General features: G+C 37.3%; 7 protein-coding genes and 3 long non-coding RNA genes across 21 annotated transcripts; 4 read left to right on the forward strand and 6 right to left on the reverse strand.

Moving 5' to 3' along the window:
* Positions 1-7,929: 7,929 nt before the first annotated feature.
* On the forward strand, positions 7,930-14,825 carry LOC141406753 (coiled-coil domain-containing protein 25). The gene is made up of 3 exons (XM_073992757.1): positions 7,930-8,184; positions 13,799-13,890; positions 13,969-14,825. Exons 1-3 carry the CDS (start codon positions 8,112-8,114, stop codon positions 14,425-14,427), a joined length of 624 nt encoding a protein of 207 aa, XP_073848858.1. The 5' UTR covers positions 7,930-8,111; the 3' UTR covers positions 14,428-14,825.
* A 206-nt stretch (positions 14,826-15,031) lies between these two features.
* Gprk1 (G protein-coupled receptor kinase 1) lies at positions 15,032-24,895 on the reverse strand. 3 transcript variants are annotated; one of them, XM_073992754.1, is made up of 16 exons: positions 24,661-24,895; positions 23,402-23,671; positions 23,257-23,333; positions 23,081-23,154; positions 22,908-23,009; positions 20,115-20,189; positions 19,960-20,021; positions 19,841-19,892; positions 19,579-19,770; positions 19,353-19,508; positions 18,960-19,286; positions 18,668-18,768; positions 18,362-18,580; positions 18,080-18,286; positions 15,317-15,479; positions 15,032-15,248 (listed from the first exon to the last, which is right to left on the reverse strand). In XM_073992754.1, the coding sequence occupies exons 2-16, from the start codon at positions 23,512-23,514 to the stop codon at positions 15,066-15,068; spliced, it is 2,103 nt and encodes a 700-aa protein (XP_073848855.1). In that variant the 5' UTR covers positions 23,515-23,671; positions 24,661-24,895; the 3' UTR covers positions 15,032-15,065. The 3 variants fall into 3 exon arrangements, with proteins under 3 accessions (XP_073848855.1, XP_073848857.1, XP_073848856.1); XM_073992756.1 differs by lacking the exon at positions 24,661-24,895 and adding an exon at positions 23,777-23,876; XM_073992755.1 differs by lacking the exon at positions 24,661-24,895 and adding an exon at positions 23,763-23,876.
* A 5,676-nt stretch (positions 24,896-30,571) lies between these two features.
* On the reverse strand, positions 30,572-69,084 carry gek (serine/threonine-protein kinase gek). 5 transcript variants are annotated; one of them, XM_073992025.1, is made up of 18 exons: positions 68,921-69,084; positions 68,019-68,267; positions 67,671-67,942; positions 66,337-67,602; positions 65,204-65,829; positions 64,698-64,840; positions 64,442-64,619; positions 57,035-57,141; positions 41,495-41,607; positions 41,239-41,401; positions 40,664-41,181; positions 39,892-40,597; positions 35,240-35,443; positions 34,869-35,054; positions 34,707-34,800; positions 32,100-32,314; positions 31,816-31,928; positions 30,572-31,633 (listed from the first exon to the last, which is right to left on the reverse strand). In XM_073992025.1, exons 1-18 carry the CDS (start codon positions 68,934-68,936, stop codon positions 31,583-31,585), a joined length of 5,220 nt encoding a protein of 1,739 aa, XP_073848126.1. In that variant the 5' UTR covers positions 68,937-69,084; the 3' UTR covers positions 30,572-31,582. The 5 variants fall into 5 exon arrangements, with proteins under 5 accessions (XP_073848126.1, XP_073848129.1, XP_073848124.1 ...); XM_073992028.1 differs by lacking the exon at positions 31,816-31,928 and having other exon boundaries at positions 68,921-69,071; XM_073992023.1 differs by having other exon boundaries at positions 40,664-41,401; positions 68,921-69,071.
* Positions 69,085-91,960: 22,876 nt separating this feature from the next.
* On the forward strand, positions 91,961-94,353 carry tsr (Cofilin/actin-depolymerizing factor homolog tsr). Its single transcript, XM_073992029.1, has 4 exons — positions 91,961-92,101; positions 93,364-93,554; positions 93,748-93,853; positions 93,952-94,353. Exons 1-4 carry the CDS (start codon positions 92,099-92,101, stop codon positions 94,096-94,098), a joined length of 447 nt encoding a protein of 148 aa, XP_073848130.1. The 5' UTR covers positions 91,961-92,098; the 3' UTR covers positions 94,099-94,353.
* A 5,076-nt stretch (positions 94,354-99,429) lies between these two features.
* thoc5 (THO complex subunit 5) lies at positions 99,430-102,360 on the reverse strand. 2 transcript variants are annotated; one of them, XM_073957664.1, is made up of 7 exons: positions 102,115-102,360; positions 101,692-102,057; positions 101,513-101,622; positions 100,725-101,453; positions 100,461-100,667; positions 99,864-100,400; positions 99,430-99,786 (listed from the first exon to the last, which is right to left on the reverse strand). In XM_073957664.1, the coding sequence occupies exons 3-7, from the start codon at positions 101,594-101,596 to the stop codon at positions 99,553-99,555; spliced, it is 1,791 nt and encodes a 596-aa protein (XP_073813765.1). In that variant the 5' UTR covers positions 101,597-101,622; positions 101,692-102,057; positions 102,115-102,360; the 3' UTR covers positions 99,430-99,552. The 2 variants fall into 2 exon arrangements, with proteins under 2 accessions (XP_073813765.1, XP_073813764.1); XM_073957663.1 differs by lacking the exon at positions 102,115-102,360 and having other exon boundaries at positions 101,513-101,784.
* Positions 102,361-106,945: 4,585 nt separating this feature from the next.
* On the reverse strand, positions 106,946-108,081 carry LOC141387676 (uncharacterized). Its single transcript, XR_012408597.1, has 2 exons — positions 107,909-108,081; positions 106,946-107,828 (listed from the first exon to the last, which is right to left on the reverse strand). It is a non-coding gene; the product is annotated as an uncharacterized lncRNA (long non-coding RNA).
* A 162-nt stretch (positions 108,082-108,243) lies between these two features.
* Positions 108,244-118,633, forward strand: LOC141387674 (uncharacterized). Its single transcript, XR_012408595.1, has 5 exons — positions 108,244-108,628; positions 108,698-109,103; positions 109,177-109,378; positions 110,322-110,500; positions 118,079-118,633. It is a non-coding gene; the product is annotated as an uncharacterized lncRNA (long non-coding RNA).
* LOC141387675 (uncharacterized) lies at positions 117,590-118,851 on the reverse strand. The gene is made up of 2 exons (XR_012408596.1): positions 118,554-118,851; positions 117,590-118,473 (listed from the first exon to the last, which is right to left on the reverse strand). It is a non-coding gene; the product is annotated as an uncharacterized lncRNA (long non-coding RNA).
* Positions 118,852-123,485: 4,634 nt separating this feature from the next.
* Positions 123,486-127,318, forward strand: Efr (ER GDP-fucose transporter). Of its 4 annotated transcripts, none has more exons than XM_073992033.1 (6): positions 123,486-123,664; positions 124,187-124,292; positions 124,361-124,577; positions 124,639-124,770; positions 126,318-126,509; positions 126,573-127,318. In XM_073992033.1, exons 2-6 carry the CDS (start codon positions 124,210-124,212, stop codon positions 126,993-126,995), a joined length of 1,047 nt encoding a protein of 348 aa, XP_073848134.1. In that variant the 5' UTR covers positions 123,486-123,664; positions 124,187-124,209; the 3' UTR covers positions 126,996-127,318. The 4 variants fall into 4 exon arrangements, with proteins under 4 accessions (XP_073848134.1, XP_073848135.1, XP_073848133.1 ...); XM_073992034.1 differs by having other exon boundaries at positions 123,491-123,645; XM_073992032.1 differs by having other exon boundaries at positions 123,508-123,659.
* Positions 127,290-138,881, reverse strand: snama (something that sticks like glue). Of its 2 annotated transcripts, none has more exons than XM_073992031.1 (13): positions 138,297-138,881; positions 137,980-138,214; positions 137,738-137,914; positions 137,526-137,671; positions 137,285-137,446; positions 136,415-136,908; positions 134,895-135,340; positions 133,590-133,727; positions 133,133-133,528; positions 132,987-133,064; positions 132,842-132,907; positions 130,373-130,462; positions 127,290-130,307 (listed from the first exon to the last, which is right to left on the reverse strand). In XM_073992031.1, exons 1-13 carry the CDS (start codon positions 138,460-138,462, stop codon positions 127,934-127,936), a joined length of 4,968 nt encoding a protein of 1,655 aa, XP_073848132.1. In that variant the 5' UTR covers positions 138,463-138,881; the 3' UTR covers positions 127,290-127,933. The 2 variants fall into 2 exon arrangements, with proteins under 2 accessions (XP_073848132.1, XP_073848131.1); XM_073992030.1 differs by having other exon boundaries at positions 134,895-135,352.
* Positions 138,882-143,464: the final 4,583 nt, after the last annotated feature.

Here is a 143,464-nt window from a genome sequence, read left to right on the forward strand (position 1 = left end):
GCTGTTTTCAAAAATGTATTATTTCAATTAATATACATAATTTTAGTAAGCGTGACACAAAAATGATATAAACACTAGCTTGAACAAGTGGGATAGCGCGGTCGTGAGCTATTTTAATACGACTAAGTGTAGTGACCGGAGGTTCTCCTTCAATTTTTTTTTAAATCTGAAGTCCATGATATTTTTGAACGTATTGTTTACAGATTGTTTGCAATACTACTGTAATTACTGTCTTGACCCTGAATGGTCGCGGAAGTGAAATATCGCGAAAAGTGAAATATCGCGGTCATCACAAAATTTGCAAACATTTATTATTTCAGATAATACACATAATTTTGTAAGCGTTCCTAAAAAACGCTATAAACGCTGAACACTAAACAATAAGTGGGACAGCGCGATCAACTCCACATTTTGGAATACAGTAAAATCCGGATAACTTGAGATGTCACAAGATTGAAATTCCAGAAAGATACATTGGAAATCAGACAAAGTTATTGATATACAATACAATATCATCATTGGAATCAGAATACCGCGATCGTGTTCGATTTTTGAAAATATTATAATTACGGATAAAATCTCAAAATGTGGGAAGTGAAACTTCATGAGCATTGATTTCAGTCCTTGGAATAGCTAGGTAAAGATACATTTTTTAAATACAGCAAAATCTCGATAATAACAACTACAATTTATAGACAATCCCACGGCAGCGGCTTCTTACGTACCGGATTGACCCGAAACCAAAAGTGTTTCGGCTAGCGGCTGCCAACCCAGCATTATATGCTGCTACAACAACAACAACAATTTATAGAAGTAATTTTTTTATGAATTATATAAATGTTTCCATACATATCCCGAAGGAACATACATTTCGCTGAGGCATATTTTACCACTATTTCATATAGAGCGCGAAGAAAAAAGGCGTTACGTTCGATCGGGCTGTATGAGGTTAAATCCACCAAAAATAGCGAAAATCAGGCGCCACCGTTCTATGGGAGCCATATCAAAACGAGGACGTACACTGAAAATTCTCTGCAAGACTGTTTACGACCCCCAACAGTGGCTATATCTCTGAACTATCGAAAATCGGGAGGTACTGTTTTAAGGGAGCTATATCAAAACGCGAACCTATAAAAAGGCGTGTCTTTCGGTCGATCCGAATATCTATGCTCTCCTCTTTAAAATATATTAAAACCAGATTTCAGCCATTTCGGTGTGATAATGATGTTAAATCCTCAAAAATAGCGAAAATCAGCCGGTACCGTTCTATGGGAGCTATATCAAAACGTGGACCTATACTGACAATTCTCTGCAGTAATAATTACGACCCCAACCGAGACCAACAATTCAATATATAGCAATGTTAATAGACGTGCACCGACCATTATATGTGGGTCACAAAGTGCATTAAACTGTCGATTTATGGTGAAGGGTATAATAAAAGAGATTTTATATCTTAAATTTGGGGGATAACATTACATGGAATTTATGTCAAAACATTGATTTATATTATGAAGTTTCTAGAGGGATGCCTAATTATGGCTGTATCAATACTGGATAGATAACTAAAGTTTACACGGAGAACCCAAACAACGGGCCAGCAACGCGGACCGGGTCAGCTAGTTATTAATAAAACTGAACCTGCGTTAATGCAATCAATGTGATATCCCATTATGTATTTCGATCTTAAAATAACGGGCAAAATTTAGGTGTGGACATGGTGGAATAATTAGGTGTTACAATAGTTGTGTCTTTTTACTTTTTTAGTAATAATTATTCAGTAATTTCTTTTCAGAGAGTAAGAGAGATTTTACTCTTTGATACGAAAATAGAGAAAAAAGTAAAAAGACAGCATGTAGTAAACTTTAGCAAGATAACAGTTGATAACCAAAACAAAAACATTGGCGCCAATGCATGAACGAAAAAATAACTCCAAAGCAATGAAAAAGTTCTTCAATTTTAAGCAAAATAAATAGAAAATAATCAATATATAAATAAAATAATCAATAAATAAACCTGAGTCGTAATATTTATAGTATTTTCCACAAAAAATAAGATAAACATTGTGCAGCTGACCATTTGCAGATGATTAAAAAACAGCTGATCGAACTTGCTAAAGGTTGCTGGGAAAAATTCTTTCAGCAACTTTTAGCAATTTCTCAGCAAGCAACTGTCAAACTTGTTCTCTCACTTCGCTCTCTTTTACTGAACTTTTGTGTAAAAAGACAGCATTTAGTAACATTTCGTAATAATTATTACAAATTATCACGTAAAAAGACACACCTATTAATGAATTTTGACAACTAATGTGATAATCAGCTGATTATCACACAAGTTGTCAAAATGCATTATTGTGAATAAATATCCATACAAAAGGTAAACAAGCAATTCACAGTGATGCGTTATTGTGAACAAATTTTGACGTTTGGTGTGGTAAATCGTCCGTATATTGTTATCGATGAAACACCTTCAGGTTCTAGAACATACCAATTAATATGAATCAAAAACCAATTATGCCATCAATAACAAGAAACAGACCAAATCTGTCACAAATGGTCTGTTCCTTTACTTTTAAAAATGGTAACAGTGGCAAAAAATGGTAAAAGTGGTGAATTGCTCTCATATAAATTGCATGCTTTTTAAAGTAAAGGAACGCTTTGCAGGTTAAAAATGGTATGAAATGGTAACCTCAGGTAAAGGGCTGTTTACACCATCTATCAATGTCATATGAGCTGCCATTTCTTTCACCCATTCGACATTCTCTATGTTTGTCAAAATTGACGTCATCCATACAATTTTCAATTTGTGTGTTCATACCTGCAAGTGTTATTTTCGTATGACATAACCTAAAAATATAAAAACAGCTGTTTTTGTCATTATTTACATTTATTGTTGAGTTGCAATTTTGCGCAAATTTTAATTTTGGTTAAAGGAAACTGAATTGGTAGAATTGGTGTTTGGAGTTATAGAGGCATTCATGTTTTTGCCACCAAACAATCATTTCAAAGACTGCTTCTTTCGATCAAGCGATCTGAAAATAACATTATAAACGCCATTTATTTACTTTACTGAATATTTAAATATACATACCTTTCCATTTTCTTTTTTAAAAGATTTTGTTTTTCATTTCTTGTTTGAGAATGTCAGAAAACAGCTGATAAATTTATGTTTACATACGAGAATGCCGTATCAAATAGAGCGCTCCCTAAATAAAAAAATTACATATGAGTTGCCAAATCATTTTGATAGATGAAAATTTTCATAGTGGTTACACTATGTGTACAACATTCGCAGGTAGAAAATTTGGCATCTCATACGACATTGATAGATGGTGTAAACAACCCTTAAGTAAAGAAACAGAGCAAAAACTGCAAGAATCTACCAATGTTTACTATTATTTCCGATAACATAATGAAAAAATCTTATCGTAGTAAAAAATAATAGCTTCTTGCAGGTTCTGGAACAGAGCATATATAAATAAAATAAAATGTCAAAGAAAATATTGAATAATAGGGTCTTTCTTGAAAGTTTCTTAGGAAAAACATAAATAAATTTTGAAAATCCTTTAAAATACAACAGATTTGAATCAAATTTTAATTTAATGTGAATTTTTAGATATTTTTCCAGTAACCAATATAGGGTTATTGGATATTTTCCACATTCAACAGATGCAAAAGGGAACTTTTAGAGAATAATTTTTGCCCAATAACCAATATAGGGTTATTTGGATGGTTTTAAAATTGTTTTCAACAGCCAACAGATTTGCTCTGTTCCAGAATCTGCAAGAAGCTACTACTTTTTACTACAATGAAATTTTTTCCTTTGTGTTATCGAAAAAATTGTAAGAATTAGTAGATTTTTGTGTTTTTTGCTAATTTTATTCTTAAAGGTATAATACATTTACAAAATGTGAAATAGATCTTGTACATACAAACGATTTCTCAAACATGTTTAAGGCCATGTTTATATTATAACCTGTTGCGTGTGGATGCTAGTGCTTAAATTTTTTTGTACAAAAAAAAAGCCAGCAGAAAATTAAACACAGCCGAAGCACCAGACGATCAACCAAAAAAGTAAACGGAAATGCAGTATGGCATGATAAGGTGATGCCATGTTAGGGTTGATTTTTGAGGGACGGTACTTGAAGAGGGACGTCTGGCAAAAATACAACCCTGTAGTGACTGTAGGGTTTAGTAGAACAGGTTGCAAAAGGTAAATAAATAAAGTTGGAAAAATGTGGGAAAATTAATGAACATCTTCTGATGGCGTCTTTTTTTCCCATATATAAAGGGCAAAACGACCAAAATCGCCATTATAAGAAAAGTGGTGCGCTCTTTAAACTGGCTGTCCTTAGTGTCCCAATTTATTAAAAATACCAATATTCAAGTTAATCAAAATAAAGACATTAAATTAATTTTTATTTAAAAGTCAAAATAGTTGTGGTTCTTGTGTTAACAGTTGTTATGTTTGATTGTATTAAACAAATAAGTAAGTTCACATTTTTGACGGGTTGATGTTTCGGCTTTACTACAATTGTGTCCAATTTTTTTAAAGAAAGTACATCAATCAGCGAGACACAACACTGGCCTTCTCGACATCAAGTGGGGGAGGTCAGATTAAATTTTAAGGATCCGTCCTGCATTATTGGTTCTGAGCCTCAAAAATCCGTATAAAAGTCCTTTTGCCTTAATGGGAGCCGAAGAGATTGATGATATGATGGATGACTTGTAATCCGACCCATTTAGATGTTGTAATTTGATATATTGATGGAAATGCCGAGGTTATCCTGGAAAGACAGAAATGAAACTTATTTAAGTATTTTGGATAGTCCAGGTAACAAAGAGAAATTTGAATGCTTACCATATAAAAATTATCCTTGCCGTGATTGATTTAAATTGATGACCAAAAATTGCCAAAATGGCGCATGAGCGCGGTGATCATTAAATATTTGAGCCCCACTGAAAATAAAAAAGAAGATATTGATTAACGTAAATTAAATTTAATGCAAGTTTTTATGAGATTTTTAAACGTATAAAAACAAAAAAAAATTATTAACTATTCTTTATGCATGTTATTGTGTTATAATATAAGTTGTGTTGTCCTATAGTTTTTAATTTAGTGCATAAGTTTAAATTTTGTGAGGATTAATAATACCAATGTTCTTTTGAACAAAACGTGAGTGCAGGGTTGCCTCTTTTTTTATCGCTAGATTTTTATTGGTGATTATTTTTATGGACCGTAAGTGAGAAGTCCAAACCTATCTAACCGAGCTCGTTTAGGCAGAAGAGTAAAATATATAATTGGCCTCAATTGGCGAAGTAATCTAGTGTGAATTCCTTTGGTAATCCGAGTCATTGACTCACATTAAATTCTCTAGTTGGTATTGGTAATCCCAGGGATGCCAAAAAAATGTCGACAATGTCAATAAATTTTTATGTATGAACTTTGAAATTTGAATATGTCTTGTTGAAACTTTTTGTAAAAGAGGAAGGTAGGGTGTAATTGCGAGGTAAGTGTGTGTGGAAAAAGGGGCCCTTAAAATATGATTATGAAGATTGGAACCTAAGGGTCAAGGTTGGGCGGGCTCGTGTGTGGGTACAATTAACATCAAGTACCTTTGTCACCGGTGCATTTAGTGTTTGTGTTGATGTTTGTTTGTTGATTTATGTTTGTTCCCCTATTCCCCTTTATTGTGCTTCCCCTTGGACTGATGGTGTCAGGGTTGGGACCGACCTGAGATTGGGCTCCCATGAGCTAGCTGGACTCTCCCCACCACAGTGCCGCATAAGGCGGAACATAACAAACCGTTTGCAGGGTTAACCTTCATAATGAGGATTTATTTGACGTATACGCAAAGAAGTTGACATTTGAAACCCAGTGGGTTTGTTAAATCCGGTTATATATAAACGTACTATAATACTATGTTTACATTTACGAAAATCCACTTGATTTCAACTTTCAATTCCATTGTTCAAACGTCAAATGAAATCCAATCGATTTCAAATGAGTTTTCATTTGACGTATACACAATGGAATTGACAGATGAAATCGAGTGGATTTCGTAAATGTAAACATAGTATAAGAATATAAAATAAAGCCATGCATCTGTATTATTGTGCCATGCATGGTACAATAAAGTAGATGTAGGCCAGGTATGAAAATCACTGAGAAATGCCACCCTACAGCCATGGCTTACCGTACCCGCATAGCTATCCCGTATTACAAAAACATATGGAACTTAAAGCTTCACTTTTTATATGTTAAAAGTGCCATATAGTGTAAAAACATTTCTTTAGCTAGGCTCCAGAATATTCTTGTTGGAAAAGTGTTCCAAAAATAGCAAAAGTTCTTCCCAAACTTATGACAGTGAAAAAATGTCATTCACTTATTTTCTACTTGACAAGTTTGGCTAATCTGACATCGTGATTGCTGGTATCCGATTTGCAGATAAATGGCAGCAAAATTTTTACAAAAATTGTAATTTTTACATTCCCATACTTTTGGAACAAATTTAAATATCAATATTTAATAAATTGTTCATTCGTAAGTTTTGCTAAAAAAATCAACAATTTTATTTCCGCGGAATACATATTTTTTGTCCTTGTTTTCAATTTTAAGATATAGTGTTACAGCAGAATTTTTTTGTTGGAACAATTCAGCGACACATCTACCTTTATGATTGCATAATGTCAAAAACAGTACAAAATGTCAACCCTGCTTTTGACAGATTAGGCCATAAAAAGAAAAAAATTGTAATCAGCTGTTAGCTGTGGCCTACCTTTACTTTATTCTACCATGGTGCCATGCATACAAGTAATGGCTATTCTACAGGATATGTTTTTTACATGTTTTTACATATGTGTTGTCACTTTGGGTATACATAATATATACACAAAGTGACAACATATATGTAAAAAACATATCGTGTAGAATAGCCATAACACCACCAACTATAAAACTTTTACTCGGTACAGGTATAATCGATTGTGGATTGAAAAATATCGGCCGCGCTCTTTACTGCCAAGTTTCCGGCGGCGAATTTTAGACGTTTTGAGGCGATGTAATCGGCGGCGGCTGAACTCTACAAAAAATGAGGAGCCGCGGCGTGGCGCCGATTTTAAATCGACTCGCTTCCACCTCATAGTGGAATTCTGTAACTCATTTTTCGAGTTACCAATAAAAATCGGTAAAATTAAAACGCAAAATTATGAATGAAAAGTTCAAATAAAAGTTGACAACACTCTTGCTATTGTTAGAACTTTACGACTGATTTTTACTCGTCGCTAACTTACCGAAAAACATCGGTAATTACCGAAATTATAAGCATATTAATTTTACCGACAATTGTCGTTAACTCAAAAAATGAGTGGTGCGATTCTCTACCACAGCTGTCTTCTTGCAAGTTTTTGCAAATTGGTTTTCGATAACATTCTGCAAATTTTTAGCTTCGGGAGAGTAAAATTAGTGGAGAGAAGTTAAGGTATTAATTAGGCAGCATTTGAATTAGGTAGTACTTGGCCTTTAATCTTTTACATGAAACTGAGCGTGATAAAGCGGCGTATTTCATTGTGTTTCTACCTTTACTGAGAACTTGCTGAGTACTTGCAAGTACTTTTCAATTGTCTGTGTTTAGACACACAAATTTCTCGGGAAAGTAAATTGAGTTTTGAGGAAAAAGCTCCTCACTACTCTTTCCTACCCCCTTTTGCCTAAAAACTGAATTTACTTTCCCGAGAAATTTGTGTGTCTAAACACGGACTTTGAGAAGTTATCGTACAGACCTAATTTTTTCATAACGTCTAAACATTTTGTCGACCTTCCATTTGCGCCATACGCCATTGTTTTTATAGATCCCTCTTCGATTTGTAGATCCCTAAACAAACAGCTGTTGAAACTATCGCAATTTTAGTAATTTTTCCTTTGCATTTCATTCGTAACAAAGGACGGGCTATCGGCATTTTTGAGTGTCATCTTTATTGGCCATTTTGTTTCGTCTTTTTGCAAACAAAAAATAGCCTCAGTCAGCGTGGTTCAGATTAAGCGTGTTGTGTTGTGAACTGGTTGTGTTTTTTTAAAAGTTTTTTACCTAAATTGTTTCCAACTAAAAAAATATGGTTTTCTATTTTAAGAGTAACGTTGTAGATCCGCCAGCTGTTCTGTACATGGGAAGGGATAAGCATGAAAGTAAGTATTTTAATATTTAAAAGTCTAATCTATTTTTGTAATTGAAGTGAAGTCCTAAATTATGTTCAAATGATCAAACACAGCATTGAAGCATTTTCATGCAATGCCAGAAGATGTTTTGTTGACAGACCAACATTCTATATGCTAAATCAAGATCAAATGGGAACAAATTGGCTACTCTACCAGCTGACGGAAAAAATTTGAAAATGTTTTTTAAATTGTAAGTTTTTCGGCCGGGGATTTAAGACTTTCTCCTATGGACAGGAGCCAATTTAGGGCACGAAAACAACATTTTTTTAAATTAAAATTTTTTCTTACTTTAACAAGGGAATTTTCGGATCTTAAGAGGCCCATATCTCGGGAAGTATGGACTTCCCCCGGAAAAGTTTATATATTTGTGATCAGGACAAGATCTACCTGTGGTAATTTTTCCAGATTTTTCCGCCAGGTGGGAGAGTATTCTATTTATGCCAAAATCCTTTTCGGCGAGGATTGATGGCGTACCTGCTGCAGCAACAATTAACCATGGGGTTGATTATTCTTGATTACACTTCGATTCTTTCATTACTTCCCTTTCCCACGTTATCGGTGTTGATACCATTGTCCAGATAGATATGTTCACCAAGGAGAGTCGAACGTAATGTCTTCAGATTTTTTCTTCTTCTGATAGGAAAACAATAGGTCTTCTGAGAGGAAACAGTAAGTCTTCAGAAAGTAGACTAATTGGTTCCTTCAACACATATGTAGATACACTATTTACCTCCCCTATATAGACTTGTATCTGTTCGTGTATAAAGACTCCCTTCAATTAAGAAAGTAACAATGCAACTCCGTCCAAAACCGGTGGGTGGAATTTTACATTTTCTGGTGATTAGTATGAGTTCCGTTTTCTCCGGGTTTCGAAAATTAAAGATAATACCAATTTATTGGATACTCTCTATTCGTTTATAATAGGGCGGGATAGTGAAAGTAAGAAACCTCCCACAAGTGAACAATTATAATTGGTCGAAATAATTTAATGTATCACTAGAAGCCAGAGCAGAAGTGAAAGAACTCCTGACCCTACCATTGTATTTCTGTTAACCGTTACTGATTATCCTAATTGATAATCCTCCAACATCTCATCAATCCATTCAACTAAGATAGACCCAAGTCTTGCGTTATGGATGGATTCATTATTGACATTATTCTTTTATTAGAAGAGCTCCTAAAAGGCCCATTTACAATTAGAAGACCCACTAAAAAGGCCTTATTTTATTAGAAGATCTCCTAAAGGGGTCTTCTTTTGTTAGAAGACCTCCTAAAGTGGTTTGCTATTAGTAGAAGTTTTCCTAAAGGGGGTTTTCTGTAAGAAGAACTTCAAACGGTTTATTTTATTAGAAAGTATTCCTATTTTATAAGAAGACCTTCAAAAGGTTCTTCTTTTATTAGAAGACTTACAAAAGTGTTCTTCTTTTATTAAAAGACCATTAAAAGGGTTCTTCTTTTATTAAAAGACCATTAAAAGGGTTCTTTTATTAAAAGACCATCAAAAGGGGTCTTCTTTTATTTAACGACATCTTTAAGTAGCCTTCTATCGTCAGAACGCTCTTAAAGGGGTACTCTCTTTTCAGAAGTCTTCTTATAGGTTCACAATATTGTCAGAAGAATCCGAAATGTGTCTTTTGTTGTCAGAACACTTCCCAAGAGGGTCTCATATTGTCAGGAGACCTCCTAAAAGGTTTGCTATTGGTAAAAGTTTTCCTAAAGGTATTTCTACTGTTAGAAGATCTTCCAAAAGGTGTCTTGTTTTGGTAGAAGATCTCAGTTGTTGTCTTTTACTGTTAGGAGACCTCCTAAAGGGGTCATCTACGGACAAAAGACCGCTGAAAGGGCCATCTACTCTGAGAAGGCCTCCGAAAGTGACCTAGTAAAGAGGTTTTCTTTGTCGGAAGTCCTCCTAAAGGTGCATTATGTTGTCAGAAGGCCTCAAGGGGTCTTCAATTATCAGAAGGCTCTTAAAGGGGTATTTTATTATCAGAATATCTCCTAAAGGGACACACTATTGTCAGAAGGCCTACATAAGGGGCCTTTTTGCCAGAAAACTTCCTAAGAGGGTCTTCTATTGTCAGAAGGGCTCCGAAAGGGGTCTTTTATTCTCAGAAGACCTCTTAGGGCTACTGACAGAATTTATCCTAAAGGGGTCTTCTACTGTTAGGAGACCTCCTAAAGGGTTCATCTATTGATAAAAGACTTCGTAAAGAGGTTTTATTTTGTCGAAAGGCATTCAAAAGGAGTATTATATTGTCAGAGGGCCTCTTAAGGGTCCTCTATTGTCAGAAGGACTTCGAATGTGGTCTTTCTATTACCAGATGGCTTCCAAAAGGAAGTATTCTATGAGTCTTTTGTTAGAAGACCTCTTCCGTGGGTCTGATAATGAAAAAGACCAATAAAAGGGCCTTCCATCTATGGAAAGTAGGCGCCATTAAAAAGTTAGCTTTCACGGGAAACAAGACGATGGCAGAAGGCATCCGAAATGGGACTTTTATTGTCAGAACACTTCCCAAGAGGGTCTCCCATTGTCAGAAGACCTCCTAAAAGCTTTGCTATTGGTAAAAGTTTTCCTAAAGGTGTTTCTACTGTTAGAAGATCTTTCAAAAGGGGTCTTCTTTTGGTAGAAGATCTCAATTGTTGTCTTCTATTGTTAGGAGACCTCCTAAAGGGGTGATCTACTGACAAAAGACCTCTCAAAGGGTCATCTACTCTGAGAAGGCCTCCGAAAGGGACTTAGTAAAGAGGTTTCCTTTGTCGGAAGGCCTCCTAAAGGTGCTTTATGTTGTCAGAAGGCCTCTTATGATGGGGGTCTTCCATTGTCAGAAGGTCTCCGTATGGGGTCTTCTATTGCCAAAAGGCCTTTGAATGTAGTCTCTTATTGCCAGAAGGCCTCCTAAAGGGAGTCTTTTGTTAAAAGACCTTCTAAAGGGGTCTTCTATTGTAAGAAGGCTCTCAAAGTTGTATTTTATTATCAGAATATCTCCTAATGGGACACACTATTGTCAGAAGCCCTACGTAAGGGGTCTTTTTTGCCAAAAGACTTCCTAAGAGGGTCTTCTATTGTCAGAAGGCCACCGAAAGGGGTCTTTTATTCTCAGAAGACCTCTTAAGGCTGCTGACAGAATTTATCCTAAAGGGGTCTTCTACTGTTAGGAGACCTCCTAAAGGGTTCATCTATTGATAAAAGATCTCGTAAAGAGGTTTTATTTTGTCGAAAGGCATTCAAAAGGAGTATTATATTGTCAGAGGGCCTCTTAAGGGTCCTCTATTGTCAGAAGGACTTCGAATGTGGTCTTTCTATTACCAGATGGCTTCCAAAAGGAAGTATTCTATGAGTCTTTTGTTAGAAGACCTCTTCCGTGGGTCTGATAATGAAAGAGACCAATAAAAGGGCCTTCCATCTATGGAAAGTAGGCGCCATTAAAAAGTTTGCTTTCACGGGAAACAAGACGATGGCAGAAGGCATCCGAAATGGGACTTTTATTGTCAGAACACTTCCCAAGAGGGTCTCCCATTGTCAGAAGACCTCCTAAAAGGTTTGCTATTGGTAAAAGTTTTCCTAAAGGTGTTTCTACTGTTAGAAGATCTTTCAAAAGGTGTCTTCTTTTGGTAGAAGATCTCAATTGTTGTCTTCTATTGTTAGGAGACCTCCTAAAGGGGTTATCTACGGACAAAAGACCTCTCAAAGGGTCATCTACTCTGAGAAGGCCTCCGAAAGGGACTTAGTAAAGAGGTTTCCTTTGTCGGAAGGCCTCCTAAAGGTGCTTTATGTTGTCAGAAGGCCTCTTATGATGGGGGTCTTCCATTGTCAGAAGGTCTCCGTATGGGGTCTTCTATTGCCATTAAAAAGTTTGCTTTCACGGGAAACAAGACGATTTTTTTTAAAGCGGTCTACTACTGGTGTAAGCCTTCCTAACAGGTTCTTCTATTGTTAGAAAACCTCCCATTAGGGCCTTTTACTGATCTTTTTTTACTGATTAGATCTCCTAATGATTTGCCCTTGATATACACGAGACGCACTGATATTTTTACCCTACACCACACTGTGGTAAGGGGTATTATGTGTTAGTGCATTTGTATGTAACATGCCTAAGGAAGAGATAGGCCCATAGTTCCTTCTAGGGATATGCATAGAATCACTTTCTGAGTCGATTTATGCATGTCCGTCCGTTCGCAACGTACAGGTCGCATTTGTTGTCTGATTTGGCTGAATGTTGGGCAAGATCATTTTTTAGCCGTCGGAAGAACGCTATTGCTTTTGGTGAAAATCGGTTCAGATTTGGATATAGCTCTCATATATATTTTCGTCCGATTTGAGGTATTTGATGCACCAAACACGCTATATTTGTCCAATTTTGATGAAATTTGGAATTTATGACTGAATTAGGTCTATAAATAAATGTACCAAATTATATCGAAATCGCTACAGATTTGGATATAGCTCCCATATATATTTTCGGCCGATTTGATGTACTTGCTGCACCAAACTCGCTATATACGACCGAATTTGATGAAATTTGGTTTGTGTGACTGAATTCGGTCTAAAAATAAATGTGCCAAATTACAACGAAATCGGATCAGATTTGGATATAGCTCCCATATATATTTTCGGCCGATTTGACGTACTTGCTGCACCAAACTCGCTATATACGACCGAATTTGATGAAATTTGGTTTGTGTGACTGAATTCGGTCTAAAAATAAATGTGCCAAATTACAACGAAATCGGTTCAGATTTGGATATAGCGCCCATATATATTTTCGGACGATTTGACGTATTTGCTGCACCAAACACCCTATATCTGCCAATTTTGATGAACTTTGGAACGTGTGACAGCATTTTGTCTAGTAATAAGTGTGCTATATTATATAGAACTCAGTTCAAATTGACATACATATATCTCCTATATTTTACATATTCACAGTGGTGTAGGGTATCATGTAGTCGGCCCCGCCCGACTATGATCCTTTCCTTACTGGTTTTTGAATCTAATTGTGCTCTAACTTTGGTATATAGTTTTTGGGTAGTGTGTGACTTATCTTTGCCGCTTTGAATATTTAGGTCACCTTTACCTCTTTCCATTAATGTTTTGGGAGACTAGTTATTTTGTCTATTAGCTGTTCATCCACTTCACATCGTGTTTGATTATGGCTTTGCAACTTAGGGGAACACGTTTAGTTTAGTCCGGGGAAACGACTGTAACCTTCACGGGCTCTCAGACACTTATTTCGTGGTGTTACAAACGCAATCCCGCAAACCCCTCATCTTAGGATGGAGAGTGTAAAATGTGCCAATTATGCGTATAATGAACACATCCAGATTGCAAATAAATCATACGTCTATATATACACACCTCTATTGGTTTTCATTGTATAGAGCTTGAGGTTTCACTTTGGGCATTGAAATAAGACCCCTGACTCATGGTGTATATACCGTGGAATGTTAATATAAAACGATTATTCATTAATCTCACGTTTTGGATTTGGAACAGTGTAAGTGTTTGTGAACTTCGTGGGAAAGTAACCATCATTGGGGGATTTACTATATAAAAAATGTGTTTTTTTTTTTTATTATTTTGCAGATGAAGAATTAATAAAATGGGGCTTTCCAGAAGATGTATGGTTTCATGTACACAATTATTCATCGGCCCATGTATATCTAAGATTAGAAAAGGTATAACAACAACATCCTATTACACATTGCATTTCAAATTTCTTTTCATGATTCTTTTATCTTCTATCCTGGCCACAGGGACAAACAATTGATACCATACCACCAGATGTGCTAACGGATGCTGTCCAACTGGTAAAGGCCAACAGTATTCAGGGAAACAAAATCAATAACATAGATGTAGTCTACACAATGTGGGAGAATTTGAAAAAGACTCCCGACATGGAACCCGGCCAGGTGGCGTATCACAATGAAAAGGCTGTTAAAATGATACGTGTGGAGCGTAGAAAAAATGAAATCATCAATCGTTTGAATCGTACCAAAACTGAAGATTATCCAGATTTGAGAGCGCAACGTGAAAAACGTGATGCCCAAGAACGGGCTGAACAGAAGGCGAAATTGCGGGCCGAAAAGGAGCGAGAAAAGGAATTGGAAAAGAAACGCAAAGAGGAGGAGGAATTGCGTAGCTATACCGCATTACTGAAATCGGAAAATATGACAACAAATCAGGATGGCAATGATTCAGATGATTTTTGGTAGGAGACAAACAACCAAGCAACGAACTCTTTTTATAACTATTTGAATAAAAAACCAACCGGAAAACAAAACGAAAACTGTGTCTTGGATTTTGATTACTTTGATATTTTACTTTATTTACTCACACAAATTGGTTTTCTTTTTTTTTTTTTGTTTTGTTTATTTGTTTTAAGAGTTTTTTTCTTCTTCTCATGTTGATGATTTTTTGTTGCTCTTCTTGTTAGTGTTTTAAGGTATTATTCATGTTTCCATGATGTTGTTGTTCATCTTTTTAAACACTCAGTAATTGGCATTTAATTTTTTTGTTTGTTTATATATAAATGTTGTTGTTTCTTTTTTTAAAGAGAAGCTGCTTTTTGTGTACCATGATCATCATCACAGTGTCCAAGTTTCCATTGTTTCGTCCACTATGATATAATCTTGTTGTTGTTTTCGTTTACGCCTTAAAAACTATTGTTAATTCTTTTCACTTTTGTTGTTTTCTCTTTTTCTTGTTGTTGTTGATTTATTTTCAATTTAATTTTTTTTATTTAATGTATTGTGTTGTTGATTGGTGTGTTTGTTGTATGTGGGGGTGTGGGAGGTGGGTGGGTGTTGTTGTTTCGGGTTTTTGTTTAAATTAATACTACTAAAAGTTGATGCTAATTTGCACCATTTGCATTCTTCTGCATTGAATTTCCTCCTAATATATACATGGATTTATTGCCATCACGTTCACTGCCATAAATTTTACCGGCTTTTTTCGCCATTGAACCCAACAGCTCTTGTGACACTTTGTGCGCTGAACGTAAAGAGTAGGCCCATTCTTTTAAACCGATTTCATCCTAGAAAACAATAGAAAACGACAGTTTATTATTGGTCACATATAAACCTATCCTATAGGGGGACTTACGGGATTTGTTAGTAAAATTCGTCCATCTCTTGAACCATCATTGACTCTGATTTGAATACATTGTTCACCTTTGTAAGGTACAAAATCTGAAGAAATATCTTCTATTTGATCCATGAATATCAATTCTGGTTTGTTATTACCACTTTCTGAATGTAATTCTAGGCTGTAATTAGAAAGAAAGAGAAAATTGAAAAATCATATACATTTCACATTGAGGTTATGTTGCAATTAAAACTAAATTTGTTGTATTCCTGGGAAATGAAATACACTATTTATAGGATGAAAATAGTTTGCTTTGTATAACCTTGGAAATAATTTTTTTCAAAAGTGAGGTTATGTTGCAAAATCCTAAAGTTGCAAGAAAATTGTCGGGAAAAAATATATATGCCTGAAAATAATTAATAGATAAGTTTCCGTCCACAAAAAATACATTTTTTGCATATTTATTTATTTTTTAATCAAAAGTGAGGTTATGAGTTAAAAAAAAAAATAATTTCAATTTTATTCAAGTCGCAATTGCAATCAAACGTTATATCGAATGTATAGCATAAAAATAATTCGATTTTTTCCGTTTAAAAACTCATAAAAAACTTTAAATAGATTGGCAGTTTTAAAGTGAGGTTATGTTACAAAATTTTTACTTTAGAATAAAATCTCGTCGGGAAAATGTAGATATTGTTTGAGAATAGTTTTATGGAGAAAATTACATGAAAATAATTCGTTTAATAGAAAATAATTCATAAAAACTAGATTTTTTCAAGAGTGAGGTTATGTTACTCAACAAATTCAATATTCTAAATTTAGAAAAAAAATATGTGGAATATTTTTTGGGTATTGATTGTTGTGTATTTCGTATTTTTTGGGTATTAGTAACAATAAATTCGTAGAACTAACCCATTTCAAGATTTTTTTTTCCAAAAGTAAGGTTATGTTACACAAGGTTTCTAAATTTATCAGGGCAATCACGAATTTGTCCCACCCTTAAGCTTCTTCTATAAAAGTCACCCTTCTACTCGTCCATAAGGAACCCCTGTAGCTGCTCTATATATACATACTTCTTATACTCCTTTTATCTCGTCTAACAAGTCTCCTTTTAGCTCGTCTAAAAAGTTTTCCTTAGGTGGTCTTTAAAGACTCCCTTTCGCTTGTCTACAGTCTCCCTTTAGATTATCCACAAAGACTACATTCGGCTCGTCTACAAACACTTACTTCGTCTCGTCTATAAAGACTCCCTTCGGCTCGCCTATAAAGATTCCATCCGGCTCGTCTATAAAGACTCATTTTGGTTCGTCTATAAAGACTCATTTTGGTTCGTCTATAAAGACTCATTTTGGTTCGTCTATAAAGACTCATTGTGGTTCGTCTATAAAGACTCCCTTCAGCTCGTCTATAAAGACTCCCTTCAGCTCGTCTATAAAGACTCCCTTCAGCTCGTCTATAAAGACTCCCTTCAGCTCGTCTATAAAGACTCCCTTCAGCTCGTCTATAAAAACTTAATTGTCGATCGTCTATAAAATAAAGACTTAATTTTCGATCGTCTATAAAGACTCCCTTCAGCTCGTCTATAAAGACTTCCTTCAGCTCGTCTATAAAGACTCCCTTCAGCTCGTCTATAAAGACTCCCTTCAGCTCGTCTATAAAGACTCCCTTCAGCTCGTCTATAAAGACTCCCTTCAGCTCGTCTATAAAGACTCCCTTCAGCTCGTCTATAAAGACTCCCTTCAGCTCGTCTATAAAGACTCCCTTCAGCTCGTCTATAAAGACTCCCTTCAGCTCGTCTATAAAGACTCCCTTCAGCTCGTCTATAAAGACTCCCTTCAGCTCGTCTATAAAGACTCCCTTCAGCTCGTCTATAAAGACTCCCTTCAGCTCGTCTATAAAGACTCCCTTCAGCTCGTCTATAAAGACTCCCTTCAGCTCGTCTATAAAGACTCCCTTCAGCTCGTCTATAAAGACTCCCTTCAGCTCGTCTATAAAGACTCCCTTCAGCTCGTCTATAAAGACTCCCTTCAGCTCGTCTATAAAGACTCCCTTCAGCTCGTCTATAAAGACTCCCTTCAGCTCGTCTATAAAGACTCCCTTCAGCTCGTCTATAAAGACTCCCTTCAGCTCGTCTATAAAGATTCCCTTCAGCTCGTCTATAAAGACTCCCTTCAGCTCGTCTATAAAGATTCCCTTCAGCTCGTCTATAAAGACTCCCTTCAGCTCGTCTATAAAGACTCCCTTCAGCTCGTCTCCCTTCAGCTCGTCTATAAGGACTCCCTTCAGCTCGTCTATAAGGATTCCCTTCAGCTCGTCTATAAGGACTCCCTTCAGCTCGTCTATAAGGATTCCCTTCAGCTCGTCTATAAGGATTCCCTTCAGCTCGTCTATAAAGACTCCTTTCAGCTCGTCTATAAAGACTCCCTTCAGCTCGTCTATAAGGACTCCCTTCAGCTCGTCTATAAGGATTCCCTTCAGCTCGTCTATAAGGACTCCCTGCAGCTCGTCTATAAAGACTCCTTTCAGCTCGTCTATAAAAACTTAATTGTCGATCGTCTATAAAGACTTAATTTTCGATCGTCTATAAAGACTCCCTTCAGCTCGTCTATAAAGACTCCCTCCCTTCAGCTCGTCTATAAAAACTTAATTTTCAATGGTCTATAAATACCCCTTTGCACGTCCCTAAAGACTCCCTTAGCTCATCTTATCCTCTATCCATCCAAATAATTTCAAAATCATAATCACACAAATCTATGCGAAGAAAAAAGAATCCATACTCACCGATTAGGATATAATTTGGCATATTTGGTTTGCCACAATGAAGCAAAGGATCCACCATATTTCTTGATGTAACCATGTAAAATACAATCTGATTCCTTTTCATCGGCATCGAAATGTTGCTTTTGTTTGGCTTTTTTCTTTTGTTCGATTTTATCTGTTTCCTGGTTAATGGTTTCATAAACTGTTTCTATCACTTCTTGTTGCCATCTGGAAAATCAAGAGGAAGCAGAAGCTATGACACCATTCAATTGGCGGGGGGTTAAAAAGGATATTACTACTTACCTTTCTGATATTGTCAGATTGAAATTTTTATACAGTTCCTGATCGGATTCTGTTAATTTAATGCCCTTGGTATCTTCTTCATCAAATGAACCAATATCAAAGGCATCGGCTGCATTAACTTCGCCTCGCGGTGGTATTAATGGTGGTGTATATTTGTGCATATAGACTTGATGCCAATCAATGCCCGAAAAGAAAGGATGTGATTTGACTTCTTCGGGTCTAAAAAAAGTTAGTTAAAAGAACAAAATAGGTGAATTTAGCACATTCCACTTGTTGGAGTTGGGGGAAATTAAAACGACACTATACCCATTACCCATGCAACCGAGACGTTTATCAACATCTCTTTGTAGCAGTAAATCTAATAAATCTTTCAGTTCGGGACTAAACGTATCAGGAAGTTCTACGTTCTGCACCGGTCACAACAATTTCAATTCAATAAAAAATTGGTGGTGGTTAGTGTTTTTTGGTGGGTTTTGTGTGGTGTGTTTTGTGGTATGTTTACACGGATTTAAATGAACAAATAAATGAATTGGAGGTTTTATTACAAAATGAGAGATTTAATTTGAAATCAACACAAAAAAGTTCATATCCTACTCACCATGGTTAGGGTCATTTTATCAATTTCATGTTTATCTTTGGTTTTGTGCTGTCGAAATGGTGAATGACCCTTGAGTAATTTATAGAGCATGCAACCAAAACTAAACCAATCGGCACAGGAGTCATAGGCAGTACCCTTTGACAAGACTTCTGGTGCCATATACCCGTGTGTACCCACTGAGGCGTGGGGTTTTTTGCGTGAAAAATCACATGCCAAACCCAAGTCGGAAATGCGTATGTGACCATTTTCGTCCAAGAGGATGTTGGCTGGTTTTAAGTCTCGATAAACAATATAACGTTTGTGCATGTGTTCCAGACCCAAAATGACCTGGAAAGTTTGGCAAAATAATATTAAAATATGATACAATGAAATTGTGGATGTTTTCCCACTCACCTCCGCTGCATAAAATTTCATTTCATCCTCATTGAAGACACCATGCTGGGACAAATGATAGTGTAAATCACCACCATTCATCAAATCCAATATGAAACACAATTTGTCTGGTGTGTGAAATGCATAGGTCATACAAACTATAAAGGGGCAGTCATTCTGTAAAAGACCACAACAACATTTTTATAAATATTTTAGAAAATCTTGGTGTCATTTTTTGAAAACATACCCCAGTGCTGACCACTTGTAGCATGGAACGTTCATTTAATGCCAACATTTCTCCCTGTTTCATTTTAATACGTTTCTTGTCCAAACATTTCATGGCATACATTTTTCCAGTATCGGCTTTTCGACAACCATAAACTTCACCAAAGCCACCGCGACCAATAATCCGGTGTACACTAAAATCGTTCATTGTCAACTGAAACGGGAAGGAGTCAGGAGAAGGATTAATTGATACTCACTAATCGGTATTAAAATAAACAACTTACCTGTATATTGAGTTCCAAATTTTTCCATTGGCAAAATCGTGTAAACTTATCACTGAAATTGTATAGAAATTCAAAAAATTAATTGCAAAAGGATTTGAAACCGTGATTTTGTAACTAACCTTTCTAAAAACTTTTTAAAGGGTTTACCCTTCAGATAACTGAAAATTTCTTCAATATATGGCTGTGTGCGTGAAGATGTATGCGTATTGGGAAGAAACAAAAGAAGTTATTCTTGAAATATTGGAATCTTCAATATCAATAAAATTCAATTTACCTCAAATAAATTTGTGGGTACTTCATTTTTTAATAAATACTTTTGTACGCTTATAACTGCATCTTTGGAATAGTCCTGAAAAGAAACCAAAAAATAAAATGCAGTGCGATATTACAAAGTAACGGATTGGATGGAATACAATGCATCAACATATGTTGTCAATACCATAAGATTGACAGGCCTTGTCATAGAATTCCAATAGGACTTATGGAAAACGGCCATATCCAAATCATTCTTTGAGGCAGTCATTTTTGTGTGTAGAGAGAATAGCAAAATCTGTTAGAAACACTATTGATTCATTCACGCTCATCCTAGAAAAAGTCGCATGCGTCGTAGCGGGTATAAACGTTGGGCCATTGTAAGGAATTATCTAGACTATATCCTCTATTTATCTATCCGGATAATTTCAAACCCATAATCACAAATATCCATACGAATACTTGAACCACTTCCAACCAGAGGAAGAAAAAGTCCATAATTACCAATTAGGATAAAATTTGGGATATTTGGTTTACCACAATGAAGCAAAGGGTGCACCATATTTCTTGAGGTAACCATGTAAAATAAAATCCGATTTCTTTTCATCGGCATCGAAATGTTGCTTTCGGAAGGTCTTTTCATTGAAGTGCAATAGGACCTATAGAAGGTCAATATGTCTTCTGATAAGGGGCCTTCCTATGGAGGACTGCCAGGACTTCTTATATGTGGCCAATAGATAGGCGCAGGAGGCATTCTTATAGAAGATTCATTTTCTGAAGAAGAACAGTCTTCTTATAGAATATCGGAAGGTCTTCTTATAGGAGATCGGTTTGTCTTCTTATAGAAGACCGGTTGGTCTTCTCATAGAAGATCTGTTGGTCTTCTTATAGAAGACCGGTTGGTCTTCTCATAGAAGATCTGTTGGTCTTCTTATAGATGATCGGTAGATCTTCTAATAGAAGATCGGTAGATCTTCTAATAGAAGATCGGTAGGTCTTCTTATAGAAGATCGGTAGGTCTTCTTATAGATGATCGGTAGGTCTACTAATAGAAGATCGGTAGGTCTTCTTATAGAAGATCGGTAGGTCTTCTTATAGAAGATCGGTAGGTCTTCTTATAGAAGATCGGTTGGTCTTCTTATAGAAGATCGGTTGGTCTTCTTATAGAAGATCGGTTGGTCTACTTATAGAAGATCGGTAGACCCTATAGAAGATCGGTAGGTCTTCTTAAAAAATTCGTAGATCTTCTTATAGAAGATCATTAGATCTTCTTATAGAAGATCATTAGATCTTCTTATAGAAGATCGTTAGATCTTCTTATAGAAGATCGTTAGATCTTCTTATAGAAGATCGTTAGATCTTCTTATAGAAGATCGTTAGGTCTTCTTATAGAAGTTGTTGTTGTAGCAGCATAGCCTTCTGGTGTGGCAACGGCTGGGCGAACAGTTTTGGTTTCGGGTCAATCTTGTTCTAATGAACCCATTGCCGTTGGATTGTTTTTCAGAATATCGACAGGTATTCTTACAGAAGTTAGATATGTATCTCAATGGGAGACCTTTTAGTCTTCTTATAGATCAGAGGGTCTTCTGATAGACCAGATGGTTTTCTGATGAGAGAACTTTTGGTATTTTAATACATAATATGGGCTTCTTATCTGATAGGAAACCAGTTGGTTTTCTGACAGGAGACCTGTTGGTCTGGGTGACTAGATTGTCTTCTGATAGGAGACTGTCTGGTCTTTTGATAGGAGACCAGTTGGTCCTTAAGTTCATACATTGAGAATACCCCTAGCTCGCCTAAAAATACTTCATTCGACTCGTCCATAAAGGATCCCTTCGTCTCGTCTACAAGGACTCCCTACTACTCTTCTATAAGGACTCCTTCGTCTCGACTATAAGGACTCCCTTCAGCTCGTCTATAAGGACTCTCTTCATCTCGTATATAATGACTCCCTTCAGCTCGTCTATAAGAATTCCCTTTAGCTCGTCTATAACGACTCCCTTCAGCTTGTCTAGAAAGGCTCCCATTGGTTTGTCCATTAAGCTTCCCCTCAGCTCATCTACAAATACTTGCTTCTACTCGTCTATAAAGACTCCCTTTAGCTCGTCTATAAAGACTCCCATTGGCTCATCTATAAAACACACCTTCAGCTCGTCTATCAATACCCCTTTGACACGTCTTTAAATACTCCCTTCTGCTTGTCTACAAATCTCCTTTCTGCTCATCTACAAAACTCCCTTTTGCTCGTCTATAAAGACTCCCTTCATCTCGTCTACATGGACTCCTTCGTCTCGACTATAAGGACTCCCTTCAGCTGGTCTATAAGGACTCCCTTCGTCTCGACTATAAGGACTCTCTTCAGCTCGTCTATAAGGACTCCCTTCAGTTCGTCTATAAGAACTCCCTTTAGCTCGTCTATAAAGACTCCCTTCAGCTCGTCTAGAAAGCCTCCCATTGGTTTGTCCATTAAGCTTCCCATCAGCTCATCTACAAACGCTTGCTTCTGTTCGTCTATAAAGACTCCCTTCAACTCGTCTATAAAGACTCCCTTCAACTCGTCTATAAAGACTCCCTTCAACTCGTCTATAAAGACTCCCTTCAACTCGTCTATAAAGACTCCCTTCAGCTCATCTATAAAAACTCCTTTTAACTCGTCTATAGAAACTCTCTTTAACTCGTCTATAAAGACACCCTTCAGCTCATCTATAAAAACTCCTTTTAACTCGTCTATAAATATCGTCTTCGGCTCTTCTATAAAGACTCCCTTCCTAGTATTAACATTTTTTAATTATTTAATTAAAAACTCTTCACTTACATATGTGTGCGATAACATTTCCTCCATAATAAAATTGTCATATATTTCTCTTGCCATTTTCTTGCGCTCTTCATAGCATTCGGTTTTTTCGAATTGTTTGATCTGCAATAGCAAAACAAAAAGTAACGGAAATTCAATATCATTTTCAAAATATCAAGTTTTTTTTAACGAACCTGTTCATAGAATTTGAACTGCTGTATGGGTTCCTCAGAATCGTTTTCGCAAAAATCTTTAAATAGATTGTAACCTAAATAGAAGAAAAAAAAAACAGCAACAATAACGTCATTACAAATAAAAATATACCTACGTTACATTTAAAACCACAAAAAGAATTGTATTTTTTGCTTACCTATAACCTGATTAAATATCTTATGGAATTCCAATTCATTTTCCTTTTCCAAATATTTATACATAACTGAGCGAACACTGAAAACAAAAAAGGACGAAAAACACGGAGATAAAACATATCCTTCTACATTGCTCTATTTACATACCTTGGATCAGGCAATATCAGTTTTTTACTTGCCCTGGCTGCTGGAGTACATTTACTCTTTTCCATGGCCATCAGGTAACTGACATCTGCCAATACAGCCTCTAGATCAGCCATTTCGTCGTTTTCGTTTTATTGTTATTATTTTTATTATTTTTATTATTATTGTGGTTTATAACGATTTATGTGTTTGGCTGGTGGGGGTGGAGGTGGCGATGTGCTGATTTCTGATGTCGTGCCTCCTTCTTGATAGGAAAATTCATTGACCGTATTTCTTTAAATAAACAAGAAAAAACACGCAACATATTTTACTCATCTTTGGCAAAAATAATCTTTAAACTATTTGCTATTATTAATTTTATTACACTTTTTTCATTACAAAATATGCATGCAAGTTAATTGAAATGTTGATACATCCTCCTTATCCAAAACTTCTTCTACTCGTCTTCCTTCTTCTGTAACACAAGATTACATACACTAGAGTTGTATAGTTCACGAACGAACTAGTTCAATTGAACGATTCATTGAAAAGAGCGTACGAACTAGATCAGTCGATATAGTTCATTATAGTTCAGTAGCTCACTGAGCAGTGACCGAAAGATAAAAGAACGATCAAATCAAACGATTCGATTCAAGAACGAACGATTCAGCACGTCATTCACGTATCATAATGTGACGCCGTCGTCAGAGTTACCTGTTGCCTTTGTAAAGGTAATAGTTTTGTTTACATTTTGAATTTTACACAGCTACCCACACACATCTTTATTCATCGTAATTTTATAATTTGAATATTTTCATTTATTTTTAACTTAATTACAAAAACTCCAAACATATTTTCTTTGCTAGGTTCTTTAAAATATTCTTCTGTTGTTTGTTCTTTATCGGTATACATATGTATGTGTGTTTGTATAATGAACGAACTTGCAAGCGAACGAGTCAGAGCCGGTGAACGATAGAACGAAAAGACAGCTGACTGACAGAACTTTTCGACGAACGATTGAACTACTGAACTAAAAGAACGACCTAGTTCGTTGAAAAGAGCTGAACTAAAAAGAGCGATCAGCTAAAAGAGCTAAAAAGTACAACTATAACATACACACACTCATTCACACTCGTATAATTTTTCCTTTTTCTTCTTCGTCCACACGCACACCATCGCACAATTCATTCAATCAACACCTCAACTCAAATGCCCCCAAATAAAAAAATATTTTCAGGTATCATCCAAAACTCCTCTTCTTAGCTTTGCAAAAAATAACTTACAAACTTTGTTTTTATTTCGCCAAATAATATACACTTTCCTCTTCGTGATTGTAGATTAGCTGTTTTGTTTTATATTTCAGGGTGTTTCTTTTTTATTTTTCGTACTCATAATTAGAACTTTTTCAATATATTTTAATTTAGTTTCTTTTTTCTTAATTTAATATCTCTATACTAACATCAATGAATAATACCCGTCAGTGTCAGTTTGACACAACGTAGGGATAAATAAATCGACATGAAGATGTTGTGTTATCGAAAATAATCGACTTGTTGGAGCTTTTGTGAGACAAGGAAAGTTTCACTTAGATTGAAAAGCATGTTTACATTTAAACGCATTTTACACATAGCATGTTTTAAAAAACATGCATCATTTAAGTTGTCAATTTTATACAATATCTGTCAAATAAATTACCTAAACTCCCAAAACACCTGTTTTAAGTGCAAGTGTAAAATGTGTTTTACGAAATCCTGTGGATTTCAACTGACAATTCTGTTGCGTTTCAACAAATAAAAACTAATCTAAAAGTCAGTGGATTTTATTTGACGTATACTTTATTTTCGATAACATAAAGGAAAAATGTTATCGTAGTAAAAAAAAGTAACTTCTTTCTGCTTCTGGAACAGAGGAGTTTTCTTCTACACATCTTTTGGTTATAACTTTTATGGTACGTTCACATATAACAGGATTTAATAAATCCACTGGATTTCAAATGCCTGTTTTATTGCATATACGCCAAACATACCTCAGCGGCACAGAAGCTCTAATGTAAACACGGCATTAATTTGGGTAGGCAATTGAGAGACTGAATGTTCTTAGGTTCTGTTTACATTAGACATTTTTCCTTTTTTTGTCTGGTTAACTTACTTTTGACGTATGCGCAAGGGGTTTGGCCGTTTAAATTCACTGCAATTACTAAATTTAGTTATATGTAAGCGTACTGTTATTCACAAAACCACGTGTGAACATTGCTTTACTCCATAACAGTTGAAAATCGATTAGTTTGAAAGCTTCCACTATCGATAATGCTTCAGTAATCGTTATTAATTACAATTGTGAACATTTTTTATTTGAATTTGGCGACATTTTACTGATATTTAGGGAAAAATAACAATTTGCTAATATAAAGCGCGAAAGTTTATTTATAAATACCGAACTGTTCTGGATTAGATCAATCAATGTAAGTAGATATAACTAAAAATTAATAGGAAGTGCAGATATCAAAACGCAAGTTTTCAGTAAAAAGGTTAGTTTAGCAACACAAATGAAGAAAAGCACTCGTATAGCTTTTCTTCGTATAGCCCCCATAGAACGGTACTCCCTAATTTCTGGTATTTTGGTGATCTTGACTACATCTTTCAATGAAATTGGCAAAAATCGACGCCTTAGAGACATTTGGAGCATGATGAATGTTTGGACTGGATTCGGATCGACCTGATGTTTTTACCACAGACAGGGCTTACATTGACAAAAACTTCAAAATTTGCCCATAGTGTATGCCCCCTATTAGGAGCTAGGAAATGCATGGGCGCTAGAGTGAAACTAGAGACTTTCAGGTCTCATATAAGACTGACAAGACTTCATATAAAGGGCCTAGCTGCCTTCTTTAAGAAGTCCAATTGGATCCCAAGATCAGAAGGTATTTTTGCAGTAAGTCTTTTGCACAGCAGGTATTTTTTGGAGGTCAAGCAAGTCTTCATACAATAAAGCTAGTACGTCTTTGTAAAGACGACCAGGAGGTATTCTTAAAGAAAGCCAAAAGGTCTTCTTAAAGGTCACCAATAAGGCTTCTTGTCGAAGTCGAGAAAGGTTTTTAATGAAGGACAAGCAGGTCTTCTCAGGTCTTAAAGAAAAGAGGAATTCTTCTAGAATAAAACCAGTACGTCTTCTTTTAGAATAACAGCAGATCTCCTTGTAATGGACAATAAAGTCATCTTATGTCGATACAACACTTTTATGGTGGATTTATAAAGTCATAGAAGACTTTTATTTAAATAGGAAAGTAGTAGGTCTTTAATTAAAAAGACCAATCAATCATCTTAAAGGTCATAACTAGGTCCTCTTACAGAGGATCAAAATACCATCTTATATAGAACCAGCATATCTTCCCAAAGAAGTTCTACAGGTCTTCTAGTAAAAGACCAGTTGGTCTTCTAGTAAAAGACCAGTTGGTCTTCTAATAGAATATCGGTGGGTCTTCTTATTGTAACTCAATTGGTTTTCTGATAGAAGACCAGTTAGTCGTCTGATCGGAGATATGTAGCCGTTCGTATATAATAGGTCTTATTATATAAGACCAGTACGTCTTCGTATAGAAGATCGATAGGGAGCAGCTTCTTGCTCCCATAGAAAGTTGCGTCTATAGAAAGAAAGGCTGTTTGTACAGACCTTTCCTGAAAAAGGAAGAAAAAAGGGTCTATGGACCCTTTCTGAAAGAAACGGAGCTTCTGAAGGAAAGGGTGCTTCTATACACCCTTCCTGACAGAAAGAGTGCATGTATAGACCATACCTGAAAGAAAGGGTGATTCTATAGACACTCCTGAAAGAAAGGTTGGTTCTATAGACCCTTATTGAAAAAAGGGTTCTTCTATAGAATGTTCCTCAAAGAAAGGGTGCTTTCATAGACCCTTCCTGGAAGAAAGGGCTCTTCTATAGACCCTTCCTGAAAGAAAGTTGGTTCTATAGACCCTTCCTGAAAGAAAGGGTGCTTGTGTAGACCCTTCCTGAAAGAAAGGTTGGTTCTAGAGACCCTTCATGAAAGAAAGGTAGGTTCTAGAGACCCTTACCGAAAAAAGTGTGCTTCTATAAATCCTTCCTGAAGGAAATGGTCTTCTAAGACCCTTCCTGAAAGAAAGGGTGCTTCTATACACCCTTCCCGACAGAAAGAGTGCATGTATAGACCATACCTGAAAGAAAGGTGCTTCTATAGACTCTTCCCGAATGAAAGGGTGCTTCTATAGACCCTTCCTGAAAGAAAGGTTGGTTCTATAGACCCTTCTTGAAAAAAGGGTTCTTTTATAGAATGTTCCTGAAAGAATGGGTGTTTCCATAGACCCTTCCTGAAAGAAAGGGTGCTTCTATAGACCCTTCCTGAACGAAAGGGTGCTTCTATAGACCCTTCCTGAAAGAAAGTGGATTTCTATAGGCCCTTCCTGGAAGAAAGGCTGCTTCTATAGAACCTTCCTGAAAGAAAGAGTGCTTCTAGAGGCCCCTCTCTGAAAGAAAGGGTGCTTCTATAGACCCTTCCTAAAAGAAAGGGTGGTTCTATATACCCTTCCTGAAAGAAAGTGTGCTCCTATATACCATTCCTGAAAGAAAGGGTGTTTCTATAGACCCTTCCTGAAAGAAAGTTGGTTCTATAGACCCTTCCTGAAAGAAAGAGTGCTTCTATAGACCCTTCCTTAAAGAATGGGCGCATCTATAGATCTTTCCTGGTGGAAATGTTGCTTAAACGATCCTTCGTGAAGGAAAGGGTGCTTCTAAGATCCTTCGTGACCCTTCTATAGACCCATCCTGAAATAACGGGTGCTTCTATAAATCCTTCCCGAAAGAAAAGGTGCTTCTATAGATCCTTCCCGAAAGAAAGGGTGCTTCTATAGATCCTTCCTGAAAGAAAGGGTGCTTCTATAGATCCTTTTCGAAAGAAAGGGTGCTTCTATAGATCCTTCCCGAAAGAAAGGGTGCTTCTATAGGTACTTCTCGAAAGAAAGGGTGCTTCTATAGATCCTTCCCGAAAGGGTGCTTCTATAGATCCTTCCCGAAAGGGTGCTTCTATAGATCCTTCCCGAAAGGGTGCTTCTATAGATACTTTCAGAAAGAAAGGGTGCTTCTATAGATCCTTCCTGAAAGAAAGGGTGCTTTTATAGATCCTTCCCGAAAGAAAGGGTGCGTCTATAGATCCTTCCCGAAAAAAGGGTGCGTCTATAGATCCTTCCCGAAAGAAACGGTGCTTCTATAGATCCTTTCCGAAAGAAACGGTGCTTCTATAGATCCTTCCTGAAAGAAAGGGTGCTTCTATAGATCCTTCCCGAAAGAAAGGATGCTTCTATAGACCCTCTCTGAAAGAAAGGGTGCTTCTATAGATCCTTCCCGAAAGAAAGGGTGCTTCTATAGATCCTTCCTAAAAGAAAGAGTGCTTCTATAGATCCTTCCCGAAAGCAGGGTGCTTCTATAGATCCTTCCCGAAAGAAAGGGTGCTTTAATTTATCCTTCCCGAAAGAAAAGGTGCTTCTATAGATCCTTCCCGAAAGAAAGGGTGCTTCTATAGATCCTTCCCGAAAGAAAGGGTGCTTCTATAGATCCTTCCCGAAAGAATGGGTGCTTCTATAGATCCTTCCCGAAAGAAAGGGTGCTTCTATAGACCCTTCCTGAAAGAATTGTTGCTTCTATAGACCGTTCCTGAAAGAATTGTTGCTTCTATAGACCCTGGAAGAAAGGGTGCTTCAATTGTGCCTTTCTAAGAGAAATGGAGCTTCAATTGTGCCTTTCTAAGAGAAATGGAGCTTCAATTGTCCCTCTCTAGGAGAAATGGTGCTTATATTGTCCCTTTCTAAGAGAAATGGTGCTTCTATAGACCCTTCCTGAAAGAAAGGTTGGTTCTATAGACCCTTATTGAAAAAAGGGTTCTTCTATAGGATGTTCCTGAAAGAATAGGTGCTTTCATAGACCCTTCCTGGAAGAAATGGTGCTTCAATTGTCCCTTCCTGAAGGGTGCTTGTATAGACCCTTCCTGAGAGAAAGGTTGGTTCTAGAGACCCTTCCTGAAAGAAAGGTGTTTTTGTAGACCCTTCCTGTAAGAAAGGGTGCTTCTATACACCCTTCCTGACAGAAAGAGTGCATTTATAGACCATACCTGAAAGAAGGGGTGCTTCTATAGACTCTTCCCGAAAGAAAGGGTGCTATAGACTCTTCCCGAAAGAAAGGGTGCTATAGACCCTTATTGAAAAAAGGGTTCTTCTATAGAATGTTCCTGAAAGAATGGGTGATTCCTTAGACCCTTCCTGAAAGAAAGGGTGTTCTATAGACCCTTCCTGAAAGAAAGGGTGCTTCTATAGATCCTTCTTGAAAGAAAGGCTGCTTCTATAGACCCTTCCCGAAAGAAAGGGTGCTTCTATAAGATCCTTCGTGAAAGAAAGGTTGCGTCTATAGATCCTTCCGGAAAGAAAGGGTGTTCTATAGATCCTTCCCGAAAGAAAGGGTGCTTCTAAAGATCCTTCCCGAAAGAAAGGTTGGTTCAATTGTCCCTTTCTAAGAGAAATTGTGCTTCAATTGTCCCTTCCTGAAAGAAAGGGTACTTCTATAGATCCTTCCAGAAGGAAATGTGCTTCTATAGACCCTTTCTAAAGGAAAGAGTGCTTCTATAGACCCTTTCTAAAGGAAAGAGTGCTTCTATAGACCCTTTCTAAAGGAAAGAGTGCTTCTATAGACCCTTTCTAAAGGAAAGAATGCTTCTATAGACCCTTTCTAAAGGAAAAAGTGCTTCTATAGACCCTTTCTAAAGGAAAAAGTGCTTCTATAGACCCTTTCTAAAGGAAAGAGTGCTTCTATAGGCCCTTTGTAAAGAAAAGTAAATAAGGGGTGCACCTTTGGAACCCTTCCTGATTGAAAGGGTGGTGCTTTTAGAGACTCTCTCTGAAGGGAAGGGTACTTCTATAGTTCCTTTCCGAAAGAAAGGAAGCTTCTATTGTCCCTTTCTGAAAGAAATAATGCTTTTATAGTCCCTTTTTGGAAGAAAGGGTGCTTCTTTATTCCCTTGTATGTACGTAATCCGCTACAACACTGTTTTTAAAATAAAACACACTTGTCTTTTTTTTTTTTTTTGTAATAAATACTTTCGTTATTATTTTTCATTCTAATTCCAATTTAAGAATACGTCGTCTACATTATTGGTTTCATTTCGTTTCGATTTGTTAATTTTTTCTGGAAATTTTCCATTTTAATTTAAAAACTCTTTGTAACGCAATTATTAAATTATAAACAAAAATTTATTGTTTATTTCTGCTTTTCCTATTTTGATTTTAAATATTTTTGTATTTCGGAAATCTGTCATGGGGAGAGTGAGTGGGGGAAGGGTGAAGTGGTGGAGTTTGATATTTGTATGAATGTTTTGTGGCGTAGTAGTAGTTCGTTCTTCTTCGGATAGTTAAGATTTGTTTTAGTCATCTTCGTCTAATGTTTATTGTATATTTATATGTATGTAGGTATGTATGTATATTTTGTATGTGGATGCATTTTTTAATGTAAAAGATTTTAGGTTATGCGCAAAAAAAAAAAAATAATTAAAAAATAAACATATAAAAAAATTATAACCAACTCAATATTTTACAAAAAACGTATTATATATAAGTAAGTATGTAGATTATGTATAAATATTTTGTTTTTTTGTTTTAATAGATCGTTATAGCATAATAATATGAAAAATATTCGTAATGTATAATAATAATTAAATAACCGTAATATATATAAGATTATTAATGTATAAGTATTCGTTTTATATGCATGTATATAAATATGTATGTTGTAGTTCAATGTTGTTTTGTTTGTTTGTTGGTTTTTTTGGATAGCAAATTCAATTCAAATTTCCTGCTTCTTGCCGTCATCGAGAGTAGTGGTGTGTTCCAAGAGATGAGATCAAATTTTACAATGTCTCCAAGAATGTGAAATGAATGAAATGGTTGGCTGCTGCTGCATGATGATGATGGGTATGGTATGGTTTTCTCCTCAAAGGCTTTTAGCCACTAACACCATCCATGCACGCTCTGCGTTTCTCTTTCACAAAAACACACGCAAGCACACACACACAAACGCACACGCATACTATTGCACAAAATCTCATGTCTGTCTGTTTGTTTCGTTCTTTATTTTGTTCGGTTCTATTTAGGTATGCTGCTCCGAAAATATGGACAATATTGAACGTAATGAATGTCACTGTTGATTTCCCTCGTTCATAAGTTGAGCACTGAATGATAATTCATCCTAAAATTAGATTACATTAGTATTACACGCAGATTACACTTGCAGAGAACAGTAGAAGGAGAGATACACATTAACAATATTTAAATATAGAATTACATATTTACAAAAAATATATAGAATGTTGTTGTTGTTTTTCGATATGATATACAAAATTTGTAAATAATTTTTTATTGAGATCTTACATCGAACATGTCTTTAAATGAAGATGATTCATTGCCAAATGGACTGGGTGATCGAGATTCTGAATAATTTAGCTCGGATTGCTGGTCATGCATTGTGCTTTTCTGCATTACTCCTATGTAATACGAATAGAGTATATCAAGTAATGATAAAGAAGAAGAATAAGAACGGCATTAGATCAAAAACACAAAAGCAAAAAAAAAAAAGAATTAGGCGAACAAAAAAACAAAATGATTAACAAAAAGGTAGCGGATGCTTCCAATCAAGCTTCCAAGAGCACACTTACCATTGTTGTGACCTATTTTTAGTTGGCGGAATTGTTTTAAGGAGGCCATGTCGGGTTGTATCATACTTAACAATTGACTACGAGATTCATTAGGACTCTCAATGGAGGTTGGTAGATCCAATAGGCGCTGATTTTGTATACCATCACCAGGACCCATGTGCGATATATGATTAAAGTTGGTGGGAGCCGAAATCATTTTGGATCTTCTGTCCGTACTGTGGTGGAATAGATATAAAAGGAAATAAAATTAGTAGTATTTAAAAACCAAGGGAGAAAGATAGAGGAGAGATAGATAATCAGAGCAAGCTCCGTACAGAAAAGACATTATAAGCACCGTTCAGAAAGAGCCTATAGAAGAACCCTTTCTTTTAGTAAGGGTCTATAGAAGCACCATTTCCTTCAGAAAGGGTCTATAGAAGCACCCTTTCTTTTAGGAAGGGTCTATAGAAGCACCATTTCCTTCAGAAAGGGTCTATAGAAGCACCCTTTCTTTTAGGAAGGGTCTATAGAAGCACAATTTCCTTCAGAAAGGGTCTATAGAAGCACAATTTCCTTCAGAAAGGGTCTATAGAAGCACCCTTTCTTTTAGGAAGGGTCTATAGAAGCTCCCTTCTTTCAAAAAGGGCCTATAGAAGCACCATTTCTTTTAGGAAGGGTCTATAGAAGCACCATTTCCTTCAGAAAGGGTCTATAGAAGCACCCTTTCTTTTAGGAAGGGTCTATAGAAGTACCCTTTCTTTTAGGAAGGGTCTATAGAAGCACCCTTTCTTTTAGGAAGGGTCTATAGAAGCACCCTTTTTTTTAGGAAGGGTCTATAGGAGCACCCTTTCTTTTAGGAAGGGTCTATAGAAGCACCATTTCCTTCAGAAAGGGTCTATAGAAGCACCCTTTCTTTTAGGAAGGGTCTATAGAAGCACCCTTTCTTTTAGGAAGGGTCTATAGAAGCACCCTTTCTTTTAGGAAGGGTCTATAGAAGCACCCTTTCTTTTAGGAAGGGTCTATAGAAGCACCATTTCCTTCAGAAAGGGTCTATAGAAGCACCCTTTCTTTTAGGAAGGGTCTATAGAAGCACCCTTTCTTTTAGGAAGGGTCTATAGGAGCTCCCTTCTTTCAAAAAGGGCCTATAGAAGCACCCTTTCTTTTAGGAAGGGTCTATAGAAGCACCATTTCCTTCAGAAAGGGTCTATAGAAGCACCCTTTCTTTTAGGAAGGGTCTATAGAAGCACCATTTCCTTCAGAAAAGGTCTATAGAAGCACCCTTTCTTTTAGGAAGGGGTCTATAGAAGCTCCCTTCGTTCAAAAAGAGCCTTTAGAAGCACTATTTTCGTTTAGAAAGGGTCCATAGAAGCACACTTTCTTTCTGAAGGGGTCTATAGACGCATCCTTTCTTTCAGAAAGGGTCTATAGACGCATCCTTTCTTTCAGAAGGGTTTATAGAGGATCCCTTACTTTCAGAAATGGTCTAAAGAAGCAACGAAAGGGTCAGAAAGGGTCTATAGAAGCACCATTTCCTTCAGAAAGGGTCTATAGAAGCACCCTTTCTTTTAGGAAGGGTCTACAGAAGCACCATTTCCTTCAGAAAGGGTCTATAGAAGCACCCTTTCTTTTAGGAAGGGTCTATAGAAGCACCATTTCCTTCAGAAAGGTTCTATAGAAGCACCCTTTTAGGAAGGGTCTATAGAAGCTCCTTTCTTTCAAAAAGGGCCTATAGAAGCACCCTTTCTTTTAGGAAGGGTCTATAGAAGCACCATTTCCTTCAGAAAGGGTCTATAGAAGCACCCTTTCTTTTAGGAAGGGTCTATAGAAGCACCATTTCCTTCAGAAAAGGTCTATAGAAGCACCCTTTCTTTTAGGAAGGGTCTATAGAAGTTCCCTTCTTTCAAAAAGGGCCTATAGAAGCACCCTTTCTTTTAGGAAGGGTCTATAGAAGCTCCCTTCTTTCAAAAAGGGCCTATAGAAGCACCCTTTCTTTTAGGAAGGGTCTATAGAAGCTCCCTTCGTTCAAAAAGAGCCTTTAGAAGCACTATTTTCGTTTAGAAAGGGTCCATAGAAGCACACTTTCTTTCTGAAGGGGTCTATAGACGCATCCTTTCTTTCAGAAAGGGTCTATAGACGCATCCTTTCTTCCAGAAGGGTTTATAGAGGATCCCTTACTTTCATTTAGTCGTTTTTATGGTTTTATGGGCCGATTCCGTACAGCGAGGCGAGTCATGTCGCGTCGTCTATCGTCTCTGTGACAAAATTTAAAAAATGCACTACGTACAGCGATAGAAAATAATCGTCGATAACAAGTTATTTTTATTTTTTTTTTATTCGTTAGTAAAAATGTACGGCGACAGCTAATTTGTTGTCGCCGGAAAATGAACATTTCGGCGACAAAATTTGACGACGTCAGGCGATATTGCCATACGGAATCGAAAAATTGCATTTCGCAACGCGACACGACTCGCCTCGCTGTACGGAATCGGCCCATTAGTCCCATTATTATATTACGTTAAGTATACGTTAGGGATAAAGAAACTTTTTTGCAGAAAATTGTCCATAAGGACCAAGTATTTTGAACAGCTTCCCTTGGAGTATTCATGTTTGCCCTGATTGTCAACTTACTTTTTAATTGTTTTATTGATTTCTCTCATGGAAAATCTACGCTTGGTATTGACACCGCTTATACGCTTGAGATTCTTTGACTGGAACAGACCCTCTGTAAAAATAGACATACAACATTATTAAAAAGATTCTTAAAAAATTCAAACAATTCTCCATCCTTACTTGTATGAATATTAGCCAAATATACCACATAGGGTGTATCATTAATGTGTGTCAACACAATATTTCCCTGCTGACTTAGGGGCCCGGAACGTTTCAAACCTATCGATTGGACCCATTCAGCGGTTTGTGTATTGAAAATATCTAAATGGGTTTCTGAAAACACCAATAGATGGCCATCCGAATAAGCTGAAAAAAATAAAGATTCAATAAATTTTTATTCCAAAAAGATATAACGGCTTGGATCACAATATCTTCTAGAAAATTGTTTCAAAATGTTCAATTTTTTTAAAATCTGAACGAATTGTTTGATTTTCTTTCATTTCATTATCTTTTCAATGCTGTGAAACAAGGCCGTAACAGATTTTACTCACTTATATGCGTTGGCAGGGCAGGATACATAATCTCTCGGTCACGTGATTTACGTCCCTGTAAATCGACATAAATAGCCAGTGTTTGAAACACTAGCAGATATTCACCGTACCCACCGCCAGCACATTGTATTTCAATGACGCGTATTGCATCCACGCCAGAGTAATTGAGAAAGGCACACAACTGATTTTCAGGATGTATTAAAGCTGAAATGGGAGGAGATAAAAATTTTATTATAAAAAAAATGAAAAAAAGAAGACTTATCTGTAATTCAATTCTATTCTACCCCTAGTTACCGTGCCAACCAGTCACTTTAGTTGGTCACCGTACGATTTTTTACACTTTGGTCCTTCTGAAAGAAAGGATTCTTCTATAGACACTTTTAGAAAGCATGGGTGTTTCTAAACACCCTTTCTGAAAGCATGGGTACTTTTATGGACCATTTTTGAAAGCAAGGGTTATTCTATAGACCTTTTCTGAAAGAAAGGGTGCACCTACAAAGCCTTTCTGAAAGAAAGGGTGCACCTATAAAGCCTTTCTGAAAGAAAGGGTGCACCTATAAAGCCTTTCTGAAAGAAAGGGTGCACCTATAAAGCCTTTCTGCACCCTTTCTGAAGGATTCTATGGAAACTTCCTAAAGGAAAGTGTGATTTTTAGAACCTTCCTAAAAGAAAAAGCGATTCTTTAGACTATTCTGAAAACAATTGTTCTGCTAAAGCCTCTTTCTAAAAGAAAAGGTACTTCCATAGACCCTCTCCAAAAAAATGTTTTTCTGTAGCCCCTTCGGTAAGAAAGGGTGTTTCTATATACCCTTTCTAAAAAATTGTAAAGCATTTCTGGAAGAAAGGGTGCTCCTATAAAGCCTTTCAGAAAGAAAGGGTGCTCCTATAGACTTTTTGAAAGAAAGGGTGCTCCTATAAAGCCTTTCTGAAAGAAAGGGTGCTCCTATAAAGCCTTTCTGAAAGAAAGGGTGCTCCTATAAAGCCTATCTAAAAGAAAAGGGTGCTCCTATAAAGCCTTTCTGAAAGAAAGGGTGCTCCTATAAAGCCTTTCTGAAAGAAAGGGTGCTCCTATAAAGCCTTTCCGAAAGAAAGGGTGCTCCTATAAAGCCTTTCTGAAAGAAAGGGTGCTCCTATAAAGCCTTTCTGAAAGAAAGGGTGCTCCTATAAAGCCTTTCTGAAAGAAAGGGTGCTCCTATAAAGCCTTTCTGAAAGAAAGGGTGCTCCTATAAAGCCTTTCTGAAAGAAAGGGTGCTCCTATAAAGCCTTTCTGAAAGAAAGGGTGCTCCTATAAAGCCTTTCTGAAAGAAAGGGTGCTCCTATAAAGCCTTTCTGAAAGAAAGGGTGCTCCTATAAAGCCTTTCCGAAAGAAAGGGTGCTCCTATAAAGCCTTTCTGAAAGAAAGGGTGCTCCTATAAAGCCTTTCTGAAAGAAAGGGTGCTCCTATAAAGCCTTTCCGAAAGAAAGGGTGCTCCTATATAGCCTTTCTGAAAGAAAGGGTGCTCCTATAAAGCCTTTCTGAAAGAAAGGGTGCTCCTATAAAGCCTTTCTGAAAGAAAGGGTGCTCCTATAAAGCCTTTCTGAAAGAAAGGGTGCTCCTATAAAGCCTTTCCGAAAGAAAGGGTGCTCCTATAAAGCCTTTCTGAAAGAAAGGGTGCTCCTATAAAGCCTTTCTGAAAGAAAGGGTGCTCCTATAAAGCCTTTCTAAGAGAAAGGATGCTCCTATAATGCCTTTCTGAAAGAAAGGGTGCTCCTATATTGCCTTTCTGAAAGAAAGGGTGCTCCTATAATGCCTTTCTGAAAGAAAGGGTGCTCCTATAATGCCTTTCTGAAAGAAAGGGTGCTCCTATAATGCCTTTCTGAAAGAAAGGGTGCTCCTATAATGCCTTTCTGAAAGAAAGGGTGCTCCTATAATGCCTTTCTGAAAGAAAGGGTGCTCCTATAATGCCTTTCTGAAAGAAAGGGTGCTCCTATAATGCCTTTCTGAAAGAAATGGTGTTCCTATAGACTTTTTGAAAGAAAGGGTGCTCCTATAAAGCCTTTCTGAAAGAAAGGGTGCTCCTATAAAGCCTTTCTGAAAGAAAGGGTGCTACTATAAAGCCTTTCTGAAAGAAAGGGTGCTCCTGTAAAGACTTTCTGAAAGAAAGGGTGCTCCTATAAAGCCTTTCTGAAAGAAAGGGTGCTCCTATAAAGCCTTTCTGAAAGAAAGGGAGCCCCTATAAAGCCTTTCTGAAAGAAAGGGTGCTCCTATAAAGCCTTTCTGAATGAAAGGGTGCTCCTTTAATGCCTTTCTGAAAGAAAGGGTGCTCCTATAATGCCTTTCTGAAAGAAAGGGTGCTCCTATAATGCCTTTCTGAAAGAAAGGGTGCTCCTATAAAGCCTTTCTGAAAGAAAGGGTGCTCCTATAAAGCCTTTCTGAAAGAAAGGGTGCTCCTTTAAAGCCTTTCTGAAAGAAAGGGTGCTCCTTTAAAGCCTTTCTGAAAGAAAGGGTGCTCCTATAAAGCCTTTCTGAAAGAAAGGGTGCTCCTATAAAGCCTTTCTGAAAGAAAGGGTGCTCCTATAAAGCCTTTCTGAAAGAAAGGGTGTTCCTATAAAGCCTTTCTGAAAGAAAGGGTGTTCTTATAAAGCCTTTCTAAAAGAAAGGGTGCTCCTATAAAGCCTTTCTGAAAGAAAGGGTGCTCCTATAAAGCCTTTCTGAAAGAAAGGGTGCTCCTATAAAGCCTTTCTGAAAGAAAGGGTGCTCCTATAAAGCCTTTCTGAAAGAAAGGGTGCTCCTATAAAGCCTTTCTGAAAGAAAGGGTGCTCCTATAAAGCCTTTCTGAAAGAAAGGGTGCTCCTATAAAGCCTTTCTGAAAGAAAGGGTGCTCCTATAAAGCCTTCCTGAAAGAAAGGGTGCTCCTATAAAGCCTTTCTGAAAGAAAGGGTGCTCCTATAAAGCCTTTCTGAAAGAAAGGGTGCTCCTATAAAGCCTTTCTGAAAGAAAGGGTGCTCCTATAAAGCCTTTCTGAAAGAAAGGGTGCTCCTATAAAGCCTTTCTGAAAGAAAGGGTGCTCCTATAAAGCCTTCCTGAAAGAAAGGGTGCTCCTATAAAGCCTTTCTGAAAGAAAGGGTGCTCCTATAAAGCCTTTCTGAAAGAAAGGGTGCTCCTATAAAGCCTTTCTGAAAGAAAGGGTGCTCCTATAAAGCCTTCCTGAAAGAAAGGGTGCTCCTATAAAGCCTTTCTGAAAGAAAGGGTGCTCCTATAAAGCCTTTCTGAAAGAAAGGGTGCTCCTATAAAGCCTTTCTGAAAGAAAGGGTGCTCCTATAAAGCCTTTCTGAAAGAAAGGGTGCTCCTATAAAGCCTTCCTGAAAGAAAGGGTGCTCCTATAAAGCCTTTCTGAAAGAAAGGGTGCTCCTATAAAGCCTTCCTGAAAGAAAGGGTGCTCCTATAAAGCCTTTCTGAAAGAAAGGGTGCTCCTATAAAGCCTTTCTGAAAGAAAGGGTGCTCCTATAAAGCCTTTCTGAAAGAAAGGGTGCTCCTATAAAGCCTTTCTGAAAGAAAGGGTGCTCCTATAAAGCCTTTCTGAAAGAAATGGTGCTCCTATAAAGCCTTTCTGAAAGAAAGGGTGCTCCTATAAAGCCTTTCTGAAAGAAAGGGTGCTCCTATAAAGCCTTTCTGAAAGAAAGGGTGCTCCTATAAAGCCTTTCTGAAAGAAATGGTGCTCCTATAAAGCCTTTCTGAAAGAAAGGGTGCTCCTATAAAGCCTTTCTGAAAGAAAGGGTGCTCCTATAAAGCCTTTCTGAAAGAAAGGGTGCTCCTATAAAGCCTTTCTGAAAGAAAGGGTGCTCCTATAAAGCCTTTCTGAAAGAAAGGGTGCTCCTATAAAGCCTTTCTGAAAGAAAGGGTGCTCCTATAAAGCCTTTCTGAAAGAAAGGGTGCTCCTATAAAGCCTTTCTGAAAGAAAGGGTGCTCCTATAAAGCCTTTCTGAAAGAAAGGGTGCTCCTATAAAGCCTTTCTGAAAGAAAGGGTGCTCCTATAAAGCCTTTCTGAAAGAAAGGGTGCTCCTATAAAGCCTTTCTGAAAGAAAGGGTGCTCCTATAAAGCCTTTCTGAAAGAAAGGGTGCTCCTATAAAGCCTTTCTGAAAGAAAGGGTGCTCCTATAAAGCCTTTCTGAAAGAAAGGGTGCTCCTATAAAGCCTTTCTGAAAGAAAGGGTGCTCCTTTATAGGCTTTATAGCCTTTCTGAAATAAAGACCCTTTCTAAAAAAATTGTTTTTCTGTAGCCCCTTCGGAAAGAAAGGGTGTTTCTATATACCCTTTCTAAAAATGGTGCTTTTATAGACCCTTTTGTGATATTGTGATGTGCTGGAAATTTTCCTCTTGGATTATTTCCGCGCTTTTCGCATAGGTATTGTACTGGTCTTTCAGATGTTATCCGTAAAATTTGTATTTTTTTAAGGAATTGCTAAAATTTGTTGAATTTCTATTTTTCTCCTTAAAAGAGAAGTTTTCTTCATGCATCAAGCCATTCTGTGACATTTTCGATAACAATTCTGGTGACACTCATTTCATTATTTGGATACAAAGATTAATTGACTCATCTACATATGTATATTAAAAATTGATGTGTAATGATTTTTTTCTTTTTGTTATAAATACCTCATTTCATACTTACACATTGCTGTTGCTTCTCCCTGCAGCAAATACGCCGTAAATCCACTCTGATGCCCGATCACCAAACGCATATCTGACAAGATTTGAACACATTGCACCGTATAGGCCACCGTGAATTCACACATTTTCTGATGACGCAGGCGATTACGATTAATTTCGTAGACTATGATTTGCGTTTGATTGGTGGGCCTCTTCAGGGCAACAACAAAACAATAGACCAATGCAGGTATACGTTTAATGATGCCCGTACAGGCGGCAACACAATTTTTCGAATCAACCACCTTGATCCATTCCACATCGCTGCACTCGAGAGCGCGTATAGGCAGCAGACGTATGTGCCGCTGTTTACCGCACAACAATACCAATATATGTTCCTCTTCAATATACCATATTTGAAGAATTTTTTTACTATCACCAATACGGGCAATTTCATATTGTTCGAAATTAATACAGTAAAGGCCATCATCGGTGCCTAACAACAGCTGATCGGGATACACAATTAGGGCACTCAAGGCATTACGCATCAAGGCCAAAGAACTATCCAAAATCTCATTGACTTTATAGATGGCTGTATTGGGTAGATTGTTGCGCTTCAGGATGCGATGTAGTTCACTTAAAGCCACAACCCATTTGGTTTTCTCCGATTCATTGTCGGCCAACATAAGGGTGTTTAGGCATGGACCACCTTCGATGAGAGAGGTTTTGATCTGCAAGAAAAGAGAGATTTTTTATTGATAACGTTAAAGGTAAAAGTAATGGATGAATGGGCTTACCTTGAAAATACATGGCACATCTTTTTTGGCTGCATGAATGACATCACTTTCCCTAACACTGGTCACCGCAAACTCTGTATCTCTCATATCCAACACCTGGGATACATTGACACAAGGCAAAGCACTGCGATCCGCTGAGATGTCATACAAAAACAGCTTAAAGTCACACACCACCACAAATTGTCGTACCCAGCCACGCTTGACCACCCCCTGTTTGGGTACCTTAACATAACCCTCATAGGCTGTGCCAATGCCACGTGTTGGATCAATACCCAGGGGCCGTTTGGTTTGATCATTTGGTACAGGACATATAGTAGGAACCTTTTGACAACAATTTGTGTGACAAGCAAAACCACAAATCTCACACACCACTCCCTGCCTGGTGAGGCCAACCATAAGGGAAGTACAGTGATTGCATTTGGTAGGACTGCTAAAGGTACGCACCAAAAACTGATGGATCTTTTGTTTATGCATGCTGGGCGTTTGTTGCTGCTGTTGGGATTGATGATGATGGGTGTCTGTTGATTTACAACTCAAATTACTTTTTGAACTGGAATTTCGTATTAGCTTGTTACCCTCATCTCCATAGGATAGATTGTGTTCGGGTGACAAATTCATGGGATAACTGCCGCCATAGGCCATTTGTCCGCCGCCGCCAACACTTTGTCGTTGATCTGCAGCCGAGGATGCTGCCGCAGCTGAATCATCCGAAAAGAAGATATTCGAGGAGGAGTTCATCTAAACGGAGAGGGTTGGGTTAAAGGGATATTTGAAATTATCATTCATAAACTTGGTATTGGTGTACATCAATGGGACCAAGACCAAACTTACCACAGTATCACCCATTGATAGGCCACATATATTGGGATCTGATTCCTTGAACATAGCTGCCGCTTCTTTATTGAAATAATTATAAGATACCTGTGAATTGGATCTTTCCAGAACTGCATTTTGGAGGTTTGCATTTTGTTTTCATTGATTGATTGTTGGGTGGAATTGGTTGGTTGATTGGTATGGATGGATGGATTTAAATGATGATTTTGTTTTTGTTTGCAAATAAATACAAACACAAGTACGTACGCACACACACACATACACGCATTGGTTATGTGCAAGCATGAATGGTTGGTTGTTGGTTGGATGATTGGTGATGTGGATGAATGGGATTGTTGGATGATGATGGTGGTGGTGGTGGTACAAACATTTCAAATAAATAAAAAAAGAACAAAGATACAAATATTTAGTTACACAAAAGTTTGAACAAAGGACATTATCGAATAGGGAAATGATATAAAATTTGCATTTTTGAAGACATAAATTTCCAATTTCATTTTTTTTGTCCCAATGAAGAATGATAGATATGTTGTAACTGCAATGAAATAACTCATTCCGGACAAGGATGTCTCAAGTGGGAAATGCTAGGCATTTGCAGGGGCAAAATTAGTTTATAGCTCTGGATATATGTTGATCAGGGGGAAGGAATTGAGTTTATATGGAAACTCGATTTATAGAACCATATCATAGAGTACCCACTACCTTCTGAAAGTAAAAAAGTTACGAGGACAATAAAAATAAGCAAGGCTACACAGCAGAATACCGTCAAGGAGAGACTCTGAACACTCCTTCCACTACCACGGAACCGATGAAAAGGGTTCATTTTCATAAAGAACAGAAAACTTCGAAGAGATCACTTGTAAATGAGACTATCTTTGGATACTTTGACAAAAAACGACAAAGTTATACCGTCTGCGGAATTAAATTTAAAATTAATACCCTCTTTAGCCTAAAGGCTGAGGGTATAAAAAGAGATATCAATGGACTGATTGGTGACTATCTACATTGATGACCAAGCGCCCCTCAAATCACTCTGGTGCTACTCCATTAAATCTGCTGCAGTTTTGGAAGAACGCCTTTTGGGGACCCTAAAATCAATCATAACTTTTTCCCAAATTGGGCAATCGATAACTCTAGTTATGCCACCCTCGTGTCACTTAATGCGACTGATAGAACAAAGCTATCAAGATAAGGCTAGCTGGATTTGGCATATAACGAATACAGCTGCAAAAGTTTTAAGGTCTTAAACCTAAATGATAGACTGCCTGTATCTGACGTTAGCAATTGCCCAAAGGACGATGTACACACCTCTTTCAGATTTGACTCATTCTCAGTAATTATTACAAGCAGAGACATTTAGGCTGCCCTCAGTGTATTACTGGATCTTCATCCGATGAATCTCGTGGTGCAAGAGTTGGCAGCAAAGAGTGCTCTCCGCGCAACTTCGACTATGGCCACGCTGTTATTTTACGACGATCTGGACCATCAGCATCGCAGGTAATCAGTGACTATATATCACCACAATTACACTTCGACGATATTGAAGTTCGGTTACCTGTCAGAGAAGCCTGGACCCACAACTCTTCACCTCTACCCGGTATAGAGGTTTATACCGGTGGCTAAAAGATGGAAAGGGGAACAGGAGAGGGCGATAACCTCAACTTACGGATCTCATACAAACTAAGCGAAAATTGTAGCGTCTTCCAAGCCGAAATTTTTGCGGTCACGAAAGCAGCAGAGTTGATAAAAAAAACATGGAAGGGGACATAGCTGGACCGGTGACTATCTATGTGGATAGTCAAGCGGCCCTAAAATCACTTAGATCCCACTCAATCAAGTCTGCTGCGGTCTTGCACTGCGGAAAAGCTTTGGAGGCCCTAAGATCGATCGTTACCTTGTGCTGGTTCCCGAGGCACTGCGACATCGAGGGAAATGAAAAAGCGGATGAACTGGCACGTCGCGGATCTGAGTCAAACGACATCGAAATAGATAACTCAATCAAGCCACCCTTGTGTCACTTCATGCGGCTCCTAGAACAAGTATACAGGGAGAAGGCTGGTCAGATTTGGAACAACGAACCTGGCTGTAAGGTATCAAAGGCAATCTGGCCCACTGCAGAATAAGATCAATGACCTGCAAATGGGATAGAGATGACTCCACGGACTACTGCAGATTATGCGAAGATGAAGAAGAAATAGAGACGATTGGGCACTTATTATGCCGTTGTCCAATGCTCATGACCAGGAGAATTCAAACAATGGGTGAACACACAATATACACAAGCTATAGAGAGGCTTTATAGACGAATTAAAGGGAGGCTGACTTTCGTATCTGTGAAGTCTTATGTTTCTTAACGCCGTTGTAGTTTACAACTGCTAAGCTATGTGTTTCAAAACGTCAAAAATACACATTTTTAACACAGGTAAAAAGCAAACATACATGACTTTTATTTCTGATACATTTAGTTGCAATGTATGAGTGTGTAACTGAAATATTTTGAGGAAGTTTAAACAACACAAAGCAATTGACGATACGGAAGTCAGTCGGAGTTTTTATAGACGAGGTAAAGGGAGTCTTTATAAACGAGAGGAATGGAGTCTTAATAGACGTGTAGAAGTGAGTCTTTATAAGACGAATAGCTCGGGACGTAGGGGAGATGAAGGGAACTGAAATACCTTTAAGGACAGTCATTGTCAGTATGGCAGGAATCTAAGAAATTCCTCCAACAATTATCGACTTTTATTGGCCAATATTTACTTCTATAAGGGGAGGCAGTTTTAAAATGGGCAATGACACCGACCATGCCCTGAATCTGTTATGAAAACCACAACCACATGAAAAATGTATAAGTGATGCCAAGTTTGTTCTTGAAGTTTTCATGTGGTGTTGTAACCCGGCGCTCAACGGTGCGGAATTCCTAAAACAGGTATCAACTCTTCTTGACGAATATTACGTTGGATAATCAACTATATGTGTGGTCGCCAGTCGTATGTGAAATTCAGGCACAAGAAATCCAAGCCCCGTAGAGTGAGACAGGGATTTCCCCAAGGAGGGGTGATATCTCCGGAACTGTTTAACGTCTACCTTTCCTATATTCCGCCCCCTCCAGACGGCATTGAGATCATAACGTATGCGGATGATTGTACGATCCTGGCGTCAGGTACCTACCCTAATGGCATCTGTGAGAGACTGAACTCCTATTTAACCGATCTTACCACCTTTTTCCACGCGAGGAAAATGCAGATATCCGCCACTAAATCGATGGACATTTTGTTCACCACATTTTGGACATTTTGTTCACCGTCCATGTGGTAAGCAGAGTTGAATATCAGGGTCGATGGTAGCAGAATTCCCACCACAAACTGCCCCAAAATTCTAGGGGTCACATTCGACACCACTTTCACATCAGGCAGGTTTGAACAGCATTCAAACGGGCACAGTTGCTAAGACCATAACCAATTATTGTATGAATGCAGTCATCGGAGTATATCCCCCATCTATCGCAGCTGAAGAGTGTCAGCTGCCACGACAAACCAGAGTAGTTTTGTCTCAATTACGCTTGGGATATTGCAGTCGCCTAAATTCCTATTGGGCGGGAATCGATCGCACCCCGCCAAGCCTACTCATCTGAATCCAGTGGATCTGTGGTTACATCCCATCGAAGAAGCCACCTTCATGGAACTGGGGATAGACCCAGAGCCAAATTGAACAGGAGAACGAACATACAAACATAATAATAAAACACTGTTACAACAACAATATTACTCCTGGGTAGCAGTTACACCAAACAGACCCTGGGGCACAATTCTGTTTCTATGTGAAATAAAAACTTTTATAAAGGAAAACAAGTAAAAAAGTATCAGTCGATTTTGCCGACAGAGATATACCCATCTTCGAACTTAAACTAAAAAAATTACGAAAGCCAAATTTTTGACCGAATCGGTTGATCCGTTCGAGAGTTATCGTGCGCTCCAGCCAGCCAGACAGACAGACGGACGGACATTGCTCAATCGACTCCAAATTGTCTGAAACACATTTCGTCCAAACATACTTGGGGTCTATAACCATTATTTCGATGAGGCACATTTTGACCGTATGAAAGTGTATATACCCTCGTTAGCATAAATGCTGAGGGTATAAAAACTAATTTTTACTTTTTTGGAGGTACGACTTCGAGCACTTATGGTGACGAGCAGCAACTACACGTGTATTCGTCCTTATTTCTATTAACTTGTTTTTGTTTTCAACTCCTAATTCAAAAATTATAGGATTTGTTCATAAAGAAAATGGGAGTTCGGTAAGTTAATCTGGCTAGGCAGTTGAACAACTGGGCTTTGAAGAAGTCGTCGCTGGCGCTGACTTCTCATCCCGTTTTTCGAGCTTCCCCCTGCCCATCAGCCGACCCACCTCCATCACCTTATTTATGGGCTTAGAAGAAGGGTCAGCAGAGGGGTTTGGGGAGGCAGCGGTTTTTTTGGGCCTGGTTTTTTACCTTGTTGGCTTCTTCACAGTCTGTATGCACTGTGATTTTGCCAGGTCACCAGCGGGTATAGTAGTAGTGGTCTGTCGTCACTTCCATACGGGTTTCGGCAGAATACCCTCCCTCACGCGAAGTGGGAATTTTGTTAATTGGAAAATCCTTAATCGTTAGGTGAGGATATTTTCTTTCGAACCTCCTCACAAGCTTTAGGGTTTTCCCAATTAATTTAAATTCCCTTTCGGTGATGGTCTTGGGGTCCTTATCGACAAATCGCCTGCAATACGAGATTGCAAAACGATAGTCTTTCCTATCCATAGCTTCTTTACTTGCGCGTTTTGAGGTTGAGGGTTTTTGCGACTCATCCATGACCTCCATGGTTGCGTCACACTCTTCGACAACTTAATCTACCGCAGTTTGTCTAAAAAGCTGTGAGGGTTTTTCTCCTGAACAAATTGTCATCTAAGTTTGTTGGAGTGAGAAAGTTCTCATCTATCTTGGATAGGAGGACCCTACTCTGTCTATTTAGACTGTCATTTATAATGTCTAAAGTAGGGCTGTCAACCTTACCACTAGTTGGGGTACCACGCGAAGTGGAGGGGGAGATTAAATGAGAGTTGTCCGTGTCATGTTCCTAATCGTCAACGAGAGAGAGGTAGTTGCGCTTGTGGAAGTGAAGACTGAGGGTACCAAGACATCCACACCAACATCAGTCGGGGTTTTCTGTTTTTTAGAGGGTTTTTGTTTATTATGGGTTTTTTTAAAAGTTCTGTTATCCATGAGTTATATAGTTTGAGGGAAGGATGGGAGGTCAGCCGTGGCATTGCCTCCTTACCACGGTAAGGGCATTGACAGAAGAACAGGTTCGTTACTCGTTGATTCGCCCAGGTGTCAACGAGGCTCCGTTCGAATACAGTTTTAGGTACCCCACTGCAAACCTTAAAACACCGATAGGCACTATTACGCATAACACCCCGGTGTTGGGGGATCTCTGATGGGTAGGAGATCACTACCTGGATAACCTTTGGTCAGCCGCACTTTCTCGCACTCAAAAAAGTCAAGTAAAACGGAGCTCTGCTAGTCCCTTTAAGATACCATGTCGAGTATCGAGAAATTGCGACCTAAGCCCCTGTATCGCGTCAAGATTGTTACCCCTGACGCATAGTCTCTCTTTCTGTGATTTTCTAGTAAACATGTTTCGTAATTTGTTGGCAGTAGTTTCACTAAATCTCATAGGACATTTCGACATAGGACAAAAAGAAACTGACCAATATAGACAGACGGATCGAAGATAGAGGAAGGCGATGGAGCCTGTGTGTTTTGCAAAAGTTTATCATTATTCAAACACTCACACAAGCTGAAAAAGACAGCTGTAGCGCCCTTCAAGCAGAGATTTTTGCTATCAGGAAAACAGCAAAATTGGTCAATGGTCTTGAAACTACAGTCACACGACCCGTGACTATATACAATGTCGATAGTAAAGCGGCTCTTTATGTTGGTTTAAGAAGACTACACTCTGCAAATAAATACTTATGTGGATATTTTGTCATTGCATGCCGCTGCTTCTATTTTAACATTGATATTTCTAGCTTCGGTTTATATTTCATACGACATTTCGCGGATATCTTCCAGTCGACATTTCTCTTTTTTCACAGTGTCTATAAAATATCCCAATTGTCAAATAGGTGGTAGGCAATGTCGCCTGTGACTTTTGCGAAAATTCATTAATCATAGGCTCACTTCCGTATCGTCAATTGCTATGTGGTTTTTTCATAGAAAATATTTACACAAATACCAATTCTGCAGTATGGACCGGAGAAACCCATTCATCGTTCTTCGATACTAAATCAGGTGTTAAGCAAGGATTCTATTCGTCGATTCTATTCGCTCTATATTTGAATGTCCTGCATGATGCATTGGGTGGAGCTTTAAATATCGAAATGAACATTCGTCTATTAATGTATGCGGATGATAATGTTGTCCTAGCAGACAACGTCCAAATTCTACAGGAAATGATTAACAATCTGGCTACATACTGTGCGAGATGAGGAATTCAAGTCAATCAATCAAAGTCAGAAATAATGGTGTTTCGCAAAGGAGGTAGAGGATAGCGGCAAATGAAACATGGGTTTACAACGGAGTACCACTAAGAGTCGTAAATGTGAGTACAAATACCTAGGAATTTTGCTGACGCCGAAATTATCTTTTGCAAAACATGTATTAATGAAAAATGAAGCGGCTAAATGTTGTCTTAATGCCACATGGAGCAACTTCATATATAAACCAAAAATCTCATTAAAAGCCAAAATGGAAAATGTTTCAAGCGGTTTCAAAGTTATGGTTCACAGGTGTGGGGAAATCAACACTTTCCCGAAGTTGAAAAGCTTTTATCAAACGCATCCTTAAGCTGCCAGAAAATACTTAGAAGGGGTGATCGCCCCGGAGAATCTCCGAGTGGCGTTCGTCAATAAGGCTGATCTAGATGGGAGAATCAGCGACACGCACTGGATCGCAGTGGAACGCCTTCTCAGGAAGGCCATCACCTCCGATGAGGTAGACGCCAGTAAGACCGGCTTCGGCAGGGCGGTTATCCAAAGGGGAATCAGAATCCTCTATTGCCAGGATGAGGAGTCGAGAGACTTCCTTATCCAGTTATTAGAGGGTGCTGGTGACCTCTGGGACGGCTGCAGGCTGGCTGCTGGCCCTGTTGATGAGATACCCAGGAGGATTGTAGCCACAACGTGGGTGCCTCCTCCTGACTCTGATGCAGGGGAAGTAGTCAAGATGCCGATGAAGCAGAACCGGGGTCTTTCTGTTGACGGCTGGAGGCTCCTCAAGCATTTTAAGGAGAGAGACGGCATGGTGAAGAGATTCACCATAGATGATGAGAGTGCGGACTACATCAGAGACTGTGGGGGAGTGCTGTTCTTCGGGTCTGGAGGACTTCGGTTCCGGCTCTTGAGGTCGCACTAAGGTGATTCAGCAGCATGGCCTTCGGGTGCTGCAGATCAATCTGCATCACTGTAAGGCTGCGGCTGCTGAACTCCTTCTCTCCCTCACAGACTCTGCAGTAGATATTGCTTTGGTCCAGGAGCCCTATTTATATAAAAATAGGGTTTCTGGACTAAACAATAAGCATTTCTCATTATTCTATTCGAATAATGGAGACAAGGTAAGAACCTGTATTGTAGCTAGAAAATGTCTAAACCTTATTCAACTCCACAATTACAGTGATGGTGATACGACTGTAGTGAGGCTAGACGAAGTTACCGGTAGAGCTTTAATTCTGGCCGTATGAGGCACCCGACCCACCAAGCGGATTGGTGCGCAAACTAGTGGTGGAGACGACGGGCAGACGGAAGAGCAAATGCTCTTCACTTCCACTGGGGAAGCAGAGACACCAATGCGAGAGGTGAGTCCATATTCGATTTTATTTTAGCTAATAATCTACGAGTATGTAATAGGGGTAACACTGCCACCTTCCATAATAGGGTAAGGGAGGAGGTTATTGATCTCACCCTTACAAATATGGAAGATACAGCCATAGTGGACTGTAGAGTATCGGAGGAGTGCTCTTTTTCAGATCACAGAGCGATACACTTTCAAGTCCACCATGGAAGTAAAAGGCAACCGCCTCATAGGAATCCAAGGAGGGCAAACTGGGAAAACTACAACTCCCTCGTTTCCTCGAAGTTGTGTGAGCTCCCTGAACCTAACTCCGCTCTAGAGACTTTATATCTGTTGACAGGAACACATTTCCCTGGAAGTGAGGATGCCAGCTCGAGTACACCTTGTGTGGACAAAAGCAGGACCCGCACTCGAAGGGAGGTGGCTCTTGTCAATAGGTTAATAAGCTACCACAAAATTTCATGGGCGATTAGTACTTTTCAGCCATATATGTCTCCTGGACCTGATGGAATCAATCCAGCGATGCTTCAGAACGCACCGACTGTTTTGACAATCATTCTTCAGAAGATTTTTAGGGCTTGTTTACTACTATCGCACATACCGGCACTGTGGAAAGAGGTAACAGTGACCTATATTCCCAAAGCTGGGAAACCAAGTCACTCACTGCCGAAGGACTATAGGCCGATTAGTCTTTCCTCCTTTCTCTTAAAGACTTTGGAAAGGTTGTTAGACTTAGAAATTAGAACTTTCTTCAGACGAGACCTCATTAGCGAATCACAACACGCTTATATTAAAGGGAAATCAACAGATGGATAACTATAATGAGAACCTTCAGATATCACAGGCAAGTGAACAACGAATTTACAAAGTTCTAAATCCAAGGGTTGAAGGAAGCCAATCACAGTCAAAATCAAATATCAATCATAATCAAGGCCAGAGCTGGGATGCTTCGTTCAAACAACTACGGGCAAGAGCGGCGTAATACTTGCTCAGTGTGTAACCTGAGGGAAGAGGAAACAACACAACACTTCGTTGGAGGCTGCCCAATATTTTCGAGCATTAGAATAAGATGTTTCAAGAAAAGTGTGTTATGTCCAAATTTACATTAGGCGATTTTCCTTGCGGCAATTGTCAGTTTTGTAGGTGAGAGAGGGTGTTGAGAGGCAAAGGGTTACCATATGCCTCACCCCTCTCTCCTTCAAACTGACAATTGCCGCAATGAAAATTGCCTAATGTAAATATGGGTGACGTAGGGGATGGAAGATACCAAGCAACGGTCCTGACCGGTTTTAACATGGCAAAGCCCAGGATTTATCTTGGTCCCTCTTTCATCCCAAGTGGACACTGACCTCCCCGTGGTGTCACCTGGGGAACTGCCTTTAACACCCGTTAAAGGTAGTGAGCTAACATGTTCCGCGCGTTCTCCCATAAGAACGTTAAAAACTTGGGTTTTGGGCGTCGGGTTAGTAACCCTCCCCTAGAAAAAACATCATACTATGAAAAAACGAAAGAAAAGAAAAACAACCCCCTCTAAAGTTGACGAACCCCGCAAACGTTTTAAGCACCATGATCTGCGAATCTGCACCTGGAATGTTCGCACTCTTTATAGAGAAGGTGCAGTCTTCGCATTGGCAGACGTACTTGAAAAGTACAAGGCCGATATTACTGCCATACAGGAAATACGATGGATTGGGAAAGACGTCACAACAACACCTAAAGGTGACACACTGTATTATAGCTGCCATGACGTAAAGCATGAGTTTGGTTGCGGATTTGTAGTTAGTCGGAGACTAAAACATCTGGTATCCAGCTTCACTTCAGTGAATGAAAGACTTGCTGCAATTCGAATAAAATCTAAATTCTTCAACATCAGCTTTATTTGCGCTCATGCTCCCACTGAAGAAAAGGACGAACAGATCAAAGATATATTTTACGAGCGCTTAGAAGAAACATATGACCGTTGCCCTGCCCATGACATTAAAATCATTCTAGGCGATTTTAATGCCAAAATTGGAAAGGAGAATATCTTTGGACAAACAGTCGGGAAATTCAGCCTCTACAGTGAAACACCTGCAATGGTATGAGGCTGATAGACTTTGCAGCTGCAAAAACATGGTAGCTAGCAGTACCAGATTTAATCATCTCGATATTCATAAGGGCACCTGGCTGTCTCCAGATCAGAAAACAAGAAATCAAATTGATCATGTTGTGATAGATGGAAGGCATTCATCGAGCGTGTTGGATGTACGATCGTTCCGAGGCGCAAACATTGATTCGGACCACTACCTTGTTGCAGCAAAGGTACGTACCCGTCTAAACGTTGCAAATAAAGCACGAACAGACACAACGCGGAAGTTGGACATCGATAGGCTGTAAACACAACAGATAGCCACAGCATATTCCACTCAACTAGCCCAATTGCTTAACGCGAGTACTCCTTGTCACGATAACATAACAACACAATGGCAAAATATTGCCCACTCCATGCAAACAGCCGCAAAATGCATACTTGGATACCAGAGGCCTCCACCAAGGAATCCATGGTATGATCAGGAGTGTCGTGCTGCCACCGAAGAGAAAAATGCGGCATATAGGGCTACTATGCAATCCGTAGCAACGCGTAGCGCACGAGAGAGATACAGGGAGAAAAGGAGAGAGGAGAAACGTCTTTTCCGCAGGAAAAAGAGAGAGATGGAAAAGCGGGAGTGTGAAAAAATCGAGATGTACAGGAGCCAGAATGAAGTCCGAAAATTCTACCAAAGAGTCAAGCATCAAACTGATGGTTTTGGTACAGGCACATCCTCCTGTAGAGACCAGCAAGGTAATTTGGTAACTGATACAGATAGTGTACTCAGGATATAGAAAGAACAAAACTGTTGGTATCCAATAGCAGCGAAGACGACGAAGATACCACAGTCCCAATCCCAGAAGATGTTATTGAATGTATACCGCCCAGCCAAGATGAGGTAAAGACAGCAATAAATCGGCTGAAGAATAATAAGGCAGCAGTAGCCGATGGCTTACCAGCCGAGCTGTTCAAAACCGGAGGCGACGCGCTGATAAGGTGTATTCATCAGCTAGTTAGCACCATCTGGCAGGAAGAACGAGTACCCGACGATTGGAACCTGAGTATCCTGTGCCCCGTCCACAAGAAGGGAGATAAGACTGTATGCTCTAACTACTAACTACTCCCTATTGCCTACAAGATCGTGTCAGGGATATTGTGCGAACGACTAAAGCCTAAGGTCAATGAGATAATTGAACCATACCATTGCGGCTTTAGACCTGGCAAGTCCACCATTGATCAGATATTAACCCTGCGGCAACTCCTGGAGAAGACCCAAGAGATGCAGATCGACACCTATCACCTTTTTGTCGATTATAAAGCAGCCTTCGACAGCCCGCTACGTTCAAAGGTATTCCAAGCCATGTCTGAATTTAGTATCCCCGCAAAGTTCATCCGGCTTTGTAAAAAGGCTTTAAACTGACACGAGGTCCTCAGTTAAAATAGGAAAGAACCTCTCCGAAGAGTTTGGTACCAAAAGAGGTTTCAGACAAAGAGACAGCCTTTCGTGTGATCTCTTTAACATCCTGCTGGAAAAGGTTATACGAGAGGCAAACGTCAAAAGAAGTGGCACAATCTACACCAATAGTCACATGTTACTTGCTTATGCTGATGATATAGACATCATAGGCCTATCAGTAAAATAAGTAACTGATACCTTTATGAAGGTCGAAGAAAATCTGCTAAAGTGGGTCTGGCGGTAAACGGTGAGAAGACCAAGTCGATGGTGTCGACGCGCAATGCGTCCATTGAGCTCGGACCGACTGTGGAAGTTGGTTCCTATAATATTGAGGTAGTAAAAGACTTCGTCTACCTCGGCACCTCCGTAAACACAACAAACGACATCAGTTGTGAAATTAAAAGAAGAATTATATTGGTCAACAGATGCTACTTTGGTTTAAGTAAGCAGTTCAAAAACAAAGCCACATCTCGTCAAACAAAAATAACGCTCTACAAAACACTGATACTACCCGTGCTGATGTATGGCTCAGAAAGCCTGGGTACTTGCGCAAGCAGACATGGCAGTGCTTGGTGTGTTTGAGAGAAAAATTCTTCGAAAGATCTACGGACCAATCTGCGTTGACGATGAATATCGACGTAGCATGAACCACGAGCTGTATCTGATATACAACAACATCAATATTGTTAAACGTATCGAGATGCAGCGATTGCGTTGGTTAGGCCATATCATAAGAATGAGCGATGATGAACCCGCTAAAAAGGCGTATAAATAGGGACCACTTGGCGGTGTACGCAGAATTGGCAGGCCAAGGAATTGATGGCGCAAACAAGTGGATGATGAGATGAAAAGGCGAGGTATTCCAGAGTGCGAAGCAACAAATAGAGAGGAATGGAGATCTCTTCTTAGTTCGGCCTATAGAACAAATGTTCTGTAATGGGCCAGCTATGTATGTAAGTAAATATGGACTATCCGGAAGACGAGAGACGTCGAACAGTGCGCACCGAAGAAACAATTGCCGCTGTAGAGCAAAATGTTGAAGAGGACCCGAATGAATCGATTCGCCACCGTGCACAGCAATTGGAGCTTTGTCCAGCAACTTTATGGAAGATTTTGCGCAAAGATCTTGGCTTGCGACCTTACAAGATCCAGCTTGTGCAAGAATTAAAGCCGCGAGACCATGCAATGCGTCGTGATTTTGGTGTATGGGCCGAAAATGAGATTGATTTCGATGTTGATATTCATCGCAAAATTTTGTTCAGTGATGAGGCTCATTTTTGGTTGAATGGCTACGTGAACAAGCAAAATTGCCGCATTTGGAGTGAAGAGAATCCACATAAGACCCTTGAGACACCATTCCATCCACAAAAACTGACTGTTGGTGTGCTCTATGGGCTGATGGAGTCATTGGGCCATACTTCTTCCGAAATAATGCTGGAGAGGCAGTTACCGTTAATGGAGACCGGTATAGAGCCATGATAACCGACTATTTTGTTCCCGAATTGGATGGCATGAATGTGGATGAGTTGTGGTTCCAACAAGACGACGCTACATGCCACACAGCGCACGTCACAATCGATTTATTGAAGGAAACATTCGATGAGCGCATAATTTCGCGAAATGGACCTGTCAATTGGCCACCAAGATCGTGTGATTTGACCCCATTGGATTATTTTCTTTGGGGATATGTGAAGTCGCTCGTCTACGCCAACAAACCAGAAACGTTAGGGGAATTGGAAGCCAACATTCGTGGCGTTTTTGCCGACATACGGCCCCATATGCTCGAGAAAGTGGTTGAAAATTGGACCTCTAGAATTGGCTTTATTCGAGCCAGCCGCGGCGGCCACATGCCCGAAATCATAATGGCATAAAATTATCGTTCCAATAAAGCCAAAATGATGGACATTAAAACGATTTTCTTGTGTTTTATTTCAATTCGAAGTTCTATACCACTAAAAAAAACACCCGATATTTTAGTCGATGAATTTTGGAATAGTTTTGGGCGTTGTTCAAAATTTCATATTTAGTTTAATATTTTTTTATTACCATTACTATTTACGGACTATTCAAGGCCCACATTTTAAATTTTATATTCGCTTTTCAAGAGATTCATATTTTTAATTTTTGTTGGAAGTTGAGTGTTGAATTTTGATGATCCTTCGCATTCCTTAGAATTTGGTATTTCTTTTGTTTTAGGTTATGTTAGGTTAAGTTGAAAATGACATTTCTTTCGATGATTGTTTTGGGTAACAAATGGAGCACTAGAAGCTTGAATTATTAAAAAAACATGACAATTAGTAATGAATTATTTGGGCAGCTGGTCAGAAACGCTGTTTTGGCATTATTCGGTTAAGAAAGAAAGTTCAACAGGAGGAGGAGAAGTAGTATAAAAACGGCAACGAATTAAAACATAAGCAAAAAAAACACAAAAAGAAGGCAAAAACAAACACAATACGGAACTCAACAAAGGAACAAAAAATGAAGTGTTTACAAGCCAGGAATTGAAACCCAATCAAAAAATTTGGAATTTGGAAAATTTTGAAGCCTCAAAGCTCAACAAAGCATTAGGTTGGTTTCTATGTGACTGGATGATGATAATTGGCTTAGCTTTTTATCCAAAAGATTAGAGGAAGAATCAATCGTTTATGGCTTGAAAAGAGAAAGGTTCCAATCCCTAGCTCACACAAATACATTACCGTTAATAATAGGTTTTCTTTTTGTGGTTCGGACTAAAAACCTTAACAAGGAGAAATACTTGTCTTTTAACGTTTCTCTTTAGAGAGTGGGGGGCAAAAAAACACTTAAGACATTTTGTTTTTCCAAATTTTAGCAAAATAATAATTTTGAATGAAATATGGATATAATTTTAAAAAGTTTTAACAAATATAACAACTATATATTTTTTTCTTCTTTTATAGATGTAATAATACAATTCGTCGTTTAGCATTCATTCTAATTCTATTGTACTTAAGTGCTTCTTTCTCTGCTTTGAGACTATTGGACGGGCTATTATTGTATTGTATTATTGCGCAAGAAGAGATACAACATGCCGAGAAAACATGAAGTAAATCCAACCCAGGTGTAGACTTTATTATTCTGTGATTTTATTTCTTTCATTTGGTTTTTCGCAGTCAAATGTGATGATGATGATGGACTAGTAGATGGAGAAGGAGGACAAGTAGAAGAAGAAGAATATGATGAAGTTGAAGGAAGAATATTTGCATTCATGACATCACTTTGACTTGGGCTGACATTTGTTGCAGCAGTTAATGGTGCTGTTGTCAATTGAGTTGTAGAAAGGAGGAGTTCGTTGTTTTCATCGTCGTTGTTGTTGTGGCTAATTTGTCGTTGCCTAATTACATTTGAACCAAATGGCTGAGGCGGTTCTTGGTTTATCGTTATTGTGTCAACATTGGTGGTTGAGGTGGTGGTGGTGTTGCAATCGACACTGGGCTCACTGTCGTTTTTTGTCGTCGTATTACTACTAGTCGTATTTAGAAATTGTTCACTTGTACGCGTATACTGATTACATTTGGCACACACATTAAATTTTGAACGATTTGGTTTTCTATCGTTAAAGTTGTTCGTAGTATTTCTTTCCGAATTTTTTAAATCATCATTAAACTCATCGACATTAGCATCTACAGGGGCTTTATTTGGTTGTAATTGTTGTCGAAGTAGAAGAAGAGAACAAATCAAAATATAAAAAAATCAAATTTTAATTTTGAATGAAAATCGTAGATAGAAGAGCGTTTGAGAGAGAGAAGGCCAACTGAAATTTTCTGTTTTGAGTTTTGGTGTGAGAACGAGAACAAAGGAAATAAGTTTTCAAAAATTCATGCAATTTGTAAACTCATGGCAGCAGTTTTGTTTGGTAAGGAAATTCGCTTTAGTATTTGTTTGAGTATTAGAAGAGCATCGCTTAAATAGAACCAAGCTTTTTGTTTATTGTTTGCTTTGCTTTGCTTTTTTCTCATGTATTGCCAACAACAACATAGGTGATTTTTCTTCATTGGGGGTTAAGACAAGATTTCAAAAAAAAAAACATTTTGAGGCTAACACAATTCAAAAAAAATGTTTTAAAAATAATGCAGTTTTTTTGTTGAGTAGTAAAAAGTTTATACTTACATCCCTTGGAAGACTCCAAACCTTTTTGCAGCTCTCTTAATTGATTCTCTTTGAAATGTAATTCATACATGGCCGATTCACAACGTTTGCGATAATCATTCAAATCTCTGTGGGAAAGAAAGAGAATAAAACAATATTAGTAAAACATTAATTAAAGGTATGGAGTACGGAAAAGGAGTGACTACGGAAAAGGAGTGACTGAGTGAAGATTGTTAACACGATTTATGGGACCTTGAACAATGAAAATCAACTCTGCTGCTTTCCAGATAGCAAAAATCTCTGCTTAAAGGGCACTTCAGCTATCGTTAAGCTTATATAAATGTGTTTGAATAATTAATTTTCCGAAAAGAAAACGGCGCCAGTGCCTTCATCTGTCTGTCTATATTGTCAGAGTCGTTTTGTCCTATATCAAAATGTCTTATGGGTTTTAGTGAAATTACTGCCAACAAATTAAGAGACATAGCCATTAGAAAATCGGAAAAAGGCTGGGCCTCTCAAGTTGTGAACGAAAGTGGCTCATATGCATTTCTTTTGAAAATATAATTTTGATACATATATAAGAGAGATGCGATGCCTATTGAATAGGCAAGGAAATATTGAAGCTTTTTTTACAATACCAGAAGTCGTTCTGATAACACACCAAGCTTTGAAACGTTGGCTGACTTCATAAATGCAGTGTCTTGATCTACAAGATGGTAGAAGAGGTAAGCGAAAGCATATCTAAACTTATAACGGAGAAAAAAGTTCGGTGGACTGGAGCCCACAGACGTAGGTACAGGAGGATCCAGGCACAGCTAAATAAAGAACAGCGGGCCGCCCCAAATGGGATCAGATCTCCAGAGGAAGAAAATACCGCCAAACCAAGTAAGAAGAAAATTAGCTTTCCCAGTATCAAATGCCCTAAGCAATTCCCCTTAAAACACACTCGAAGGAGACTGCCCAAAGAACCCTTCGACGTAGGGCGAAAAGGAGTGCTCGGACACGAAGAAGGTCAGCGCAACCGCGGAATCCTCTGGAAGTTTCAAGGGCTCTGATAAGAAGCCCAGGGCCTTCCAGAAGAGGAAGATGGGCGTGGAGACTGGTTCGGAGCAGCCATCTACTTACGCCAAGGTGGCCAGGAAGAACTACAGAGACGAGAGGTGCTATGCAGTGATCGATATCAGTAGGGGGCCCGGCAGATTACCTAAAGTACACCAGCAGGCCATCGAAAATATGGTCAGCGATAAAATACTGTAACACATTTTAAAGAGTGGGCCAATAAAAATTGTCAGCAACGAGCTCAAAGGGGACCTCTTAGTATACCACTTGGGACCACGCGCGAACCCGGCCGCTCTCGAGGAAGTGATGAACGATGTGACAACTCCTTGGGAAGGTGGCAAATTGAAGCTGGTGAGGAAGGACGAGATACCTCACCTGACTAAAGCGACGGTTTACGTCAAAGGGTATGGCTGCAAGTACGAGACAGAACGCATACTCGAGGTCTTTGGCAAGCAAAATGAGACCTTGGAAGTGAAGAGATGGGAATTCTCCCACAGGGAGTAGAAAGAGGATTTCCGAAATAAATCCAAAACAGCTGTATTCTGGGACAACTACCAAACAAAACTAAAGGAATACAACAAAATGACAAGAAAGTCCAAACGGAACTCCTGGAAGCTTTTTTGTGAACAGGTAGATAACGTAAATGACGTCTCTATAATTAAAAAATTCCTATCTAAAACTCACTCACAACCCGAGCTTATGGTTGATGAGACTGGTAAAAAGATGGAAACAACCGAGGAAACTCTTAGCCTTCTGATGAGAACGCACTTCCCGTCGAGTACTACGGCACACACAGTGTCACCGATGGAGATAGCTTATGCATCAGAAGAAGCACCAAAAGTCGACAACTTGATTAAAGAAACAATAATGAGCTTCTCACCATACAAAGCGGCGGGACCAGACCAGATTTTCCCAGTCTTACTTCAAAGGGAAGTGGACTACATTTCGTCCAATCTGGTCGAGATTTTCAATGTTTGCTTAAACTTTGCGTATACTCCATTGGCCTGGCAAGAGGCATTCATTCCCAAGCCCGGTAAGTCAAGTTATGCAATACCAAAATCTTATCGTCCGATAAGTTTAACATCATTCTTACTCAAACCAATGGAACGGTCGGTCGACACCATGATAAAGATTAACATCTTCAACGATATGCTCAAATACAAACAACATGCATACGTAAAAGGTAGATCAGTGGAAACCGCATTACATGAGGTGGTACACCATATAGAGATAATCTTCGAGATGAAGTTGTATACACTCGTAGTTTGCATCGACATCGAAGGAGCGTTCAACAACGTCAGCACCGAAACGCTAATCCACTCCTTAGAAGAGTTTCAGGTAAACCGGGCCTTGAGGCACTGGATAGACCACATGCTAAGGAATAGATGGATAAGCTGCGCGCTACAAGTCGTAACAAAAAGAGACAAAGTTGGTCAGGGGACGCCACAGGGAGGAATAATATCACCTCTCCTATGGGTTACCACCATAAATAGCCTACTAAGGATCTTAACCGACGAGAGATTTGAACCCATCTGCTATGCAGACGACGTTATAATACTTCTTAGGGGAAATAATCCAAATTTACTCTGTAGAAGGGCCGAAAAGGCTATAAAAGTAGCATAAAACTGGGCTAGACCGAGAGGTCTAAATGTCAACCCGGAAAAAACAGAACTATGTCTATTCACTAGGAAAGATGATAAACATTTCTCCAACAATCAAATACCTGGAAGTAATTCTAGACAGGAAACTGAAATGGAAATACCATATTCAGGAAAGGGCTAATAAAGCCCACAGATGTTGATCAACCTGCAGAAGGGCTATAGGCTCAAAATGGGGTTTCAATCCTAGGATGACACACTGGTTATACAGAAGCGTAATTAGACCGATTCTAACTTACGCTTCTGTGGTATGGTGGACAGCTACGGACAAGAAATGCAACGTAAAAGTACTACAAAAAGTCCAAAGAATGTGCTGCTTAAGTATTAGCGGGGCAATGAGGACTACACCAACTAGGGCTTTAGAGACAATTTTATTTGTCCACCCAATAGAAATTCAGGTAAGGTGTGATGCAGCCATCGCAGCTATAAGACTTAAGTCGATGAGCGAGTGGATCGTAAGAGACCATCAAAGCATATTACAGGTTACAACGGGTGAGTCAATAGATCATATTGTATCAGACCGTATACCACCTGAAACAATTGAAGCCACCTTGTGTGAAATTTTAATACCGGACAGAGACATGTGGATCGATGGAACCCTGGAACCGATGCCAACTGGAAGCTGTGAGTTCACAGATGGGGCCGTTCTAGGGGTGGACGGGTCTGGGTCTATATATCGAAGACCAGGGGCTCAATTCTGTTTCTATGAAATTATGAAATGAAAACTTTTATAAAGGAGAAAACTGTCAAATGAAAAAATTATAAAGGAAATATTTTTCATTTCAAATTTTAATAGAACAAGAATTAATCCCCAGAAAACCAGAATCTCCCTTCGACTGCCGGATCATAATACGATCCTACAGGCCGAAATCCGATCGATCACAGAGCGTCTGAATTGGTTTAAAACTAACACAATGCCAATCCCTGTAAACATCCTAACGGACAGTAAAGCAGCAATTAAAGTAATAACAAGCAAGACGGTGAAATCAAAAACTGTCTTGCAGTGTAAAAAATCAATCAACGACTACTCCCACCATGGTCGGTTAACATTATATGGGTACCAGGACATAAGGGGATTAAGGTTAACGAGATTGCTAAGCCTTTAACAACGGCGCGTCTAGAGTTAAAGCCATGGGCAGAAAACGCCCATACATCCCTCTGGAACACTGAAGAGGAAAGGTGAAACACAAAAATCCTCTGGGTAAACCCAGACGAGGATAAAGCAAAGGAACTCCTTTTAATGAGTAAAAAGGACATTAGTAGACTGACAGGCATCCCTTACAGGACACCTAGGTCTACAAGCACACGTGCATAAAATCGGTTGTGCAGAAAGCAGCGAATGCGGAGCATGCGGAGCATGCGGAGAGGACGACGAAACGTTGGAACACTATCTCTGTCATTGCCCGGACTTCGCGACGCTAAGAAACCAATTTCTAGGAAATAACACTATACTAGAACTCCACCAAATTAGGGCAAGCGAGTTCAAAAACTTAAGAGATTATGCCAATGGCACGCAAGCAATTCAAAAAAATCGGCTTTTTTGTAATTTTCGTCTTTTGAGAAAAAATTTAAATATGCGATAAAAATTTAATCATAAATGTTACATTCATCTAAAGTCAGGGATTTGTTAGGTATGTAGTAAGAGTATTTTCTCGATCAAAAACCAAGGGATTGCCATGTAAGAACATGCCAATATTACCCTTCAAAGTTTTTGGCACTTCTAAAAGAAGGCCCGATTGCAGGGAAAACTATAAGTTTTAGAGAAAAAGGTTATTCTTAAAAAATGATTAGAATGTCTCAAAAATATCATTTTCATATAAAATTTTAAGTTTTCTCGCAAAAAATTCTCGGCGCTAAGTGGGATAAGTGGACACGTAGCAGCCCACCTCTAGACGGTATAGAGATCTATACTGATGGCTCTAAGATGGAAACAGGCACAGGAGCAGGTGTCTATAGCGAATCCCTCGATATACAAATCTCATACAGGCTGAACGAATATTGTAGTTTCTTCCAAGCCGAAGTTTTTGCAATCAGGAAAGCCGCGGAACTGATTAACAACTTGAAAGAGGACTTATCTGGACCGGTGACTATCTTTGTCGATAGCCAAGCGGCCCTTAAATCACTCAAGTTCCATAATATCAAGTCCACAGCGGTCCTAGACTGCAAACTCGCTTTGGGGTCACTAAAATCAATCGTCACCTTGTGTTGGGTCCCAGGACACTGCAACATCAAAGGGAATGAAGCAGCCGATGAACTTGCACGCCGCGGATCCGAGTCACCAAACATCACAGTTGACAACTCCATCAATTTAATCAAACACAAACTACAACCACAAAAATGCAATAATTCGAAAACTCTACCAGCTGACACCATGTACTATCTTTTTCTTTCTCTCTTCAGCTATCTACCAGGATGAACACAATGGAATTCAAGGTCTCCGAGTGGAGCAGTTGTCTACTAAGACAGCTGCGCGTCCTTTAACCTAACATATCCTAAGTGGGTTAATGAAAATTATCAATAAATGTTGACAACATTGTTGCTATCGGTAGGATTTAGCAACAGCTTTATTTTGGTTGTTATATTATCGAATAATTTCGTTAATTACCGAAATTATAAGCATTATAATTTTAGCGATATTTGTCGATAACTCGAAAAATGTGTCGATTACATGCCCCTTTTGTAACTGCTACCCTCCTAGAAATATTCGCCAAGGAGAGTCTATACCTATTCGAGGAATACGCTAGGTTTCCCATTCGGACACCTTAAAGGTCTTGAGAACAATTTGTGGTCTGATAGGAAATCAGTAGGTCTTCTTGTAGGACAAGAATAAGTATTCTGATAGGATCGAGACTCCGCTCAGCTCACCTATAAAGACTTCCTTCTTTTCCAAATATAATCGCTTGTGGTATTACTGTCCCCAAATTCATGTTAACTGTCAGTTAAGCTGAACTCCTTAGCATTCCCAAATTGTAAAACTCGTCACTTTCGGATTCTGAAAGTCGTCCTAACAGACCAAGATATCCAAAGATTAGAGATATCCAGAGAATACACATATGATAACTTTGGCAGTAGTGCCTGAAGTTATAATAGGCAGAACAAGTGTATAACTTTTGGTCTGAGCCCCCAATTTTTGCCAGTGGTGCTGTTTCAGGATATTTATTTTTCATGTTATCTATCGATGGTCCATGTTTTTATCGAGGTATTAAGCTACGAGAGAAAGGTCTATTAGACGCTTGGATGACTTCACGGTTAAAATAACTCGCGCACCTCTTCGGATCACTGTCACGCTGTTGAAAGTAACAACCGTTCTATCATCCCTCTTACCCGGATTCGAGAGTGATTTAACAATTTACTTAATCATGTAACAATGTTACATTGCTTCAGGTGGTCTAGCCACTTTTTCCGCTTAAGGTCGCCCACTAGCCTTTTGACTTTGAGTAAAATCCTAAACTTTTGGGTCTTCATGCTTTGTGCAACGAAGCTCTACCCTCTGGTGTATAAAAAAGGCTTCCTCCGCTTCTTGGATTCCAACTATCATGAGTTTCTCTGATTCAATGTCTAAAATTCGCTGACTTTATTACGTAAACAGTTACAATTAAATTGCAAGAACGATGGATTCCCGGGGCTCTGAACAACAACATGTGGTGTAAAATGCTGCGTTGATTGTTGTTGGGGAGACTCGTATTCCGTCGAAGACGATAAAGCCGATGGCATGTGATTGATACGGATGTGGTAAACGAAAGGCAATATCCAACGCCCGAGTTCTTCCATATCCCGGAACGGACCAAATGAGCTCGGAGCAGGCATGATGAAAAAATTATACGAACAGAAACACATAAGGTCTGTTCCTTTACTTTTGAAAATGGTAAAACCGGCAAATGTAGTAAAAGTTGTAAGCAGCTACCATATGAATTGTGTTGTATCTGAAGTAAAGGAACGCTTTTAGAGTAAAAAGTGGTAAAACTTGAAGATTCTTGAACGTAAAGGAGCAGAGCTATAATTGTTTAGTTGACGTCCTCTGGTCGAAAATTCCTCCAAATCAATCTGGTGCATATAACAGGTCGCCGTATGATTGCCGGGCGTCATTTTAGTTGGTGGCCGCGGAGCTTTTGTCAGATATGACCCTCCAACCTTTAGATAGCATGTAACTAGGTGTAACCCTTAATGTGAAGAACATAATCAACCTAGGGATCGAGGTCCATTCCACAGTTCTCTAGTTAAAGCACTTTAATTTTATAAGGTTTATGACTATCTTATGGTCTTCTTCTTCCTTCAAAGAGAAGTCCGTGGTTTCATTTTTGGAAGGGCTAAGGTAAAGTTTTGTTTGTTCAATCAGATAGCTTTGATCGAGGAGGATAATAGCGATGATGTATGATGGAAGCGAAATCCTGTTAATATTTCGCACCTGTTCCACAAAGGATAGTAACTCCAAATGTTGATTTTTTCACTTTTTATCAAAAAAAAAAAAAACGTTACAAAATGATCAGCTCCACCTACTGTAAAAATTTCCTATTGTTTCGTCTACTCTTTCGTCGAAAAATACCGTTAACAATCTTGCAGCAATCTATCCCAACAACAAATAATATCGCAAAAAAATAATATAGAAAACAAAAAATTTCCAACCCTCAATCTCTTTCCTTAGCATCCCTCGGTCACCTCCATTTCAAAGGAAAATAATAATTGTAAAATTCAATTTTTTTCTTCTACTTACTTTTGTGTTGCCATTAATTCTGCACGAGTTTTACTCAATTCATCCGATATAGCTGCCTTTGCTTGAATCTCAGATTGCAAAGAGGACTGCAAGTTGAGTAATTCCATTTTATCCAATTTTTGGGATCGACGATTACGCCAATTCTTATTGTTGTCGTTATTCTTTTTATAGAATGGACCTATAAGAAAAAAAAAACACAATACACATAAGAAAATATTGAAAATTCCAAACACTCAAGCCTATTTAAGAAACTTACCAGAATGTTTAAGATATTCCAATTCTTCGGTCATTTTTGTGGCCAGCGCTTGTAAATAGCTGCGGGCATCTTTTTCATCTGATACCCATTGTATGATTTCGGACATTTGTTTTTCCCATTGGCAAATGGCTTGACGTTTAGATCTGAAAAAAAAATAAAAAGGTATTAGTATTAAAAAAATAATAAAAATGAGGTTGAGAGGGGAAAACGCATTTTAGGAGGTGTGAAAACACATAGTAGCCACTCCACACCGATACTAATAATGTGATTCTCTAGCCTTTTTTGTCTTTACGACAGAAATCGGCAAAGTTAAAAGTTGTCAAATTAATTCTGACATTAACTAGACACAGAATCGTGCAACGGGGGAACAATTCACGCATTCGATATCGAGTTGTTTCGATTGACATTTTCTATATGATAAAAAACTAGTATCCAGAAAGCGTTCAATATCGAATCAGAAAAAAGGCCTATGTGATTGTTTTTTTTTTTCACTTCCGAAAACTTACTTTAGCTCTTCAAAATTATCCTCATATTCGCTTTGTTTAGCCTGCATTTGTAGGCTCTTTTGATTTTGTATTTCCATTTCCATGAGGAGACGCTGCTTCTCTTCTATCCACATATTGCGATCCTTATCATAATCCTCCTTCAGTTCGCTAATGGTATCTGTGGTATCACTCAGGGTTTCCATTTTACTATTTTCATATTTCTCACGTGATTGTTGCAGCTCATTGAGCAGAGTTTCCTGATACCTCTCGGCCTCTTTAAGTTGTTCCCGTAGGGCGGATATTTCCAAATTATATCTGGCCTGTTGTTGATTCAATTTCTCCGTGCATTGGATTTCGATACGTTCAATTTCGTAACGTGTTGCATCGGAATTGAAATTGTTGGCACCACTACTTGATGAATAGGAAGAAGAAGCATCAGAATTTTTCTTTTTATTTAACTCTTCTTGGAGTTGGCGACAAAATTCTTCTGTGCGTTCGCGTTGTTTCTTTTCGGTGGCGATATCGGTAAGGGCATCTTCCATGCGCATTTCCAACTCACGACGACTTTTATCCGACTTCCGCAAGTCTTGGCGGAGTTGGTCGATCTTTTTCATAACCGTTTCCAGCTCTTCTTCTTTGTCGCGCACCTAAAAAGAGGAAGAAAGTGTATTGTAAAGCTATATTTAAGAGGGGACAGGTCTAGTTTAAGGGCTCCACTTTGTTGAGGTCAATCCTGGACGGGATAGCAAGCCTAAAGTTTAATTGCGAGTTACTAAATCTGAAGACACTTATCGCAGAGAGTGGCCTAAATAAAAATGGACTATATCCAGGGAAGTATGGAACACCCCTTGATTTAGAGCCGCTTTTCAAGCGTTAAAAGAAGGGGAGATTTGCGGAGCTTTTGGATGTCCATATCTTAAGAAGTATGGACTTCCACCTGAAACCGCTTATATTCTTGTGATCATATGACCAAGATCTACTTATAGAAAAAACGATAAAAAAAAAGGTTCAAGCGGAGCTCCTAAACTGAATATAATTTTAACCTATCTAAGACTGCTTGTATAAAACCTTTCTGAAAGAAAGGGTGCTTCTTTAACGATCCTTGTGGAGTCCCCAACCACTAGAAATACTTAGTTTTGCTTGCTTCAACTTACCTGCCGTGACAGCTTCTGTTTCTGACTTCGCAATTCCGATAATTTATCCGTGACCTCTGAGTATTCCATCATGGCCAGATTTCTTTGGCTTATTGCATCCTTTAACTCAGCATCTTGTTGCTTTATTCGATCCAAGGCATCATTGTATTCCTTAATTATTTCCAATTTTTCACGTTTCAATTCGTTGAGCTCCTTATCCAGCTCCTGGAGGCGAGCCTTTGAAATGCTGCTGTTGCTATTGTCAATCTCTTTATCACCTGAGGAGTTATTGGTACTACTGCTATTATCTAATTCTTGTTTCTTTTTGGTAAATATTTTCAATTCGTTGAGAATTTGGCGTGTACATTCGGGAGAGAGATTCTTTTCGTTAAGTAGCTCCTGTTTCAGTGTGTTATAGAATGATCTATCAAATCCATCAATGCCATCATCTTTGGTGGCAGCTGTTGTTATACTGCTGATATCCAGTTTGCCCAAATCCGACATGCAACTATTCTGGGTAAAGGTGAAACCAACAAAGGGCAGGTGAAAGCCAGAAAATGCAGGATTGGCAGCAGGTGGTACTGAATCTGAGTGGCGTATGGTATTGTCATCGACATCAAAATTGGAAGTATCTGTGGGACTGTCCACATCGGGTACATAGGGGGCGGGACCCAAACGTATGTTATCCCAATCGAGGCCCTCAAACCAGGGGTGGGATTTGAAATCCTCAATGCCGTTACGGCCCAAACGAAACTCTGGGGCACATATTAAACGTCTTATCAGATCCTTGGCTGCATCTGAGACCTTTTGAATGCCATCTTCCGGCGGGAAATCAAAACAATTTTGATGATTCATAATTTTGCCATAGGTCTCCACTAAACTTTCGGCATAAAATGGTGTTTCGCCATATAACATTTCATACATACACACACCCAAGGACCACCAATCACATTCGGCCCCGTATCTACCCTGGCCATCTTCCATGGCCCTTAGAATCTCCGGTGATATATAATCGGGTGTACCCACTGCCACATTGGATTGCACCTTACCATCGGCACCCAAACGCAGACACGAACCAAAATCTGCCAACCTTATGTGGCCATTAACATCAATAACTAAATTATCTGGTTTAATATCTCGATGGACATAACGTAGCTGGTGTATGCTGTGGATGGCCAATATTATTTCGGCTATATAAAACTTAGCCATATCTTCTGGTAGACGATCTTCAAATTTGCTTAGCAATGTTAAGAGATCGCCACCACAATAATAGTCCATAACTAAATACTGCAAGGAAACGAAACAAAAACCATTACCAAACCATTCCAAGGGAGCTTTAAAACTAACCAACTTACCAAATTGGTGTCATCTTGAAAGGCATAATGCAAATTTGTGATCCACTGGCGATCACCATAGACCAAGACATCACGTTCTTCTCTAAAACATGCCGTCTCGGCACGTTTCAACATTTCCCATTTATTCAATATTTTCATGGCATATATTTTCTGGGTGCTTATCATTCGGACCACACACACTTCTCCAAAAGCACCGCGGCCAATGATTTTTATTATTTCAAAATCATCACGAGACAAACGTAATTTCTTAACCAAAGAAACCACTGGTTTAGCTGTAACAATAAAATAAAATTCCTACATTTATCCGGGAATCCATTGCAGACACACTGCCCTCTTCCTTTGTCTTACCAATTTTTATAAAATCTGATACAGTCTTCTCTCTTCTAAGCGATGAATTAGAACATTCATCGTAGAGCAACAGTAAGGCATCCAATAGTGTCTCCACCGATATTGCTTTGCCATGGGGGAAGTTTTCCTCATCACCACCACCATCTCTATCCTTATTGTCGGCCACAACTTGTGACATACCATGTTCCAATATAACCGATTCGAGTATTTTCAATCGCCTTGTACATGACGACGATTCTTCAAGAGATTCTAAAGCAAAACAAAACACAGCAGAGAAAATTTTTACAAAAACACCGATAAAAAATAAATAAAACAAAAATACATAAATATGTATTATTAATTTTGTAGACAAAAATGGTGTCGTAGTTGTTGTGTCTTTCATAGTTTGGGATGTCTAAATATACATATATAGCGCTCGCTATTCGCTGTGTACATTATATATGTACGTAAGTTTTTCGTTTTTCATTTCTTTTTTGGGGACACAACACAGTCATATTGTGCTTGTGCTGTGCTTTTTTGGGCCGATACAAGGGAGTTCCATCTTTTTTGATATTAGACATAACAATGTTGCAAGTTTAGATGTGATGAGTGTTGTACATGGGGGGTTTTGTCAAATAGTGGCAATACCTGACCCCAATAATTTTATATGCGAATATCCCAAAATGTTAGAATTATTTTTTTCACTTTTTTCTTTGATTCATTCATTGTTTCTTCGTTCGTTGCCGTCACCGTCACCCATGCAGCAGGCGTCAAGGGGGTGAATTTTTTTTCTTCATGCCAATAATATTTTGCTATTATGTAGGCGTGTGTGAAATCGAAACACTATTCTTGGACATTTTTACAACAATATTCCATCTTCTTTTGTTAATATTTGCGTTTATTTTTGCATTTAGAATATTTACCACAAAATTCTGACATTTTTGTTTTCACATTTGACGTTCTTTATATACATTAATTTCTTTCTTTAGATTAATCTCGATGACTGAATTTAATACTTTTCGAATAGTCAAATCGGAGGAGATGACAAATAAAACAATCGATTATTTTTTGATTATTAATCGATTGTGGGGTATTAACGACAATCGATTCAAGCGTGAAGCAAGGTGTGTGCACACGGTATCATTTGTTAGTCTCATTTATTCAAGATAGATATCAGAGATGAATACGGAGAAAGTATCATTAGCTGTGTCTTTTTTTTTTCTCTATTAAGTTGCCTTTCGTAGAAAGGTGTTACTTGGTCCATCCCTTGTTCAGCCAAGAGATTTAACACCACAACCAATAGCTGTGTCTTTTAACGTGATAATTTGTAATAATTATTACGAAATGTTACTAAATACTATCTTTTTACGCAAAAGTTCAGTAAAAGAGAGCGAAGTGAGAGAACAATTTCCAGCAAAAAGTTTGCATCCGCGGATGCACTTAAATCACTAGAACAATTGCCGCTGGAGTACATCTTTTCCTATCCAGCAAAAAGTTTGCATCCGCGGATGAAGTTAAAGGGTCGATTATGGATAGCAACTCAACTGTAGTTGCGTTGCCAGAGGAGAAAATCGTACAATTAAAATGAGTAAAAAGACGGACATTTTTGTCAAATTCAATCAATACCAGTGTTTTGAACCTTCAGCTATTAATTTAATTGTAAAAAAATATAAATTTTAATGCGGAAATAGAAAATTCTATTACTAAATTTGCTGTGGGCAACGCAACTGGAGTTGGGTTGCTATCCATAATCGAGTAGTAAATCACTAGAACAATTGCAGCCGGAGTACATCTTTTCCTATGAATTCACCTATGAATTTTACAAAAGAGCGCACAGCTAGGATGCACTCCGTTTTGCTTCCACGGCACACAGCTAGGTTAGATAGGTTAAAATGCAAGCCATTGCAAATATCCCAAAATAAATTATTCGTGTAAACAAGAATATTAACTTTATTACACTAATATAAATTATAAAAACTCTCCATTAAATTTGATCATAATGTTTGGTTTACATTCGGCGTCTTTTCGTGATTTCGAAGGCGTTTCGTGATTTCGCGCGGAATCAAGCAAAAATTATCATGATTTCGCATACAAAAATGAAATCATCTCATTTCATGATTTCAGCGAAATCAACATCGAAATCGCAGTACACATGATATACAACCCTGTTATTGCCTGAAAAAGTACCAAAAGTTGCAAGACTTTTCACGTATCACAATAAACAAGGTAGATGGTCAATTGATGCAACAAAAAATTTTAGAATCAAAATTTGTAAACAATGTGAAAAAAATATTAAACTACTTTGTCACAATGCTATTTTTTAGTGTGTTATTGTACTTTTTTCAGGCGCTGTTTTTGTTTAAAGAGAAGTGCAAGTCTTGCTAAACTTCGGAGTACGGGAAAGCATTTTTAGCACTAAACGGGAAAACTGGTGCAAGTTCTGAACACAACTTTTATCTATCAAAATTTATTATTATGATGTCTCAACGATAAAATCATTTTTTATTTTTTCATTTGTTATTACTATACACAATTGATACGATATATAGATAATTTTCGAAATAAAGTTGTAAAGTTCTATATTGTCGTATATTTTTGATGACTAATTCAATTTACAACAACTTGTTTTGAAAATTCATGTTCGATCAGCTGCGCATATGCATCTACCTTGATCATTGTGATATGTTTGAAATCAACAAAAAAATAAGTGTAAACACCGGGATGTATTTCAGGATTTCGTGAAATCCAGTGGATTTTAGAGCGCAAGTGTAAACTTGGCATAACTGAGTTTACTTCCTCTGCTCTGCTTTTAGTGACACTGCAACTGATATTGCTTCATCATCCAAATGGTTTATCATTTTTCCTCCAACTCCAGTTCAGATTTCCAAAAAAACTAACTCCACTTCAAAAAAAATTGCGTCTCGTGAATTACAGCAATGTTCGTATCTTTAGTTTGTATTTCTTTATTTTTTTAAACAAATTTTTATAATTTTAGACACTCTTTCTTGTGTTCAGAAAAAAAGCTGCGACTGTAGGGATAAAAAAATTGGCTTGCTTGGCTAGGGATCTATACGCGAGTGTTCCAAAATGTATCGAGCGGAGTGCATTTTTCATAATTCCGTGTGGACTGCATCGAAAGATGTATTGAAATCATAACTCTGCATTACTTCCAAACTTTTTTGCTGGGTTTTGACAGTTGTTTGCTGAGAAATTGCTAAAAGTTGCTGAAAGAATTTTAGCAAGTTCGATCAGCTTTTTCATCTGCTAATGGTCAGCTGCTCAATGTTTATCTGATGTTTGTGGAAAAATACTATAAATATTACGATTCAGCTATATTTACTGATTATTTTATTAATAAATTAATTATTTTTGATTTATTTTGTTTAAAATTTAAAAAATTTGTCATTGTTTTGGAGTTAGTTTTTCTTAGATTGGCGCCAATGTTTTTTTTTTTTTTTGGTAATCAACTGTGACCTTGCTAAAGTTTACTAAATGCTGTATTTTTACTTTTTCTCTATTTTCGTATCAAAGAGTAAAACTCCTTTACTAGGCGTTTACACCAGACAGTTTGTCTTCAAATACAACTCTGATTTACTAACACATACATACATTTGTCGGCTGTCTACCAGCTGTCCATCATATTTTCACAGACAGTCGGGTTAACAAATGTTTGACATTTTTGTGAAAAAGAAGTGAGATGATAAGTCAAATGTGCTGAAAACAAAAGAATATGTACCGAAACGTAAAACAAAAAGAAATCGATGATTTTCATGCATAATTTTACAACTGTTTTTCCAGTTGTCTGGACGCCTACATCACACAGGCAAGTTTTGGGTTTCTGACAATCAATACATGAACTCAACTGTCCTGTCATGTGTAAACACAGGGTTACTCTCTGAAAAGAAGTTACTGAATAATAATTACTGAAAAAGTAAAAAGACACAACTATTGTATGTTATGTTTGGTTTATATTCGGCATCTTTTCGTGATTTCGAAGGCGTCTCGTGATTTCGCGCGGAATCATGCACAATTTATCATGATTTCGCGTACAAAAATGAAATCATCTCATTTCGTGATTTTAGCGAAATCAACATCGAAATCACAGTACACATGATATACAACCCTGTTTTTTCCTAAAAAAGTACCAAAAGTTGCAACACTTTTCGCGTATCACAATAAACAAGGTAGATGGTCAATTATATACAATTATATCAATTTATAAACAATGTGAAAAAAATATTAAATTACTTTGTTACAATGCTATTTTTCATTATGTTCTCGTACTTTTTTGATGGTAATGTTAGAAAAAAGAGCGAATTGTCAAATTTTGCTTCCCCATACAAATTTCTTAAAAAAACACGGGAACGAAAAAATGACGGAAATTGCAAAAAGTTCAACAGAAATGCCAAAATCATCGTATCAGCTATCGTATTTAGATACAAATGAACATGCTGCTAGTTTGTGCTAGGCCAAAATTGTATGCCAGAAAACAGGAGAAGAGGGTGCTTTTCGGCGCTATTTTTGTTTAAAGAGAAGTGCAAATCTTGCTAAATTTCAGAGTACGGGAACCCATTTTTAGCACTAAATGGGCAAACTGCTTACTTACTTACCTACTTAGTTGGCCCATTACAAAACATTTGTTCCATAGACCGAACTAAGAAAAGATCTCCATTCCTCTCTGTTTTTCGCTTGACTTTTTGGAATACCGCGCCTTTCCATTTCTTTATCCACTTGTTTGCTCCATCGAAGCTTAGGCCTGCCGATTCTGCGTGCACCGCCATGGGGCATGTATTCATACGCCTTTTTAGCGGGTTCATCATCGCTCATTCTCATGATATGGCCTAGCCAACGCAATCGTTGCATCTCGATACGTTTAACTATATTCATTTCTTTGTATAGCTTATATAGCTCGTGGTTCATACGACGTCGATGTTCACCGTCAACGCAAATCGGCCCGTAGATCTTTCGAAGAATTTTCCTCTCAAACACACCAAGCACTGCCTTATCTGCTTGCGCAAGTACCCATTCTTCGGAGCCATACATTAGCACGGGTAGTATCAGCGTTTTGCATAGTGTTATTTTTGTTTGACGAGATGTGGCTTTGTTTTTAAATTGCTTATTTAGACCATAGTAGCATCTGTTGGCCAATACAATTCTTCTTCTTATTTCACAACTGATGTTGTTTGTTGTGTTTATGGCAGTGCCGACGTAGACGAAGTCTTTAACTACCTCAAAATTGTAGGTACCAACTTCCACAGTTGGTCCGAGCTCTATGGACGCTTTGCGCGTCGACACCATCAATTTGGTCTTTTCGCCGTTTACCGCCAGACCCACTTTCGCAGATTCTGCTTCGACCTTCCTAAAGGTATCAGTTACTTCCTTTACTGATCCTCCCATGATGTCTATGTCATCAGCATAGGCAAGTAACATGTGGCTATTGGTGTAGATTGTGCCACTTCTTTTGACGTTTGCCTCTCGTATAACCTTTTCTTGTAGGATGTTGAAGAGGTCACACGAAAGGCTGTCTCCTTGTCTGAAACCTCTTTTGGTACCAAACTCTTCGGAGAGGTTCTTTCCTATTTTAACTGAGGACCTGTCAGTTAAAGTCATTTTGCAAAGACGGATGCGCTTTGCGGGGATACCAAATTCAGACATGGCTTGGAATACCTTTGAACGCAGCGGGCTGTCGAAGGCTGCTTTGTAATCGACAAAAAGGTGGTAGGTGTCGATCTGCATCTCTTGGGTCTTCTCCAGGATTTGCCGCAGGGTAAATATCTGGTCAATGGTGGACTTGCCAGGTCTAAAGCCACATTGGTATGGTCCAATTATTTCGTTGACCATTGGCTTTAGTCGTTCGCACAATATCCCTGAGACTATCTTATAGGCAATAGGGAGAAGACTTATGCCCCTATAGTTAGAGCATACAGTCTTATCTCCTTTCTTGTGGACGGGACATAGGATGCTACGGTTCCAATCGTCGGGTACGCGTTCTTCCTGGCAGATGGTGCTAACTAGCTGATGCATACACCTTATCAGCGCGTCGCCTCCGGTTTTAAACAGCTCGGCTGGTAAGCCATCGGCTCCTGCTGCTTTATTATTCTTCAGCCGGTTGATTGCTGTTTTTACCTCATCTTGGCCGGGCGGTATACATTCTATACCATCTTCTGGGATTGGATCTGTGGTATCATCGTCTTCGCTACTATTGGATACCAGCAGATTGGAGAAATGTTCCTTCCATATCCTGAGCACGCTATCTGTATCTGTTACCAGATTGCCTTGCTGGTCTCTACAGGAGGATGTGCCTGTAACAATGCCATCTGTTTGATGTTTCACTCTTTGGTAGAATTTTCGGACTTCATTCTGGTTCCTGTACATCTCGATTTTTTTCACACTCCCGCTTTTCCATTTCTCTCTTTTTCTTGTGGAAAAGATGTTTCTCTTCTCTCCCTTTCTCCCGATATCTCTCTCGCGCGCTACGCGTTGCTACTGATTGCAAAGTAGCTCTATATGCTGCATTTGTCTCTTCGGTAGCAGCACGACACTCCTGGTCATACCATGAATTCCTTTGTGGAGGTCTCTGGAATCCAAGTATGGATTTTGCGGCTGTTTGCATGGAGTGGGCAATATGTTGCCATTGTGTTGTTATGTTATCGGGACAAGAAGTGCTCGCGTTAAGCAATTGGGCTAGTTGAGTGGAATATGCTGTGGCTATCTGTTGTGTTTGCAGCCTATCGATGTCCAACTTCCGCGTTGTGTCTGTTCGTGCCTTATTTGCAACGTTTAGACGGGTACGTACCTTTGCTGCAACAAGGTAGTGGTCCGAATCAACGTTTGCGCCTCGGAACGATCGTACATCCAACACGCTGGATGAATGTCTTCCATCTATTACAACATGATCAATTTGATTACTTGTTCTTTGATCTGGAGACAGCCAGGTGCCCTTATGAATATCGAGATGATTAAATCTGGTACTGCTAACTACCATGTTTTTTGCAGCTGAAAAGTCTATCAGCCTCATACCATTGTCAGATGTTTCACTGTGGAGACTGAATTTCCCGACTGTTGGGCCAAAGATATTCTCCTTTCCAATTTTGGCATTAAAATCGCCTAGAATGATTTTAATGTCATGGGCAGAGCAACGGTCATATGTTTCTTCTAAGCGCTCGTAAAATATATCTTTGGTCTGTTCGTCCTTTTCTTCAGTGGGAGCATGAGCACAAATAAAGCTGATGTTGAAGAATTTAGCTTTTATTCGAATTGCAGCAAGTCTTTCATTCACTGGGGTGAAGCTGGAGACAGATGTTTTATGGTCTGTTCCTTTACTTTTGAAAGTGGTAAAACCGGCAAAAGTAGCAAAAGTTGTAATCTGCTTCCATATGAATTGTATGGTGTCTGAAGTAAAGGAACGCTTTTCGAGTAAAAAGTTGTAAAACTTGAAGATTCTTGCACGTAAAGGAACAGAGCTTTAGTCTCCGACTAACTACGAATCCGCAACCAACCTTTAGGTGTTGTTGTGACGCCTTTCCCAATCCATCGTATTTCCTTTATGGCAGTAATATCGGCCTTGTACTTTTCAAGTACGTCTGCCAATGCGAAGACTGCACCTTCTCTATAAAGAGTGCGAACATCACAAGTGCAGATTCGCAGATCATGGTCCTTAAAACGTTTGCGGGGTTCGTCAACTTTAGAGGGGTTTGTTTTTCTTTTCTTTCGTTTTTTCATAGTAGGATGTTTTTTCTAGGGGAGGGTTACTAACCCGTCGCCCAAACCCAAGTCTTTAACGTTCTTATGGGTGAACGCGCGGCACATGTTAGCTCACTACCTTTAAGGGGTGTTAAAGGCAGTTCCCCAGGTGACACCACGGGGAGGTCAGTGTCTACTTGAGATGAAAGAGGGACCAAGATAAATCCTGGGCTTTGCCATGTTAAAGCCGGTCAAGACCGTTGCTTGGTATCATTCATCCCCTACGTCACCCTGCTGCAAGTATTAAAATTTTGCAAGTCCTTAACACAAATTTTATCTATCAAAATTTATTATTATGATGTCTCATCTATAAAATCATAAATAATCATAAAATCTATTTTTTCATTTGTTAGTACTATGCACAATTTATACGATATATAGATAATTTTACGATAATTTTCGAAATAAAGTTGCAAAGTTCTATATTGTCGTATATTTTTGATGACTAATTCAATTTACAACAACTTGTTTCATGTTCGATCAGCTGCACATATGCATCTACCTTGATTATTGTGATATGTTTGAAATCAACAAAAATAAGTAGCTGTGTTCCTTTACTTACCTGAGGTTACCATTTTTGCCATTTCTTACCATTTTTAACCTGCAAAGCGTTCCTTAACCCCGAAAAGTGGCAAAACTGGAAGCAATTTTTAAGAGAGTGAGAGTGGCGAGAGAGCGAAAGTGGCTTTCTCTTCTACCACGGGCTACCAGCAACATTTCTGCAGGTAAAAAATGGCAGAACTGATTTTTTGACTTTTGTTTGACGATTAACGACGAAACTGGACGAAAAACAGAAGAAAAAGTCGAACGCTGACAAAACTTAATACCCCGGTTACACTATTGAAGGTTAACCCACTGGGTTTAATAGATCCAGTGGGTTAATCTTTGCGGGTTACACTTAGCTTTTCGAGGATATAAACTGTCAGCTGATGTTTGTTTACGTATACATACAAAATAACTGATAAAGTCGTGTGTTGGTTGGTTGGTTTACGTGGTGGCCATACTTTATAGCCTCAATTAGTATGTTAGAGATACCGTTTTGAAAAACCACACCACTCGTTCAGAGATTGCTATTTCGTTGTTGCATGTTGACAGTTAAATCCAGCCTGATGAGTTGAGGAATCGCAGAAGGTCTCCCAGACCTACTTCTGTTATCTCTGTGATATCACAGTCGTGTGTTACACTTTTACAATTTCTCGTATGAGATATCATCCCCTCTTTGCTCATATTGGTATATTTTACACACAGGGATACATTTTTGTATCGTGGTATCAATCGTACTTTTTGTTAAAAAAGTGTCTAATGTAAAAAAATAAATAATTTTATGATTTTCAAATAACTTTAGATTTATTAACTCCATAAAATCTCATGCGACCAATCGTAAACGTGTAAAACACGACAAACTCTGTTGCAAAAACAGTTGCAACTTTTGGTACTTTTTGAGTAGAGTTGGATTTTTTTGCACAAATACCGAATACAACACTGTATTTTTGGTGGATTTGTGCCGGTTTTAAAATAAACCCAGTCGTGAGAGGATTTAATTTTTGTATGGCAAATCTGGTCAGATTTGACCAGATTAAGCAATAAATCCTCATAAAGTGGGTTAACCCGGCAAAAAACTGTAGTGTAACCGCACTATAAGGCCTGCGTACATAAGCTGCTCTGCCTGATTGCCTTGCTTTCCTGCTTAATAAAAATAGAATAATAAAGAAGGCCGAGGAAATGTCGAACTGGGTTGCCCTTTTCTTTTTTATTCTTTTATCAGAAGTAAGCAAGGTAAGCAGGCAAGGCAGCTTATGTACGCAGGCCTTAAGACCGTGTTTAGACATTCAACTGGAAAGAAAATGTTTCTTCTTAATTTCTTTTAAAATTTCCCTGTTGTTTAGACACGGAAATCATGTTTGTGTCAATTTTATAATTTTTCTTATTCTTCTTCACACTAATTTTCTAATTGCGCTTTTCAAAAACAAAGCTTAGGCAAAGTTGTAAGGAAAAGTAACAATGAACATGAGTGATAAACAATTAATTATTAAAGGAACCCTTGAATTGCATTTTAATTTTGATATTTTAACTTATTTCGAATTGTTTTTGCTTAAAAAAATAGTTTTTCCTCCAAAAGTTTTTTTTCAATGGTCTTCGCTGTTGTTTATTTCTCGACAGAGAAAATAAAATGAAAGAAAATGCAAAAACAAATCTGCAGCCAACTTCAGGAAGAAAAACGAAACAAAACAGAATTTGCCAGTACAGAGGTGTGTGTACCCCCTCTTATTCCTCTCTACTCCCTCGCCCATAAACTCAATTTTCTTTCCCATCAACTTTCCCTGTATAAACACGGACTATATTAAAAACTGTGAAATAAAAGACGAAAATTGATTTTTTTATGTTTCTTTTTGACATTGCTGCCAGATCTACCATTTTTCCGTTCCTTTACTTTTCTGGTAAAAATGTTCATGAGAGAGCAATTTTGAGCAATTTTGGCACTTTTCTCTTTTACCACCCTTACCATTAAAAAAGTAAAGGAACAAAGCTAGTGTAAACACCGTGGTGTATTTCAAGATTTCGTGAAATCAGTGGATTTTGGAGCGCAAGTGTAAACTTGGCATTATACAGTTGAATCTCGATTATCCGTGAATCGATTATTCAGGAACCTCCATTATCCGAGATAGAAAAGACATGTTGGTCTTCTTTCCATTTCCAATATTTTTCGTTATGAACTTTATAATCCGGGAGTAAAAGCACACTTTGCAATAAATTTGATTAAGCAAACAAAAGGTAAACAAAAGAAAACTGGAAATTCTCCCATATTACACAATTTGTATCCCAGCAAAAAGTTTGCATCCGCGGATGCAGTTAAATCACTAGAACAATTGCCGCTGGAGTACATCTTTTCCTATGAATTCACCTATGAATTTTACAAGAGAGCGCGCAGCTGGGATGCACTCCATTTTGCTTCCACGGCACACAGCTAGGATGCACTCCACTTTCGAAGAACTTTATTACATTAATGCTATGTTTACATTTACGAAATCAACTCGATTTCATCTGTCAATTCCTTTGTGTATACGTCAAATGAAAACTCATCTGAAATCGATTGGATTTCATTTGACGTTTGAGCAATGGAAGTGACAGTTGAAATCGAGTGGATTTCGTAAATGTAAACATAGTATAACACAAATTATAAAAACTCTCCATTAAATTTGATCGTAACTAAGGCCATGTTTATATTACAGCCATTTGCAGGGTTAACCTTCTTAGTGAGGATTTACTTGACGTATACGTAAAGGAATTGACATTTGAAACCCAGTGGGTTTGTTAAATCCGGTTATATATAAACGTACTATAATGCTCTGTTCCAGAACCTGCAAGAAGATACCATTTTTACTACGATAACATTTTTTCCTTTATGTTATCGGAAAAATAGTAAAAATTAGTAGATTCTTGCAGTACTGGAACAGACCATAAGTTTACTTCCTTCCTCTACTCTGCATTTTATGACATCGAAATTGATATTGCTTCACCATCCAAATGGTTTTTCATTTTTTATCCTACTTCAGTTCAGATTTCCAAAAAACTCCAAATCCACTTCAAAAATAATTTGCGTCTCGTGAATTACAGCAATGTTCATAACTTTAGTTTGTATTTCTTTATTTTTTATAAAACAAATTCTTAGAATTTTAACACTCTTTCTTGTGTTCAGAAAAAAAGACTGCGACTGTAGGGATCAAAAAATTGGCTTGCTTGGCTAGGGATTTTTAAGCGAGTGCTTCCAAAATGTATCGAGCACAGTGCATTTTCATAACTCCGTGTGGACTGCATCGAAAGATGTATTGAAATCATAACTCTGCATTGCACTACTTCCAAACTTTTTTGCTGGGATATTAATGGTATGACAATAACCATGGGACAAAGTCAATTCAGATGAATCTGATGATGGTATTATGTATCCTTCCATAATTTTGTAGATTACCTTCAGAAATATAACAACAATTATTGACTCTATCATTATTGTACAATACTATGCAATTTTTACTTAAAACTGTGTTCAAAAACTGCATAATAACATTGCCTCCATTTGCCGTGAAAATCGATTATCCGTAATGCCTCCGGTCCCGACCATTACGGATAATCGAGTCCCGACTGTATATAAACTGTATAAACTTTTACATAAAGTACAGTACACATTGTCAGTTTTGAATGACAGCTTTGTTGTTGCTTGCTAGTGTGGCCGTTCATTTATGTCATTCATCATGCAACCACAAAATGTTTTGTGGTTGCTGGACGGTTTGACAGTTATCGATAATTGCGAAATATCGTCATTCAAAACTGACAATGTGTACCCAGCTTAATGCTGTTCGATAACAAACTTGTTCAGAAAAAGAGAAATGAGAAGTACTTGTAAGTAGTTGCAAGAACTTGCAAATACTTTTTACTTGCGAAGTTATCAAACAGGCCTAATAATTGTTCCACAAACTTCCCTACGGGGCAAGGGAGACTACTCTCATATCAATGAGTGCACCCCGATTCATACTAGCTCAATGATATGCGATGTACTCTTTATTGTCGAGTCCGAACGGCGTGTCTTAACCACCACTTGTAGAGAAGTTTTATGTCATGTTCACACGAGCGTTTCAATTACGTTGTTCGCCTGTCGAACGAAGTACACGAATTTACCCGTTCCGACGACACCATTCGTAATTAATAGAAACATAAACAAAATTTCCTTCATTTTAGTTTCCTTGTTTTCACTAAAATTTGAACCGAAAATACGTAAAATATACGCTAAATGGACAGGAAAAGCAATAGACTTTTCTTCAAATGTATCTTCTAAATTTAACTACACACTTTTCATGCATTTTTCCATAAATTCTGAATAATTTTGTATTTTCAATATTTTTTTATATGTTTCTATTTTCAAAATTAAATAGAGAGGCGTTGAATTTGACACCTGTTTTGAGTTCGCAAAAAAATTAAAAAAATTTCTTGTGCAGATATATGTAAATTTTACAACCAAATTGAAGTAAAATCACCAAAAATTTGATGCAGCTATGCCGAAAAAGCAGCTATTAAATGTGCACTAAAACATAATATATTGAACGGAATCTAGAGAATAGTTGCCTATAAACAGATTTTTGGTCAGGTAACGCCAAAATGCAGCTATGAATAATGCAGGTAACCAGAAATTAATGTATATAAAAAGTTTAGTTCATTAATTTTCATTCATTTTCCTTTTTTCTAAAAATTATTGTGTTCTCAACAAATTTTTCAATTTTAAATTTAGACATGTCATAATTAATTTTATGGATAAATGCTCTCATTTGTTAGGGATGGCACATATTTATTCGTCGTTCAGGGAGTATTTCTACTCGAACAACGTAGAAAAAGCTCATAGAATTTTGTGTAGGAAATAAGTAATTTATTCGTAGTTATGGGTCGAACAACGAATAGAGAACGAACGACGTACCGTGGAAACGGCACATTATAGCCCATTTAGATATGACTTCGTTAGCCGGATTTAGCACATTATCAGGTTTTATTTGCCAAAAATAAATCCTGGTATTCATGGTACAAATACACAGGTAGCCGCATCGGCAATTGTTGGTAACATAAGATGTCAAAATTTGACATCAATTCAATGCAATTGACACATTATGTTACCATCAGCTGGCTTGATAATGCTACCTGTATTATTGTACCATGCTGGTATTGAGTGGATATGTTTTAAATCTGGCATAAATCCTCGTATACAACTCTGTTTTTTGCAGCATGTTGCTAGAAAATACAAAAAGTTGTAATGGGTACTTTACACGATATGTTTTTTACATATGAGTTCTCACTTTGCATATACATTTTGTATGGGAGAAGTGACAACTCATATGTAAAAAACATATCGTCTAAAGTACCCATAAGCTGGCACAAGAAACAAGGTAGATGCATCGGTGAATTGCTACACTAAAAATACAAAATTTAAAATGTAAAAATTTGTACACAAGGCTGACAAATTAAAATTGTTTTGATGTACAAAGTTGATTTTAATCAACAAAGACTAATATTTACAATGTCTAAACGATAAAATAATTATTTTATTTATTTTAGATGGGCAAACTGCGATAAAATAATTATTTATTTGCTCTTACTTAGCATTAGTAGCATAATGTGCTAACGTTTCAGTATTAAACAATAAATTTGCAATTTGACGTATGTTTTTAGAGACGAATTCAATTTACAAAAATTTCTTTTGACGTTTCAAATTGGATCAGATGGGCTGAAGCATAGAGCTGGCAAAAAATTGATGGCACTATCGATAATATCGATTGTTATTTAAAAATTCAATATCGATAGATAGTTTTCCCTATCGATATTATCGGAATAAAAACACCTAATCTAATAACCATTGAAATAAAGTCCCGGTCCACACTAGCGTGAATTTCATTAAAAAATTTCATGAAATTAGGTGTTCTTAAATCGAATTCCCCACTACAGCAATTTTATGATTTTACTCTACTATGGACGTCGATCTAGAGACGCATAATTTCATATCAAAATTTCAGTGAAATTACTGTAGTGTGGCCCGGGACAAATAGAAATTTTAGCTGTGTTCCTTTACTTACCTGAGGTTACCATTTTAACCATTTGTTACCATTTTTAACCTGCAAAGCGTTCCTTAACCCCGAAAAGTGGCAAAACTGGAAGCAATTTTTAAGAGAGTGAGAGGGGAGAGAGCAAAAATGGCTTTCTCTTCTACCACAGGCTACCAGCGAAATTTCTGCAGGTAAAAAATGGCAGAACTGATTTTTCGACTTTTGTTTGACGATTATTTCACAATCAAGAAGAAAATGGACGAAAAACCGAAGAAAAAGTCGAACACTGACAACAATAAATTAAAAACTGTGAAATAAAATACGAAAATTGATTTTTTTATGTTTTTTTCTGACATTGCTGCCGGATCTACCATTTTTCCGTTCCTTTACTTTTCTGGTAAAAATGTTCATGAGAGAGCAATTTTGAACAATCTTGACACTTTTGTCTTTTACCACTCTAACCCTGCGTTTACACATGACAGGACAGTTGAGTTCATGTATTGATTGTCAAAAACCCAAAACTTGCCTGTGTGACGTAGGCGTCCAGACAACTGCAAAAAACAGTTGCAAAATTATGAATGAAAATCATCGATTTCTTTTCGTTTTCCGTTCACATGTTTTGTTTTTGTGCATATTCTTTTGTTTTCAGCACATTTGAATTATCATCTCACTTCTTTTTCATAAAAATTTCAAAAATTTGTTAACCAGACTGTCTGTGAAAAAATGATGGACAGCTGGAAGACAGCCGACAAATGTATGTATGTGTTAGTAAATCACAGTTGTATTTGAAGATAAACTGTCTGGTGTAAACGCCTAGTTACCATTAAAAAAGTAAAGGAACAAAGCTTTTGCTGCTTTTTGGTAATGCGGCCCATACACTATGGGCATGCACGACAGCATTTGTAATAGTATTAGTAAATTTTGAAACATTTGTCAATGTACGTGTGAATATTTTATGCAGGATAGAAATCAAAATGATTTTGATTTTGAAAATGAACCCCTTTCAATCGGATGAATTTTGTTTATTTTCCAAGTGACAAACAAATAATTTTTGAAAACAACAACTTCTATTTGTGATAAAATTAAACAATTCGAAAATTTCAACTCAAAATCGAATTTTTGGAGGAAAATATATATTTTTTTGAAACTGGATTGAAGGGATGCCACACGCTAGTCAATCACACACGTACACAAAGGGTTCATTTGGCAGTGCAGTTTGGCAGTATAGTGTATGCCCGGCATTATGTGTGTGTTAGAAAGTAAGTCCGTAGTGTCACACGTACACATTTTTCGGTAAAATAAAATGTATTTTTTACATTTTTTTATAAAATAAAACCATTTGTATATTCTCCTTTACATTTCTGTGAACTACTTTTGCATAATTCCAAGAAAATCATTGACATTTCCGTCATTTTCATCTCCAAATTAATGGCGATGACAACTTAACGATAATATCGATAGCAATCGATATTTTAAAACATTATATCGAAAATATCTAATGTTGGGAGTATCGATGGTTTGCCAGCTCTACTGAAGCAACCATCTGTAGTAGAGCTGGCAAACCATCGATATTCCCAACATTAGATATTTTCGATAATTTGTCACCACCATTAATTTGGAAATGAAAATGGCGGAAATGTCTACGCTTTTGTTGAAATTTTGCACAAATAGTTCACAGAAATCAAAAAGGAGAAAAAACAATTGCTTTTATTTAATAAAAATACATTTTACTTTTTTGAAAAATTTGTACGTGTAACTACCAGCTTACTTTCTTACATCCACAAAACCGAAAAGCCTCGAATTTCTATTAATTTCAGTGAATTTTACGTTAGGGGTTTTTAATCCGATAATATCGATAGACAAAACTATCTATCGACATTGTATTTTTAAAAAATAATCGATATTATCGATAGTGCCATCGATTTTTGCCAGCTCTAATCTGTAGTGGGATTCTGTAACTCATTTTTGCTGTTATCGATAATTGTCGGTAAAATTAATATGCTTATAATTTCGATAATTAACGAAATTTTTCGGTAAGTTAACGATGAATAAAAAGTTGTCGGTAGCCTCTACCGATACAAACAGCGATGCCAATTTTTCTTTATGTTTTTAGTCATAATTTTGCGATTTAATTTTACCGATTTTTGTCGGTAACAGCAAAAATGTGTTACAGAATCCCACTACTGGTAATTGTGCTATAAACAAGAATCAGCCGACTGTCATTTAAATCCTCCAAAATGTATATCTAAATGCAATGAGATTTGTACTGGATTTATTAAATCCAGTCGAGGATTTATGGCTAGTCTAATGCTTGGTTTACATTTACGAAATTCACTCGATTTCAACTGTCAATTCCATTGCTTAAACGTCAAATGAAATCTCATCTGAAATCCATTGGATTTCGTTTGACGTTTAATCAATGGAATTGACAGGTGAAATCGAGTGGATTTCGTAAATTTAGATCATTATAAATGAGCTATTACATGGCTGAAATACTCACTAGGCGTTTACACAAGACAGTCTGTCTGCAAATACAACTCTAATTTACTAACACATACATTTGTCGTCTGTCTCCCAGCTGTCCATCATTTTCACAGACAGACGGGTCAACAAATTTGTGCCATTTTTTGTAAAAATAAGTGAGATAATAATTGAAATGTGTTGAAAACAAAAGAACATGAACTAAAACAAAATATGTGAACGGAAAACAAAAAGAAATCGACGATTTTCATTCATAATTCTACAACTGTTTTTGCAGTTGTCTGGACGCCTACGTTACACAGGCAAGTTTTGGGGTTTTGACAATCAATACATGTACTCAACTGTTCTGTCATGTGTAAACGCAGGGTCAGGAAATGTCGCCAAGTCCCGGTCCAAGATCTATTTAACAGGTCACGTAAGTAGCAGAAATACAGCTCTGTTTTGGCCAAAAATTCTTCAATATGTCAAAATGTTTGTTTACGTTTTCATACAATTTATTCACAATAACAAAAAATTTGACAAATTGAAACCAATCAGCTTGCCGTTTTACGCCACCTTATTATTTCACCATGTACCGGTCCACACTAGCGTAAATTTCATAAAAAAAAAATTTATGAAATTAGGTGTTCTTAAATCGAATTCCCCACTACAGCAATTTTATGATTTTACTCTACTATGGACGTCGATCTAGAGACGCATAATTTCATTTGAAAATTTCAGTGAAATTAGTGAGGGGTATTTTGCCACCGTCGAAATTTTTGATGTTGCGTGGCTGGGGAATCGAATCCACGACTTTCCTTATGCCTAAATAATACTTTACATATTGTATTCAAACATTTTTAGCAAAACAAACGTTTTTATTTGCCAGAAAATTGTCGTAAAAGTACCTTGACTCATGGTATAAGTAAAGAGGTAGATCTAGATGAAAACAAACTATAGAACCCTGGTTTTTCCTGAATTCCTAAAACGTCAAAATTACTAAACACAAAAGCAAAAAGTGGATTTGTTTACAATAATTTTTTTGAGCATTTTATAAAAAACGCGAAAAATGAATGAATAGTCAAAGTTTCTCCACATAATCGAGTTGTGGAAGTGATGAAATCATGGTTTAATAATAAAGGTTAGCCAAAGCTTTATGTCAATTCATGGTATAAGTAAAGAGGTAGATTTAAATGAAAAAAATCTATAGAACCCTTGTTTTTCTTGAATTCCTAAAACTTCAAAATAAAAGCAACAAGTGGGTTTGTTTACAATGCATTTTTTGAGCATTTTATAAAAAACGCGAAAAATGAATGAAGAGTTAAGTTTTCTCCGCATAATCGAGTTGTGAATATGATAAACTGATTGTTTCAATGCAAATCTCACCAATTTCTTCCATACAAATGGTCTAAAAACAAATTTAAAAATAATTGAATTCGATTGTTTTTAAAATTGTTTGGCATATTATTCAAACACCACACACACATACACAGTTTGTTTATATTGTTTTGAAGTTTTAGGCATACTCAAATGAAAAAATTTAAATTGACATAAAGCTTTGGCTAACCTTTCTTATTAAACCATGTGTCAATTTAATTTTTTTCATTCGAGTATGCCTAAAACTTCAAAACAATATAAACAAACTGTGTATGTGTGTGTGGTGTTTGAATAATATGCCAAATAATTTTAAAAACAATCGAATTCAATGATTTTTAAAATTGTTTTTATAGGGCGTTTATACTATTGAAGGTTAACCCAGTGGGTTAAAAAGATCCAGTGGGTTAATCTTTACCGTTTATATATGTTTTTAAGAGGATATAAATGACAGCTGATTTTGTTTGTGTATACATACAAAAAATAAAACTACATAACTTTAAATTTTTAGCTTCTGAAACAACAATGGAGATTGGCGAGTCAGCGAAGTTATTTATAGGTAAACCAATTCGTCTCCAGATACAATATGGCGAACCACATGAGCTGCAGAATATTTTATTGTCCACTCCATACAAACAGCAGCATCTGGTTCAAACATGCTGTAGTAGTAGAGTTGAGCTTTGCGAGCATCGGAATTTAAAACATAAGTATAACAATTTCAACCGCCATCACAACCGCATGCGTTTTGGGACAAAAAGGAACAATACTGTCCAATAATGAACTGGATTGGGTTAGCTGTCCAAGATCAAAATCATGCAAGACAAACGAGCTTTATATACAATAGACTGGTTTAAAAAAAAACAATGTCGGATTTTTATAGGCGACTACCCCATAAAGTGTTTACTTTTGTTAGATTTAAAGATTGCCAAGGTTTGAGCACAAACGGAAAATGCTAACATCCAACCCGTTTTTAAAAAAATTTTGTAGGATCATTTGTATAAAAAAATTTATCATCGATTGGACAATAAATGTGGCCTTTAAAGCAATTTCGTAAAAATGCACCTTTGGCCATTACAAATTACTGTGGAAACTTTGAGACCCCAGTGGCATTTGTTTACATATTCCAATTGTGCTCAAATTTTAGCAATCTTAAAATCTAACAAAACTAAAGACTTTATGGGGGTGCCGCCTAAAAATCCGACATCAATTTTTTACCTATGAATTAAAACCAGTCTAATATACATATGTATCTATAACATTGGAATGCGGAGTTTGGAAATATGAAGCCTAGAATATAGATGTTCTTGGAAGACTATGCTAAGATGGTTTCAACAACAAACGTTCGAATGTTATATTAGCAGCTAAATCGTATATTGGAACATTTATCTCGTTTTCTGTACCATAAATAATAACACAAAAATTTAAGTCTCATTGTATATTGTATTTTATTAATAGAAAACAATCAGTCTGCTTAGCAGACAATTATATACACTCAGCCAATTACAGTAAAAACAACAGTAATAAACTTAAATGTACTCCAAACAGAACCAAAACTGTTTAATAAAATAAAATCTTCTTTATATAATTAAAAAACAGCATTTTATTTGTGAGAATAGAGGTTTTCGGATCCTTTATATCAATAAACAAATTATATTGTTGAAATACCTCCTTGAAAGAGTCGACCCAATTATTCCGCAGATCGATTACAAAATTATAGTAGGGAGCATAAGAACTACTTTAAAAACTATTCAAGAACTGTACAAGTTGCCAATATGTGGAAACAAAGTTCCCAGATCCTTTGGGTGTAGAAGACAGGAACAATGTAAATGATATATGTATATTCCAACCACCGTGCCACCGGTCCCGCTCCTCAATTCCTATTGGGTATGGATTAACAACTACAGGCCCCAACTCAAGAATCGTTTTGACCACCGACTGAGGAAGCAGCCAAATTTCACGATATAGACGACTAGAATGTCCCCTTCCAGAAGACCAACAATTTTTCTTATTGGGGATAAGAAGATCTTAAAGAATAGCATGCGAATTTCATAGAAATGTGCATTCATCCATCAAACTGTGTAAAAGGTTCAAAAGCGTTTATATCCTCTATCGAATGACTTGTGGTGGTGACATGCCTATTTCGACGTCGATAGCCAGTGGAAAACGCAGCTGTGGTAGGTGCCAGTAAGGTTGTACGGTTGGGGATACCACACACCCAACATTTCTAAAAAGCGGACGAGGTAACCAGATCCCACCTATCATGGATTATTGTTTCTGCTGGTTCTTGAATGCGGCAATCGCTATTGATAGAAAGCCATTTTCATTTCTGGAGACATTTCCTGTAAAGGAATAGAAGCGCTATTTTATTTTGTTATTTAAATAAATATTTACTTACCTCTATGCGAATTCAGCTCAATTTTATATTTTTTTGCACAATATTCCTTTTTGCTTTTTCTTTGACAGCCAAACAAAATGTAAACAAATTATTTATGGAAACACTTGCAACTTTTAGTACTTGGGCAAATGGGTTGCATTTTTTTGTACAAAAACACTGTTGCATGACAACAGTAGCAAGATTTCGTGCAGGATCTCAAACAAATCTTGTCATGAGAAGATTTAAGTTTGTGTGGTAAATCTTGGAGAATTTGATCGGATTAAGCAGTTAAATCCCGATAATGAAGGTTAACCCCGAAAAAAACTATAGTATAAACAGCATATTAGACCATTTGTATGGAAGAGATTGGTGAGATTTGCATTGAAACAATCAGTTGATCATATTCACAACTCGATTATGTGGAGAAAACATAACTCTTCATTCATTTTTCTCGTTTTTTATAAAATGCTCAAAAAATGCATTGTAAACAAACTCACTTGTTGCTTTTATTTTGAAGTTTTAGGAATTCAAGAAAAACAAGGGTTCTATAGATTTTTTTCATTTAAATCTACCTCTTTACTTATACCATGGATGAAATGTTTGTGTCAATGCAAAACTGAAGAATTTTATCCATATAAATGTTCCAAAAACAATTTCAAAAGTCATTGAATTCGATTGTTTTTAAAATCGTTTGGCATATTTTTCAAACAGCACACACACATATGCCAAGTTTACACTTGCGCTCCAAAATCCACTGGATTTCACGAAATCCTGTAATATACCCCGGTGTTTACACTTATTTTTTGTTGATTTCAAACATATCACAATGATCAAGGCAAGCTGATCGAACATGAATTTTCAACACAAGTTGTTGTAAATTGAATTAAACATCAAAAATATACGACAATATAGAACTTTACAACTTTATTTCGAAAATTATCGTAAAATTATCAATATATCGTATTAATTGTGTATAGTACCAAACAAAAAAAATAAATAAATAATGATTTTATCGTTGAGACATCATAATAATAAATTTTGATAGATAAATGTTGTGCCCAGAACCTGCAAGATATTAGTACTTGCAGTAGTTTTCCCGTTTAGTGCTAAAAATGCGTTCCCGTGCAGCGAAATCTAGCAAGAATTGCACTTCTCTTTAAACAAAAATAGCGCCGAATAACACCCTCTTCTCCTGTTTTCTGCCATAAAAATTTGGCCTAGTAGAAAATAGCAGCAAGCATGTTCATATGTTCATTGGTATCTAATATTATAACTGATGTGCTGATTTTGACATTTCTGCTGGAGTTTTTGCAATTTCCGTCATTTTTCCGTTCCCGTACTTTTTAGGAAATTTTTATGGGGAAGCAATTTTTGACAATTCGTTCCATTTTCTAAAATTACCATTAAAAAGTACGGGAACACAATGAAAAATAGCATTGTAACCATGGTACAAATACACAGGTAGCCGCATCGGCAATTGTTGGTAACATAAGATGTCAAAATTTGACATCAATTCAATGCAATTGACACATTATGTTACCATCAGCTGGCTTGATAATGCTACCTGTATTATTGTACCATGATTGTAACCATGGTACAATAATACAGGTAGCATTATCATGCCAGCTGATGGTAACATAATGTGTCAACTGCATTGAATTTATGTCAAATTTTGACACCTTATGTTACCAACAATTGCCGATGCGGCTACCTGTGTATTTGTACCATGATTGTAACAAAGTAATTCATGGTATAAGTAAAGAGGTAGATTTAAATGAAAAAAATCTACAGAACCCTTGTTTTTCTTGAATTCCTAAAACTTCAAAATAAAAGCAACGTGTGGGTTTGTTTACAATGCATTTTTGAGCATTTATAAAAAACGCGAAAAATGAATGAAGAGTTAAGTTTTCTGCACATAATCGAGTTGTGAATATGATAAACTGATTGTTTCAATGCAAATATCACCAATTTCTTCCATACAAGTGGTCTAAAAACAATTTTAAAAATCATTGAATTCGATTGTTTATAAAATTGTTTGGCATATTACTCAAACACCACACACACATACACAGTTTGTTTATATTGTTTTGAAGTTTTCGGCATACTCGAATGAAAAAATTTAAATTGACATAAAGCTTTGGCTAACCTTTCTTATTAAACCATGAAGTAATTTAATATTTTTTCACATTGTTTACAAATTTTGATACTAACATTTTTTGTTGCAGCAATTCGCACATCTACCTTGTTTATTGTCATACGTGAAAAGTGTTGCAACTTTTGGTACTTTTTTAGGCAAAAGCAAGGTTGTATATCATGTGTACTGTGATTTCGATGTTGATTTCGCTGAAATCACGAAATGAGATGATTTCATTTTTGTACGCAAAATCATGATAAATTTTGCTTGATTTCGCGCGAAATCACGAAACGAAGCTCAATGTAAACCAAGCAATACACAGATTGTGTATATAATTTTGAAGTTTTAGGGACATTCGAAAGAATAAAATTAAACTGACAGATAGCTTTAGCTAACCTTTCTAACTAGGCGTTTACACCAGACAGTTTGTCTTCAAATACAACTCTGATTTACTAATACATACATTTGTCGTTTGTCTCCCAGCTGTCTATCATTTTTTCACAGACAGTAAAGGCCTGCGTACATAAGCTGCCTCACCTGCTTACTTTGCTTGCTTCTGATAAAAGAATAAAAAAGAAAAGGGCAACCCAGTTCGAAATTTGCTCGGCCTTCTTTATACTTTTATTTTTAATATGTCAGAAATGAAGCAGAAAAGCAAGGCAACCAGGCAAGGCAGCTTATGTACCCAAGCCTTAAGGAAGACAAATTTTTGGCATTTTTGTAAAAATAAGTGAGATAATAATTGAAATGTATTGAAAACAAAAGAACATGAACAAAAACAAAACATGTGAACGGAAAACAAAAATATGTCGATGATTTTCATTCAAAATTTTACAACTGTTTTTGTAGTTGTCGGGACGCCTACGTCACACAGGCAAGTTGTGGGATTTTGACAATCAATCAACTGTCCTGGCATGTGTAAAAGCAGGGTCAGGAAATGTCGCCAACAAAACAAATGTTTTTATTTGCCAGAAAATTGTCGTAAAAGTACCTTGACTGTCAGTTTGGAATGATGGTGTGTAGTTCACATATATTTATTGCACCATGCTTGCCAGTTTGACCAGTCATCAGGTAACCACAAAATGTTTTGCGATTGTTGGAGATTGGCAGCAATGTATTGTATTTCAAACATTTTTTTTTTTTTTTTTGTTAAACAAAAAAGTTTTTTTTACAGAAAATTGTCTAAAAATTTGAAAGTCATTTAAACCCGATAGTGTGTACTCCCCTTAAAAGTCGTCTTTCGAATTTTCGACTTTTCCAGTTAAAAAGTCGTCCAATCTGTTAATCGAAAGTCGACTTGCTTATCCCTAGCACGTCTTCGCATTTTTGCATTTTTCATTTTTATATCGACCGTAACACACGTACGTTGCTGCACGTCGAACGCATTTTTTTAATTTAAATATCCGACGGTCTACACCCTAAATTATCTTAAAGAAAAATGGTAAGAATATGCAAAAAAATTGGTGAAAGAAATTGCAAAAATTATGTTTAATTGTGGCTAAAAAAAGAAGATTGGATAAAATCAACGTTTATGACCGGTGAAAAAAGTGCTGAGAAAAGAAATCCGCATATTACCAATATAAAGAAAAAAAATGGCAAATGTAGACGGCAAAAATCGCACACACACAACTGAACGCGCGGCGCAAGCAATATAGTTATACATACAAGCAAAAAAGCGAATGGGGAGTACAAAAAAACCAAGGAATGAGACATTTTTTTAACGGAAGAAATTGGCCGACCCCCTCTAAGATTTAAGACATTTATTTGTATCATTTTGGAGGTTATAATATCTAAAAATATATATATGTTGTACACCATATGTATAGATATATGAATTTCATAAATTCAACGACCACACGCCGTTTAAAAATAGCCTTATAAGGTCAGAAATATATCGTTGCCGTCGTCGTCGTTGGTCTCGTAGTTGTACCATAGAAGAGAGTGAGAGCACAATGACGACGACGACGCCTCTCACCATTTTGCAAGAATAAAAATGGCGAAATTATCATTATATTCACGGCTTTTTGCAAATAGAAAGAAAAAACAAAAAAGAGCCGTTTTTCTTAGCTCTGTTCCTTTACGTGCAAGAATCTTCAAGTTTTACCGCTTTTTACTCGAAAAGCGTTCCTTTACTTCAGGCACCATACAATTCATATGGTAGCAGTTTACAACTTTTACTACTTTTGCCGTTTTTACCATTTTCAAAAGTAAAGGAACAGACCACTTGATTAGATATTTTGTTTGGTTTTATTTTTTGCGAATTTTTATTGGAAAAAAAGACAAGTTTGATTTATGCGGTTGGACGAAATTTGTGCCGTGTTGTGTGTGTGGTTGGCGTTACAACAAAGAGGAGGAAATTAATAATGGGTGACGATGGTGAAGATGATGTGCTGCAGTTGTGCTGTGTGCTCACATTTTGACAATTGTGATCTGCCAAAACGTCGTCGACGAGGTACAACCAACCGACCCGGTCTTTTTGGGGGTGTTGCAAATACTCGTAGTAAATATGTATATATTGATATGTTGTACATGTAATTATATATGTATGTATTATATATTTCATGTTGAGAGGAGTAGAGTATATAATAGGATGTTTTGGGCGTGGTTAGAATTCATGTTGACTAATTCTTGTTTTGTTTGTGTTTTCTTTTACCCCCCACCGTCATCGTTTTACTCGCCCTCGTACTACGATTACTACAACAGGCTTCAGGAGTCACCGTGTCAGATGTCTGCAAAACGACATACGAAGAAATCAAGAAGGACAAGAAGCATAGATATGTCATCTTCTACATTAGAGATGAAAAACAAATCGATGTAGAAACAGTTGGTGAACGTAATGCCGAATACGATCAATTCTTGGAGGATATCCAAAAATGTGGTCCCGGTGAATGCCGGTAAGTAAAAGTATACACACAACAAAAACAATTAAACAACAAACATACATACTATACTACTATACTGTGTAACATAGAGCTTAGCGTTTTCTCTTCTTCACTACTGTTTGTTTCTAATATTGACGCACACCAACCAACAACCCTCCCTTTTTATGCTTCTTTTTTTCTTTTTTTTATCGTTCATTTGTTGTAGTTATGGTCTTTTTGACTTTGAGTACATGCACCAATGTCAAGGTACCTCAGAAAGTTCCAAAAAACAGAAACTTTTCCTTATGTCCTGGTGCCCCGATACCGCCAAAGTAAGTCTTGTTTTTATTGAAGATACAAAAACAACAAAAATGTGTTGTAAAATAAAATCTAATCAATGTTTTATTTTCCTTTTGTTTTTCACTAATAGGTAAAGAAGAAGATGTTGTACTCCAGCTCCTTTGATGCCTTGAAGAAATCCCTGGTTGGTGTACAAAAATACATACAAGCCACTGATCTTTCTGAAGCTTCCCGTGAGGCCGTTGAAGAGAAATTGCGCGCCACTGACCGTCAGTAAGATAGCTAACGATGAATGAATTCTGTTCAACATCCATCATCAACAAAAAAAAACACCACCACAAAGCAACAACAACAACCAACCACTCTATACCCCAGAATCCAATTACATCAAACAAACAACAACAAAACACAAATCAACAACAACATCAACAACATTTGTATTTTGAAGCAGAAATATGAAAAGAAAAACTATTTAATTTCAGCTTTTTATAAATAATAATAATTTAATAATAATAAAAAAAGAAAAGAAAAATCGCTTTATTTTCCATTTGCAAAAAAACCGAAGAAACTAAAAAGTAAAAGAGAGTACAAATAAGTTGAGTTGGTTTGTGACTCACTTTGATTTCCTTCCTCCACAAACACACGACACGACGATGATGACGATGAGTCACTATTCTTTCTTTTTTACCCCATTATTATCATCAAACCACCAATACAAAAATTAGTCACATTGAGTTCAAAACAGAAAAAACGAAATGAGAGCGGCTGCGAATTATTCGCGAATTTCGTTGTTGTTGTGCTGTGAATTATTCATTTGTTTTTTTTTTTTATTGATTGCAAAGTTATCTTTATAATTTGCTAGAGATATTGAAGTTTTAAGTGCATTGGAAAATAACAGCAAGTAATGCTGATTAAAATGAATTCCAAAGAAAACTTTCCTTTGTTTTGTATAAACAAGGGCTATAAAATATAGAAGATGTCAGATATACAGCACGATCATGAATGTAAATTTCCCGTGAGTTCTGTCCCTCTGCCGTTGCAGCTTAAAGGGGAGAGTGAGAAACCCCACGGGGAGTTGATATTCATGATCGGGCTGATATATTCCAAAGAAAGCTTCAACCCAATAATAGGGTTATTCTGAACGAAAATTTCCAGTGATTTATTCTCACTTTCACCCTTAAGTTGAAACAGCGGAAGAAATATATACATATACATATATATAATAGCGAAGTCTTTTTTTGGTGGTAATTTTGAATGAAAACCTCCCGTGAGTTTTGTAATTCTGTCGCTTCAACCTAAAGGAGAAAGTGAGAAAACTGGTTAGCGAATTTCGGCGCGACCTCCCGATTTCACAGGTCTTCTCATTTGATCCGGCGGAACAAGTACCTTTTAGGTGCCCATTTCGGATTTTTCTTGACACTTTTAACATAGGTACCTTGATGTCGTTGATGTGTTCTTTATACATGACCAGGAGGTCTTCATTGAAAATTAAGAGGTCTTCTTTATAGACGATCTGGGGGTCTTCTCTTTAGAATACCTAGAGATTTCTTCGTAGAAGACTTCGAGGTATTCTTCTCATTAGATGACCTTCGTGTCTTCCTTATAGAAGACCTGTAGGTCTTCTTCACAGAATACCTCTTCATTGAACACCTGAGGACTTCTTCATAGAAGATCTGGAGCACTTCTTCATCAAGACCAGGATGTTTTCATATAAGACCTGGAGAACTGTAAGTCTTCTTCATGAAAAACTAGGATCTTCCGTTGACTTAACTTGGTTGCAACCACACGCCCCGGAATAAATACCGTCGACCACGACATTCAATTCTCTTCCAAACTACGCTGCCCATGTGGTGAACAGAGTGACTGTAGATTTTTTGGCGGAAATCTGCATATTCCTCGCGTGAAAAAAAGGTGGTAAGATCGGTTATGTAGGAGTTCAGTCTCTCACAGAAGGTACCTGACGCCAGGATCGTGCAATCATCTGGCATACGTTACGATCTCTATGCCGCCTGGAAGGGGCGAAATACAGAAGATGTAGAGGTTAAACAGTTCCGGAGATATCACCCCACCTTGCGGTACTCCCTGTTTGACTCTACGGGGTTTGGACTTCTTGTTCCTAAATTCCACGTAAGACTGGCGTCCACACATATAATTGACTATCCAACGTTTCCACATTGGCCGGAGTGTTGTCTGCTCAAAGGCCTCAGGGGTCTTTGCTACAGGCGACAAAAGCGAAATCGGCCTGTACGATTCACTTTCGCTGGCATCCGTAGTGGGGGACCACCCTGCCCATTTTCCAGACTTCGGGAACAATGGGGGTGGCTAGCGACAAGTTGAGAACTTTTGTGAGATGCTCCACTCCCGACTCGTCCAGCTGCATCAGCATTACCATGGAGATTCCATTAGGGTCCAACGCTTTGGATGATTTAGCTTTCCTGATGGCATTCGCAACATCATCCATTCTAAAGTGTGGTGGTTCATCCTTGGCAGGAAAAGATCTGATGCGACGTAATACTCTCCGCTTCGCCCTGTCTCTCTGGGGTTGCTCGACAAACAGTCGATTGAAATAACAGTCAACGTGACTAAGGTTATATCTTCCCTTCTTCCAGGGTTCGAGAGTGACTTAACCGTTGCCCACAATTCACCTATACCGGCTCCAATGTTGCAATTCTTCAGATGATTTAACCAATTGCTCCGCTTATGCTCGCCAACCAGTCTGTTAACTTCCAGTGTCAGCTCCCTGACTCTGGGGTTGGTTCGACGAGGCTCATCACGCTCATTTGCTAATCCTGTCGCCTCTGCTGGGAAGTTTGGTCTTACTTTGGGTATTCGACCAGCAGGGATATGGCGAGCGGCTGCAGCAGTGATGATGTCTCGGAACGTCCTTTCCGCTACCCGAACATCAGAAGGATTGGGCAGTTCTCTGAAGCGGTGATTGGTGCACTCTCTGAACCCGGCCAATCAGCTTTCTTATGATTGATGAATGTGCGGCTTTCAGAGGTAATGAAATCGGGTGCTCTGCTAATGGAGACAATTATGGGGAGATGGTCTTCTTATCCAAGGGAAATGACAGTTTATCTGATATTTCTTCCAGAGGTAGATACTGTTGCGCTGATCACGGAAATGTATAATTTTCTTGGGGGACGGACCCGGTTATTGTACCCGAAAGTTTAGGTACAAAAACCGGGTTAGACCCGGCTCTACTGAACCGATTGCTACAAAATGGGAATCATTGGAAATCTTATGGAAATACCTATCTAACAAGTAGTCATACGATTGGGTTAGTTTCAGGTGGTCAGGTGATATAACCCAAAAACTGATTTTCGGACCCGGATTTTTCCATAAAACACTCAAAAAGTCGAAAATGGACCCATTATGGGTGCCCGCTTAATGCATGTCAGATTATAGCTCGCACTTTAACCTTTCCAAAATGGTGCCACATGTATTATAATACCTTCTCTGGATCCAGAGATATGGCCCTTAGAATATTGAGAACTCGGTTCTGTAGGACTCATTTCTTTACATTATAGGTGTCTATGGACCACTTGTTAGATAGGTATTTCTATAAGCTTTCCCATGATACCCATTTTGAAGCAATCGGTTCAGTAGAGCCGGGTCTAACCCGGGTTTTGTACCCGGACTTTCGGGTCCAATAACCGGGTAACCGGATCCGTCCCGCAAGAAAATTATACATTCCCAAGATCAGCGCAACAATATCTACCTCTGGAAAAAAATGTCGAAAAAATCAGAGAGTTTTTACTAAACTAGAGTTGTTCCGCGCTGTACCTCTCTGGTCGCTTCCGAGGACCGAATGCCACATCTCATGATGCGCATTAAAGTCCCCCCGGGACCAGACGATTATGACCATCCAAAAGTGGGTTATTGTTAGGCACGTAATCTGTGATACAGCTATTTCTCGGCGGGATGTACACGTTCAACAACTCTATCTCGGCAGTTCCACACCTGACTGTTATCCCCATACATTCCATGTTCGGGTCATTAGAGACAGGCTCAAGCGAGATAGGTCTGTATTGGATAGACTGGTGCAATAGGAAAGCTAATCCCCCACCTCCACTTCTGGTGCGATTCTTCCTTAGCACGTTGTAACCATCACAACGTTGTAAGCTACAGTTGTTGTTGAGCTTGGTTTCTTGCACCGCAGCGACCTTGATATACCTACGACTCATAAAATCTACTATTTCCTCGATCTTAACTCGGAGTCCATTGCAATTAAATCGGAAAAAGGTGCATTTTCCGGGATTGGAATAACAACGGCTGGTGTTAACGGCTGCATTGCGGTTGTTGTCGAGGGGACTGCGTGGGAGTCTCATAATCAGACGACAAGGGACTTTCGTAATCCGATGACGACTCACTGGGGACTGTATTCACACACCATGCAGCAACATAGTCCTTCACGTGGACAAGTCCAGAGCGACCCCTAAGATGCAACCACTCCTGACATCTATTGCGTTTCACCGAAGGCTGGATGTGGGTGAATATGCTGGCTGATGTGACAAACCGAGCACAAATATATTGGTCCTAGGTTTCCCTCCGTCCCGGCACGGACCAATAGAATTCGTAGCATGCATTCCGGGATATGCTGCTCCCAACACAAAAAAAAACGAAACGAATACATATATATGTACACTGAGGTGGCAGTCACTGGCTGGAACGGTGATGTTGTGTAGTTCCGTGTTAATCCTGTACGAAAGAATCCTCTGCCGTGGGATTAATCATAATCTGTGGACGTTGCTTGTTTTTAATTGTATTAGTCATGCAATTAATGGGAGTAACGAGATCAACCATGACATAGCCTTCCATGCCTTCATAAAAAAAACAATGATGGGCAACAGTTCGCCTGACTACCCGGCAATTAGGGGATCTCTAATTCGTAGGAGATCACTGCGTAGATATCCCTTGGGTGGTCAAAATTTCACCCATTCAACATTTCCCGGATGTTGAGTGAAGGAAATTGTGGTTTTAAGCCCCCGCATCGCCTCATGATGATTGTTATTATCAAAAATTCTTAAAAATATCCACATCTCTGATGTGGTGCTCTGTGACATTGAAGGAGGATTACAAAATGTATTTAAAATTTATCCACGTTTCAAGGCCTTGATGATGCCTTTTTATAATCTCTGTGGGTTCCATTCTCTTTCGATTTCTGAATGCCAAACATGTGTTGGCCACACGATTACTAAATTCTTGATCGAAATATAAAATGTTTGTTTTTCATTACCTATTAACAAGAATATAGTTAAAAAAAAACAACATTTTTTTGGTCCAGATCGCTCAAAGCAATTCAAGGCATTGTGGGTAATTAAAGAAAATTTTACAGGCTCTCTCTTGGCTAAATGATTTATATAGACCATATGTATGTTTGTGTGTATTTTTACACATGTACTATCCAAATCGAAATCACTGTTGAATGAACAAAACAATTTGTTTAGGGTGAATGAAATGTTTGTTGTTGTTGGTTGATATTTTATAGATTTCTTCTTGTGGGGGAGGCTGGATGTATATAGATATGTATGCATGTACAACATATGTATATCTAGTGATGGGTGATGGGCTAAAAATATTTCATCCATTCAAAACAAAAAACCACTTTGAAATCATTGCTCGTGGCATTAATTTGTATTGGTAACAATAAATGCTAAAGATTAATTTCTAATTAGTTTGATGTGGAATCCTTCTTTAAAGAAAGTCTGCTTTTATTATAAAAACGCCTTTACTGCTTAAAATAATTCACCGAACCCTTTGTGATACGCTTAAAGGGTCGCATACGTATACGTTTGGAAAAGGATTTGATAAATGATTTTTCTTTATTATATTCCAGTGGCTGATAGAGGGGTCCTTCAGTTTCCAAGAATATATCAAAGCTATACATGGTGCGCATCAGTTGGGCAGCCAATAAATTGCCTTGTTTGCCATCCTTTAAGGAGTTTGTATAGTGATCCATAACCTACAAGGAAATATAAACAATGATATAAATTTTTACAAATTTCTTTCCAACCCTCCTCCTCTTCTTCCTTGGCTTACCTTAATGGCCGAGTTGTTCAAAGCATTGTGATGGCCATTCCAGTGTACAGTTATTGACCACAAGGGTATGTTTAGAGGATATTTATTCGACAAACTAATAAGGCATTCCATTTTCGCCGAACCCAAAACAATTACAGCCCTAAAGAAACTACAATATTCATCGACAATTTTTTGGCCCACAAACGGCAGGGTTGTGGGAGAGCTTTCATATTCCTCCCATGATACTGCTGACCATTGGACCAGTGAACAATTTGGTTTTGAGTGGCCAACTTTGTCACCAATATATTCATCAAGGTTTTTATTCACAAAGGCCCGGATTTGAGTTATTAGCTGATGGCGTATTTGGAAATAGTTACGTATCCTTTTAACACACTCCAAAGTGAAATCCTTCAACTTTTGGGTTTGCATATCACTACATCGGGTATTGTTGAACGAAGAATTTCCAATCATTTTTTGCAGCCATTGATAGGGTAAACCCAAATTATGTTTACTCAGATTTTGTTTGAAATCTTCCAAATTGATGTTGTGTTTCTGTAACTAATGGCGATAAGAAGAAGATAAATTAAGAAAATGTAACAGAAAGCCTTTGTAACTTACATTCAAACTTGTTTCGGAATATGGTAAAGCATCACCCAAATCGTCCTCATTTATAAACTTGAGGAAATCTTGCAGCAAATTGGTCTCAATCAGGTTCGTGTTATTTTCATTTAAACGTATCTCACAATGGGCTGTGGCAATCATTAGCAAGGGCAAGTAATAGATGTCCACTACCACAAAATCTTCAGAATTCTCCTCATGATTAAGCTAAAACCAAAAACTATTTATTTTGTTTTTGTTTTTAAGATAATTTTAAAAACTCACCCTGATTTGCAAAGACAGTGGATGGGGTTTCAAAAGAAAAGCTTGTTCCAATTGCTCTGTGGACTTCAGTTTCATTCTTGCCTCGTATTCCTTTACCTCATCTTCCTGGCCATTGACAGTAACCTTTATGCTACCCTCCAGCATTTCAATTGCCCTCAAATTAACATAAGTCATATATAAGTTTTGCTGCAGCATATGAACCTTATTTTCCAATGTCCATTTTTGTTCAATTGGCAATTGTAGGGCCTCCTGTAAGGGTCGTGTGGCCTTCAACAAGGTTTTAAGAGATGGCGCAAATGTTGAAAGATTTTCCATTTTATTAATAATGTCATGGAAAACTTTTGTTTTATCATTCAATAGATTTTTACAATCATTCGATAATTGTTTGCGTAAATTTAATTCCCTTTCCAGACGGCTAATACGTTCCTTGTGAGACAAGTTGGAATCAGCCGTCGACACCACAGCCTTGCTGCCTGAACTAGGTGGTTCGTAGATATCGATATCTTCATCTTGACTTTTGAATTTATAGCATTGTTTAATTTCACGTTTCAAGTAATTCACTTCGTAAAGCAAATTCTGTAAATGTAAGCGATTGGCGTCCACTAAAGTCTTTTGGGCTTGTAACTCTTCGCGTCCCGAACGCACTTTATACTTAACCAAACGATTGACTTTTTTAATCAGCACAAACAGAAGGGAGCCGGTCTTTATTTTATCCTCCAATTCAATTCTCTGTAAAAAAATAAACAAATTATTGATAAATAATTCCGATTGTACTCTGTGCCACATACCTCCTTGGGATTGTTTTTTGCCTGTAGGCACTCTGTAAACAACACCTTGAGTTGATCAAAGTTGTCATTTAGAATGTTAGCCATCCTAAAAGTTTATTTGAGTACAATTTCTACAATATGTGAGTAATTTATAGTTATTTTTTAATGTTTTTGTTTAATAAAATGAAATGTATATTTACAATAAACAGCGGGCGAGAATATCGTACAGTACGGAGTGACACAAAAAGTCGCCGCCGCCGTGTTTATGGGGCTATCATTTTAATTTGTTTGGCACACATTTACAAAGATATCCCAGCAAAAAGTTTGCATCCGCGGATGCAGTTAAATCAGTAGAACAAATTCCGCTGGAGTACATCTTTTCCTATGAATTCACCTATGAATTTTACAAGAGAGCGCGCAGCTAGGATGCACTCCATTTTGCTTCCACGGCACACAGCTAGGATGCACTCCATTTTCGATCCAAATCACAGCCTTTGATGTAGTGTTTTGGATTGAATTTTAATGCAGTCTAAAGATGATCTAAAATGCAAGCCATTGCAAATATCCTAAAATAAATAAAATACATTGCTTATTCGTGTAAACAAGAATAATACCTTTATTACACTAATACAAATTATAAAAACTCTCCATTAAATTTGATCATAGCTGAGTTTATTTCCTCTGCTTTTTGTGACACCGCAATTGATATTGCTTCATTATCCAAATGGTTTTTCATTTTTCCTCCAACTCCAGTTCAGATTTCCAAAAAAACTAACTCCACTTCAAAAATAATTTGCGTCTCGTGAATTACAGCAATGTTCGTATCTTTAGTTTGCATTTCTTTATTTTTTTTAACAAATTCTTAGGCCGCCATCAGACCATCTGCTTTTTCACATGTATGTTGTCACTTTGGGTATACTAATATACAGAACAGCTGATTCATACATGTGAAAAAGCAGATGGTCTGATGGCGACCTTATAATTTAAGACACTAGCTCTGTTCGATAACTTTGCAAGTAAAAAGATTTTGCAAGTACTTGCAACTACATCTCATTTCTCTTTTATTGAACAAGTTTGTTATCGAACAGCATTTTGTAAAAGTTTGTACAAACTTTAGGGTTATCGAACATAGTCCCGGTCCACACTAGTGTGTATTTCATTAAAAAATTTCATGAAATTAGGTGTTCTTAGCTCGAATTCCCCACTACAGCAATTTCATGATTTTACTCTACTATGGAACTCGATCTAGAGACGCATAATTTCATGTCAAAATTTCAGTGAAATTACTCTAGTGTGGCCCGGGACATACCTACTCTTTCTTGTGTTTAGAAAAAATACTGCGACTGTAGGGATCAAAAAATTGGCTTGCTTGGCTAGGGATCTATAAGCGAGTGCTTCTAAAATGTATCGAGCGGAGTGCATTTTTCATAACTCCGTGTGGACTGCATCGAAAGATGTATTGAAATCATAACTGCATTGCACTACTTCCAAACTTTTTTGCTGGGGATAAAACAAATGAGAGAATTTATCGAAATAAATCAATTATGACAGGAAAAATAAAAAAAATTATTAAAAACCCAAACATTTTTAGAGAAACTGCAAAACATGAACGAAAAGTAAACGGTTTAACGACTAGTATACATTCAAGCCATAGCAACCCAGCAAAATGTTCGATGCCAAAGATGACATTCAATCATGGGTGCAAGTGATCTAGCATGTCATCTTTTTAGCATCTTCATCGATGAATTTTATATGAGCGTGGACCCCAAAAGATGACGTTCTTTTCTGGATCCTAAGCATGTCATTTTAACCAATGCGTTGACATGTCATTTCCACCAATGCTTTGGCATGTCATTTCCACCAATGATTTGACATGTCATTTTCACCAATGCTTTGACACGTCATTTTCACCAATGCTTTGACATGTCATTTTAACCAATGCTTTGGCATGTCATTTTCACCAAACCCTTGGCATGAAATTTGCATGTCTTGTTTGGAAAATGGAAATGCTGTATTGAAATATGGTTTTCATGAAAAACAAAACTCTTTATTAATTCAAACGAATTCATGAAATAGCTACAATTAATTTATCAGTTTAGTTTTTCAAAAGTTTACATCCAAAATTGCAATGTAATCACCACCGCTGCAACGCAAAAGATTACTTCCTCCGTACTCCGCAACTGATATTCTTTCATCTTACAAAAGGTTTTTCAATTATCTTCCCATCACCAGTTCAGATTTCAACATGGACTCCAAATACACTCCTTTAAGTATTTTTATTTCGTAAATTACTTTTATTTTATAATTTTGTTATTTTATAACAACATTTTGGTAATTTATACTCTTTTGTTTAGTGACGGAAATATGTAGGGATCTACAACCCGGCTTGCTTTAGGGATCTCTAAGAACAAAATGTAACGAACGGGGAGGAGAGACTTTTTATGGAAAATACCATTTATGCTTAATTAATTTATTTTTAATTGTTTCTTTCCAAAAGTAGTTTCTTCTTTATTTTCAGATTCTTGTTCCTTTTCGTTTTGGACTTTTTTTCAAATTCCAAGAAGCGAGATTTGATTGACTTCATTCTATGTCAGATTTAGAACAGACAAGGGAACTTTTAAAATAGCAATGTGTGCAGTCCGATTCTATTTTTAACTTGATGGTTGGGACTTCATATAATACCAATTGTTTAGAAGTTTTAGTTGTTTGATATGCAGGAAATGTAAGACAACATCACGACGACAGTTCTAACAACTTTGGTCTGTTCCAGAAACTGCAAGAATCTACTCATTTTTACTACGATAACAATTTTACCTTTATGTTATCGGAAAAAATAGTAAAAATTAGTAGATTTTTGCAGTACTGGAACATACCAAAATGAAAATAAACAGGTGTGTAAATAAAAACACAAACATCATCTCTATTGGATCGATGGAATGGGTACAAATGCTGATGAAAAGATCGGATCTTTCACGACTTCCTTTGCATTGGTTCAAATCCTAATGAAAAAATCGGATCTTTGACGTCTTCCTTTGAACCAATGCAAAAGATGACATGAAATCACGTCATCGCAAAGAACCCCTTCCGTCAAATTTTGCTGGGAAATTATGTCTTCTCTTTCATTGCAGTTGCATTTCTTGCCCATCGTTTTAAATTCGCGTACAAATCTAGAAACAAAAATCAAATGCCTGCCAGAAAGTCTGTATACCAGTAGTGGGATTCTGTAACTCATTTTTGCTGTTATCGATAATTGTCGGTAAAATTAATATGCTTATAAATTCGATAATTAACGAAATTTTTCGGTAAGTTAACGAAAAGTAGTCGCTAGCCTCTACCGACACAAACAGTGACGCCAACTTTTCTTTATGTTTTTAGACATAATTTTACGATTTACTTTTACCGAATTTTGTCGGTAACAGCAAAAATGAGTTACAGAATCCAACTACAGAAAGTTGTTTTGCAGTTCTATCTCTCCTTGATTTTGAAAATAAATAAATTAAAAAAATTTTGAAAACACCACAATTGTGAGAAAAAAATAGAAAACATGAATGAAAATAATATAATTTAATATTAAATAGATATCTGAAAGAAGGACAAATATTTTTTCAGGTCATATTAATAAATTTAACTTGTCTTTTGCCTGAAATTTTCTTTAAAATCAGTAAACAAAAACTATGAAAATATGAATCATGTTGCTATGAATGATGTACCATGTCGTATGAACGGGTTAATTCGTATACGTAATTATGAGAGGGAACAACGTGATTGAAATGTTGGTATGAACATGACATTAAGGCCAGAACAGAATCAATCGTCGCTTGCTTCCCAAATGTCAAATTATAAAGGAATGCCAGAGCCTCTTAAAGAGGATCGTAGGCGGATTTGCAAAGAGGCTCTGACATTCCATTATAATTTGACATTTGAGGAAGCAAGCAAAGCAAGCGACGATTGATTCTGTTCTGGCCTTTATATCATGGCACAATCATACAGGTACCCGCATCAGCCCAGCTGATGTATTGCGAGTTGCATGGTACAATAATACAGGTAAAAGCAAGTCCCAGCTGATTAGATTGACACTTAATACTAGTGTCAAAATGTATATGACGTTTTTCATTGTGTATATTTTTTTTGACAACCGTTGTATTGAAAACTCAAAAATAAATCATCCACAAACAAACACATTGGAAACTAAAAATATAAAAAATTTAATTTGATATTCGCATATACATCGGTAAGTACAAAGAAATACATATATTTTCATTAATAATGCGTAATATCTCATAGTGAGAAGAGAAATTGAAATGAGAAAGTGCGTATTGTGCGATAAAATAGAAACGAAGGACAAAGGCCCTTATTTCAAAATTCCGTTAGATCCATATAGAAGGCGTGACTGGGCTAAAATTTGTGGAAAGGATTTCAAGAAGAATGACTGTATATGCGGGATCAATTTTTACCGGAGGATACCAGAAGAGTAGGTAAAAAATGGAAGCTCATGCCACGTGCATTCGCCGAACGTTGCGACTATGGAATGGTAAGTAACTGTATGTAATTTAGAATTGAAAATGTATGTAAAATGTATTTTATTCAGTTCCACAGATGTAAATATTACATTCCATTCCATATCCGTTGGAGAATATTGTGAGGAAAAGGAAACAGATACAGACCAGCAAATGTAAACGGAAATAAAGCTATGGAATGAAAAAAGTTTGCTGAATGTGGTACACAGACTGGGTAAGATTTTTCTACGTTTTTATTTGTTACCAATACAAAAAATCTAAATTCGCTTTTTGATTGAATCTAATGCATAAGACTAAAGCACATAATCTGGCAAAATTTCAAGCGTCTACTTTAAAAAACAATCCTGTTCATGAAAATGCATTTTGAAAAATGGGATAACATTGCAGATTTTTTGTAATGGCGCATCCCAAAACCAAGTGCTTCTGCGGTTTTGTTTTCATTACTTACTCCCATTCGTATCTGATTGATATCCCATTTACTCGCCTTCATAAGATGGATATTTTATAAAACAGCTTTTAATTTTAAAACGTTTTTTGATTCTCTTGTGAAATTATTATTTGTTAGTTATTATTTTGTTAGTTAGTGGCACATTTTAGAAGTTGTTATAATCCGTCTTATGCGGCACTGTGGTGGGGTATCCAGCTAGTTCAGGGGAGCTGTACTCAAGGCGGTCCCAACCCTGGCACCATCAGCCCAAGGGGATAAACAATAAATGAATTTGAACATACAAAGACAAGAACACAAACAACAAATACAACCCTACATATACCAGTGACAAAGGTGCTTGATGGAAAATTACACCCACACATAGCCCGCCCAACCTTGACCCTTTAGTCCACTTCATCAATCATTATTAAAAGGGCCCCGTACTCCACACACACTTACCTAGCAATTTACATCGTATTACCCCATTTAGAACACAAAACTAGCACATAATTTTTCTTGACAATCAAGCATAAAAATATATTGATGGCTTAGTCATTTTTTTTTCTTAACCTACTAACAAAAATTCATAATCACAAAAAAATGAATTATTAATACCGAAATTAGGGACAAAATGGCGAGTCACTGACTCAGATTACCTCTCTTTTCCAATTACAATGCCAATTCGGCCACACACAATAAAATTCTATCAAATTCCCTACCTAAAAGAGCTCTCTTAAGCGGTGAGTAGACTGTTCATTGGTAGTCTTATTAATGCTTTTATGATAATTTTGCTGAGAAGTAATCCTACACTCGATTAATATTAAATGGCGGCATTAATAACCCTCACATAAAAAAAAATTAACATTAAAATATTGAGTATGGACAACACAACTTATTTTAAAACATATCTAGTTTACGATAAAAATCAAATTAATTAGAATCAAGATATTTTTTTATATTAAGAATTAATTCAAAGTTTTCTCATTACTTTCATTTCAGGTATTTTTTTTTTTCCTTTTGATAATTGGCGCTCATGCGCGAAATGGCCGTCAATTAAATAAATTCGTTCTTCGTAAGCAGTGTAAACGGGGGATTTCACTATTTAATTTACCTGGCATCAAAGGCTTACATCAATCTTTCACTCAATTCAGCAAAGGAAGGGTTTTCTTGGCAAGCACCAGAAACGCACGGTTTACATAAATTCTCCAATGATCCAGGCAATCATATGTGTGGTTCACAGCAAAAACCAAAAAATCATAATAAGGTTATTTCTGCTTCCCCGATGTATTTTTATGGATAATTTCCAAATGGATGAATAAAATGTTGCTGCCCTCCTCCCTTTTGGATCGTCGAGGAGGACAGTTGATGTCTTCTTTTAAATTGTTGGTGCAATCTTAAATAAAGAATAAAATAAACACAACACCAAACAATCACTACTTGTTACTAAATACAAGCACCAAAATTAAAACTTACGTAGTTGGTAATCTGCCCACAACATTTAAAAAAAAACACAATTTTAAATAAAATATTTGAATTGTTTTTTTGAAAAATAATTTATAATTATTTGTTTTATTTTTTTGTTTTCTGGGTGAACGTTGAGGTTTAATATCCCAACTTAGGGGTTAGACACGGCACTTGATTCTGACGTGCTTTTTAGGTTCTAGGCCCTTTTATATCCTGGGAAATGACGCTAAAATTTTCCCCTACTTTCCAATAATTTTCTTTTATTTTCCTTCAGTTTATTTATTTTCTTTTACACCCAGGTACTACTAAACCTGTCATAACTTCAGGGTTGTATCTCGTCATCTGTTATCATTCTCCATTACCCTACTCAAACACAGCCCTGTAATTGGCACCACTTTTTATTCACCAGCATCTACTTGCCGTTTCCGCGCCTCATTTTTAAAACGGTGTCTTGTTCGGTCGGTTGTGCGAAGAAATGTTGTCGGGTTTTTCGATTCTTTTTTTATTAAAATAAAAAACTGCAAAGACCACGCAACAAAACTTCACCATTCTAGTGCCTTGCAATAAGAATGGGGATGTGCGTGTAGTCTTTGATTCGCATAATTGGATAAGTATGGAAAAAAGTAAAACGCAAGCAAAAACTATGGAAATTTTTCATGACCACGAGGTTATGGGTACTCAGCGTGCATTTTTTTCTCATGTGTGAATTTTCCTACACAGAACTCCCAGGTAAGATCAGAATAATTCATCATTCATTTCAACTAGAAATAATATATTTTCTTTTCCTTATCTTTCTAGAAAAATGTGTTTTCATTGAAATAATTGTCTTTACGTGTATTAACATACGCTTGCTCTACACACAATTATTCCTATCCATCATTGACAATATGCTTATGTGTATGTGCATGGAGGGTGCCGCTATGCGAAAAAACTTGCATTTCGCGGGCAATTTACTCGTACATGTCACGTACACAAGTCACACATATGTATGGACTTTTTAATGGAACCAACACAGTCACAATTGTTCGACCCACGCCAGTCACACACATGTTTGTATGTACATGCTATCAAGTCTCCACCATCATGACTGTACGACGCAACAGCAGCCCTTTACTATTACGCTGGCGTCGCTGCCTTTTGTAACTGCGTCATGACGATTTCAATGGAGCTCAGCCAACGCTGTGCTGACCGCACATGTCCGCAGGTAATGTATTTCTTTGTTGCAAATGTTCATTTTTATTTTATAGTAATTATGACTTTATTTCCTTTCCTTACAGATAAACCTTAGTGGATTTTAATACTTTGGGTGTACCAGATTTACCTAGCAACATCAACAATTTCCTTTACCTATGTCTCTTGTCACGTTTTGTGAATTGCAGTTTGTGTCGTTTCATGACAACAACTCATGGAAAAGTTTACTGCATGGAAAATTCAACATTGCCTGAGCCACATTTGCTGTTGCCTGCCGGTCATCGTTAGGTGAGTTCCATCTCAAAGCATGGTGTATGGACAATAGTGTTAAAGTGCTCATAAAGAATTTGGTTTCATTAAGAATCACACAAAAAAAAAATCACGTGTAAAAACTACCTCAACAGCTAAATTGTTTTGCTCCAGATTCCTGTTAATTGCTACCTGACCTACAGTGCATACTCATCCCAAAGGTGTTCATCGCGTAATGACAAAAACATGTACGAATGTGAATATGATCATCAACCAGCAATGTTCGCCAGAAAAGGTGTATTTTATAATCGTAAAAACAGTGTGTTAAATATGTGAGAAAAAATGAAATAGGTGGATATAATGAAAATGCTGCTGGATTGATGTGAATGTGTTTTTAATATATTTAGTGAATTCATGGTTAAAATTAGTGATCCCATACAAGACCACAAGTGAATTTGAAGAAATAAAATTATTTGTTATGAAAAGTGATAGTCTTTGAATGACATTCCAAGAGCGATTTAGTTCCTAATAAGAATGTGATTTACTCAATAAAAGGCAAGGCCAAAAGTGTTCTCATACGTTCCCGAATTCCTAAGAAAAATTATTGTTGTGTTATGTTGATATAAGAACAATGGTGGTGGATGATGGTGATGATGTGGTCTTCACAATAAAGTGTTTTCTTTTTTTGTTATGCAGTAGAGAAACAATAAACAGGCTGATTGCCCTCATGACATATGTTTATGTGCGTGTGTGTGTTTTTGTGGCTACAAGTAAATGATTAAACAAATGAAAAACGAAATGTGTGTAAACAAAAAAAAAACAAATAATGTGAAGAAATAAGAAGACAAATTTTAAGAAAGAACAAATAATTTTAATACTTTCAACTCATAGTCATTTGTTCAGTTGAATCACTATAAACAGAGAAATGTTACTTTCGTTGATTAATTCTGGTTTTTTTGTTGTTGTTGTTGTGTATTTTCAGTTCTTGTTCGCGTAAGGAATGTTACCAGAAATTGTGTACCTTTCAACCACCAGTGTGTGTTTTACCCAACATCAATTTTGTTTTGCATCAATGGACAAGTTGGCTCATTTAATCATTATGAATGGCGAGAACTCCCGTGTTTACACAAACGCTAAATGGTTGCTGCTGATTGTTTTTAGGTGAGTTTGGCATTTCTATTTATATTATACTGGGACAGCTGACTGACAGTGAGACAGGGCCTTGGTGGCATTAATATTAGCCAAAGGTGATGAATGTGATTATTAACATGAAAGGTTAATGGTGCAAAATATCTATCGTCTTCGGAATATTTTAATTTATTAAAATTGAATTTGTGATATCAATGTATGCTTTGAATGGCGTTTGCAATTATTTGATAATTGGTTTCTACCTGTGGAAGGAGTGGCTATGATCTCCTCCCTTGAATATGTTTTATTATTGTTGACTACGTGGAACAAAAAAAAAATAAATAAAGAAATGACACATTTTCTGCCGCCATTGAATTGGACTTGACATATTTGTATAATATTTTTATTTTAGTATACCTTCCTTATTATTATTATTTATTGTGATGTATAAACATTTTATGATATATTAGATCGTTTGTTTTCCTATATTTAAAATTCCTTTTCATAGGAAACCCAGAGTACTAAACATTATTAATAAAATTATCATATTTGGTTGTGATTTTCACTTTGAAAAGAAAATATGTCCTATTATTTCAATGGGGTTTGGGGTTAATCAATATGTCTTTGATAACAAATAGCCTTTCCAGGTAGATTTCTTTCCTGTGGGTGTAAAAATTATAGCTTCTTAATTTGAATTAAGGGGTTTGGGTTTGATTTGTGATTTTTAAAGATTTATCAGGCATGCACTAGTTCCTTGATTTGTTTATGGTTTACTCGTTTATAGTTGACATGCTATATTAAGGTGGTTAGACTTTTTGTACTAGTTTATTTGGTTTATTTATTTATCTCCAGACCCAACGTGGGGAACTCCCACACCCTGAGATCTATTGGCCGGGCAATTTATGTTATGTACTATCATGCTAATGACTACTATAGAAAAAGAGGCAAGAATATTATGGTATAATTTAAAAAAAACCAAAATAGGTAGATAAAATTGGACGTTCACGACACAAATTTATAACCTATATTGCACTATTATTATCATATCACAATAATCTATTGATATAGTTAAATAAAAGTCAAATAGATTGATAAAAGTGGACACACACGACACACATTTATTAACCTATATTGCACTATTATTACTATATCACAGCTTTATTGCACTTTTTCTATATTCTAATGTCTTTGGCATGATAATTCCCGAGGGGTTTTCCCTGGAGTGTCTCCAATTCGTACATGTTATTTCCAATTGGTCTTACTACTCTACACTTAAGGAATTTCTTACAGAATTTGGAATTTATATTGTTCTTAAAATCAGACAACACATGATTCCTTCTATACACTTCTTGCCCGGGCAAGAATTTGACAATTCTTGCTCGTTGATTGTAACGCTTTGAGCTGCTTTCGTATGCCTGATGCATGCTATCCCTCATCTTCTCTCTCATCAATTCTAATTTCTCATTTCTGTTAAAATGAACGATTTGGTGATCTGTTAATGATCTGAGGCGCTTAGCTAATTTATAATCTGCTCCGCTTGAAAACCGATTGTACCCGCATAAGGAAAAAAATGGATTGACGCCGGTTGCTGAGTGCACGGAAGTCCTCAGAGCCTGTTCAATTTCGGATAGGTATAGATCCCAGTCACGGTGATCTTTCTCAACATATGACCTTATCGCCGCTAGTACCGACTGATTTACTCGCTCTGATGCATTCGATTGAGGAGAGTAATAGGCCGTTGTTATGTGGTTGATTTTATAGTTGTTTATCATTTCCTCGAAGGATTTCGACACAAACTGCTTCCCGTTGTCGCTGTGTATTGTTTCTGGCACACCGAATACGTGAAATACATGGTGTTCCAAGAACCGTATGACATTTTGGGCAGTAGCCTCTTTCATGGCATGTAGAAAAGTAAATTTCGTGAAATGATCCACTACAATAAAGATGTAAGCATTTCCTTTTTTGGAACGAGGATATTTTCCCAAGAAGTCAATATACAACTTCTGGAATGGCCTTTCGGTTACAACTTCTTCTCCCATAGGCGGTCTCATGTTCTGATTGGAAGGCTTCGTTTCTTTACAGATTTGACAGGCTTTTATGTATTGCCTGACCTGAGATACCATCTTCGGCCAATAATAAAATGTTTTTAGTCTGTTTAATGTTTTGGTTATGCCTTCATGCACTACTTCGGTATATGTATGGGCTTTTTCAATCAATGCGTAGGTGATGTCCTGGGGTATCCACAGTTTCCATTCGAATTCATTAGTGTCTGCATCAAGATGTTTGGCCCTTAGGTACACTTTGCCGTCTTCTACCTTAAGGTCGGGTAGATTTTCTTGATTCGAAATTATTGTGTCTTTGAGTTCACAATACTCTTCACTCTCAAACGCCGTCGTCTCAAATCCCAACATATCCTCATTCTGGATTTCTTCGATTATAACCTCAGAGTCGGTGGGCATCCTAGATAAGGTATCCGCTACTACGTTTTCGGAGCCTTTCCGGTGTTCTATAGAGAAGTCATATGCTTGGAGCTGCAAAGACCAGCGCGCAAGTCTGCCGCTTAAGTCCTTTAAGGACATCAGCCATTTAAGGCTAGCATGGTCTGTAATTATGGTGAATTTCATTAATTCGACATAAGGCCGAAATCTTTTTACCGCTAGTACCGCTGCCAAACATTCCTTTTCAGTTACTGAATAATTCCGTTGGCAAGCATTTAATTTTTGGGAATAGAAGGCGATTGGATTTTCTCCTCCGTTATCGTCCTTCTGAAACAACACAGCCCCAATTCCATAGTCTGATGCGTCACATTGAATGAAGAATTCGCGTGAGAAATCTGGGTGACGAAGGACTGGGGCTGAGGTCAGGGCCTTTTTCAGCGTATTGAATGATTCCATTGCCTTTGGACTAATAGAGAATTTTTGGCCCTTTTTGAGGGTATCGGTAAGGGCAGCAGATATGGAGGCGAAGTTTTTGATGAACCGCCGGTACCAACCTGCGGTTCCCAAAAAACTTCTAACCTCTCTCGGATTTTTCGGTACTGGTATTTCTTTAATAGCGTGTATCTTCTCTGGGTCGGTTTTAAGGCATCCGTTCCCGATTATAAAACCGAGGTATTTCAATTCGGTAAAACAAAATAACGATTTTTTTAGACCAATTGTGAGGTTTGCTTTTAGTAAGCATTCAGCCACTTCGTTAAGCAATTTTATATGGCTATCGAAATCCTCTGAGATAATAAGAAGGTCGTCTAGGTAGATGAAGACGTTGGACTTGAGACGGCCAGGGATAACTTTATCCATTAAGCGACAGAGTCGCTGCGCCGCATTACAAAGTCCAAACGGCATTACGCGGAACTGATAAAGCGGTCGACCTGGTACCGTAAAGGCAGTATATGGCTTGGCTTCTTCTTCCAGCTCAATTTGCCAAAACGCATACTTCAGGTCGACGCTGCTTATAAAATGCGTTTGATCAATTCTGCTAAGTATCCCATCTATGTTTTGTAGAGGGTATGCGTCTTTTACGGTAAGCGCATTTAGTTTCCGGGCATCCAGACAAAATCTATTCTTCCCGGGTTTTCTTACAACAGTCGTCCTATTACTCCAAGGAGAATCACTCTCCTCAATTACATTCAGAGCGAGCATGTTGTCTATCTCCTTGTAAACAATGTCTTGAACAGCTGGGGATAAGGGATAGTGTTTATCCTTGACAGGCTGTGCTCCTTCCACTAACTTGATAGCGTGTTTTTCTATCCTTGTACATCCTAAACCCTTCTCCTCAAATGTTGGAAACTTCTTAATGACTTCGTCTAACCTTTTCTTTTGATCTTCAGTTAAAGTATGCATTTTTGTATTTTCGTTTTTTGAATCGCCATGTATTTTTATTTGGAGGTCTAAATTAACTTCATTTAAAGGAAATATTTCTGGTGCTATTTCGAATAAACGCCAGAAATCGGCTCCTAGGTACAAATCCTGCTGTAGATCGGGACACAAATATAAATTCATTTTTCTAGTTTTTCCTTCATACTCAACATTAACTTGAATTCTGCCTAAAATCCTGTGTCTTTTCCCAGAGGCAGTACTTATATCGGAAGTGTAAGGTTGAATTTCCAAATCCAATTCCTCTACGATTTCTCGACACGGTTTACCTAAAAGGCTTACAGTTGCCCCTGAATCTAATAGGCCTTGTATCTCTTTCTCCCTGATTTTAATGAACACATATGGTCTTGGATCACTTATGTCTTGGCATCGTACTATGGTCTCACATAAAGATTTTCTACGCTTTCTATTCTCCTTTTGGTATTGTCTTAGCTTAAGGATCCTTTGTTTATTCTTTTCCTGTTTCTTAAATGTTTTTTTCTCTGGATTTTCCATCGGTTTATTTTCATCAATGTTGCCAAAAATTTTTGTTTTTACACGGTCATAGTATTGTTGCCTTGCTTCTAGTGGTAGGTAATGGCGTATTGATGGATAATTATTACACTGGTTCTCATTCACTTGTTTGTCAGCGGGTTTGCTCCCTTGTGCGGTTCCGTTGAACGATGGTTTCCCGCTGCAACCATGTTCTTTCGGGAGTTTCCCGACGCACAATTCGCACATTTTGGTGTTATAGTGTTGGGTTTACCACACTTAAAACAAAAGTAATTTCTTTGAGTGGAAGTGCATTCACGGAAGACATGCCCCGGGTTTTGGCAATTCCAGCAGACAGTCTGGATATTTATAGCCGCTATTTCCTGGACTTCATCTGTTTCCTCAAACCTACGGAAATTATCGACTTCTTCTTCTTGTAAAGCATTAACCCGAATCGGTCTATTTATGGGTGTGGGTGGTGGCGGTGCCACATTTTCACGCCTAAAAAACGTCCTCTCAATCTCTAAACACTCGACTCTCAGTTGTTCGACGGAACTCACAGGCATTGCATAGACAATGCTAGATAGATTCTTTCGAAGATTTTTCTTTATTAATGTAATCATCTCATAATCAGAGACGGGTTTTTCCAACTTAGAACGCATGAGATTCATATCGTGAAAAAATGTGTCTATGGTTTCCCCAGGTTGCTGTTTTCGTTCCATGAGATCTCTCATGGCCTCGAAACATGTCCTTCTAGTTTTAAACCTTTCGGTTAATCCATACTTAAGGGACATCCAATCAGTTATGGCTTCGTTCCTTTGCTGAAGCCAGTACCAATCATAGGCGGGTCCTGACACTAGGACGTGGAACTCATTTAGAATTTCCTCCCAGGACAATCTATAATGTTTTTGAAAATATTCGATTCTGTAAATAAAGTCTTCGACAGATAATGTGTTCGGTCTTCCTGAAAAATTTAAGTGAAACCGTTCCACTTTGAAGGGTTGAACGTAATTGGAATTAAATATGGGCGGCACATCCGAGCTTTGGCGGCTCGCGTTTGTATAACTATTGTGCGGTCCAGGCGGAGCCTGAGGCCTAGGGGGTAACGGTGGTTGTGGGTTAGGGTTTGGATCATGGTTACGACCTACCGATAATCTGGCGATAGATTCATTCAATTTTTGAATTGCAGATTGAAACTTTTCCATTTCCTGGCTGACACTTTCTTGTACTAAATTTCTAATGCTAGCTCTAGCGTCGTTTACGCTTTCTTGTACCATATCTCTAATCATATGATCCATTTCGTTCTCTGGTACTCGAGCGCCAGCACTCGTACTAGCATTGGGATTGTTAATTGTACCTGATAAATCTTGTATTGAGCCTTCTCTGTTGGCCATGATTACTTCTGTTCTTTTCTTCTTCGTTTTGGGTCTAGGAGTTTGAGGTGAAAAAACACTAACATCAAAAGCTGACAAACGATTCCTTTTGCTACGTCTTTTCCCACCTATCTGTTCACTCATTAGATTTTATAATGATAATTGACAGTTGAACTCGGATGTTAACAGTGATTTTAATTTACGTTTTGGCAATGATATAAACAAAAATGTTGTGGAAAGAAATAATGTATGAAAAAATGAAAGCAGATTTACCTAAATAAAAACAATTACTGGATAAACTAGTTATTAATACGTTAATGAACTAAACAAACAATACAAAAAATCAAATAACATAAAATATTAAAGGTTAGTTTTAGTTTTTTTTTTTTTTTTTACTTTTAATTTTCAACATACATATAAGAGGGCATAAGATGTATTTTCAATTGCTTGGTTATGAAAGTGTGTGGATTTTTTATGAACATTTGTTTCTTTTTTTTTTTTTTTTTTTTTTAATCATGTTAAATCAATGTGTCCTATTGGTTGTCACGGTATATTGCTAATTAGGAATTAACATTACTGAACAAACACATAATTAGATCAAACACTACGGCAGTTTTCCTATATTAGTAAGAAAAGAGATCACGTACACGAGTACTTTGCGCAATGCACTCTGTGATACCTTCGTCACTGAAGCAATTGCAAATTTCCCCTTATGTTTTCTCTAACGACTATTGAAACTACTTATCACAAAACATATACACATAAACAGAACAGGTCATAAACAATACATCATTTGTTACATTAGACGAACAAGAGCTATTGCACTTGACCATTTTGGAATTTTTAAAATAAATATCCTAATTTTCTCATACTTATAGCTAATTATTGCACATTTAACACAATTTCAAAAGGGAAATTGTGGTTGCAAAATTTGCATTATAAGAAAATGCGATATTTGTCTTTTTGGTTTATTGCATCATAGGTCTATTTTACAGCGCACTGGTGGTATTGCACTGTGTATTGAGATTAAATCATTTTATGATTTGTTTTTTTTAAATTGGGCGCCATATTGTTATAATCCGTCTTATGCGGCACTGTGGTGGGGTATCCAGCTAGTTCAGGGGAGCTGTACTCAAGGCGGTCCCAACCCTGGCACCATCAGCCCAAGGGGATAAACAATAAATGAATTTGAACATACAAAGACAAGAACACAAACAACAAATACAACCCTACATATACCAGTGACAAAGGTGCTTGATGGAAAATTACACCCACACATAGCCCGCCCAACCTTGACCCTTTAGTCCACTTCATCAATCATTATTAAAAGGGCCCCGTACTCCACACACACTTACCTAGCAATTTACATCGTATTACCCCATTTAGAACACAAAACTAGCACATAATTTTTCTTGACAATCAAGCATAAAAATATATTGATGGCTTAGTCATTTTTTTTTCTTAACCTACTAACAAAAATTCATAATCACAAAAAAATGAATTATTAATACCGAAATTAGGGACAAAATGGCGAGTCACTGACTCAGATTACCTCTCTTTTCCAATTACAATGCCAATTCGGCCACACACAATAAAATTCTATCAAATTCCCTACCTAAAAGAGCTCTCTTAAGCGGTGAGTAGACTGTTCATTGGTAGTCTTATTAATGCTTTTATGATAATTTTGCTGAGAAGTAATCCTACACTCGATTAATATTAAATGGCGGCATTAATAACCCTCACATAAAAAAAAATTAACATTAAAATATTGAGTATGGACAACACAACTTATTTTAAAACATATCTAGTTTACGATAAAAATCAAATTAATTAGAATCAAGATATTTTTTTATATTAAGAATTAATTCAAAGTTTTCTCATTACTTTCATTTCAGGTATTTTTTTTTTTTCCTTTTGATAATTGGCGCTCATGCGCGAAATGGCCGTCAATTAAATAAATTCGTTCTTCGTAAGCAGTGTAAACGGGGGATTTCACTATTTAATTTACCTGGCATCAAAGGCTTACATCAATCTTTCACTCAATTCAGCAAAGGAAGGGTTTTCTTGGCAAGCACCAGAAACGCACGGTTTACATAAATTCTCCAATGATCCAGGCAATCATATGTGTGGTTCACAGCAAAAACCAAAAAATCATAATAAGGTTATTTCTGCTTCCCCGATGTATTTTTATGGATAATTTCCAAATGGATGAATAAAATGTTGCTGCCCTCCTCCCTTTTGGATCGTCGAGGAGGACAGTTGATGTCTTCTTTTAAATTGTTGGTGCAATCTTAAATAAAGAATAAAATAAACACAACACCAAACAATCACTACTTGTTACTAAATACAAGCACCAAAATTAAAACTTACGTAGTTGGTAATCTGCCCACAACATTTAAAAAAAAACACAATTTTAAATAAAATATTTGAATTGTTTTTTTGAAAAATAATTTATAATTATTTGTTTTATTTTTTTGTTTTCTGGGTGAACGTTGAGGTTTAATATCCCAACTTAGGGGTTAGACACGGCACTTGATTCTGACGTGCTTTTTAGGTTCTAGGCCCTTTTATATCCTGGGAAATGACGCTAAAATTTTCCCCTACTTTCCAATAATTTTCTTTTATTTTCCTTCAGTTTATTTATTTTCTTTTACACCCAGGTACTACTAAACCTGTCATAACTTCAGGGTTGTATCTCGTCATCTGTTATCATTCTCCATTACCCTACTCAAACACAGCCCTGTAATTGGCACCACTTTTTATTCACCAGCATCTACTTGCCGTTTCCGCGCCTCATTTTTAAAACGGTGTCTTGTTCGGTCGGTTGTGCGAAGAAATGTTGTCGGGTTTTTCGATTCTTTTTTTATTAAAATAAAAAACTGCAAAGACCACGCAACAAAGTTCAGGAAGCTTCCGTAATTATGTACCCAATGGATGCTCTTTGAAAAATCTGGTGCATTCTAATGATGATCGAATAAGGCCCACATTGGTCCTTTTCCTTTTTTTACTGGTATCTTCATCATCTGAACTATTTACTTCCTCTTTGAGGGCGGCAATGGCAGCACTCATCAATGATTTGTCCTTTTTATGAGTTTCACTTTAACCGTTTCCAATTCTAACCTTGGGTAAATATTTTCTTCAATGTTTTAGCATATTTGTAAATTTGTGAACCCGGTTCATTGAATTGACAGGCATTCCTGTGGCAAATAATCGCAAATCAATGGGATGTTTAATAACATTATAGTAATCAGGATACATTTTCTTCGGGGGCAGTAGCAAAAACATTCTATGCAATGGCCGGTCATTCATTGTGCTATCCACCGATATCATTACAGATGCAATAGTTCTTCATATAAATTCAAGTCATCTTCCTTATTACCGGTACCAACTTCATCGGCTGTACAAGTCAAACTTCTTTTCATCGGCAATGCCACAGCATCTTGATGATCTGTTGTGTCGAGTTTATAGACTCAAAGTCTTGCACCAGCTCATCCAAATTTTCAACAAATCAATTGGATTGTTGACCACATCACAGTATGATGGCTCTTGGCGTCACTATGAATGTGTTACACAACATGGAACCATCTTTTTTCAAGCAAGGTGCAGAAAAGACTGTCGACATCCTCCAATGCAATAGGTTTTGTCATCTCGTCTTCTTCATAATTATTGAGATCATCTGAAAAAATAATCAATTATTGATTGTAAATATTTTATTTAGAGATATACAGTGACACAGAAAAGTATACATACACCCTACAAAAATGCAGTTTTGGCTAAATCGTTGGGTTTTTTACAGCAACAACTGCATTGTGTGGCTCCTTGGTGACAAAATAACCATAATTACACAAATGTATTTTAATCTAATACGTATATTTAATACAATTAAAGAAATTCAATTTTCACAACACAGAAAAGTATACATACACCCCAAGGAAATACGAGTATTATCATACAATTTATGGAATTAGTAGAAAAATGTATACATTTTTTAGTTGCTTTTGTGCATAATATACCTTCCTGAACGTCGATAAATGCACGTTTTCCCTCAGGTTTTTCAGGAAGTAAATAGATTGCGCCTTGCCTTGTAATATGGTCTGGATACAATCCTTGGGCATTAATTGAATCAGAAATGTGACATATTTTGTTACAAACCTGTTCCCAAAACTTCTAAAGCAACAAAATATAAGCACTACCAAAAAAGCATGAAATTTGTACTGTGAACAACGTCGTTTTCGTATTATGATCATTACCATTACTATAGGCGCGAAACGTTTCGTACAATTGTACATTTCTCAGTCAATTGATGCCCGATGATTGTATCCGACAATATTACAAGGCAATTCAAGGCCATCTATATGTAATTTGCACCAAGAATTCCGCGCAATCTATTTACTTCCTGAAAAACCTGAGGGAAAACGTGCATTTATCGACGTTCAGGAAGGTATATTATGCACAAAAGCAACTTCAAAGCTTTCTAGGGTCTCAAGTTTTGCCATCTGATACGAATTTTGTGCTTTTTATAAAGTACAATACTTAAAAACGCAAAAAAAAATAATCAAGGGTCTGCTTTAACGAGGTATATAAGAAATTGAACCCTAAATAACAGCATTTGACCCCCAAAAATTATTTTCTTTTCTCTAAAATATATCTCAGAAACCCAGATACATTCGCCAAAACTAAAAAATGTATACATTTTTCTACTAATTCCATAAATTGTATGATAATACTCGTATTTCCTTGGGGTGTATGTATACTTTTCTGTGTTGTGAAAATTGAATTTCGTTAATTGTATTAAATATACGTATTAGATTAAAATACATTTGTGTAATTATGGTTATTTCGTCACCAAGGAGCCACACAATGCAGTTGTTGCTGTAAAAAACCCAACGATTTAGCCAAAACTGCATTTTTGTAGGGTGTATGTATACTTTTCTGTGTCACTGTATATCTCTAAATAAAATATTTACAATCAATAATTGATTATTTTTTCAGATGATCTCAATAATTATGAAGAAGACGAGATGACAAAACCTATTGCATTGGAGGATGTCGACAGTCTTTTCTGCACCTTGCTTGAAAAAAGATGGTTCCATGTTGTGTAACACATTCATAGTGACGCCAAGAGCCATCATACTGTGATGTGGTCAACAATCCAATTGATTTGTTGAAAATTTGGATGAGCTGGTGCAAGACTTTGAGTCTATAAACTCGACACAACAGATCATCAAGATGCTGTGGCATTGCCGATGAAAAGAAGTTTGACTTGTACAGCCGATGAAGTTGGTACCGGTAATAAGGAAGATGACTTGAATTTATATGAAGAACTATTGCATCTGTAATGATATCGGTGGATAGCACAATGAATGACCGGCCATTGCATAGAATGTTTTTGCTACTGCCCCCGAAGAAAATGTATCCTGATTACTATAATGTTATTAAACATCCCATTGATTTGCGATTATTTGCCACAGGAATGCCTGTCAATTCAATGAACCGGGTTCACAAATTTACAAATATGCTAAAACATTGAAGAAAATATTTACCCAAGGTTAGAATTGGAAACGGTTAAAGTGAAACTCATAAAAAGGACAAATCATTGATGAGTGCTGCCATTGCCGCCCTCAAAGAGGAAGTAAATAGTTCAGATGATGAAGATACCAGTAAAAAAAGGAAAAGGACCAATGTGGGCCTTATTCGATCATCATTAGAATGCACCAGATTTTTCAAAGAGCATCCATTGGGTACATAATTACGGAAGCTTCCTGAACTTCTAAAATGTGCCACTAACTAACAAAATAATAACTAACAAATAATAATTTCACAAGAGAATCAAAAAACGTTTTAAAATTAAAAGCTGTTTTATAGAATATCCATCTTATGAAGGCGAGTAAATGGGATATCAATCAGATACGAATGGGAGTAAGTAATGAAAACAAAACCGCAGAAGCACTTGGTTTTGGGATGCGCCATTACAAAAAATCTGCAATGTTATCCCATTTTTCAAAATGCATTTTCATGAACAGGATTGTTTTTTAAAGTAGACGCTTGAAATTTTGCCAGATTATGTGCTTTAGTCTTATGCATTAGATTCAATCAAAAAGCGAATTTAGATTTTTTGTATTGGTAACAAATAAAAACGTAGAAAAATCTTACCCAGTCTGTGTACCACATTCAGCAAACTTTTTTCATTCCATAGCTTTATTTCCGTTTACATTTGCTGGTCTGTATCTGTTTCCTTTTCCTCACAATATTCTCCAACGGATATGGAATGGAATGTAATATTTACATCTGTGGAACTGAATAAAATACATTTTACATACATTTTCAATTCTAAATTACATACAGTTACTTACCATTCCATAGTCGCAACGTTCGGCGAATGCACGTGGCATGAGCTTCCATTTTTTACCTACTCTTCTGGTATCCTCCGGTAAAAATTGATCCCGCATATACAGTCATTCTTCTTGAAATCCTTTCCACAAATTTTAGCCCAGTCACGCCTTCTATATGGATCTAACGGAATTTTGAAATAAGGGCCTTTGTCCTTCGTTTCTATTTTATCGCACAATACGCACTTTCTCATTTCAATTTCTCTTCTCACTATGAGATATTACGCATTATTAATGAAAATATATGTATTTCTTTGTACTTACCGATGTATATGCGAATATCAAATTAAATTTTTTATATTTTTAGTTTCCAATGTGTTTGTTTGTGGATGATTTATTTTTGAGTTTTCAATACAACGGTTGTCAAAAAAATATGCACAATGAAAAACGTCATATAAGCTGTGTTCCTTTACTTACCTGAGGTTACCATTTGTTACCATTTTTAACCTGCAAAGCGTTCCTTAACCCCGAAAAGTGGCAAAACTGGAAGCAATTTTTAATAGAGTGAGAGGGGAGAGAGAGAGGGAAAATGGCTTTCTCTTCTACCACAGGCTACCAGCAAAATTTCTGCAGGTAGAAAATGGCAGAACTGATTTTTCGACTTTTGTTTGACGATTGACGGAAGAAAAAGTCGAACACTGACAACACTAAATTAAAAACTGTGAAATAAAAGACGAAAATCGATTTTTTTATGTTTTTTTCTGACATTGCTGCCGGATCTACAATTTTTCCGTTCCTTTACTTTTCTGGTAAAAATGTTCATGAGAGAGCAATTTTGAACAATTTTGACACTTTTCTCTTTTACCACTCTTACCATTAAAAAAGTAAAGGAACAAAGCTATACATGTTGACACTAGTATTACGTGTCAATCTAATCAGCTGGGACTTGCTTTTACCTGTATTATTGTACCATGAGATGAACGAAAGAACTACATATTGTTCCGATCGTTCTCTGAACGGAATCGTTTCATTGAACAAGTTCCGTCGTTCAATTCTACTGTAAACAAAAAACATTATTTCAATTGTTAATGATTTGTGGCGGTTGTCTGTCGGTTGAACGCAGGCTGAGCAAGGCAAGGGAGTAAAAGTAATGTGTGTGTTCTAAATACTCGAAATTGTATTAAAATGTTGTTGTATATACAAAAACAATATATAGCTAGCATATGTGTGCCAAATCAAAAGACCCAAATTATTCAATTAACCATTATATACTTTACTCGATCTTATCGAAAGACAGATTTGTACGGTTTGTTGTTGTAAAGTTTGGTTATTGGATTTTAGGGCATATATTGAGATTTATTACTTTTATTTAATATTACATAATAATTAATATTGTTTACGAACACTATATACTTACACCACTTACACCTTACCAGCGACAAGGCAACAAACGCAAAGATAAACAAATATAAACTATCACCTTGCCCACACTATCTTAAAACAGATACAGTAACAATAAAGTGATTTGTTTATTAGTGTTGTTGTAACTATTTGCCAGTGAATCGTCGTTAAGATTAAATATTGTATTGGAAATAGCTGAATCATCTCTTAACGTAGCATTTCATTTCACTAACCAAACTTAACAACTCAAGTATAATTTCCCCACACTTTCAGAGCAACCAACATACGTGTTCAGAATGAATCTAAAGGCCTGGTCCGCCGTTCTGGGAGTATTTATAGGATGTTGCTCCAATGTTATATTTCTGGAGCTTCTAGTCAAGTAAGTCGTCCTAATCATAATTGGTTAGCAAAGTACTATGTAATTAATTAACACGATTTTGTTTTCAGATATGACTCCGGCTCTGGAAATCTCATAACATTCTCTCAATTTTTGTTTATTGCCATAGAGGGATTTATATTTACCTCCAAATTTGGTAAAGTCAAACCGGTAATTGGCTTCAAAGACTATGCCATATTGGTGTTGATGTTTTTCGTCACCAGCGTTTGTAACAATTATGCTTTTGACTTTAACATACCCATGCCGCTACATATGATCTTTCGAGCGGTAGGTATTAAGTCGATGTGTTGTTGTTTCCTTGAAGTTAACGTTTTGTTTGGTTTCCTAGGGTTCTCTAATGGCCAACATGATAATGGGTATACTAATTTTGAAGAAGAAATATGGAATTTCAAAGTATATTTCTGTAATATTGATAACAATTGGCATTATCACCTGCACCATGGTATCAGCATCTAAAGTGGTAAGTGTATGGATGGATAATTAGAAAAAGGCATAATAAAAGACCCTTTCTGTAGATAGAAGAAGGGGCCCCGAAGATATCTTCAATAAATAGAACACATCTTGAAGGGTCTTATATAAATAGAACACTCTCTGAAAGGGTATTATATAATAAGAATACATCATAAAGGTGTCTTCCATATATAGTAGACCACATAAAGGGTTCTTCTGTAAATAGAAGACCTCCCAAATGTGTCTTTAATAAGTGGAAGTCCTCACACAGCTGTCTTTGCTAAACAGAAGACCTCCTAAATAGATCTATAAATAAAGGACCTTTCAAAGGGGTCTTCTATACTAAGAACACCTCCTGAAGGGGTATTCTATAGAGAATAGAAATTCTTTAAAAGGTATTTTATGGATAGATGATGTCCTAAATGATTCTTTTATAGATTAAAGACCTCCTAAAGGAATCTTCTATAGACAGAAGACCCCCTGAAGTTATCTTCGATAGATAGAAGTCCCCCAAAGAGGGTGTTCTATAGATAGAAAACCTCCTAAAGCAGCTTCCGAAAGATTGAAGACCTCCTCTTTGATAGAAAGAAGAACTCCTTAAGGGGGCTTTGATATATAAAGACCTCTTAAAGGGGTCGTCATTAAATAGAAGACGACTTGTAGAAGACCTCCTAAACGGGTCTTTGGTAGGCAGAAAACTTTTAAAGGGGCATTCCATAGTTAGAAGACCTACTAAAGGGGTCCTTCGACAGGTAGAAGGCCTCCTAAATTGGTATTCGATAAATAGAAGACCTCTTAAAGCGGTCTTCCATAAATAGAAAACCTCATAAAGGGATCTTTCATAAATAGGCGATCTAATAAAAGGGTCCCCCATGGGTAGAAAACCTCCTAAGTATTCTACAGATAGGAGCCGCTCTGAAGGCGTCTTCGATAGATAGATGACCTTCTAAAGGGGTTCTATGGATAGGGGCCATACTAAAGGGGTCCTCGATAGGTAGAAGAGTGTTTGATAGGAAGAGTGTGTGATAGGAACCTAAAGGGGTCTTCGATATATATGTAGATGACCTCCTAAAGGGGTCTTCGGTAGATATTATACCTTCCATAGGGGTCTTCGATAGATAGAAGATCTCAAAAATAGGTCTTCGATGGATAATAGACCTCCAAAATGATAGAACACCACCAAAAGAGGTCTTCGATACATATAAGACCTCCTAAAGGTATCTTCGGTGGATAGAAGACCTCCCAGAGGATTCTTCGATAAATAGAAGACCTCCTGAAGGGGTTTTCTATAGATGGAAGACCTCCTAAACGGGTTTTCTGTGTATGGAAGACCCTCTAAAGGGGTCTTCTGTGTATGGAAGAACTTTTAAGGGGCCTTCTGTAGATGGAAGACCTAATAAAGGCGGATCCGAAAGACAAAATACCTCTATAAGGGTTCTTCGATAGATAGAAGGCGTCCTAAAGGGTCTTCAATAAATAGAAGATACTGCTACAATATGAACTAATGCCTTACATCTGTGAAATTAATCGAATTCTTTTCCACATTTCTCCTCACAGGAAGACACTAGCAATCCCAAGCTACGCAAAGAAACCGCCGTGGAAGAAAACTCCTATTCCGTTGTCTTTTGGTGGTGTGTTGGTATTGGAATATTAACTGTGGCCCTGCTAATATCCGCCTGCATGGGTATATATCAAGAAGTGCTGTATAAAAAACATGGCAAACGTTCCAGAGAGGCTTTATATTACACAGTAAGTAATCCCTTTTTTTCATTTGGAAAATTAAATTTAATTTCTTCACTTTTTTCGTTACAGCATTTATTACCCTTGCCCGGTTTCCTGTTGATGGGCTCAAATATATGGCAACATTTGGTTATCAGTGCAACCAGTGAACCCTTGGTCGTAATGGGTGTCAATACCTTTGTGCCTGAACAAATAATCTATTTGATTTGCAATATGATTACACAATATGTTTGTATTAGTTCGGTTTATGTGTTGACGGCCGAATGTAGTTCCCTAACGGTTACCTTGGTGGTTACTTTGCGGAAATTTGTATCGTTGGTATTTTCAATATTGTATTTTAAAAATTCCTTTACCATATATCATTGGATTGGCACAATTTTGGTGTTTGCCGGTACCATGATATTTACCGAATCCTATCCAAAATCTATGTTTAAGGTCAAGGATGATGATAAGGAGAAGAAGGAGGCTACTCAGAAGAAAGTTAAGGCATCTTAGATTTAGTTTTTAAACTCATCGATTTTGTTATGATATTACCACAAAGCTTGTATATAAATATAGACTAATAACAGTTATTTGTCCATGTAGTAAAGAATTTAACGGCAAGGAAAACAGTTCCTGTGAACCGACGAGGACGACCTAGCAATATGTGTAAGTTGCCTTTTGTTTTAGTTAAAGTTGATTTTTTTATTCTACCTTCCATTTTTTAAAAACACACACACACACCTTTTATATAGTGTAATGTATTTTGTTGTTATAAGACAATAATAAAACAATAAAAAATTAAACAAATTTATTTAATAATAATTTGTAACCAAAAATGAAATTTTTATTGGTCTTAATAAATTTCCAATGGGTAGTTGGTAGGTAGGGCAAAAACAAAAAATGCCGCCATTTTTTAAGTAAAAAATCATAACTATCATATCATAACTATACACTTCACTTGATATTTCATGTGATTTCTTTAACTTCTAGAAAAAAAGAAGATAACCATGCTTACCGAAAAAACTTGAATACAAAACTTTTTACAAATTCCAATACTCTTCAACTAAATTGAGTTCTTTTAGGTTTTTCTTATTTTCATGTTATAAAAGAGAAGAATTCATTCAGTTCTTAAGCAAATTTAACATCATTCCTTTACAAAAAAATTAGATGTTAAAAGTGAGGTTAGGTTTTGGTTTTTTTTTTTTTGTTAATTTTTTTCTGTTTATTAAAAAGAAAATCAAATTTCCTTAATGTATAAATTAAATATATATTCTTGTTTTTTATATAGTAAGTATATATATAGATGTGTTTTTTGGGGGGCTAATTTGTAAATTTCATTCTTTGTATGTGTGTATGGGTAAATGCTGAATATGAGCATTTTTCTTGTTAATTTCATTGTTTTTGTTTTGTTGTAGTTTTTTTTACAATTAGTACAAGTGCTTGCTGTTGTATTATTTTTTGCTCTTCTTTTTCTTCTTCTTGTCCGATTTGGCTTTCTTTTTACTGGACCGTTTACTATCACTGTCTGGGGATTCGGAACGTTTCCTTGACTTCTTATCGGTCTTGGCATGTTTTCGCTTGCGCTCAACATCACTGTCATCGGAATCTGAGGAGGATGATGGTGAGGGACTACGTTTACGTGATACCGGTGAGTGATGATGTTTCCTCTGCGAGAGTGAGGGTTCTACTTTTTCAGACTTGTCTTTAGTCTTGCCAGAGTCTCTGTTACGCTCCTTGTCGTAATCATGATTACGTTCACGCTCCCGTTCTCGGTCTCTCTCCCTTCCCTCTCTTTCACGTTCTCCTCGACCTCTTTCATCACGTTGTTTGAGTCTTTCTCTTTCTTTGTTGCGTTCCTTTTCTCTTTCTCTCTCTTTTTCCTTTTCCTTTTCTCTTTCACGTTCCCTTTCCTTTTCCCTCTCTCGTTCTTTTTCACGTTCTCTATCCTTCTCCCGCTCACGCTCCCTTTCTCTTTCACGTTCCCTTTCTCTTCTATCACCTCCTCCACCTCGCTCTCTTTCTCGGCTATTTTTATCACTGTCCCCACGTTTGCTGGAGGACTTACTCTCACTCACCCCTCTTCGACTGGGTCGTTCATTTTGTTCATAGCCCGAGATGGCCGGTTGATTGACTTTACTACCCAACCTATCTTTAATGGATTTTTTCTTTTCTCCCGTCAATCCCACTTCGACCGATCGCTCGTTGCTAATATTTACTGGTAGGGTAATTTTTATATTCCTTATATTATCGTGATGATCATCGGGATAGTTTTTCGCCGAGGAAGATCTTTCCTTGGAGGAAGATTTCTTGTGTAACTCTATTGGCCTGATGGCATTAATGGCCCTGGCAAATATGGCCTTTTCTGCCCGCACAATAACATCATTGGTCACTTTACTATCACCACCATTGTTGTTGGCCATATTGTCCTCATGTTTATCCTTATCCATGGTATTAAGATTGTCATCCAGTTCCCATTTTGATGCTTCCGGTACCAATTTATTATTGGCATTGTCTTGAAGTTTAAAACTTTCATCAAAATCGGTTTCATATTCATGAATGTCGAGGGCATCATCAAAGCACTTAATATCCGAGGAGGGTGGAGTTTTGTCTCTATAATCGTGGGCCACTTTACTGTGTTTGGGTGTTGTCTGATCCATACGTTGAGGACTTTGGGCATTATTTTTGGGTGTAGAATTTGGTTGCAGTTCCTTTTCAACGCTGTGATATTCACCTTCTTCCTCCAGATCGTCATACAATTGGAACTCTTTTTCTTCAGGTTTCAATTCCTCCTTGTTATGCTTGTAATCATTGGCATCTTCCACAGATCGTTGATAATGCTGCCGCTCATTTTCTTCTTGCTCGCGTTCCCGCACTCGCTCACGTTCCCTCTCACGCTCACGTTCCCTCTCACGCTCACGTTCCCTCTCACGCTCACGTTCCCTCTCACGCTCATGTTCCCGCTCATGTTCACGATCCCTTTCACGCTCACGTTCCCGTTCATTATGTTGTTGTTGTTCTTGTTGCTCCTCAGCCTCAGCCTGATGCTGCTGCTGATCTTCTTCCTCCCTCTCCTCATTATTAGCCGATTCATTGTGCCGATCTTCAGACTTATTTCTATGTTTATCCTTTTTGGATTTCTTTTCCTTTTTGACTTTTTTCTTTTCACTTTTATCTTTGCGTTTCTTTTTACGCTCCTTTAATTTCTTTTCGGATTTCTTTTCCGATCTTTCATCGGCCGAAGATGGATGATGATCACTAAGCATTTTATGTTCGTTGACATCTTTGAGGGGCTCTTTGCGCGGCGGTGTCATACTACGTCTCCGTGTTTCAAATTCATGATGATCATGATGATGTTCCTTTTCTTTGTGTGCATAACGTTCCACACTTTTGTGTTTATGGTGGGAGGTGGATGATGAGGATGTCTTCTCCTTTTCCTTTCTGTGATGATGATGTTCCGACGAGGATGCCGTTGATGTTGGTTTACCTTTTGGTGTGGTACTTCTTTGCATTTTGCGACGTTTCTCGGCCACACGAACACTGGAACGAGAACGTGATCTTGTTCTGGAACGAGTACGAGATCTCAATTCTCGTTCTGATCTATTACCAGCACCACCTCCGGTATTACTATATAGTTTATTTTCTTCCAAATCTTGGGAAACACATTTCTCATACAGATCTGGTGTGGGATTACGTCGCGGTATCTCTCGTAGATTTGTTGAGGGTGAAGCATTAATATTACTATGGAATGGATTACGTGAGGGGGCTTGAACTTCAAAGCCTGGTGGAGGTGGTTCTGAATTTTCATCATTCATGTTATAATGTTTCCTGAAAGTTATAAAAAGGGAAATATTTGGAAAGTGTTTTTATGGTGAAGGTTCTTAGAAAAATACCTCATATCTCCCATTCGGTCATCATTGTTCATGCCCTTGACATCAAATGGCTTTGAGTTATGACGTCCACGGCTGCCTTCGCGTCTGTGCCTGTGAGAAGGGAAAACAATAACAACAATAAAGGCGTTACGTTTGATTGGGATGAACTTTTGAGCAGATGGGATAACATTATTGTCAAGATGATGCTTAAAGAACTGTAACCTGTAGTCTTCCTAAAGAATAGAAGACTTCACCAGAAGGTCTTTCATCTAACGATATCTAACGAAGACCTAGCCAGCCAAAAGAGCTTGTATCATTGTCATTTATCTATGGAAGACATGGTGATCTATACTGAAGACATCATCAGATGGTTTTTTATCTATGGAAGACCTTTTCAGAAGATCTTCTATTTATAGAAGTCTTCGTCACAAAGTTTTCCGACTATTGAAGACTTCATCAGAAGATCTTCTACGTTTAGAAGATCATGTCAGAAAGTCCTTTATAGAAGACCTCATTAGAATGTCTTCTAACTATAGAAGAATCCGTCACAAGGTCATCTTCCTATAGAAGACCTCTTCAGAAAGTCTTCTATCCATCGAAGACTTCGTCGAGAGTTCTTCGACCTATACAAGAATTCGTCAGAATGTCTACTACCTATAGAAGACTTCGCCAGAAGGTCTTTTATCTATAGAAGACATAGTCCGAAGATAATCTATCTTTTGATGGCCTCTTCAGAAGGCCTTCTGCCGACAGAAGACATCATCAGAAAATAATCTGACTATCCATAAGCATTGTCAAGATGATGCTTCAAGAACTGTAACCTGTATTCTTCCTAAAGAATAGAAGACTTCACCAGAAGGTCTTTCATCTAACGATATCTAACGAAGACCTAGCCAGACAAAAAAGCTTGTATCTATCGAAGACCACATCAGAAGGTCTCATCAGATGGTCATTTATCTATGGAAGACTTGGTGACCTCTACTGAAGACATCATTAGATGGTTTTCTCTCTATGGAAGACCTTTTCAGAAGATCTTCTATTTATAGAAGACATCGCCACAAAGTTTTCTGTCTATTATTCTACGTTTAGAAGATCTTGTCAGAAAGTCCTTTATAGAAGACCTCATTAGAAGGTCTTCTACCTATAGAAGAATCCGTCACAAGGTCTTCTACCTATAGAAGACTTCACCAGAAGATCATATATCTATAGAAGACCTCATCAGAAGGTATTCTACCTATAGAAGATCTCATCAGAAGCCCTTCTACCTATAATCCTCATCAGGTTTTTTACCTATACAAGACCTCATTAGGTCTTCTATCTATAGAAGACCTCATCAGAAGGTGTTCTATCTATAGAAGACCTCATCAGAAGGTATTCTACCTATAGAAGGTCTCATCTGAAGGTCTTCTAGCCATAGAAGACTTCGCCAGAAGATCATACATCTATTGAAGGCCTCTTCAGAAGGTCTTCTATCTATAGAAGAAATAGTTAGAAAATATCCTGACTGTAAAAGGACTCGTCAAAAGGCCGTCTATCTATAGGAACCCAAATCAAAAGGTTTTTTATATATAGAAAACTGCATCAGAAGGTCATCTTCCTATAGAAGACCTCTTCAGAAAGTCTTCTATCCATCGAAGACTTCATCGAGAGTTCTTCGACCTATACAAGAATTCGTCAGAATGTCTACTACCTATAGAAGACTTCGTCAGAAGGTCTTTTATCTATAGAATGCCTAGTCCGAAGATAATCTATCTTTTGATGGCCTCTTCAGAAGGTCTTCTATTGATAGAAGATATCGTCAGGAAATAATCTGACTATCCAAGACCTCGTCGAAAGGTCTTCTATCAATAGAAACCCGCTGCAAAAGATCTTCTACCTTTAGGAAAATTCATCAAAAGGTCTTCTACCTGTAGAAGCCATCGTCAGAAATATTCTGACTATAGAAGACCTCGTCGAAAGTCTTCTCTCCATCGAAGACCTCGTCGAAAGATCTCCTACCCATATAATACTTCGCTAGAAGGTGTTCTACCTATAAAGGACTTCGTTAGTAAGTCCTCTATCCATTGAAGCTCTCGCCAAAAGTCATTCTAGCTAAACAAGACTTCGTCAGAAGGTCTCCTACCCATAGAAGATGTCGTCAAAAGGACTTCTACTTATAGAAGGCTTCGGCAGAAGGTCTTTTATCTATAGGAGACTTCGTCAGAAAGTCTTACCTGTAGAAGACTTCGTCAGAAGATCTTTTATCTATAGAAGGCCTAGTTTGAAGATCATCTATATATTGATGGCCTCTTCAGAAGGTCTTCTATCGATAGAAGACTTCGTCAGGAAATAATCTGACTATCCAAGACCTCGTCGAAAGGTCTTCCATCAATAGAAACCCGCTTCAAAAGATCAGAACAGAATTTTCAATGGGATGAAAGTCTATAGATATACCATGGAAAGTAGTCCATTTAAAGCAGAACTTTTAAAGGTCTTTCATTGCATTCCTACCTGTTACTGTGCATTGCATCCTCATGATCCTCAGGCCTTGATTTTCCATGATAATGATGTGGATGCCTGAAAAAGACAGATGCATGGATTTTTAAACACAAATCGTATTTTACTGAATATGATGATGTTGGCAGGCAATACTTACTTTTCCTGGTTGCCGCCATGTCCTTTGTGATTTGAGGGTGATCTATAGCGTTTATTGGGAGGTGAATGAGATCGTGATCTAAAAGTAAAAATAACAAATCAATTTATTACCTACAATTAGTCAAGTAATAAGTATGGCCAACGAACCTTGAGTTTCTTTCCAAAGATTTGGAACGCCTATTCCTATATGGATGGTCTTTGCCACGTTCACGTTCCCTATCCCGTTCTCTATCCCTTTCCCTATCACGTTCTTTGTCTCCTGGTTTTTCATAACGTGGCCAGCGACGATCATTGTCACGGGAGCGGGCTCTTTTGTCGTGATAACCACCACCGCCGCCGCCACTATTGCTGCCACCGCCTCCACCAGGACCTCCATGATCTTTAGGATTACGATTATTATATGGTGATGTACGAAAATTACCTCTAATATGACGTTCTTTAGATCTGCGGCGAGAACGATCAGGCGAACGCCTTTCCTCGGTTTTCTTTTTCTCCTTTTCTTTCATGATGCGATTAAAGGCCTCCAAGGGGTCATCAATAATACTATAAAACAAGATGAATATTATATTTGAATATTTGTATGGCTATTTTTGGGAAAACTTACCCCGATCCCACCTTGGCCTGTACCACCTCATACACTGATGCAATATTATTGTAGGGACGCATTTGATTTTGGTTATCATGCTCTCTTACCGGATAATTGAAACGATTCGGCATATTAGCATTAGGAAAACGTTGATATCTGTGAAGTAAAAAAAGCACATCTAAATGGTACAAAACAATTTTGTGATACTGGTCAAATGGAGAAGGTTTTTCTTTGAAGCTCTCAAACCGGATACCAAATCCATCTCAAAAAAGTAATGTTGTCAAAGTTTTCTTCCACATGGCAAAAAGCACCATCAACGACTGCTAAACAAACACACCTGTAAGCAGACTTACCCAACGGCATTTCGAAAAGGGAAAATAATAACTTGTTGGCAGCAAGGACAACTGAATGGATGGGGGATATTATGACCAACTAGATGGAGTTCTTCCTTCCTTACAAGTTCTTCTTAGGACAACAGGACTGCCAGGATCCCATGACCCATCATCATCAATCATTCCTCTGAGGGTGTTAATGGTTGGTGGTATCCAAAAAATTCAGCCTAATCTATAGTTACAACTGTTTTGATGTCCTTCTTCTTCTTTTCATAATTTTCATTAAGGAATTTTCTTTTTTTTATATCAATAACAAATAATTACGAGTTCAATCAGTCTTTTTATTGCTTTTAAATCAAGACATGGTTAAAACAATTTATAAAAAACAAATGCAATCAGCAATCCTTAAATAACTTGAGTTTCTTTGGTATGGTTTTGTTTGCTTACAGCTTAACTACAATTCTATATAGGTATTTGTTTGCTTACAATTTAAAATTGTGGACTACACAACAATTTTTTTTGTTAAGAGATCATCATCAACAGTTCATAAATATCACATTCGTTTCGTCTTACAAAATAATGTGTGCAAAAAACAAGGAACAGGTACTAAGATTGAGGTTATGATAAAATTAGATTTTATCAACAAGAACACAATTTACAACAACTTAGCAGTACAATAGTAGTTTAGGAATTAAGTTAATTATCTTCTGTACATAGAGAGAGATAAAAGATAATTTTATAGGCTTTTGTTTAACAACTCCTTTTTTGCTCTTCCGGAAGACACAGAAGTATTGAAAGGTACAAAAAAGATCTGCTGCTCTGCTCTTCGCACTTAAAAGAATTGTATTAACAACATTGGCAGCAAATAATGTATGTGTGTAGTAGTATGTAGATAGGTATTTTGTTAATAGCTTCTTATATGGCCATGCCACGCTTGAAATATGTCTAAGAAATATGACAAACTGTTCTACAATGTGTCTCAAACACTTACCCTGGTACCACATTGCCCATGGGATGATTATAGGGTGGTTGATCATATGAACCCATTGCTGCAATTGGCATACGTAGTTGTGGCGGTCCAACTTGCGAATGCGGATGATGTGGAGGCATATTCGGATGTGGATACAGTGGTGGCCGGTGCATGTGATTGTGAAATCCACCATGCATATTCATGGGTCTAATGGGTGGACGTTGTTGCATTTCATAGCCGCCGCCTTGATGTGGCGGAGGAGGATATAGAGGTTGTACCGGCGGAACCGTGCCTGGTGCTGCAGCCGGTGGTGGAACATTTTCCAGTAGTGGCTTTGGTCGACTTGACGACTTCTCATAGCCATAATGATCAGATGATGGTGTGGTTTCATGATCACGTGGCGATCGATCCCAATCTTTTGAACTTGGCCGATCATGAGAACGATGAGAAGAAGAAGAATTACTTTCCTGTTGATGATACTGGGCGATTAGCAAAAAATAAAAAATGACAAATAAATTAAAATAGATAACAAAAATATTGCTGCAATAGACCAGGAAGGTTATATTATACACCAATTTTATTAGTTTATATGGAGGGTTCGTTCGCCCGATTTGGCTCAAGTACAATTTAGGGACTTCACTCATATGGTTATAAAGAACATCTAAAGAGAACTCGCCAGATGGTGTTTTATCTATAGAAGACCTCGCTAAAAGGTCTTCTATCTATAGAAGACCTAGCTAAAATGTCTTCTATCCTCGTTAAAAGGTATCAAAGATCACGTCAAAAGGTCTTCTATCTATATAAGACCTTGCCAGAACTCTTCTCGCTATACAAGACCTCATCCAAAGGTCTTCTATCTAAAGAAGACTTCGTCAGAATAGCTTCTATCTATAAAATACCTCGTCAGAAGATCTATTTACAGAAGTCTTCATCAGAAGATCGTCCCTATAAAACACCTTATCAGAAGATTTATCTATAGAAGACCTTGTCAGAAGATTTTGTATATATAAAAGACCTCACCAGTAGGCTTTCAATTTACAGAAGTCCTCGTCAGGAGATTTTTTATGTATAGTAAACTTTGTCAAAAGCACTCCTATCTAAAGAAATCCGCATCAGAAGGTATTCTATCTTCAGAAGGCCTCGTCACAAGGTCTTCTACGTATTGAAGACCTCGCCAGGAAGTCCTATATATTGAAGACCTCATCAAAGGCTCTTCTATCTATCGAAGACCTCGGTAAAAAGCCTTCCATCTACAGAAAACGTCGCCACAAGGACTTCTATCTATTGAAGACCTCGTCAGAAGACCTACTATACATTGAAGACCTCGTTAGAACGCCTTCTCTCTACAGAAGACATCATCAGAAGGTCTTCTATCTATCAAAGAACTCGTCGGAATGTAGGTGATTGGAAAGTCAAAAACCCCGAAGTCAAGTGAAGTGGTGGAGCCCTTATGGAAGCCTTTTTCATCCCAATTTACTTCTCCAATAATAAAATCGGTGTAGACATATAAAAAAAATTCGAAAATTTTTATTTTTTCTTACCTGTGGTTTACTTTTTGGTGAATGTGGTTCTATGCCAGGTGGTTTGGGATGTGACGACGAGCCATGGCGACGACTAAGAAACTTTTCTGTACGAGTATCAGAAGCTGACGGTACCTTAACCACAATATTATCCTCATAATCCGAGTCTTCATGTGCTGGACTTGGATGACTGGTGGCGGCAACATGATGATGGTGATGATGTTCTTTTTCAGGTTTTGTTTCTGGGCTTGGCTGCTCATCAGCTTCTTCATCCTTGTTGTGGTGATTTTCTTTTTTAGCCTTTATATCCTCCACATCGTTTGGCTCCTTATCATCGTTGTTTGTTGCTGCTCCAGTAGTTTCGTTGCTCTCTGATTTAGCAATTTCTTCCTTGGGTTTCTCCGCATCAGCTTCGTCATCAGGTTCGGGGTTTTTAATGGCTTCCACTTGGGTTTTGTCCTCCTCAACAGCAGCTGCAGCATCATTGCCAGGTGGTGGTGGATCTTTTCTGATTTCTATTTTTAAAGCGGGATTAAATTGATTTTATCTCATTGGAACAAAGATAGAAATGGAACAAATTTCCTTTACCGACCCTTTGCAGAAAAAAATACAAAAATTTCCTTTACATCGCAAGTTTTCTTAAGTAGGGATTTAAGACTTTCTCCTATGGACAGGAGCGAATTTCGGCTACGCGAACAAACTTTTTTTAAATCGTAAATTTTTTCCCAGGTAAACAAGGGAATTTTCGGAACTTCGGAGGCCCGTATCTCGGTAAGTATACATTTCCCCAACAAAAGAAATACATTGTTGGAATCGGCATGAAAAGCACTATCTGTGGTAATTTTCTGCGGTTGGTCGGTAAAGGAAAGATATGCCATAGAAATAATTTACCTTTCTTTGCTTGACTGCTGGCTTTATAGCCCGTGCGATTTTTGAAGGCATTAACAGAATTTCTTAAGAAACGATTGGGTATTAGAGAACCCGGCGAGCTGCCTTTTTCCTTGCAATCAGGGCATTCATTATCTTCAGACTCCAGTAAAGCGGTGCGCACACCTGTTTAAATAAAACAAAATGTTTATGTACAACAGTTTGTAAATCACATGCATATGTTGTTGTTGTTGCCCCCACTTACAGTCATCACAAAAAGAACTACCACAACAGGGTATCATAACGGCATCCACAAATAGATCATTACATATGCCACATACCAAATCCTCGGGTATTTCCTGCTTCTTTTCCTCCTCCACCAAGGGTTCCTGGCTTTCAATCATCATGGCCCTGTAAGAAAGAGGAAATTATTGAAATTATTTAATTTTCCTAATTAACTGCCTTTGGAAATCCCACCTTTCATCCTTGTCAATAAACGACTTGGGTATTCCTGTTGTCCTCTTGACTTCTGTATGCTCCTTGCTTACATTAAATGGACAGTTTTTAATCCAATGGCCACCTTTCTTGCATTTGTTGCAACGATAAGTTGGTGGCACTTCACCGGTTTGTGAGTAGCCACGTATCTTCTGATAACTTTTTTTTGTTTGAAAAAAAATCAATTTTTAGTTTTTTAGGTTTATCTTCTCTTCTCCACTTACCTTTTGGGGTCATATTCGGCTGTACTTTGCATCATCATGGCCTGGATTTTCTCCTCTTCGCTACCCTCCATTTTTGACAAATCAAAATCTGTCTTTTCCACAGGTTTGGGAACAATGCGTTGAGGTATGGGTTTGTTTGCGGTATCCCATGACTTTTTGGCCTGGTTTGTTAGCGGCACACGCGATATAATCAATGAGGTATTTTTCGGTATGAGACTTGTATCATGTGGATACTCTAAAAAAAACAAATTGCAAGAAATTTAACTGCCACCTTAAGCAAGACCCCACATATCTCCCATATTCACTAATTTACATACCTTCCTTAGTTTGTGCATTGATAATTTGCAAATCAAAATCTGTAATTTTGCTCAGTCTCTTTTGTTGAAGTATGGCCTTTTTCAGATCAGCCACGGATATATGTAGGCCATCAAATGTGATAGTATCATAGTCCAGGGTACTTTTAAATTTGTAGTGTACCGACATGATGGGATGGTGTACACTAAAACGTTTTTCGTCTTTTTTCAACAAAAAAATCTGTATTTTTCTCGTCACAAAATATCCACACAAACTCAGAAGTGAAAACTTCCTGCTGACATTGTGTAAAAAATACTAAACTAGTGATGTGAAGAAAAACGAAAATGGATATTTAGTAATCACAAACACACAACCAAAATCCATGCGTTAAATTTTTTCTTTGTTAATTCTGCAAATCCATGATATTAGGAAAGAAAATATGTGTATCAATACTCCATTCAATTGTTTAAGTAGTTTATAGGTTCTTGTTGAAATAAATTAATAATTTTTTATCGGTAAAAATGCTTTGCTTCCTTTTAATCCCGATCCCGTTGATAAGTGATTACTTTCTAAGAGAGCAGTGTTGCCACATTCAGAAATATAGCACTTGTTCTCATTCACACGTGAATGATTTAATCAAACAGGGTGTTTCAAAGAAAATGAAAAAAAATTGTTTTTTTTTTTGATTTTCTCGTTTAGAGTTAAGCTTGATTTGATGATTGAAAATTTTTGCAATTAAAAAAGGTGAATGTGTTTTTATACATTCACGGATATTTGGCCGTTGAATTGTATTTCTTCATGACAAACGCTTTTTTTGCGCTGCCTTTGAAGTTATGAGTTTGGCTTTGAACGCTAATGCTATGTTTACATTTACGAAATCCACTCAATATCAACTGTCAATTCCATAGCTCAAACGTTAAATGAAATCCAGATGCAGCGCAAAAAAAGCGTTTGTCATGAAGAAATACAATTCAACGTCCACCTGCAAAAAATTTTCGATCATCAAGCTTAACTCTAAACGAGACAATTAACCAAAAAATCATTAAAAATGATCTTCGCCTTTACAGGCAAAATTTCAAAACTTGTTTTTGTTATTTTTATTATAATTGTAATTATATAAGTATTTGGTTATGTAACGTAACATAGAACATAGATAGGTAATACCCCGGTTACACTTAACGGGATTAACCTAGTGGGTTTGGATTTCAAATGTCAATTCCATTGCGCACACGTAAAACTGTAGTGTAACCATACTATAACACTTTATTTTGCAGGAAATTGTGTATGAATCTCACAGGGGGATTCGCGTGAAGTAAGTATCTTTATAATTAAATAATCTCTTTGGATATTTATCGTTAAATTCGAAGCATACTTTTAGGGCTAGGGCGAGTAAAGACAATTCCTAATTTGGTAAAGGTAGGAATTCTAGCTTCATTATCCCAAATATATGTCAACCAAAAATCGGCTACGTATCCCTAGGCAATTTGCGGTTGCGACAGAAAATAACGAATGTATCCAACAGCCCTTCCAATGCCACCAAGCGCTTCCACATCTAGCAGAGTAAGAAAATATAGAGGAAAATACGGATATACAAGTTTAACTCCTAAAACCAGTTTGTAGGTAGGGAATCTTACTCTCTAACAAAGGTTTTCAATAGGAAAGCTTCTATTCAGCCTGGTTGAATAACGTTCTTCATAGGAAAGCGTATATTTACCCCGGCGGAATTGAGTTTTTTATAGGAAAACTACCATTTATTAATGCTAAATTGAGTTTTCTACATAAAAACTACGGCTGACTTCCGTATTGTATATTGCTTTGCAAATGACAAAAAATATACCATGTATTCTGTTTCTTATCGTCGATGTATTTAACAACTACGAAGCTACGTGTTTCTTATCATAAAAAACAGGTATTTTGAACGCAGGTAAAAACCAAACTAGTATCACTTTGATGCATTCGCATGAGCATTGTTGTGTACAATGCATGAGTGTGCAACTAACACATTTTAACTCAGTTTACAAAACACAAAGCAACTAACGATACGAAGTCTGCTTACCATTCAGCCAGGCTAAATTGAGTTTTCTATATGAAAACTACCATTCAGCCAGGCTGAATTGAGTTTTTTATATGAAAAATACCATTCAGCCAGGCTGAATTTAGTTTTCTATATGAAAACTACCATTCAGCCAGGCTGAATTGAGTTTTCTATATGAAAACTACCATTCAGCCAGGCTGAATTGAGTTTTCTATATGAAAACTACCATTCAGCCAGGCTGAATTGAGTTTTCTATATGAAAACTACCATTCAGCCAGGCTGAATTGAGTTTTCTATATGAAAACTACCATTCAGCCAGGCTGAATTGAGTTTTCTATATGAAAACTACCATTCAGCCAGGCTGAATTGAGTTTTCTATATGAAAACTACCATTCAGCCAGGCTGAATTGAGTTTTCTATATGAAAACTACCATTCAGCCAGGCTGAATTGAGTTTTCTATATGAAAACTACCATTCAGCCAGGCTGAATTGAGTTTTCTATATGAAAACTACCATTCAGCCAGGCTGAATTGAGTTTTCTATATGAAAACTACCATTCAGCCAGGCTGAATTGAGTTTTCTATATGAAAACTACCATTCAGCCAGGCTGAATTGAGTTTTCTATATGAAAACTACCATTCAGCCAGGCTGAATTGAGTTTTCTATATGAAAACTACCATTCAGCCAGGCTGAATTGAGTTTTCTATATGAAAACTACCATTCAGCCGGGCTGAATTGAGTTTTCTATATGAAAACTACCATTCAGCCAGGCTGAATTGAGTTTTCTATATGAAAACTACCATTCAGCCAGGCTGAATTGAGTTTTCTATATGAAAACTACCATTCAGCCAGGCTGAATTAAGTTTTCTATATGAAAACTACCATTCAGCCAGGCTGAATTGAGCTTTTTATATGAAAACTACCATTCAGCCATGCTGAATTGAGTTTTCTATATGAAAACTACCATTCAGCCAGACTGAATTGAGTTTTCTATATAAAAACTACCATTCAGCCAGGCTGAATTGAGATTTCTATATGAAAACTACCATTCAGCCAGGCTGAATTGAGTTTTCTTTATGAAAACTACCATTCAGCCAGGCTGAATTGAGTTTTCTTTATGAAAACTACCATTCAGCCTGGCTGAATTGAGTTTTCTATATGAAAACTACCATTCAGCCAGGCTGAATTGAGTTTTCTATATGAAAACTACCATACAGCCAGGCTGAATTGAGTTTTCTATATGAAAACTACCATTCAGCCAGGCTGAATTGAGTTTTCTATATGAAAACTACCATTCAGCCGGGCTGAATTGAGTTTTCTATATGAAAACTACCATTCAGCCGGGCTGAATTGAGTTTTCTATATGAAAACTACCATTCAGCCAGGCTGAATTGAGTTTTCTATATGAAAACTACCATTCAGCCAGGCTGAATTGAGTTTTCTATATGAAAACTACCATTCAGCCAGGCTGAATTAAGTTTTCTATATGAAAACTACCATTCAGCCAGGCTGAATTGAGCTTTTTATATGAAAACTACCATTCAGCCATGCTGAATTGAGTTTTCTATATGAAAACTACCATTCAGCCAGACTGAATTGAGTTTTCTATATAAAAACTACCATTCAGCCAGGCTGAATTGAGATTTCTATATGAAAACTACCATTCAGCCAGGCTGAATTGAGTTTTCTTTATGAAAACTACCATTCAGCCTGGCTGAATTGAGTTTTCATATAGAAAACTCAATTCAGCATGGCTGAATTGAGTTTTCTATATGAAAACTACCATACAGCCAGGCTGAATTGAGTTTTCTATATGAAAACTACCATTCAGCCAGGCTGAATTGAGTTTTTTATATGAAAACTACCATTCAGCCGGGCTGAATTGAGTTTTCTATATGAAAACTACCATTCAGCCGGGCTGAATTGAGTTTTCTATATGAAAACTACCATTCAGCCAGGCTGAATTGAGTTTTCTATATGAAAACTACCATTCAGCCAGGCTGAATTGAGTTTTCTATATGAAAACTACCATTCAGCCAGGCTGAATTGAGTTTTCTATATGAAAACTACCATTCAGCCAGGCTGAATTGAGTTTTCTATATGAAAACTACCATACAGCCAGGCTGAATTGAGTTTTCTATATGAAAACTACCATACAGCCAGGCTGAATTGAGTTTTCTATATGAAAACTACCATACAGCCAGGCTGAATTGAGTTTTCTATATGAAAACTACCATACAGCCAGGCTGAATTGAGTTTTCTATATGAAAACTACCATTCAGCCAGGCTGAATTGAGTTTTCTATATGAAAACTACCATTCAGCCAGGCTGAATTGAGTTTTCTATATGAAAACTACCATTCAGCCAGGCTGAATTGAGTTTTCTATATGAAAACTACCATTCAGCCGGGCTGAATTGAGTTTTCTGTATGAAAACTACCATTCAGCCATGGGACACAAAACATTTGACATATAGTCCAAAAACACCTTTTCGGCATCTAGTTAACGTTTTTTCGTAGTAGGCTCCACATCGTGAATGTTTTCGTTTTAAAACTACCCAATAATTAATCGGTCATAACGCAAATCATTGTAAAAACTAAGCGATAGGTGGCAACTTCTATGAACTAGTCCTCAAAACTCAAAAATAGTAGCTCAAAATAATGGAATCACATAATATCCCAAGAGCTACAGATGTGTACTGAATATATCACCAAAATAAACGGTACTTTGATAAACATAACATATAAAATTAGCAAGAATTTTGTGTGTCCTATATATAGGACGTTGGGCATATCTGGGTTAAAATAACCGCACCTACTTGGTCGGCTTTATAACCAAGTCATTCAGTCAGTCCAAATAATAAGTTCGAGATAGGGACAAAAATTGAAATTGTCAAATGGGTATATGTTTGAGGGTTCATTCAACTCAAACTCAATTCAATACAAGTACTTTCAACCAAATGTGATCAAAACAAATTTGAGTAGTCGATAGTTTTTGTTAGCTTCCCTATAAGCCAGGCTTTCAAATTTCTTTTAGATTTTCTTCACAAATACACATTTTCCATAAATGCACAAATCCATTGTCAACAAATTTCCCACAACGTCCACTATCGCCCATTCATTATAGTAAACTCCCAAACATCATTTCCATTCAATTC

This window comes from Musca autumnalis, unplaced genomic scaffold, assembly GCF_047663935.1.
Source record: "Musca autumnalis isolate F117 unplaced genomic scaffold, ASM4766393v1 scaffold_5, whole genome shotgun sequence".
Lineage (NCBI taxonomy): Eukaryota > Metazoa > Arthropoda > Insecta > Diptera > Muscidae > Musca > Musca autumnalis.

Excerpts from the sequence above, each read along its gene's own strand:
- LOC141406753 (XM_073992757.1), top strand. The coding sequence starts at position 8,112 with ATGGTTTTCTATTTTAAGAGTAACGTTGTAGATCCGCCAGCTGTTCTG. Across the intron at positions 8,185-13,798 it reads GGGAAGGGATAAGCATGAAA|ATGAAGAATTAATAAAATGG; the intron begins GTAAGTATTTTA and ends ATTATTTTGCAG. Across the intron at positions 13,891-13,968 it reads TATATCTAAGATTAGAAAAG|GGACAAACAATTGATACCAT; the intron begins GTATAACAACAA and ends TCCTGGCCACAG.
- Gprk1 (XM_073992754.1), bottom strand. The coding sequence starts at position 23,514 with ATGGCTGATCTAGAGGCTGTATTGGCAGATGTCAGTTACCTGATGGCC. Across the intron at positions 23,155-23,256 it reads GATATTTAATCAGGTTATAG|GTTACAATCTATTTAAAGAT; the intron begins GTAAGCAAAAAA and ends TCTTCTATTTAG. Across the intron at positions 20,190-22,907 it reads AAATGTTATCGCACACATAT|GACTATTCCAAAGATGCAGT; the intron begins GTAAGTGAAGAG and ends GTTTCTTTTCAG.
- gek (XM_073992023.1), bottom strand. Across the intron at positions 67,603-67,670 it reads TTCAAGATGACACCAATTTG|TATTTAGTTATGGACTATTA; the intron begins GTAAGTTGGTTA and ends GTTTCCTTGCAG. Across the intron at positions 41,402-41,494 it reads TATCAATGGGTGATACTGTG|ATGAACTCCTCCTCGAATAT; the intron begins GTAAGTTTGGTC and ends CTCTCCGTTTAG.
- tsr (XM_073992029.1), top strand. Across the intron at positions 93,555-93,747 it reads TGTGGTCCCGGTGAATGCCG|TTATGGTCTTTTTGACTTTG; the intron begins GTAAGTAAAAGT and ends CATTTGTTGTAG. Across the intron at positions 93,854-93,951 it reads GGTGCCCCGATACCGCCAAA|GTAAAGAAGAAGATGTTGTA; the intron begins GTAAGTCTTGTT and ends TTTCACTAATAG.
- thoc5 (XM_073957664.1), bottom strand. The coding sequence starts at position 101,596 with ATGGCTAACATTCTAAATGACAACTTTGATCAACTCAAGGTGTTGTTT. Across the intron at positions 101,454-101,512 it reads CAAAAAACAATCCCAAGGAG|AGAATTGAATTGGAGGATAA; the intron begins GTATGTGGCACA and ends ATTTTTTTACAG. Across the intron at positions 100,668-100,724 it reads CACTGTCTTTGCAAATCAGG|CTTAATCATGAGGAGAATTC; the intron begins GTGAGTTTTTAA and ends TTTTGGTTTTAG.
- Efr (XM_073992033.1), top strand. The coding sequence starts at position 124,210 with ATGAATCTAAAGGCCTGGTCCGCCGTTCTGGGAGTATTTATAGGATGT. Across the intron at positions 124,293-124,360 it reads TTTCTGGAGCTTCTAGTCAA|ATATGACTCCGGCTCTGGAA; the intron begins GTAAGTCGTCCT and ends TTTTGTTTTCAG. Across the intron at positions 124,771-126,317 it reads TGGTATCAGCATCTAAAGTG|GAAGACACTAGCAATCCCAA; the intron begins GTAAGTGTATGG and ends TTCTCCTCACAG.
- snama (XM_073992030.1), bottom strand. The coding sequence starts at position 138,462 with ATGTCGGTACACTACAAATTTAAAAGTACCCTGGACTATGATACTATC. Across the intron at positions 137,447-137,525 it reads TAGTTCTTTTTGTGATGACT|GTGTGCGCACCGCTTTACTG; the intron begins GTAAGTGGGGGC and ends TTATTTAAACAG. Across the intron at positions 135,353-136,414 it reads CACCAAAAAGTAAACCACAG|TATCATCAACAGGAAAGTAA; the intron begins GTAAGAAAAAAT and ends CTAATCGCCCAG.